This window comes from Hevea brasiliensis, chromosome 15 (assembly GCF_030052815.1).
Source record: "Hevea brasiliensis isolate MT/VB/25A 57/8 chromosome 15, ASM3005281v1, whole genome shotgun sequence".
In the NCBI taxonomy this organism is placed as follows: domain Eukaryota; kingdom Viridiplantae; phylum Streptophyta; class Magnoliopsida; order Malpighiales; family Euphorbiaceae; genus Hevea; species Hevea brasiliensis.
In genome coordinates this window covers 68123553-68264627 of record NC_079507.1, presented here as the reverse complement: position 1 = coordinate 68264627, position 141075 = coordinate 68123553, and the positions used below count along the sequence as shown (strand labels likewise).

Below are 141075 nucleotides of genomic sequence, written 5' to 3'. Positions count from 1 at the left end.
AAAATTTTCTGTTGCTATCTATATTTTATTTTGTCCTCCCTGAAATGTGAAACCTGATCATGACAACCACAAAACGCTATCGTTGAATACTCTTAAGTTATAGAGACAAATTTCTGCGACCTATAACAGCAAACCACTTCCAATTGTGGTGCTTACCAGCAGGGTGTAGTCCTTGTTTCAAAAAAGGTAGTAATGCAATGAATTTGAAATAAGACCAAGGAAAAATTCTAGACCAAAGAGGCCTAACATGGTATATAAGCACAACAAATCCTGCATGTTGTAAAAATAAAAAGAATGTCCCAACATGCATATAAAGGAAGCAAAACTTACCTGTGGAAGGCTAGTCAAGACTTTCAAGATGTCCAAATTACGCATGCCAATACTCCTCAGAAAATTGATCCTTGGAACGAATCCATCATCTATGCTGTAGTGGAGAAGCTGAGGATGTTTTGTTACCATCTTTACGACACTATCTCTAGATGCTCCCAACTCCTTTGAAAGAAAAATATAGCGAGTATTCCATGATATGTCAATCCGCTGAACCAGGATCTGAGGGCTTAGCTGCACTACTTTACTTATACTTTTTTCATTAATGCCAACTTCCTCCACCAAATATCTTACTGTGGGTTTTAATGAATTTTCAACACTATATGAAAAAAGTGAAGGAGCAACAGCAATTATCAGCCCTATTTTAGAGTTTGGAATACCTAAACCCCTCAAGAAAGCAACATGAGATTTCAAATTGTTCTCCACTGTATATTCTAGAATTTGTGGCTGCCTCAAAAGTATTCTTCTGATATCTCTGTTTTTGACACCAACACTCAGCAGGTACTCCAACCTCTCCCCTGCAGAAGATACATTTATTTGAAGGAATGGCATGTGCCTCTCATACATCTGGATGAAGTCTGATTCCTTGAGCCCAAAGGTAGTTAGGTAATCAAAAAGTGGGAGCCATTTCTCATCTAAGTCTATTTCTTCAGACACCTTTTGATATTTTTTCTCATTAGGTGCTTTGGACATCAGCTGCAACCAAATAAAGCAGGTAATCTCTTTTACACTAGCAGTGCAGCTTATAGGGGAAAAGAAAAATCTGATCATACCCTTCCTTTGTTGTCCATATGCAAGGAGTCTACCTCCTTTGTTTTGTTTTTAGCAAGATAAAAATTTCCAACAATACTCTTCCTGCTTATATCCAACTGTCTATGACCACCTGCAAGCACAAATTATCATTCAGCCATTATTCCCATTGAAAACTTGAAAGTTTCTTTGAATTTAGAGAACACCTTGTCTTTTATTGATTTTCTTTTGCGACTTCAATCTTTTTCCTTCAACTTCAAATTCTGCAGGTTCCGCAAATTCATCCTGAAGACATTGCACATGAAGTTGAAAGAAGTTACAATAAAGAAAAAGAAAATTCATAAAAGTCTTATATACAAATAGCTAACCATTACTAGCCTGCCACCCCCAAAAAAAAAAGAGAGAAAGAAAAGTGAACCGGAAAAAAAAAGGCAAAGAGATCCTGCATACATCAATTTTACAAACAACTACTAAAATAACGTGAGGTATAAGTTACTTGATGAGAATATCCACATATGTGCAATTAATACATTCACATCACATCCATCTTTCCAATTGAGGCAGCATGGAGCCATGAATGAAAATTAACATCAAGAATCAATTTAGCTCATTTTCTTATATCTAAGTGAAGATCCCATACAGAAGACTATCATATAGTTCTAATACATACTACAACTCCTTAAACCTTAATTTAGATAGACAGACGAACCTAGTTGCTTAACTAGCAATTTTGATCAAGATGATGCTTATTTCAAAATACACAAACCTCGGAATGATAAATGAGACAAAGACCACACTTTTGACAACCCTTGACATTAGTTTTCTAGTGCATGCAAATATAATAAAGGTATAATCAGAGTTCAAAGCTTTTATCTTTATAGTAGATTTATTGATAGAGGCATTTTTTGAGCAAAGATAAATATATTTATTGAATGTTTAATATTTTTCTAGAAATTTAGCCAATTAAAATGTAATTTAAATTTTAAAATTTAAGCAGTTGAGTGCAATTTAAATACGAAAACTTTAAATAGAAAGAAACCTATTCTAATGAAATAAACTTTGTGGAGAAAGATGTATAGTTTTAAGGTAACTAAATACCATAAATCACTACCTAACTTCCCATTTAAATAGAGTCAGTATATCAAAGAGACAAAATTTGGATCAGCTATTTTTGCATTTTGGTATGAGAATGTACCACGTTTTGGACCGTGTGTTATGAAAAGCCATTGGGAGGGGGGCAACATTTTTGGTAACACTGGTCATATACATTCAGACCTCTTGGCAAAATGGTAAACGTTCATACTTTGAATTTGAATGTTAAGAAAATCATGCATTAGAACCCAGGAGCACAAAATCACTGACTTTCTTGTTATGCGTAGTAAAGAGTAAATAATGCAAAAAAAAAAGAACCAAACGCAACTGTTTAATGGTATAAACTTTAAACTTCACAAATATTGGAATATTCACGTTTGTAAATTAGGAGCGAAAAGCCAAATTCCAGCCGGTTAAGACTAAAGAACATTAGGGAAAATAAGGATGACCATGTGACTTTGGAAGGATTGATGGGTCACAAATGGGGATGGAGTAACTTTAATATTCTTAATACTTACAATTTGGTTTAATTCTACAATGAACTTAGGAATTTCAATTAATTTCACCACAAACTTTAGAATTCATCTCAAATGAATTTCACTGTTTGGTATCATACAACTTAAAATGTGCAGAATTCAATTGAATTCTGCATCATCCATGTTTGGTATAATTTCATAATTGAAATTCATTCAAAAAAATCTTATACCTAATAAATTTGTAACAATTAACAAACATATAAAAAATATAATAATAACTATAAAATTTAAAACATGTGTATCAGCAATTTAAGTAGAATTTAAGGCATGTGTATCTCAAACAGCAATTTATATTGGGACAGGCAAAGGGCACTTCATTGATATTAAAATTTTCGCTTTTCCCATTTAAGTAGACTTAATATATAGCTAAATAAAAAATAATAATAATTGAAAGGAAATTTTTTGATACGGGCAATGTTAGTCCAAAACATATTATTATTTGCATTTCAAATTTCATCAAATTTGATAGGAATTGGTTAACCAATTTCTAGAATTTTTTTTTTTCAAACCATTACACAAAACATGGAATTCAATTGAATTCCATAAAATTTTGTGTTTTGAAATTGAACCAAACAAGCTCTTAAGAATAGTAACAAAAGAAAAAGGACTAGCAAATGCTTTTCTTGTTATTGGAAAAAAAAAAAGGAAAAAAGAAAAAAGAGGGGAGAATGTTTATGCAACTTTTGCCTTGAAAATCAATTGCAGTACTTTCCCAAAAAAGTTAATACCAAATGCTGGTAGGCTCAAGGGATCAACAATACTCACATCCAACAACAACCAATCGTCCTCTGCCACGTCATCGTCTTCATCTTCGTCTTCATCTTCATCTTCATCGTCCTCCTCTTCACTGCTATCGTAGGGACTCAACGTCTGCCCATACCGTGACTTCAAATTGGACTTGAGAACCTTAGCATTGGAGTGCATCGACAAAGCCAGAAACCTACTCAGCCTACTTTTCCTTCGCCCATCATCGGCCACCGTTTCCCCAAATTTGCTTCGACTCAAAACAGAGTATGCAAACAGATGAGGCTGAGCAGCAACTCTAGAGAGGATACTAGGATTGAATGGATAAAGAGAAGAAACTGCCATGTTTTTCTATTAACAGAGAGAGTGGAAGAGAATATACCCAAAAACCCTAAGCAGAATATTTCCTTAGCTTTATCATCATCGTCCTCTCTGGCTAATGGCTTGGGGTTTTGCTTAATTACCACTAAAATGATGGCCGTTTTGTCAGTCGTAACCTGTAAGATCACCGTTCTACCACACGACGTCGTTTTATATCTAATCCACTAGGGTCGCGTTTGTGGTTGTGCGAGACCAGCCCAAATCGGTTGACGTGGCCCAATTTAACTTAACAAGATTTGAAACGATAGAAATAATAATTAATTATAAAATGAAACAAAAAGGACGAGCTTTGTGTTGTGTCGTTTGCCATGGCAGCTGCCATCTTCGCTGCTTCTTCTTCTTCTTCTTCCTCTTATTCCCTTTTACTCGCATCTCCAACGAACTCCAAGAGTCTTTCTAGGAGCAGATTCATAGTTAAAAAATCAACGGGCAGTGTCCGCTTGATCAGAAACAGAAGATCATCAACTAGGAGAATTGCAGCCATCAACGACATTGCGGCTGCGGCGGATTCAGGCCAAGTTGGAGTGACCTGGCAAATCGTTGTTGGAGTTATAGGTGATTAACTTTTAATTGAAAATCTCCATAATCAAAATGGATATTGATTCTGATGCTTGAAATGTTGATGTGCAGCTGGAGTAACACCTTTCGTGGTAGCCGGGATTGAGTTCAGCAAAAGAATAGTAAGCATACCTACTGTTGAAGGAATTTTATTTTATTTTATTTTATTTTATTTTATTTTTCCCTAATATAGCATATAAAGGATATTTAGTGATGAATTCAAATGTTTTTTTAAAACTTCAATTTTTTTTAATTTTAAAGAAATAAATTAAATATAATTGTTTGAAAATTTAATTAAATTTTTTTAATAAATAATTTACTTCAACAGAAAGTCGATGTATTAAAAAATTAAAGGATTTTTCATATTATAAAATGGCAGATAGCTCAGAGAAGATGCGAGGTATGTGGTGGGTCAGGGCTTGTTCTTAGAGAAAATGACTATTTTCGATGCCCTGGTTGCGGTATGACTTCTAGCTACTACTTTTTATTTCTCTGTTTGCATGCCATGTTATGTGTATATGTGAAGGACTTAAGTTAAGCGTACTGTCTAGCAGGAGGATTTCTACCATGGCAGTCGTGGAAAAGATTCTTCTCTGGTTAATTTGAAAGAGCTCATGGAAAATTGTCGAGAATTTCTAAGTTGATGTCCTGTCCCTTGGTGAAAGAATTTTGAAATGAAGAAAGCAATGCAATTACTTGTATAAGTATTCCCTCCCCTTCCCCACGACCCCCCTTCTTTTTTTTATTCTTATTTCGTTTACTTTTCTTGTTTTGTTCCTTGAATTGGCTATAAAAATTCAATGGATTATCTACATATTGAAAATCTAAATAATTTCTTTCACTCATACGTTGGGAAGATTTGAGATCAATTCCAGCATACAATTTTAAAAGAAAATGAATGATTAAATTTATAAGATAAAATTTATTTTCATATAAATTTAATATTTACGTGTGTGTATATCTCCAAAATAAAACCCAATGCAAAATAAATGAGATGCATAATTATATATGAAAAATTTTTGTTTACATCGAAATTATTGTGGACTCATAATATAAGCATGTAAAACTTATATATTTAATAAATGAGTTTTATCATATATTTTATATCTTTAGTTCATAATAAATTAAATCTAAATAAGAAAAATTCTATTATGCATATCCATAAATGTCGTTCTCGGTTCAAATTGTCGAACTAACATAAGGTATTAAAAAGTAAGAACCAATAAGAATTTTCCAATAAAAATTAAATTTAGAAATTAAAATAATGAAAAAATTACATTGTTATACTATACACCATAAGAAAAATATGGATTAGCAATGGATTCTGTAATCATTTTTCATTTCAATGCAATTTTTGAATAAAATTATATGGAGCAATACTTTAATAACAAAAAAAAAATCATTGCTAATCTCTTGCTATTAGCAACATATTTACATTTGTTGTTAAAATTTCTTACAAATTGACATTGTAAAAATATTTGAATATAAATTTAGTAACGGATTTGAAATCCATTACTAATAGTGATCGAGTTTCTAATTAGTTGCTATTTTTGTAAAATTAAAAATATAATTATATAAATTTTGTCAATGATCATTAAAATTGTTTTGTTAACTATACCAATGTGTTCTAGAATCTATTGCAAATTTTACAAGGTCAAAATTTTGACATTAAAATTTTGAAAGTGTATATAATTATAATTAGTAACAGATTTAGAATTCTATTGCTATTTTACGAGAAAAAAATCTCACCGTTAAAAATTTAGAAGTGTATATAATTAATTTAATAAATTCTTAAATTCGTTGCTAATTCATTGCTATTTTTTAGAAGAAAAATAAATTTTAGTATTTAAATTTAGCAATAAATTTTAAATTCGTTGTTAATTTGTATATATATTTCTTCGTACACTTTACTTTTCTTTTTCATATCATTCATTTACTTATTTTCTTATCTACATTATAATCTTTCTTCTCTTATTTTTAATTTTTTTTCTCAATTTTATAATTTTTTCCTTCCTTTTCTATCATTCTCTTTACTTTATGTTGATTTTCTATCATCACTTTCTTCTTTTTTATTTCATTTTCTTCCCAAATCTCTAATTTTTCTACATTTTTTTTCATTTTCTTCTCAAATCTCTAATTATCTTTCTTTCTTTTCTTACATTTTCTTCCTTTTTATTTCATGATCATTAATTTCTTCCTTTTCTTTCATTTTCTTCCTTTTTATTTCATTTTTTATCATTAATTTCTTCCCTTTTTTCATTTTCTTCTCTTTTTTTCCTAATTCTCTCATCATTTTCTCACTTTTCCTATCATTTTCTTCCATTTTCTCTTATCATTTTCTTTTATCATTCTCCCATTTTCTTACTTTTCCTATCATTTTCTTCACTTTTATTATTTACCTTTTATTTTTTATTTTCATTAATATAATTTTCCCTCAATTCATTTTCTCACCATAATTTTTTTTTTTGAAACTTGTTACTTTCATTATAATGTATCTATAATAACTATTAAAGACAATTTATGTATCAACTAAATTTATAAATCGGTTATAATATTAAAATTTTAAATTTTAATATTAAAATTAAAAATTTATAATATTAAATAATAATCAAATTAGCAACAAATTATAAATCGGTTACAATTAACAATAGGAGTCCATTACTAAATCGATCGCAAGTAGCAACAAATTATTTTTTTGTGAATTTTTCTTTTTTTTTTTAAGTTAATTAAATTAGTAACAAAATTATCCATTGCTAATTACAGCGGAAGTTAAAATCCATTGCTAAGTGAATTAGTAACGAGTCTCACCACAATGGATAAAAATTAGTTGCAATTCTATTGTTAAATCATTTAGCAGCGGATTTTTATAGATTAGCAAAGGAAAAATTTTGTTGTTAATCTACATTTTACTTGTAGTGATAGACACACGCTAAGTCATGATAACTCAAGTTTGATTGTTAAGAACTCATATATATATATATATAAGTTATTTTTAAAAGTCATTTCATGTATCGATCGTTACATCTCTTACGACCGGTGAGGTTACAGTTAGTTTTAGTGTAACACCCCTGATTTTTTTATATATTATTATTGGGCTTCGTGTAGGTATCCTCAATTCGCGGAAATTCGACAGTTGTGGGATGCGTGAATTTCTCGCCGAATGCACTACAGGAAAAAGTCTCCGAATTGGATCTAGATTTTGGCTACCCCACCATTGTTAGGCATCCCGAGCACGTTCCCGAAGTCGGAATCGGCAAAGGTAAATCCGAACCTTGCTTTTTCATAATTTTCTAGTGCTTAAATAGGATTAAAAATCTATAAAATATTCGTGGTAGCTTAGAAAATTACGATTCTTTTTGCAATAGCTTAGTAATATTTCTAAGGACCGCGGGGCAGAGTTTTATAATTTTTAGAGCTTATTTGAGCAGTTTTTGCAAAAATGATCAATTATAAGGACTAAATTGAAATTTTACATATTGTGATGGATGATTGATTTGATGGGCCCAGGAGGGGTGTGTGATGTGATTGAGTTGTGGATATATGGATTGTGGATATAGAAGTGTGTTTTGAGCCATTTTACAGGTTGGGTAGGTCCTAGGTATAAGGGAGACTCTACCGGATTTTCGGCATGACTTAGGACGTATTGGGTCTTTTCTTGATTTGTATTGAGTCATTTGTATTAAATGATTGTAATAAAATTGTCAGGTGAGCCGGGACAACCTTCTTCCTCCGCCCAGCCGCCTCAGTGACCACCGTCAAGTCTGTGAGTAAAATATTAATTTTAATTGTAATTTCGATATTATTATATGTTCAGCATGCCCATGCATCACTTATATGCCTATATTATATAGTTAAACTCTAGGCACGACTTATGTTGCATTCATAACTGTTAACGTGCCATGAATGTTGTTGTGGTAATTTGGAGCAGTGTGCGTGCGTTGGTGTGCGTGTGATGTGGTGTGGACTATGGACAGGACGGGTAGTCACGGCTTGAGTTCTTCGCTGGGACCCGATCCTTCACGGCTTGAGTTCTTCGCTGGGACCCTCGATTTGGTTTATTAAGCGAAAGTCCGGCTTGAGTTCTTCGCTGGCACTAGGTTGGATTTAAGAGAGCTGTATAGGGGATCAGCTCCCATATGTTATGATTGATGCTACAGGGTGCGTGAGTGCTCCAAATTACCTTTTTGATGTTATGATGTGAAAATGATGTTGATGTTGCATTTCACTCTACAGGGTGCATTAGTTTTAGATAGTTATAGAGATTATGGTTAAAATTGATATTTTACTCTCTGAGTCGAACGCTCACTCCTGTTCAATATTTTTTTCAGGCTACAGGAGGATTTTATTTTTGGTTAACCTGCTTTTCTCCTTCGCAGGTTGTTTATCAATATTTGTGTAATTTTATTTACTCCTAGAATTTCCGCATGTGTTAGAAGTATTTATTTGATTATGGTCTGTAATATTATTATCATGTTAGACCTGTAAACGTATAATGATATGTATGTTTGATGGATTGGATGAGGGAGCTGAGCTCCCATTTATTTTTATGAGGATATGAGTATGTGGAGGGTGAGCTGAGCTCCCCAATTGAGTATTTATTATGTTTACAGGTCGGGTGAGTCGAAAACTCCCCGTTGGAAAGTCCATTTTATGGCCGGACTCTGTCCGTTTGGTTTCTTGAAATTGGGCCCAAATGGGCCTTAGAGTTGGGTTAATGAACAGTTAGGCTTACTACGGGCCTCGGGGGCTTTAGGCTGGCCCAGGTCCTAGTGCCGGTCCGGCCCATAGGTTGGGTCGTGACATTTAGCATGTTGGGGATATTATTATTACCGAACTTAATGTTTATATTGTGTTTATAGGTAAAAGAGTAATTGAACAAATATTGAATAAGATAGTGCCTGAAGGTTCGCAATTGGCCTAATTTTCATTCTATAAGAATTTATTTGATATAGTTGTACCACATGATCTATATTAAAGGATATTCTAAATGAATTACTTCAAATCAATGATTTCTTTCCTTTGAATCATAAATTAAGTAGACTCGTAAGTTAAAAAGTTAAAAGTTAAACTTAAATTAATTTAATATACATATATCTGTGTGTATGTTGGGAGTCCCATATTGAAATAATATAAAGTAAAAAGGGCAATATACAAGTGGTTAGTTGCAATATTAAATTGATTAATCATTTTAATGTGTGAAATAATTCAGTCATTTATATTAGTCCAAATTAAAATAAGTTGGCACTAATTTGCCCAAAACTCTTTCTGAGTTTAATAAAATAGTTATTAATTTTTGTTTATAAACTGAAACTGAGTAGTTATCAACTAAGTATTCTTTTTAATTAATTTTAGATTCAACTTTCAAAATTCCGAGAAAAGAATATAATTGATTTATCTTGACCTTTGAGAAAAAGCATGAAAAAAAGTTTAAATAAAGGACATTTCTATAATAACTTGATTTTTTATAATTAAATCTTAGTTATTAATAATTATTATTTGGTGGATCGTTAAAATCTAATTTAATGGTAAAACAAACAAATATTAAAAAAAAGTAAATTGAAATCGAAGTAATCATAGAACACACGTTAAGCAAATGATTGAACAGCAAGCTTCGACATTCAACTCAAAAACCTTGCTAATGATTAACTTCTAGGCCATAAAATGAAAAAGAAAATTGCTATGCAAATGGGATACAAGAACCAATTATCAGAATGTCAATGATTGTAATGTTATAAGTGCTCAATACACAGGGAATCAGGGATCAATTTGCTACCAAATCCAAGCAATTGAACTCACATCTTCCTACAGATATATATAAACCCACTCAAATTTATCAAAAGAATCCTCCTTTAAAAATTAAAAAAAAAAAAAAAACAATTTAAAAAATGACTATTCCATCCAATGACCGCAACACCATATCATTGCTCGGTGATTATGCTTCCTCCATTAACGTACCAGTTATTAAATAATCAACAAGTATATTGTGTCAGGAATGATCGACAATGAAAATAGCAGTTATAATACTACTAATTTTTTGTATTTTAACAAAAAGAACTAAGCAAGAAAGGAAATCTCTTGTTTTCCCAAATTTGCACACCGATTGGATTAGTGGGCTGCTGCTGCAACTTTTGTCGGAAAGCACAGCTCAACATACATATGGCAACACCTGCGTTAGGAATCTGGAAAAGGTGGCGCCCCAGGGCCATCCAGGCCACTATTTTCGCCTAGCTGATTTCGCATTGTTAAATCCGTCTCTGTGTTTGATAAGGTAGGTTTAGGGTTAGGGTTGGGTTTGGGACAGGGAAAGAGGGATATCATATCAGAAATGGCTTCTGCAAGAAATGGAGAGATGAGTTTGATTTCGTGGTCTAATCTTCCTGAAGATCTGCTGGCTTCCATTGGTAAACGCATGGAAGACCACTTCGATATTGTTCGCTTCCGTGCTGTATGCCACTCATGGCGATGTTCAATTGCTGCTCCTAGCAAATTTCCACCTTTGCCTTTGGAGCTTCACTTTCTCACTCACGATCATGTCCACCCTATTGCTACCTTTTCTGTCTCCCGAAGAACAGTCTTTCGCCTTGAGCTACCTGCAGAATATGAAAGTTCTCAGGCTCCTTTCAACAACGCCTGGTTGATCAAGGTGCAAGAAGAGGAGGATGGAGGCAAGGTGCGCCTGATAAATCCATTCTCAAGGTTTCCAATGAAAACCTTACTCGATTCTTTTCCAAAGGAATTGAACTTGCTCAACTTCCGGCTCAAACAGATAAGTACTACTTTCAGTATTGAAAGATCTGATCCATTTGATAGTTCTGACGAGGGCAGCGAAGATGATGAAGACGAGGTTGATAGAGAAGGGCCTATGTCCTGCAAGGTGGCCTTCTCACGTGGACCTCGTCCAAACGATGTGAACAGCCATGGGGTTTTCTCTATCATAGGAGGAGAGCTGTACTCGATGAGGATCGGTGACGAGCTATGGACTTCGATGGACTGTGCTGATACCTATCGGGACATTACGAATTACAAAGGAAACGTCTTCGCTGTGATCAGAAATGGGATATGCTCAAAGAATAATGGTGCTTCACTGAGTATGACTCATCTTGTCCTGCCTCCAAGATCCTTCAGCGGCGAGAGGTACCTTGTGGAGTCTTGTGGGGATCTTTTCTTGGTCTCCAGAGACTTCACCACCTGCTTAAATCTTATCTACTATGACAATGATTACAAATGTTTTGTCAAACGGGAAGGTGCTACTGAAATACCATTTAAATTCGAGGTCTTTAAGATGAATAACATTAGCCCAAGTCCAATGGTGTTTCAATGGGAAGCCGTGAGTAATTTGGGTGATAGAATATTTTGTGTGAGTAGAGATTGCTCATACTCAGTTGCTGCTCAAGATTTCCCTGGATGCAAAGGGAATTGCATTTACTTTGTAGATGAACTGGTAGATGTGCACGATTACGTGATCGACGATAACAAAATATTTGTTTACAATTTAGAAGATGGTAGTGCAGCTCCTCTTTTAGCTTTTCCAGGCCTCCCTAATATATTCTGGCCACCACGGGCGTGCTTATCTTCATCCGGAAAATGAAGGTAAAATTTTTAGGTGATACATGAAGTTTCTAGTTAAACTTTATAATTGTCTACTTAATGGGATTATTGCTGCAAAACTCCAATACCATTTTATTAATTTTGGTGCAAAACTATATTACTTCCTTGTCAAAGTATTTTGAGTCAAGCATTTGTGTATGTATAGATATATTTTACCATTTGACGAAGAAAGAAATTTACCACAATTACAAAAGGATACATGTACATTGACAAGTCAAATTAGTGTTGTTAAAAAGTCGAAGGATCTCATGGGACCTTTGAGAATCAATAATATCCGACATGGACAAGGTCGGACGTATCGTTGATATTATCATTCCTCATAGGACGAGTGTACACCACCAACCTGATGAGATTGAATGGATGTCACCTAACTTAGGGAAGGTTCCATCATTGTTGTACTCTTCGTTAAGTTACTAAAACCTGATAAACACTGTAGCAATATTAATTGTGAGGTAACCGTCCACTATAACATAAAAGTATCGATAACGGTACTGATTTGAGTCGTTATTGTATCAAAACAAATTGTCTTATCAAAATCACGTTTCACCTTATTTATATATATATATATATATATATAGAGGTGAAACTCGGTAAAAAATTACTTTAATTCTTAATTCACTTTTTTGATATATTTTTTACTCCCATCATATTAAAACCCTAATTTTGGCATCAAAATGTCCACTCCAGATTCCACCTAGATTACTTCTTGTTCATTCCTTCCTTGTAAGCCTAAGTGGATTCATCTCCATTGATGCCTAGAATTAAAAGAAGTAATCAATCAGAACATATCACAGTAATTATATGTTTTTCTTATTAACACGATGATTTCTAACAAAAACTACAAATAGTCAGGGTCCATGTAAGTGGTGTAGTATATGGTTTAATTCGATTTAAAGTGGAAAAACCTTATCAAGGCTTGACATATCACGAATCCTCTTGAAAGAGAGGGTTCCTTGTTCTAAATTAAGTTCAACTGCACAAAGATAAATCAATTTCTAATGGAAATAAGTGAAAGTAATTTAAATGACCTAAAAATCTTTGAATATGAAGATTCATAAGAAATCAGGAGTGAGATAAAATTCTAAGAAAGAAAAAACATTAGCTAATAACATGGATTTTCTTTTCTAGACTGCTGATCTTGACTAGGTTAGTTCACTGCTAAGATATAGGTGCCATTTCTATTAAATAACTGACTTGTATATAATGGTTTTCAATTAAATGCACTAGAACTTTACCCTGAATATAGTATATATATATATATATGATACATTTATGTTAATTTTTTATGCACATTGTCTCTCTTGCAGAAATTTTTTCTATATGAGCCCACAATTTGTTATATATATATATATATATATTCTTTTTTTTTTAATTTAATTTCTATTAATATTCAAATTCGACACCTTACAACTTTAAAAACGATTTGATTACTGTGTAGTCTAAACTTATTGATGCAGTTTATTATCATTACTTTCAATGATGTTTATATCATTTTGTTTCTCTGCATTTGCTTTCTATTTGTGTACCTCTCCTAAAAGTAATTTTGTTGTCTTTCAAACTAGTGTGATGTGATGAAAACATGGGGTTTTGATGAAAGCAATTATGCAAGTGTGTCTTACTTGTCACTAACTACTATTGCTTACAGGAACAGTAGATTTTAAAGGAAGAATTTCCCAGGACAATAATTCTTGTTCATTTTTTCATTGGTTTACGTAGGAAAGTTATGAGGGAACCTTAACCAAAATTGAGACATGGATTTACCATCAGGCGAAGCTTGTTAACTATTGCAATTAATTTACTAGATCATTGCCATTTTCTGTTTATATTTTGAAACTAATTAATTATACGTGTTCCCATGTCAGCTTTTATATGGAGTGATGTCCTTCCAGCTTCAAATGCTCTATATATGTATCATGTTACTGCTGGCTTGATCCTGGAAGAAGAATTGTGCGGAGGTTTTCTGATCTGACGTTCTTCAACCTGAGTGTTGCATAAGGTGGGAGCTGTTATGCCTCCTATGTGGGTGCATTGAGCTTCTTGTTGTTGTTGTTGTATATTTGCTTAGTGTGAGAACAAAAGGTTTGCTTTTCAAGTTGTGTGTTTGCTTAATCAAGCTTTTATGCTGAACTCCATGGATAGTTTGGACTATGAGCTTTTATCCACAGTTGCAACTGCTTTCAATCTATAAAGTTCGGTTCTTCTCATCATCTTTCTTTGCATTGCAAGATGGGTATCCTTTCATAATTTGGGCTTCTGTGTGCACAGTTGCAAAATTGCATGTTCTCCATATAATTAAGTATGGATGTTGTTTCGATAATCCACATTGTTTATGAAGAGTATGTGTGTATATAAGATATATAATTTAATATGTCTCAATTAAATTACCATAAATTTGTTAAGAAATATATTATCCCTTTTTTTTTTTTTTGTGTATCCTTTTCAAAAAAAGCTAAACCTGTACTTGTTGTGTGTGATGTGTTATATGCTATTTTTCCAATGTCTCAGTGTGTGAGGTTAGTCTTTTGAGATCACACATGAGAATGTATGAGATACATACCTTAACATGTCTTGACAAAATTATTATGATCACTTATAATTTTTCGAGCACGAAAAGTTTGGATTGTATTTTGGAGCTCTTAATTTTATTTGCAAGCCTATTACATTTCTTAACTATTTGATAAATACTATATAAGTTTTTCTATTCTTTTCTTGGAAATTGAATTTCAATTCTAACTACGGGTTATTGTTATCTTAGTTCCAAAATTTCCTGCACTCTCCTGTTTATAAATTAGGTTTCACATGCTTAATAATTAATATTTGAATTAATTCGTTTTCTTTTCAATTATTTGCTTTTTAAAATCCATTATGAACTTTCAATCATTTTTTTTTTTGTAATTTCCTTATCTATTTTAGTAGATTCTTGTTACTTCTTTAATTTCTTTGACGTATTACAAAACAAATCTTAATTAAGGTCAAGAGCTTTGATTAAGACCCATTGAAAACAATGGTATTTTGGACCCACACTATACTTTTTAATTGAAAAATCTTATATCAAAGTTTTTTAATTAATTTTGATTAAATATAATATTGTGGATAATATTTTCGTAGACATCATATTTAATTAATTAATTAGTTATTTTATTTTGATTAAAAAAAAAAATAAAACGTTTTATACTAAGATTTCATCACAAGATTTCTCTTGAGTACTTAAAAATCAGAAAATCGATCGTTAGCCACATAGAATTTTCTTGTTGAAAACCTAATTAGGCTCACCAGCTCCCATCTTGACAATTGGGATTTCTTTCTATGATTTTATACCGTTGAATGCTTCTAGAGTCTTGCTATTTATTAATTATTACTATGAATGTATGGGCTCAGTCCATTTTCAAACAATGAAATTATTATTAAAGAAAAATCACTCGGAGAATATAATTAATACGTGTGCCTCAATCATTGGTAAAAGAAATAAAATAATTTTAATTATTTTTATTAAAATAAAAAAATTAAATAATAAATTAATTAATATTGACTAACGAAAAAATTTAATAAATGAACTAAATAATTTAATGAAAATTTTTACAACACTAAATAATATATTTTTTAAAATAAAAAAATTAAATAATTAATTTTGTTAAAAATACAGAAACTTGAATAATAATATTTTCACATATTTTATATATAAAAAGTCTTTATATACACATAGTAAATGTAATGTGTTTTTCATCGTAATAAATAAACACAAAATTAAATATATTAATGATTATTTAAGAATCACATATAAATGATTGATTAAATATATTAATGTAATGTCGCTCAACTATATTATTAGCGATAAATTTATAAATTCATCGTGTGTGTATATATATAAGCAATAAAATGCGTAATAATTTTCCAATATTATGTCACCCTTACGCAAAACACCATGATCAGAGCATTTGACAAAATGTGGCTTCAAATTGCCTAATAATTCTTCTTGGCCTTTTCATGTACGAGCCACTGTAGATTTGCTTGACTTTGTTTTTAATTATTGTATGGTGGAGCCAACCATTTTTGTACCTGTTCTATAAATTATATTCTTCGGCCAACACTCAATAGCTTAAAGGAAAAGTCCTTCCAATTAAATCTCATCATCTTTGAAAAATTTATTGCTCTAAGGAATTTAAGTCATAAATAGATCTTGTATTTTTTACAAACTTTGCGGAAAGTTTTGATTTATGATAAATGGCATATTGATTTTCTCTTCATCTATATGAAAGTGAATTGGATTTAATTTGCCTTTTTTTTTTTTCAATTTGTGTAGCTCATTTCCTTTTAGCCAATCAACCAAATAGAGGGTGGGTCACATGATTCATGTTTTAGAAGATTAGGGGATAGAATCCGAATTTAAGTTTACCATTTAAATTATATACTTTTAGATACTAAAATTTTATTTTAAGTTTCTTTAATGATTAATTTAAATTAATTTTCATTAAATGAATCAATTATCTTTTTATTATTTACGTGTAAGTTATATAAAAATAAGGACTTCGTTAAAATTATCGTAATTTTAATAATAATTTATTTTTATTATTAATTTATGTGTATGTATTTTATCTATAAAAAAAAAATAATAATAATAGAAAGGTAACTATGATTAGGTTAATATAGCAAAAGTAACTCTAGGGTTGAAAATGGAATGGGGAAAAAAAGTAGAAAAATGTGAATTTTAATTGAAATTTTAACGAATTAATCACTGCATAATTAAGGCAAAGGTCGGCAAAGCCAACGCATGGCAGCATATGAAATGTCAATTTTGCCACTACGAGTCTCTATAGAATCACCGCACAATAAATTCAACTCACCTTCCTTTTTGATTTGGCAAAACCATGGAAACTATCTCAATTCTATGGATGGGACATCGAAATCTTTAAAAAGAAAATAATTATCAGAATTTAAATATTTAATTACTTTCTAATTTCTATCACTAATTATTATTAGATAACGATAAAGATAGATTATCTTTTATAAAAATATTCAATATATTATCTCAAAGATTCTTTTGTCTTTATTAATAATTTATATGTAGAAAAAAGGAATACTGAAGATTTTCTTTATTTTCCAAAATCACTTTTTCTACGTAAATATTTCGAAGTCGCTTCATATAAAATTAATAATAAATAATTATATTTAATTAATAATATTTAAATTATTTTTAAAATTTAAATTTTAATGGATTTTTTGAAGTACTCGGTGCCCCTTTGGAGACTGTATAGATAAGGACGAGAAGGATAAAAAGGGAAAGTGAAGTGGACGTCAAATGTATGAATGAGCTGGTGAGCGGTGAAAACTCGAAAAGTTGACGGAAAAAAGAGTAAAAGCGCGTGGGTCCGTTTTCCGTCATTGCACGCGTTGAGTCTGTCCTTTTTATTTCCGACACGTTCAGTTTATTACATTTTTTTTGACCGTTATACCCTCTAACAAGGCAGCTTCAATTTGATTTTGTTTTTCAAAGCAGTTGACTCAATTTAAGTAATTTTCACTATTTAATAATATTAATTCTCTTGCAAGATTTTTGAATTTTGCAAGATTTTTCTCTTGAAACAATTTCATTTTTAATTAGAGTTGAGGCATATTTGACCATGGTTTGTTGTCTCTTAACAACCATTGACCTAATTTGATGGGTCAGATAAGAAGACCGACTTAGGCTTTAAATATTTGCATAAATGCCAATCACATGTAATTTTTTTTAAAAAAAATTATGTGCAAGTAGTTGTTGATATCATCTCAATTTATTATGTATTGTCTCTATCGTAATTGACATTACATAATGTTAATCAAGGGTATTTTTGGTCTTAAAAAAAAAAGACTGGGGTTCAATTTGAGTGGCAGAAATGTAATTCTAGTTCACAGAAAGGTTAATGGTGTAATCAACTGCTATAAATTGATAACTGATTATTGAAAAAGGGATATGTACCTGCAGGGAATCCAGATTGTTGGCTTGTGAGGCAGCGGTTCTGAATTCTGAGGCTACGGCAGCACTGGAAATCAAACCTGAGAAAAGTTCAATTCTAACAGGGTATGTCAAGGTAAAAACCTATTAAATTTGATGTTGAAGTTGATATATGGATCTATGTTAAATTACCTTCTGTTGTGATTCTGAATCTTGACTTGTCTTGCTCAAGAGAACAAATATTTTCTTACATGTTTTTTCATTTTATTTTCTGAATGATAAATAACTGCGTGTGCTTGGTATAGGAAGATGGTGACTACTCAAGTAGCTTTGAGCTAAAATTCCGGTTAAAAGTTTTTATTTTTGATGTGAAGCTTTGTTTTTGTGGAAGTGGGTTGGTGATGAATATGTAAAACAATCTTCTTGTTTGTAACTTTTTATTTTCTGTTCGAGGTTCTTCTTCTTTTCCTCTTTTTGGATAAAGTTATGGCTTTAAATTCATGGATCTCTCTTTCTCAGTCTGTTCGAGGCTTTGCTTGTTTATGCAGTTTCCCAATATTTACATTAGAAATTTTCCTTTTGTAAATTTTTGGTGGGAGAGAGAATTTGTTATTGATGTCAGATTGAAGTGTTTAAATATTTGAATTTGAATTCTCAATGCTCAAATGCCAATTCAACTTACCTCCTTTCAAGTGGATTGCAGCAACTTCTATACTTGCAGTTCTGTGTTCCAATTTTATATGAATCAACAAGTTAGAGATGATTCTGGTTATTTTGGACTAAAAATCTGATTCAATAGTTTGGTGATTTTATTCTTGCGAATACTTCTATTTATGTACAACCTACCATATATTCACAAGTCTTAATCAAACTCTCCATTTGTTGAAGGCAGAAAGCTGAAATTGAAGTTTAAGTAGCATTATCTTTCTTGGAAATATGGACAATCTATGATGTTGATTAGCTTTTGGTATGAACAGGATATAAATTTGCGAGTGGTTTTTGTGTTGCATGTGGCATTCTGGTAGGGATTGGTTGTCCGACCTGCAGAATCTTCCCAGTTGTGTTCTGATATGATTGATGTTTGTCATCATCTATTAGATACTTTCGTGGAGAACCAAATTTTATTTTCTTTGTTATTGTTCTCTTCCCCTCCCCCCAAAAAAAAATGTCCAATATCATAGATTGAACTACTCAAATTAGGTGGTTTATCATCTTTCTCAATGGATTGAGGAAAATATTGATAATTTTTAGTAGCAAGAACTGAAGGGATACTTAATCACAAGTGGTGGGAAGATGAGAACTCAGCTCGCAGTTCTCAGTTTTTTACCATGAAATACAATTATGGTAGTGATGTGCATTTAAAAACTTAGGATGCACAATCTAAAATGTGGTTTCATTCAGCTAGAACATTATTTTTCTCTAGATTATTTCTTCTGTGGCATTGCATATTAAGAAAGTGGTAATTGCTTATGTAATTCAGTTTACACTCTGCAGTCATAGGATATTTCCCTCTACCTTTACATTTCCTAGAAGTTTTCTACATTTACAGTAGCAGTAACATGCCCAAGGTTCTTATTTTAGCACCAATTAACTTCCTTTATGAGAAAAAGCTAATCACCTCTGTCAAAGGCCATTAATTTGTGGTGTGAGTCAAACAAATCAAAAACAGTGATTTTAGGAAGTTATTGATCTTGTTGCATGTTTAGTTTGAGGAAAACGGCCTGACAAGGAGATTTTCCTTCAAGCTTCAAGCTAATAATGTTTTGGTTCCCAAATAAATGATCCAACTTCCGGATGTGCCAACTCAAATGTCTGTACCAGCTGCTTTGTGCAGCCCATGGACACAAAGTTGTATAAGTTTACCTGTTTGCAATCTGCTGCAATGATCTTTACAACATGAATTGCCTTTTTTTCATCACACTCATCCTAATGATCATGTTACTCTTCTCTACATATTACATTAATTCTGCAGTACATCATCTGTGCCAAGCTGGATATGTTGATAATATAGCAAAAGCTGATGGATTCACATGCTTCACTTGAAACAAGGTTTATAGTTCATGATAACCAAGCTGTCATTTAGGTTTGAGAAAATCTCTTCCAGAAAGCTTTCTTGGTGTGCTGAGTCACCTTAAGTTGTGCCAAATCAAACAATTAGCTATTGTTCGACAAGCATCTCTGAAAAGTACAGTTATGGATGGGTCTCATAGTTTTTATGACCAAACTATGCAAGGTCGGGAGTCCTATTGCTGGCATCCCAATCAGAATCTAGACCAATACCCATTCTCTGATGATGGCAGCCAAGAGATGCACCTTTCAGCTGATACATTTGAACAGCACTGCACCCTAGAGTCTTCATCTGGAGCTGGCAGTTACCCTGTTAACAATTCTCCATCTACCGCTAGTTTCTCCCCGAATGAAAGTGCAATTTCACAGCTAAATTCTCAGTCATGCCTATTGGATCTGCATGATTCCTCTGAGAATACCAGTGGTTCACCAGATAGGGGCTCTTATGTTTCCCACAAGCTGAAAGAACTGGAAAATGTCATGCTGGGCCCTGTTGATGATCTTGACATGTATAATATAATGACTCAGGCTGGATGCAACCACATCACATCTGAGGAAGAGAAGTTTAAGTTTTTGGTGGGGGTGATGTCCAGAGGAGACTTAAAAGAAGCACTTTGTGCTTGTGCTCAAGCAGTTGCAAATAATGATATGCTTACAGTTGAATGGCTAATGACAGAGTTACGGCAGATGGTATCAGTTTCTGGTGAGCCAATTCAACGTTTGGCAGCCTACATGCTGGAAGGTCTTGTTGCAAGGTTGGCATCTTCAGGAAGTTCCATCTACAAAGCACTGAGATGCAAGGAGCCTGCGAGTGCTGAGCTGTTATCTTACATGCATATTCTCTATGAAGTCTGCCCATACTTCAAGTTTGGGTATATGTCAGCAAATGGAGCAATTGCTGAAGCAATGAAAGATGAAAGTAAAGTTCATATAATTGATTTTCAAATTACGCAAGGCAGCCAGTGGGTCACCTTAATCCAGGCTCTTGCTGCTCGACCTGGAGGTCCTCCACATATTCGACTTACAGGAATTGATGATTCAACATCAGCTTATGCTCGTGGAGGAGGACTTGATGTAGTGGGGAAGAGACTATCAAGGCTTGCTGAGTCGTGTAATGTACCCTTTGAGTTCCATGCTGCTGCAGTTTCTGCTTCTGAAATTCAACTGGAGAATCTTGGAATTCAGCCTGGTGAAGCTATTGCAGTTAATTTTGCATTAACACTTCACCACTTGCCTGATGAAAGTGTGGGTACTCAAAATCATCGGGACAGGCTGTTGAGGTTGGCCAAGAGCTTATCTCCCAAGGTAGTAACTCTTGTTGAGCAAGAATCCAATACTAATACTGCCCCGTTCCTTCCCCGTTTCACTGAGACATTAAACTATTATTTGGCTGTCTTTGAATCAATTGATGTTACCCTACCGAGGGAGCACAAGGAGCGGATCAACGTTGAGCAGCACTGTCTTGCTCGGGAGGTTGTCAACATTATAGCATGTGAGGGTGCTGAGAGAGTGGAACGTCATGAGCCTCTTGGTAAGTGGAGATCACGGTTTGCCATGGCTGCATTTACACCCTATCCATTAAGCACGTACGTTAATGCTACTATCAAGACTTTGCTGGAGAGCTACTCCAACAAGTATACTCTCGAAGAACGAGATGGAGCTCTGTATCTTGGCTGGATGAACCGACCTCTGATTGCTTCTTGTGCATGGAGGTGATAACCAGATGATATTTGAGGAAACATTTGTATGCTTCAGACTGCAATTTGAGGCAAGATCATTTCATTATGCTGTTTGTAGGTAAAATAGCATAACAATGTTGAGACATTAATGGATTATCTACCAATGATAGACTGGCTAATTTGCAATATAAGTTTGTGTTAACTACTGGTTCTTTTATGTGTGTGTGTGTGTTATAGTTTGATCTGTGTAGTGTATTCACATTACAATTGTCGCCAAGTCAATTTCAAACTACTTGTTAGGCTGATTTTCTGAAGAAGTTAATTGCAGAACTCATTCCATATAATGAAACAACGCAAACAGAACAATAATTTAGAGGTTTCTTTACTTGTTTTAAGTATCTATACCGATGTTGATAAGTTTTTCATGAATACTTGTAAACATCATCTTGAAGTGAGAGATGAATAGGCTTATGTGAAGGCCTGCTGAACCATGTCCATACCTTCGAGAAAGGACAAAAATTTACTTTTGTATTGTTTTTATATGTTCTAAAATTTCAATAAATCTTTTAAATTTTTAATGATTGTGTGAAAATAATTATTATAAATTAGTTTCTCCCATTTTCTTTTCCTAGTTCCCCTCTTTTTTCTTATTTTCTCATTTATTCTCACTAATCAAACCCAAGATAAATTATATCTCATCACTTTTACAAAATAAAATAATAGTTTCTATCCAGTTGAACGAACTAAAGCTATGGATGCAATGGAAGAGCTCCAACTTGCGGTGGACGTAAGTAGTGTGAATGATGCTTGTATCAACTAATATTTAGCAGATGCATTTGCAGCTTAGCTAGTGTAGGGATTTCACAGCGTTTAACGTTTACACATGCAAAATGGTGTTCCAGCCCCAGTTTTGATTTAACTGCAAAAACTGTTTAAGAAAAAAGAGATTTTAACGGCAAAAAGAACACATTTACGATCTCAGAAAATCTGAGGTGAAAATTATGACAAAGCAGGAATCAAAGATTCTGATTTGGAATAATGGGCATCACTCCCAGTGGAATCACACTCTACTTTTAATCCATTAAGCTTATTAACGAATGTGCCAGCAATTGTCCTGCATCGTGCATGCTAGTACAGGCTTTACAGCCCTTCTCATTTTCAACTTTGACAAGGTAATCATTTTATTTTTCACTCAGTTCCTCGATATTCGTCCTTAATCGAATTTCATTCTTCTGGGTGTACTGTGTCAAAATTAGATTGAATCATTCTGCAGAGTCTGCAAGTGGGATCCTTACGCAGCTCAGTAACTTGCATTGAGTTTTCACTGCAACAGGACATTTTAGTGCCATTGGATCGCAAAAGCTCGTTTCCATCTACAGTGCTTGGATGTCTCTTTTGTTGCTTGTAGGCACTCTCTTTTACCTTCTCTCTATAATTCTCAAACCTTTTAGGAATTTCAATCTAGTTCTTCACCCTCAGGACCCCTTTGGATCTTCCTTGACGGCTTTGATGGATTTGTTGATGCTTTTTGGAAGATCACGTCAGTGATATTGCTTGCTGGGTCTCCAATTTTGAGCTCTGCTCAAAATGCAAGGAATGCATAGTCAATTTTCATGTATGAGACTTAACTGTATTATAGGCTCTAGCTTTACGCTTGCCCTTGCATTCATATTACTGTTCTTAATATTTTTTTTCTATATTTGCATTTCATATATTTTTTTCCTTCTTTTTCAGTATTGCAATGTAATTCGCAAACCATCACACGTCAAAGCGACCATTATGCTTAACCTTAAGCAGCAGCTACCATACAAATCTCTCCTATGTCCCTTCAATTTGAGGCGACTCCTAGCTGACCTTTCAATAGGATTCGAATATTTGGTAATTGGGTTGAATGTGTTACTCGATAGGACATTAGTCTAACCATTTCCTCTCTCACATATTCCTCATGCTTAAACACCCAATTTGGTGGACCTTTGTGTTTAAATTTCCAATTTTCCTCGAACTCTGTTGATTATGTGACTACAACACAATTAACGAGGAAAAGCAAAGAAAAAGCAACATAACCACTAGAAGGATATTGTTGTTAGAAATTCAAAAGCCAAAAATCGATTTGATTCAAATGATGGGGTCATAGATTTGTTTAGACTCAGTCTAGCTTCGAATCGCGGCCGGGTCTAGAGTAGCTGTTGCATGGGTTCCACTACCTACAAGGATAATAATAGTTGTTGGTGCCTCTCCAAACAGATTTTAAGATCATTGGATCTCTTGAATTAACACAAGCACAGTGCCATCACGTGTGCAACAATGAACTAAGACCGTTTGTGTTGTCCCAGTGCACTGTTATTCAATTGACGCTATGTCACCGTATTGCGTACACATCTGATGGAACACAAACAAAAATAAAAATTAAAAATTCAAAGTTCATTTCCACGACACCAAGGGAAAGCCACAATGAATCCCATTTCAAGCACTAATTTTACAGTAGTGTTTACGTATTGCCTGTGTTACTTTCATATTTGTACAATGTTTTGTGATCCGCATAGTTGATTAATACAACAATTGGCAACACCAGAATTTGCAACAAGCTAATACCAAGATCAGCCCCAAGACGATAATAGGAACTACTCAAATTCCCAATTTCAGATTCTAGCCTTTCTGTCATTTACCAGCTGAAATAGAAGGAAAATTGAACTCTGTTCACTTCATTTGAAAGAAATTTATGGACCCATTAATAGTCTTCCCACGTTCTGAGGATATGGGTAAGAAGAATGGCTTAAAGGTGAAATTTCAACGCTGCGGCCTTCATTTGGAGTTTGTCTAGACCCATATTGATTCATGCCAACATTTAAAACACCATAGTAAGGTGTAGCTGGGGCTCTTGGAACTATTCTGAAACTGGAACCGCTTATTTGGGTTTGGTTCTGGGTGAGCTCAGAATGCATTGCTTGTTGCTGGTCGTTTGATCTATTTTCAGCAGCTGAACGGATGCCAACCCCGAGATCAAGGCTAATCGTCTCACTTTCATCTGATCTAATCCTTGATGGTCCATTCACGGGTGCTGGTCCTGCTGTGTCATGACTACTGCTCCTTGCTGTGGGTACATCATGATTGTGTTTCCCCTCATAAGTAGTTATGACTGCTTTCGGGTCATGAGATGCTCTCTCCACATGTTTCCTAACTGGGCACCCAGCATTTGTGCATTTGTAGTAACTCCTGCAGAATGAAAAAATAATGGTGAGAAACTGTACATCTCAATAGGGAAAGGAAAAATATAAGGATAACTGCATGAACATAATTAACAGCCATGTGCAGATTTTAACAGTTGCTATATTTTTGACAACGTAAAATAGTTTCCGACCTTCTGGACTATAATCATTGTAATTCCTAGGTCTACAAGAAAGATGCCTATCAATTAACAGGGAATATTAGTGAATACAATGTCTAAATTTGAATTGTGTCTGATCTAGTGCTTAATCCAACAAGTAGTTCTATTTATCTTCAAGTAGGTCTAAAATTTAAATCATAAATAGCACAGAATGTAATTGAAGCATTGTTATCAATTAATCGACCAATTTCTGGTGCATACTCATGCTGCCACAAGAGCACAAACAAAAAGAAGAGAGGTGTGTACAGTACTAGATGTCTTGTAGCACAGATGCATAAAAAAACAGCAACAACAAAATATGTATATATTTAAGTAGTAACTTAATATTGCACAAGTTACCACTAATAAAAGGAAATTGTGCATTCAATGAAGAACTGGAGATCAATGAAGTGACTGGCAAATGAAAGTGGAGAACAATCAAATGATTGGCAAGTGAATGCAGCATAGGGCCCCAAGACTGGACAAAAGCATATGAATTTCTTAATAGATTTTGTTCACCCGTTTCAAAATTTTCACTAGTGTACTTTTGGACTTATCTTAAGGAATCAATTCTCAGTTCCATTGAAATGCTTTTGAAGCCATGTAATTCTAAGAGAAATTTACAAGAAAACTCTTCTATCCTAATGTTAATTATTTTTCAGTAGCTATTTTAGCTATTTAAAAAAAAAATACACCTAGAGCACAATGCTTCATATATGGTAATGATTTGTATCCTTTAGGCACTACAGTACCCTTTTTCAAACTAGAAAATATTATAAAAAAAAATAACATGTAAATTTAAGAAGTACTAAATTAATATTTGAGTTCCACAAACCAAACTTTAACATTTTACTACTTGTAACAATTTAAAAATTTTAGGTTGTTAACTTCTTTTTTTTTTTAACAATATATGATGTTTAAATATTTTTCTAAAGTGAACATACTCAACAAGGCAATAATATAAAAACAGAAGTTTGAGAAATTAAGAGAATACCTACTACAGGGTCAAGATAGTCATTTCCGTAGTACAAGTAAATTGTTATGTTGAAAGTGTTATTTCAAGAAAGCAAATTTTGATTTTCCAAGAAATGGTCACCAATATATAACCACAATCAAAATAGATGATTTTCTCATTTAATATTTTCCTTTTTAAGAAAAAAATTTAAAAAAAAAATTAAGACACCACTTTTCTCTTCCTTTTATCTATTTCATTTTCAAGGTTAAACCACTGTTTGTTTACCATTCAAAAATTCTAAAGCCCAACACTATTTTGATCTTCAAAGGTAGTATTCTGAAAATTCATATGCCTTTTGGAGCGAGGAAGATTCTTGGGTGAAAATTATGAAAAAAAATGATATTCTGATCAGGGAATGAAGATTCTTGCAGGGAATATGGAAATGCAAAATCATGGTCAGATGGCTATGCTAGCAAGTTTACATTAACGGAAGAGGCTACATTTCTCGCTTATAATAATTGACCATTAAATACACGGTTAATAAGAAGCCTTATTCCAGCCTTTCCAGATTCAAACAGCATTGAAGCATTTAACTGACAGGTTATTGCCTTCTACTAGTGCTCCTTTCCTACCCATCCTACATAATTCCTTCCACTCCTTAAGAAAGATAAACTCCACAAAAGTCCCCATGCCTCTAATGTGTGTTCAAACAAAGGGTTTCAACTTGCACATGAAGAGATTCACACACCAAACATAAATTCAACTTAAGTTAAAAGATTAAAATGCTTAAGAGAGTTTTCACTTTCAGAATTAACAGACACATATAGGTTGCACAACAAAGTGAGCAAGAAATACATCGCCATCAAAGATGCACAAGCAAATAAGTTATATATTTAAATCAATAAAGTACTTTATAAATCATGGTAATTTCACAGCACCAGAATCCTAAGCAGAAATCTACTGATCCTACACATGAGAAATTGTATCAGGTCATTCCATTGCTGGATCCATTGTCCGTATCATGACAAGAGAAGGTCAACTTCCCTAAGTTTACAAAATTATTGAACAAACAAGCATAAAAGAAGAGAGCAGATCAGCAAGAGAATCTATTATTATTTAAGTCTTATCATCAACACTGGATAGTGGACACAACAAAACATACCTTGGATTAGGATTGCCTCTCACTACTTTCTGCCCATATTTGCGCCAACGGTACCCATCATCCAGTATATCAACCTCGCTCATAGTTTGGACAACAACACGTGGTTCCCGTATAGGCTTAATCACTGGAGTAACATCAAAAACCCCAGTATCCATTTTCCTGTTTGATGTAATTACATTGTTCGTTGGTTAGTACAAATACTTACCACTCAGTAAGAAGTTAAGACTGTTAAAACAATACCTCCTTTTTGAGAAGGGATCATCATCATCTTCAGCACCTTCAGTACAATCATCATTTGGTGTAAGAGGAGACTGTTCAGGGGTACCATTTGGCTCAATGGTATTAGACACATGGCCATTGGCACTAGATGACTTGTCTATAATGTGAACAACCCAAAAGGAAGGAAGAACATTAGTTAATCCATCTAAATATTAACAAAATAAAAACAAAGAAAACAAATAAAAATCCCGTAAGTTTTGGCGTACCATCTCGGCCATGTAAAGATAAAATTTTGTCAGATCTATCTTCTTGCATCGACAAAACAGCACCAGCAGTATATCGGCGGCTGGGTTGAGGCTTAGGATGATCATGTGTACCCTTATAGATAATTTCTGTTATCTGTCCATCATGAGAGCGCTCAAATAACTTTTTCACTTCACAATTAGGGTGTGTACATTTGTAATAGCTGCGTGGGAATTCACTTCCTTTAACATGTTTCTGTCCATATTTTCTCCAGTTATATCCATCATCAGATGGCATTGAAAGACCACTTCCGCCTTTATGATCAGGTTGTGATGTCTGAAGCCCACTGTTGGAAATCCCCATCTGGTTTAAATCATCTGAATCAACTTGAGTAGGAGCACTAGACCCTAAAGTAACCATAGGAAGTGGTGCTGATAGACTCAACTCATTCAAGGGGACTGCCATCTCGCTTTTGACTGTAGGTGATGATGCATGTGACTGAGACTGACACTGGCCTTGAACTTGAACAGATTGTTCACTTCTTTGGTGGTTCATATCTGCAGGAACCTTGAAATTAATGAAACATGTTAGGAAAACAATACTTTCCAACCAGCAAGACACACTTGAACTCAAATGAGAATGTCCCTATAGAAATTCAGAAAGGGCAAAAAGACAATTCACGTCAAAAAGATGTTTCATCATCTATCTACTCCTTATTGCATCCTTGTGCAAGTACAAGCAGAATAAAAAAATGCAGACAAAATTAATAGCATAACCAGTAGCAAATCTTTTAGTTATTATAAAGTCTGGCACGGCGTTAGATAGCTTGAGCTTTTGAGGTATACAATCTTAAAAATAATCAAACTCTGGCACTTCCACTGGATAAAGGTTATGCCAACCAACTGGTGTAAGGAATGACAGTAGAAGTTTTTAATTATATAATTGGGTGAGGCTTTAATGCGTATAGATCAAATAGGGTAACCCAATTTTAGTTACCTATTATGCTGTTCAAGTCAGGGAAAAATCAAGTTGAATCTCTCAGTCATGAGGTACATAAAAATAATTGGTAATAAAACCATTTCATATTTCATTAGGAATTTACCAAGTTTGATTTAGCATGGGGTCTAAACTCAAAGCAGCTGGATTTTCTTTCTCCATGGGCATTTGAGGGAACTGTCATTGAAAATGAATTGGAGATAAGAAAGCCATGTCCTGTTTGAGGGTTAGTAAACGAACCAGTAGTTGGAGAAGGTTCCGCCTGCAAAACCAAGAAAATATTAAAAAATTATTCATTTGAAGCTCTGTCTACAGAAAAAGAAATTTCAAAATTCTGATTAACAGCAGAATTAGCAAACTAAAGTAAAAAGGGAATAGAAAATGATACAGGTAGTTTGCTTAATCCCTGGAAATCCTAAGGCCATAATTGATGAATCAACAAATAGCTCTGATATTGTTTCACACCATTATCACCATATTTTTTCCATATTGGCAAAGCTTTTAGATATCCCTTCTTATCAGCATCAATAAGTAGACAAAGACTAGTGCATATAATCATATGATGTCAGCAATCTGATCTCATTATTCAATATCAAAAGAAATAACAATAACACAACAAACTCATTAGAGGTAAGTAAAGACAAAATTTATAAAACTCAGATGGGTAGACTCAATATATAGACTCACACAAGGTAGCCCAATATCTTCCAATCTAGAAAAAATTATGAACAATCAGACAGGTGAAGCCTCAACCGCAATTCTTATGCTTGACCACATATCTTTTCTTTATCATATTCAGCTCTACACAGGCACTTACTTATAGGCAGCGAAGTTCATTCTCACCATAGATAATTGAAACTATTCTACCATAGAAAATTGAAACTATTCTTACTCCCTTGACCCACATGTGCTTTATAGCTTCTTATTCCTCTTTGTATACGCGGCACGTATAATAAAAAACATCAACCTCCTCATCAATTCATTTATTCCATATTCTAAGCATACAATAGTAAAGTAGATTTTCTGCAGCCAACAACACCGCTAAAACATTGAAAACAAAAAGCACCTACAAGAGGGCAAAGATTCATTTTGTGAAAAAACAACACAGCACTAAAAAAGAGCTCTCATACTTCTACTGAAAAGACATATTCTCCAAACAAATTCCCATAGAACAATCTAAGTGGAACAGCGCCAACACAAAGTTTTACATCATCAAGCATCAGAATCTAACTTCAGGTTCCAATATGAGCACTCCAAATATATTATTATTACTATTATTATTTATTAACAATAAGCACGGAGAAGAAGACAAAAAAAATAATTATAGTAATTGGAAATTCGAATTTTATGATAGTATGGTGAAACAAAGAGCATCTTACTATCTCAAACTTTAAGTCAAAATCACATCATGAATTAATTCATTCAAGTCCCTTCAAATTGTCCACTTAAAAGCTACAATTACTTCCACAACTCAAAAGACACGAAACCACAAGCACTACCGTTCTTTCGATAGCTGTAAAATGGCTAAAAGAGATTAAAAAGAATCAAAATTTTGAATCTTTTACATTGATGAATGCTTCACCTACGAGTAACTAGAAACTTAAAACAAAAAAAAAAAGAGTAGACAAACGAAGTTTCAGTCTCTGTTTGGTTGCGAAAAGAACTATATTCTCAAAAATTTCTAAAATTAGCAGTCCCTTGACTTTGCTCTACTTCTATCAGCTGCCAAACAGATCCTCAAGTTTCTAAGAAGTCGCTTTTAGGTCCAATTTCAGTTGACTCAACAAACTAGGCCAAACAACAATTTACTGTTTCCTTCATTTTCCAAGCAACCAAACAAAAACCACAAACTCGATTCAACCACTAACCTTAACATTAGAGAGCAGAACAGGGGACTCAAGAAACGACGTCGGACTGAGACCCGGAGGGATCGTGATGCAGGGCGACCTCGAGATCGGAAGCTTCGCCGGGGACATCAGCTTGTACCTGGCACCACCAGACTCATGCCGCGTCCGATCTCCGGAATCGGACACGTCATCGGAGGCTCCTCGAAGTCGAAGCTCAGACTCATGACCAGTGCTGTCCATTGCAAAAAAACAAAACGAGAGAGAAAAAGAGAAAAAGAGACGGTGTATTGGCGTGGAGAGTCAAAGGGCGGAGAAGAGGATTGCTAAAAAGGGATACGGAGGGGGGTAGTTTGGTAATTCCAAGAGGGAAGTGCTCTCGCGAGCGTATGTGTGTTTGCGAAGAAAAGGCTTTGTCTGTGAGCGAGACAGCGAGAGAGAGAGAGAGTTGACTTGTTACGTTGGATCTGGAGGTGTGTCATTGGCCTGTCATTTTAGTTTGGTGTTTCTTGTGGTGGTTAAAACGTGTTTCATGCTTTTTTTTTTTTTTTTTTTTTACCTCGTAACCGAAATCAATTGTACTTAATGATAACGTGTAGTTAACGTTGTTAAGTTTTGATTCGAATGTTAAAATTAATAGAGATACAAAAGCATATTATTAGATGTATCATTGATTAAAAAAATAATAATCCAGACGATTAATTTGATAATTAAATTAATTGTGAAATTAGATGATGGATTAAGCACTAAGTTGATGGGTAAATATAACAGCCAGAGGGAGTTGGGGGGAGATAAGTTTTACTAGTTGAATGTGACTCTAGAAAAGGATGATGTGCTAACTACAACTAATTAGGTTTGTCAAGTGATAGAGTAGTGTAATATACCACTTGAAAAACTTGCTTATCAGTTGATGGTTAGGGTTTATCAACATCACCTTGTTACATTGAATTTAGATCTATTTGTGATGATTCACTAATTATCAAACCCCCTAATCTGTGAGTCATGTTGCCCCCAAAGGTCTTTTTTTTTTTATCTTTTTATATTTTCTCTTAGTTAATGAGAATATGTATACATGTATAGAGAGAGAGTAAAATTAATAAAAAAATAATAATAATAATTTCAATTTTTCAATTTTTTATATCATAAAATAATTATTTAGCTGGTGAATTAATAGTCTAATAACATTATTATTTATCATTTTCATAATTAGCAATAATAATATAGTATGATTGATTACCATGAAAATGAGTTTGGAACTAGAAGATCACACAGTTAGATTTTACTATAAGGTTCAAATAATCTTTGGAAAGAAACCTCAGCTCTTAAAAAAAGGGACATATTTCCAAAATGGGTATTGTGAAGCACATGATTATATGAATTCTCAATGCTTGATATTGAACAATTATTATTAATTACTATTTTAATGAGCACCTTCAATAACACATATGGAGTTTGTCAAACATCTATCAGAGTCATGAGCAATTAGTGAATAGATATATGAATTAGAGTTTCTACCCTTAACATTGCAACTTGGGTGAAAAGCACTGTAGGATCCCCACATAACCAGGAAGTAGGATTGGGATATGTAGGTGAACAAATTAAATCACAATTTGTACTCTCTTTAATTGGGTCCTTTGAGTTGAAATTACAACCTCAAGATGGCGAATCCTCGAGGCTTAAGGTTCAAAGTTGAATGTTAAATATCTAATAATACTTTTTGCTAAAATAGTGAATACCATAAAAAGGAACTTGAGAAAAAGGTCCACAATGTAAACATTAGGAAAGGATTATTGGGGGAAGGTTGCGGCTGCCACGCATGCAAACAGGAAGAAAAAGACTTGTCTTGCTGTACCACATACTCAGCAAGTACTAGGGAGTTTCATGCATTCTCTTGTCGACATTTAAGTGAACAGAAGTAGCTCCACCTATACTATACAGGACTCTATTAATACAAGACTGCATTCATTACTTTCATTTATAATATCCCTACTGACCGTGTGAAAACTAGTACTAGTACTTTCTAGTCTCAAAGAAGAAGAGTAGAAGACTCTAACATGGGTGGGTCTCAACATTTAATACGCTATGAAGGACACCATCATATTCATACAATCCACTTGTCCCATCATATTAATGCAATTCTTTAGCAAATGATACTATAAACAAACTTATGCACATAATATAGCAATTATTATTTAATTATGATTAATGGTAGAATTTATCTTTTTTTTTTTTATATGGCATGCGGGAGGATAAGGACAATAAGAAACAAAATGATGGAAATTGCTAAAATAATTCCAAGGCGGCGCCAGTGGAGTAGGCAGGGAATGACCCGTGTGCTATCGAGTGAAACAAAGAATATTAATTGAAAAAGCAGGAATATATGATGACACGACACATCAATTTTCTGTGTAGTGTTCGCTGCAAGCAAAACAAACGACATCCAGTTTTCGCCATCTACAAAATTCTGGTGTTGCCCAGTATCTCTCTTGGAAGCAGTTTGCACTCAACTCCCCTCGTGGTAACATCACCATTTTGAAACTTGAGAGCTTCGTGACAGTATCCGATACAAGTGAATTCAAGCAATAAGAGGAGGGAAAAGGTTTAAAAATGATTGTGTAATATCCATTACGTAATAGAATCAAAGTATTTTTATATTTAATTATAAAATAAAAATATAAATAATGTTACATAATAATTTTTATTTTAATATTTTATTTATTTATAAAGTTAATAATAAGTAGCAACATTTACACTAATTAATGATTAGTGATAGCAATTGCGTTAATTAAGTAATAGTAATGACAGCAGCTGCAATAACAGTGATTAGGAAATAGTTGCAAAATAAAGTAGTGATAGTAATAGTGGCTAAGTGATGGAGGTGATAATGATTAAATGGTAATAACGATGATCAAGTAGTAATAATAATGATAATAATATAGTTATAAAATATTAGTAGTGGCAATAATAATAATGCGATGACAAGGTTTCAGTAATAACGATAAAAAGTTGAGTAGTTGTTATTACAATAGTGGCCGAATAATAATAGTGCAATATTATTAACGATAAATGAAAAAACTCAAAATAATTATTATTACATTTATTTTTATAATAATTTCATTATGTAATTACAATGAAGGACATCAAATTTTTTGCGTGTTCTAACATCTTACATTCAATAGGGCTATGTACGGTTTTTTAGATGTTCAAATTGAACTGAACTGAATTGAAACCGAAAAAAACCCGTTATTATACGAACGAAATCGAAATTGTTGTACTGCTTTGGTTTGGTTCTAATTCTTCATCAAGAACCGAACCAAAGAATATATTTTATACATATGTATTTTTTATATATTTTAGACATATTATCTAATTTCAATAAAATTATATATATATATATTATATGCAATTAATATTATTATATATATAATTTAATTTGTTATTAATTATAAGCACATACATGTAATATAATATTTACTTTTATTATTTTTAATTATAAATTTATGAAATCACTTTATAATTATTAATTATCTTATTAAATCACCTTTTAATCATGCAGAATACTTTCTTGTTAAAAATTATATAATTAAAAAATATAAATAAGACAGTAAAATATATTTATTATGATATGTGTTATAAAATGATTTAATTTATATATGTATTGTTTCATATAATTAAATTATGACCCACTCAAAATATCAATGGTGTGATTCAAATAAAATATTTTATGAAGTTTGTAATAATAGTAGAGAATATAAGCCAAAATAATATTTATGAGTCATTATTAATAATTAAATTCACTAAATTTAAAATTATATTAGCTATCTTATTTTTAATTTAACAAAGTTTTAATTATAATCTACAAATTTTTTATAACATTTACTATATTAAAATTAAATTTATTTTTAATACTTAATATTGTGAATTAAAATTTAAATTAATAAAAATTATACATTTTAACTTTAAGTTGAATGAATATATAATTAAAAATTTCTCTAAAGCAAAAAATTGCATAATTTTGTATTATTGATTTAGGTTACATTAATCTTAACTCATATTACACTCATTGATTTGCTATTATTGTATGATTTACATGGAAATATTACATAATTTATTATGTCTAGGATGGAACGCTTATCGCCCCCCATTCATTGCTAACAATCTAACCCCAAAAATTGTTAGAGATTAGAACCTATGACCTCGGTTCTGATACTAGTTGTAAGATTGAGTGCTTACCATCGTGTCAAAAGTTTAAGTTTTTAACAGAAACATAATTCTAACCTCTTATAGCATGATAATCCAAACATCATAAGCTAAATAGATATGAGCAAAATACTAACCTAATCTTCATTCGGTGTCAACCTTATGGATATTTAGTATTATCTTATATTTTTATGAAAGAATTGTTAATTTGATTTTTAGTATTTCTCTTTAATATTAGTTCTATTATTTTTAATGATATTTTAATATTAAAAATATATAATTATTTTTATTTTATTGATATTTTAATGTTAAAAATATATAATTATTTTTATTCTTTTTAAAGAAATACAATAATACTATAATTTTAAATAAATATAAAAACTGAGAATTAAATCAAATTGAAACTAAAATTGAAATCGAAACTAAAACCGAACCAAAACCCAAACCAAAATTTAATTCCCTTTTGATTCCAAAAAATGGAAAAACCAAAATTCAATTCTGATTCTAGTTTTTACAAAGAACCAAACCAAAACCGAAACTGTACAGTCCTAACATCTAGTGTTATGAGCCATCAAAACCATTAAAAACTAGCATTTTCAATCTAAAAATTTTCAAAAGCGTCTCAAAATTTTTTAAAACCACTTGCCTTTTGAGGTTAATTTAACACCGACACATACAATCCATAATGCCACTCGCTAATTTTACCAGATTGCAATCTCAATTTCAATTCCAGCGATTAGATTTTTTACCAAACAATAAGGACTGAATGCAGGTATGTGTATTTCAAATACATAGGAACAAGATAATAATTACAATTACAAACAAAGATGCACTGCTGTATTATGCATTTCCTGTTCCAACTTATGATGATACTGCACACCCATAATTCAATCATTTGAAAAATTAAAAGAAAATTTCACATTATAACAATGGCCAGCACCAACAATATGGAGAAATTGGAAATAACTAACCATCATCAGTGCAAGAAAATCTCCAATGCGATGAAAACATCATCCGTGAAAAGGAATAATCGGGTAAAAAAAAAAGCAACAGGATTGGCTTGCATAATAAAAACTGAAAGTTATGTAGACTATAACAGTTATGCAAACAAAAGAATAAAAGGTAAGTGCAAAAGAAAAAGAAAAAAGAAAAAGATTTTTGCCCTGCACTTAATCACCCTTCTAGAGAAATTTGCAAAAGAGTAAACTAATAGGCCTCTGGACTGAAAATTGCCTCCAACACTAATTTTGGAGCTAAAACATTCCCTTTACCAGGGCAGGCTGTTGGCATCCAGTGTGGTGTTTGAATGCACAGTATACTCTTTGGAAATTTTTCAAGAAATGCCTTCTGCACTTTATGAAATACCTTAAAAGAACACAAATAAACCCCCCTGAAAAATGATGAAGCTATAAACATCTTTTGGAAATCCAGAAAGTAATAATAATTTTAGGATTTAACAGAAAACAAACGAATATCATTTTATAAATCACAGGAAACTATGTGCTTAAAAGTGACACAAATAAAATGAAGGAATTTTCCATGTAGTATGATCTTCCAAAGTCTTCCAAACCAAAGAAAAAACATAAACATACAACATATTGTTCAAACACTTCAAAGTGTGCCAACACCCGCAAACCAACTAACCAAATTAAGTTCCCAAACTACATCCATGCTGATCAAAAAGCATAGCTTGCTTTCTGATAACCACTAATGCAAAGTTGGCAACACTACTATACCATCCAAAGTTATACTATCACTGAAAGTACCCAAAAACTACTGGGGGTAGTAAGTTGGATATTGAGGCTGCAAACCATATCCACCGTAAGCAGATGGCCTGTCATAAAAACCAGGTGGCATATATGGATCTGAAGAGTATGGATGGGCCCCAGCTGGACTTGGGTTACCAGAGAAGCCAATAGCAGCTCCTGCCAAGCCATAGGGGCCAGCTGATGAACCTGCATAAGAAGCAATGGAAGGAGTGGAACCCACCAACCCATAAGGTCCAGCTGCTGGCAACAAACCTGCTGGTGGTAAATGAGATTGTTGAAATGGAGGAACAGTTGAACTGGAACCAGCAATACTGATTGAGACTGCTGCAGGACCACTCAGTGCAGTCATTCGAGGACGCTTGTTTCCATTCAGCTGCTGCTTCTTTGTTTGCTGCTTTGTCTGTTGCTTCTTTGACTGCTGCTGTTGCAGCTGTTTCTTTGGCTGCTGCTGAGGCCTATTATCAGGAGATTGTGCATCCACTTTCTTGTCTGCCTTCTGCTTCTCTAGCATCTCAATCCGCTTCTCAAGGTCCAGCCTTGGGTACTCAGATTTGAGTTTGTGTTCATCAATTACTTTGAGAACTGATTTTAAAGCATTAACTTCTCTGGCTCTGGCCTCATTCTGCATAAAAGCATGGTATGTGCAGGCACAACTGAACAATGTCAAGACTATGAGCTAATAATGGCCACGGTCCTGTTCCTAACTAGAACTGGACCAGTACAACCCAGACCTGTAACCGGTCAAACCCAGATAGACCAAAATCGGCCTTGAACTGGACTGGATTGGTCAGTACAGTTCCAGGCCGAACCGGTTTTTTCATTTAAAAAGAAATAACCATTGTTTTTACCAAAACCGGACTGAACTGGAACTGGCGGTTCCAGCCTGGACCATACTGCCAGCCATGTCTACTATGAGCTATCCTGAAAATCAAGGGGTTTGCTAATTACCTGTGCCTTAATGGAGTTCTTTCCATCCTTGCAAATTTTGTTAGTAAATTCCTTGCACTCCTGCAGGTGATCTTCCAGGAGAGGAAATGGTTTGAACTTGTCAGTCAGCCCAAATTCGAAAATAAATTTGACAGCTAAAAGTTGCTTGCCATTGTCAATGAGTTTTTGAACAAGATCTGCAGTGTAGATAAGATAGCCACTTCCATCACATATACTTCTATTGACCAGAAAAAAAAAAAAAAAAAAAAAAAAAAAAAAACAGAAGAAGTGCTATTGACTGATCCTATTCAGAGGAAAAAGCTTTTTCCCTTGTCTTTCCTTTTTCCCCCTCTTTTAGTGTTTATGTGTGTGTGTGTGAAGAAGCATGTATTTCTCTTATCAATAAGGTCCCCAATTTTAAGTTAAAAAAAAAAAATTAAAGAAAAAAAAAAGTTGCCTGCAAAAAAGTTGCCCGTTGACTTGAAGCAACTCTTTGCATGAGAAATGGTTACTTGGCGATCAGCCAAAGGGTGAAGTAATTTGCTGTTACCTTAGTAGTTTACCCATTCAATCATCTAAAAATGAGTTTCCCATCTCTTTTCATACCTTGTTAATGGGTACAAATTATTTATGTAATGTACAATGCCCATAACTTTAATCAGTTCCCTCCAATTATTTATGTAATGTACAATGCCCATAACTTTAATCAGTTCCCTCCAATGTAATCTCTGGAAGTCACTGTAACCATTTGTGGACTACTGGATTTTCATGTTATCCACCTCTATTTAGAAATCCCAGTTCGCCATTCAGTTCTGATTGTGTTCTTCTACAAAATTTGTTATAGTTGGGAACTTGGCTAATTATATCACTAGTCAATAGAGAGAAGAACTACTAAAACGACCCAGTTACTAATTAGATTGTGCCACGTAATGATAACTTGGTATCAAGTATCAACTAATTACTGTAAGATTATAACAAGATCATGTAGATAAGAGAAGTGTTATCAAGGCAAAAGGCGACAGGGTACCCTCTAACCTTGGCCTTTTTGAAGCAAAGCGCCACAGCCTAAATTACCTAAATTATATATATACTTCTAACATATAAACTCATACTTTTAACTAGTTTAATAAGTAACAAAATAATTCAAGTGGATCAAGAAAAGCATGATTTTTAATTATGGCTAAATTTCACAACATACATATGTTCACCAAATTAACAATACCCATATAAATTAAACAACAAATTAACAACCAATTAACAAGAATAAAAATTAAAAGTAACAACGAATTAACAATACCCATATAAATTAAACAACAACTTAACAAGAATAAAAAGTACAAGTAACAAGAAATTAACAATACCCAAATAAATTAACAATACCCGTTCAACAAAATTCAAGAAGAGAGGAGGATAGAAAAAGAAGAAAAAAAGTAATAACAAAAAAAAGAGCAAAACAACACTGCTGCGTTAGGAGAAGAACAAATTAGAGGAGAAGAGGAAAAAAAAGAGAGGAAAGAGGAAGAAGAGAAGGAGGAGGGGAGAGAGAGAGAGAGAGAGAGAGAGAGAGAGAGAGAGAGGAGCTGCTTTGAGTGTTTCTCTTTTGCATGAGGTATATGATTGTCTCTAGTGAGGTAGGCTGGTAGGTTTTAATTTTATTTGGGTTAAAAAACAATTAAAAAAGAGAAAAAAAATTGGTTGTTTCCTCATAGAGACATCACCTCAATGCCTCAGAGCCTCTTGCTTGTGTTGTTGGGGCGCTCACCTTCCCCAAGCCAAGCCATGCAGTGGCAGGTGACGCATTAGAGTGTCACCTCGCTTCGTCGCCTCTCTCACCTTTAACAACACTGGATAAGAGGCCTTTTGCTACAGATCTTTACCCTAATTCTATGTAATCAATCCATTAGATTAGAAAAAGGAAAAAAAAAAAAAAAACCTATTAGAAGCATAGTTGTCAAATTGAGATTCGAATAAAAAATTGAAATCTTCATTTTGTAAATTGAGAATTGAATCGAATCATAAGATTCGATAAAAGTTCTCAAAATTAATTAAAAATGATATGTGTTTTGAAAAATAAGTAAAAAACAAATCACAATGATATATTTTGATAAATATAGATTTATCATTTAGCTAATGAAAATGATACTTTATAATAGAACAATATATTCTTATTATGTTATGTGGTTTTATGTTATAAATTATGAGCTTTTGAATTGTAAACAATGATTATAACTATGCATGTGTTGAAACTCCCATTTAAATTTGATCAAATAATTAAATAATAAAAAAGAACAATGGATTAAATTAAAAGGTTAGAATATATTAATAGTCATAATTTGAACAAAAACAAGGAAAAAAAAAATAAAAAGAAAGAAGAGAGAGAGGGAAAAGAATGCTAGTGAAAGACAAATAGCTAAGGGAAGGTTTTATATGCACTTTTCATAGTACAAATGAAGTGAAATATCAAGTTTTGAAAATAGGATCTAATAACCTTCTAGAAAAAAAAATTCGACCCAATGGTAGATTCATATCGATTCACCTGATTCACTATAAAATTGTAAGATTTAGTCACGATTCGGGTGCATTTGAGATTCACCCCATAGATTCAAATTGTTAGGATGGAAATCAAATCAAATAGTAAGATTCAAATTGATAAGAAGCATTAAATGGACAAGCTTTAACTCATTTGCTGCTCTGTGAATTCCAACCACTACAGAGACTTTCTCTCTTCTAATTTAAATTCAATATTGATATTCTCTAATATTCAGCATCCACCAAGAGAGCTACTTTTCCTTAGGCATCATTTTCATTTCATCCTCAATGTCCCTTTTTTTTGCAGTTAGTTTGTATTCTTTCAGAATAAGGGCGGAATTATCTAAAGAACATCATTCAACCAAAATAACTTATATACAAATCAATGTCAATGTTTGAACAGCATTCAGTTGTTGTGGATTTTGTGGCAATATACCCTATATATGATAACCCACAACCACTTATGATAAGCATAAACATTAATGTCATGTTTGAATTGAGCGCAACATTTATTAATGTGTCGTATAGTTATGGTATGGTTTTTATTGTTAACATGTTGGAAAGATAGTATGGTACGGATTTCTTATTCATTAGATGATATGGTACGATAAAATAAATATAAAAATTACTAAAATACCCTTTACCAAAGATGAGGGGATAAGGAAGGTTTTATGAAGATAAATGAATAGAATATAATTGGAATTTTATAAATTGTGTAAAGATAAATCTTTAAACCATCCCAAACCACCAAATTGGTGGAAAAGATGTGGTAAAATGATGGTGAAAGAAACCATCTTTTTACAACCCAAAATCACCCATTTTCAAGAACAATCTTGCCTACCAAGGAGACAAACCATACCATATAAAACCATGCCAAACTATGATCAAACAGGGAGTAAACATAAAACAAAAAGCTTTCTAGATTCAAAAGTTAGCTCTACACCACAAACACAAATGACAAATCGAACACATTAAACCCATCACCCATGTTAATATAGAAACCCAAAGAACAATGAAGAAACCAGATTCAAATAGGCATATCATTAACAGTATTGAATTAAAAATCAAAAGAACCTTACCTGTAGTTTTGTCTCCCAGGCCTATAGAACGACACAAAACTGTAGCATGCTTAAACCTGGCAACGACTACAAAGTAATTCAAAAGCTCACCCACATCAAATTCATTCTCTAATCCATACGCCACAATCAAATTCAGGAAACCGAGTGCCTCTAGAGGGCTATCCCCATTCAAATTCACTTTCTCTTTCCACCCAAAAGCCAACTTTTTAGCTCTCTCCTTCACTTCATCACTTAAATTTGGTTTAATCTCTGTCAACACCTCCAATAAGTCCAAACAGCTCTTCCGTAAACGATATAAATCCATGTCCTTGTCACCTTTAGACGTCGAATTCGATGAATAAAACCCCTCCATTGCATCCAAAACCATTGCTCCGGGGTCTGAAGCATCCCCCATTAAGCCTACAAGCTCTGTCCGGATAGCTTCCCGCTCTTTGGCATGGTCGCTTATATAATCCCTCAATCCTGGCCCATCCATCTTCTCGCACAGAGGACCCAATTCCGGCCAAGTAGCCTGGTTTAGACTCGATGGGTATTGCACAGGGACTCCCTGAGTCTGAGTTTGGGACTGACTCGTCGGATTAGATGAAGAAGGGTCTTGCACGGGGACGGGCAATTCCACCTTGGACCGAGTCACTGCACCATGATCATGTGGGTTGGAAGAAGATAATGGGCCACCGACAACAGTCAGCGATTGATCGGAAGCAGCAGGGTCATGGGGAGCACCGATTGGGTCATGAGTGCGAGGAGGGTTAGAAGAAGAATTGAGGGATTGAAGATCGTGAAAACGACGGGTGAGGGTGGTTTGGAGGGAGGTAAAGTGAGAATCGAGGTCAGGCCAGGACAGAGAGAAGGAGGAGAGAAGAGATGAGTGGGCTTGGAGATCATCAAAGGCTCTTTTAAGGCTTTCCTTTTTGGTGTCTACAAGCTTCAAGGCTGCTTCTATCGTTTTCAGGTTCGCAACTTCAGTGACTTTCGAGGACGCCATTGTTAGAGATTGAACTCTTAACCCTAAAAAAAGAGAGAGAAGGCTAAAATTTCAGGCTTTGAGGTTGTGTTGTGCTCGCCGCATCATTTATGTTATGCCGGCGACCTTGTCGCAACAGATGATAATGAAATCGGTTTCAATAAAAACGATGTCGTTGCAAAATTTCCTTTTTGAATTTTTCCTTTTTGAGAGGGATCACCATTAGCCAATGGCCAGACAGTTGAGACTTTTGTCTTTTCCTCTTTTCGTTACCGAACGGCATCTCGTCGTAGTGTAAATTTTAAAGTTTGGGTTCAGGTCCTTCAGGCTCCAGCTCAGTAGGCCGTAGGCCTGAACAAACAGTGGACCGGATCAGGTTCTGGCTAGGCTTAATATGTGCTGAGTCAGGTTTGGTTCGAGATTGTGAGCCCGAAATTTTGTCCAGAGGCCCACTTTGATTAGATAAAACTTCGGTCTCGCCTGAAGTCTACATATATAATTTCTTTTTACTCCAATATCATTCTCATTTTCCTTTTTTTTTTTCTAAAAACTATTTTTTTAATAGATAAAACACACACACGCACACACGAGTTAGTGATAAAAATAAATTACTGTTAAAATTATGATAATTTTAATAAAATTTTTATTCTTACATAATCTCTACACACTTTATATTTGATGTGAGACTTAAATGATCAACCTTCTCTGAAGATTTATTGGTTATTCAATAAATGAGAAAGTAAATAATACATTAAGATATTGTGGCTGTGTTAGTCTCTTTGGAAACAAAGCATATGTGTTTACAAAATTAGAAAATAAAAAATATAAAATTACGAAGGCATTAATAATATAGTTATAGAGTAAGGGTCCCAACTGTTTCCCACGATATACATGCTTCGTATAGGGTAGGTGCCCTTCCTGCTGTCAGCAGCTAAGCCTGATATTAGTGATACCCTTTATCAAGGCAATATCGAGTGAGACGTGGGATATCTTTATATCCACAATATTGCATCACTTTGTGGGCATTAACTACTCTTTCCTATTTTCTTAATTAATTGTGAACCCAATTTCTTGATCATAGACAATGCCCATCTCTCCAATTCAAAGAGCCAAGTTCCTATGTGAGTGTCCATCTCTATATTGATTTAAGCAATTAAAATAGTATTCACATGATAGTTATGCAATTTAAATGAGATACATGTTACATCACTTGTATACGTATAATATTAACATAAAATGAATCATATATCTTTGTAAATTAAGCAGGTTTAAATTGAATTAGGTAATAAGTTAAAAATTTATCATCTCTGCAATCACAATAAATGGCTTTCTATCTAAGGCTAATTATAGGATCTAAATCTTTGTGTAATATCTTCAATTTCTTGATATTTTGATTTGCAAGATTGTTTTCCTCTTTAATCATAATAGTTTCCATGTATTATTACCTAATATTATACTTTCAAAGAAAATATTCACTAATATTCTAAAATCAATTCTATGTTTCCAACTTTAAAAAATAATTAATTAATTACTTTTTTTAAGGTCATATATAAACCTAACCCTTTTTTTCTTCTTCATTAAAAAAAGTTATTTTGAGACTATTATCTAAATGATAAAGTTTTTTATTTTTTTTAATAAAATAACATATTTTCATCTATTTTTTTACATATTTATTTAATATAATTATATATTTATTAGTAGTAACTTAAAATCTTACAGTCTTTAAAACAATTATAATATCATTAAATTAAAATTCATTAATTTTATTTAATTTATTAATTATTTCGTATGATTTTTTTTAATTATTCTCCTTATGCATTTTTTTTCTTTATTGTTAATACTTTTATTTTTTGGAAGTTAAATAAAATATGATATTTATTTAAATTCTATTAATTGTATAAATCCTGCCTCATGCTAACAACCTAATGTAATATACCTCACATTTGTTATTGAAGCAACTCATTGAACTTTCATTACAATCAAAAAATAATTTTTATAGCAAAAAGTGTCATGATCTCAAAGAATAATTTTATTATGATATATTATATTTAAGAAAAAATTAACTATAGATAACGTATACTTATTAATTAATGATTTTTATATTTTTATTTTAAAAGTAAAAATACACGTTTCATTAATAATATTTAAATCGTGGTTGATATTTTTAATAATTTTATTAAAAAAATAAATATAAATATTCAAATCCTTTATCTCATATGTATACTAAAAAAAATATTTAACTATAAAATTATTACATGTTGGGATTTAGATAAATGTTTATTTTCACAATCACATTCACATTATTCCAAAAAAAAAAAAAACCTTTGATATGTTTAATCTTCATATATTTATATAATCAAAATTATAATATAATCGTGATTATATTATATATTTAATTATATTATTTAATAGTATTAAAAATTTAATATAAAGAATAACAATTACTAATATAAATAATTATACTTAAAATAATATAATAATTATTAAATAAAAAAATAAAAGCTTACTTGTTTTTATTTTTTTATTTATTATCATTACCCTAAAAAATAAATAAATTATTATAATCACTATCATATATTATTAATACTATAAATAAATTAAATATCAAAATTAAAATTATTATTACATTATATTAATTATATTTTTATTTTATAACTGAATATAAAAATGTAACGATATAATTAATTACATTTCATTATATTGCGCTATATTAAATGCAACTGTAGGTTAGTTGTTTATATTTATAATCCAAATATTATTTGTTATGGAATACTTACATAAAAAAATTATATTTATAATATTATATTAAATTTGTAATATTTTCATATTTTGCAAAAAAGGAATGACTTTAAATTTAATATTTTTATTTGAATTGAAAATATATTTATTATTAAATTAAACATGAGTGTAATTTTTAGATATTTTTTGAATATTAGAATTTATTAGCATATGATTGGTCTGAAAGTCAATAATTTGACATAATAAAAAAAGAAAATTAAAAATTGATTTTTAATAATGATATAATTTAGCAACTATGAGTTATTTATTTATTTAACTTTAATTAAAATTAAAATTTAAAATTTTAAAGTTTTAGAGGTAATTTCAGGAGCAACATGAAAATTAATTTTGAGATTCAGTAAGAGCACCTAAACGCGCTCCAGCTGTTGTTGCTCATTGACTTGCTCAAGCGTTCCATATTTGCTGGAAAGTGACATCTGGACCGTTTATGCCATTTAGGACCCAACGTCATCACGGGCATATGCTGACGTGTACGACCCAGATTATAAAACCACCACATGTGGCAAAAAGTTTGACTTTTTTCCCTAGTATGCAGGGAAACAACTCCGGAAATTACGATAAAGTCCCCAAAAACACGCTACAGCTTGGCTGGAAGCTGGCAGCAAACCAAAACGACACGATTTCCAGGACCTCGGCGACTCGGATTTTACTGTCGGTAAGGCGAAACATGGTCCATGGTCACTTGGAAATCCAATTCTAAAACGGTTCGTATTTAGGTTTACCGAGAAAGTAACTGTCGTTAAAGCCACCAGCTCAAACCTCCTATAAATACTTCTCTCCAAACTTCATCAGCTTTTCCATGCTTCGCGCTCTGGTCACACTACTTTTTCAAACCAAAGCTTCTTCTTGACTCGGAGCTTTCTTGAATTGTTCTTTTAATGGTAGATACTATGATTAATCTCTTTTTTTATTCTTGTTCTTTTTTTTCTCTAATGATTCTGTCCATGTCATTTTTTTTGGTTAGTTTGAGCAAAATCAATATGGCGTTTCTTCAATTGCTTCTTATCAAAATTTAGTGGGTTTTTGTTTTGGTTTTCTGGGTTTGATCTGGTTTTACGGATAACATCGGTGGATTTCTTTTTTATTTTCGTTCTGTTGGTGTTTAGAATTTAATTAGATTAATTTAAACCTTGTTTTTAGATTTCTTCTCTGGATTGATCAACCTGCGTGGTGTTACAGTATGATAATTAATTATGCATGATTGAGTTCTATATTAATTTCTTGATGAAAGTTGTAAATTTAAGCTCAAGAATTGCATTGAATTTTATTTCTTAAAAAAAAAAAAGTTCATGTTGTTTGGACTAATATTTTTGTGTTCTTAATTTTCCTTGAAGATGCCTAGCGTCAGCTCTGATCCGTCCGATAAGGATTCGGAGCCCTTCGTTGAGATCGATCCCACCGGACGGTATGGCCGTTATAATGAACTACTGGGCTGCGGCGCAGTGAAAAGAGTTTACCGGGCATTTGATCAAGAAGAAGGAATAGAGGTTGCATGGAACCAAGTCAAATTAAGAAACTTCTCTAATGATCCAACCGTGATCGAAAGGCTTTACTCAGAGGTTCGATTGTTAAGAAGCTTAAAGAACAAGAACATTATTTCTCTGTACCATGTGTGGCGTGACGAAGATCATAATAATTTGAATTTCATAACTGAAGTTTGTACTTCTGGTAATTTGAGGGAATATAGGAAGAAACACAGGCATGTTTCAAAGAAGGCACTCAAGAAATGGTCCAAACAAATCTTGAAGGCCTTGAATTATTTGCATACGCATGAGCCTTGCATCATTCATAGAGATCTCAATTGCAGCAACTTGCTTGTCAATGGGAATATCGGCCAGGTAATACTAACTAAGACATGTTTGGGTGCTGTGAAAGGAAAAAAGAAAACAGAATTTGATTCCTATATTCTCCACTTTTAAGAAAGTTTATTGATATTCTTTTTCTGTGTAGGTTAAGATTGGTGATCTAGGTTTGGCTGCTATAGTGGGGAAAAGCCATTCAGCACATTCAATACTTGGGACACCAGAATTCATGGCACCAGAGCTGTATGAGGAGAATTACACAGAAATGGTGGACATATATTCCTTTGGTATGTGTGTGTTAGAGATGGTGACATTGGAAATTCCATATAGTGAGTGTGACAACGTTGCAAGAATATACAAGAAAGTTTCCTCTGGAGTTAGGCCTAAGGCTTTAAGCAAGGTTAGGGACCCTGAAGTTAGGGGATTCATTGAGAAATGCATTGCTCAGCCTAGAGCAAGGCCTTCTGCTGCAGATCTCCTCAAAGATCCATTCTTTGATGGAATTGATGATGACGACGAAAATGATGATACTTCTTGTTCATGATACATACTAAGTAATAATATTGATGGTTGTGTTTTGTTAATGATAACAATATTTAGGAGTGTATGGCTCAATTAGCCTATAGATGTTATTCTTGTCCCTTTTTCTTTTTCCCCAATTCTTTCCTTTTCTTGTTTTTTATTTCTGATGGTTGGAAGCACATGGAGAGGATAAATTGTGCTTTCAAATTTCTTTCCTTTTTCTTTTGTGTCCTTTGAAAAGAGAAATTGGGTAAAGATTAAATCTGAACAGAGAAGGATATGAGGTAGCCATCATTTAGGGATGGATGGTATTGTTTTGTACAAAGTTTGAATCATGTAAACTAGAAGAATCATGAGATAAGCTTGTGGGTATTTTATTGATGAACACAAGGAAATTTCAAATATGTTGTTTGCTAGATGTTTCTCTGGTCCACCCATATTATTCTTGTGCTGTTTCTTTAACTTTTGTAAATTATTTTTTTCTGTTGAAGGCTAAAGTTTATATCTTGCAACTTTCAAGATTTCTTTGCCAAAAAAAAAAAAAGATTTGAGTTGGTTTGTGTCCAAGCAAAGGAAGGGTTAAATTAAGTGTAAGTCAAATGGTTGAACAAGCTTTAAAAATTTTAATGTTAGATGCAGCCAACCTATGGGATTGTGACCCAGCACCAAGCAAGTGACCTTTCAAACTTAGCAGAGCAGCAATATTGGCATGGTGCCTATCTCAAATATAACTAATAATAATGAAAACAGCAAAGGAATGTGGGATTGACAAAGAAGCCTTGTCTCTATCTGTCACGCAAAGCTGGCGGGAAATAATAGTTTTTTTCCGATTAGGCTTCCATTCCATAAGGAAAGGGCTGCAGATTTTTTTTTTTTTGTACGTGTAAGAGTATTTTTAGCCAATTTTTATATTTTAAAATCAACTTCTTTATTCTGTAATCTTAAAAGCACATTCCTCCATATTAAACTGATGCATTCAAAATAAATAATTGCAAAGTGCTCTTCACAGAGTCGACTCCTAATTGATAAGTAAGTTTAGTTTTTATCGATAAAGTTACAGAATTTTTAGTGATGAGTTTAAAATATATTGGAATTCTATATTTTCTTTAAGTATGCTAAACTTTTTTAGAGGGGAAAACGGCTTTCACTGCTTATTGCACTTGATCACCTAGCAATATCTTGAATTCGTATTGATGAAGATTGTTATCAAATAGAAGGGTTTGAAGGAACTTGGAAAACGGATGGTTAATATTAGTAAAGAGGGTTTTGTTAACAACCCAAGGTTGATTCAACAATTTTGCAAGCTTTGTTCAAGAAGTTGGATGTATATGAGCATGTGTTTAACACATTTTAAACAGATGATTTATGATAATGAATGAATACCCACAACTAGACATTCTTTTGATTTTGAAATTTTCAATTCTATGTATTGTGGATTCTCAATAGATTACTCCAGTAGAATGATGGCGACTTTAGAATAATATAAATTAAATAAGATATTGTTATACCTTGTGGTAGTTGTAATTGGTATACACGTCTTACCCTATATTTACATGTGATCAACAGAGAAGAAAAAGAGAATTGAGAACTTAGTTGAAGAGTTCGAATTGGCTTCTGAATTTGTCATAGTTTCAATTCTCCAATTAAGTAAAGATTTAAATCCCAACAACCCTCTCTTTAAGATTCTGATGTACCAGAAAAGAAAAAATAAAATTTCCAATTTACAAATTGATTATCAACTAGACAAAAGCAGAAGACTAATGAAGTATCGATTACTTGACTACTTGTTCTGGTTTGATTTGGCACATGCAGTCACAACTTTGACTGCTTATAATTCAGGGCTTTTAATATAGCAGGCGAGTCAAATTTCTAAATTTCCTGCCAAATTTTGAAAAATTCAAGATTTTTCAACAAACTGTTTCAGAATTTTCTCTTGTCCTTTTCAGTTTCCATCACTTGTTTAAATTTCAAATTGTACTAATTCTGATAATTAAGCAACTATGGCATATTAATCACATTGAATATGTTAGTTTCTATAATTTTGGAGAATTGAGAGTGTATGCTCAAACCGGGGTCTGCCTAACCCCAGAAAGCCAGAGTCTGGCATCCCTTGCATGAGCTGGTGTGAATTAAATTTGGGCATATGCTTGGTACTTGGGGGATTATTTAACCATAATCCGTAGCTCATAGCAAAAAGTAGTGAATTCCATTCAGTGAAGGAAAATAAAAACACAGGTTTGAGGTTGCTTACTCATTATTTAGAACTTTTCACGTATGTCCATTTCCACTTTGTTTTTGTCAAGATAAGCTTTTCTTGCCGAAATAAAAACGAAAGATTAGATGGAAACATTGAAAGTGCCAATTTTTTTGAGCTGAGAAGTTCCAAAGGAAACATATCGGTTTCTCCAAGCACCTGTAATTTAAGAATTTTTCATCATACAAGTCAAATTGCTTTATTCCGACTCTTAACCTCAAACTGTTATTACTAGCCAAAATTGCAGCCTGCAGGTTCACAAGCTTATACGATAATGGATTAGATCTGTCAATCCCAACACTGCTTTTTAACTGAAACTGGAATGATCCTCAATATGCTTTCGAGTTTTTTGAGTGTATTGAAGATAACGAAGTATTGAACATTTAAAGCCTTGGTTATGTCTATAATGAATAAGTACAAACCTTCGGGAACTATGAAAGAAATGTCTGCTTCTGATCAACCAGAACAAAAGGAGTGATACTGTAGTATGATTATGTGCCTCTGACTTGACATACATACCTTTAAAGAACTTGGCAGAAACATCCTCAATCAAACTATTCTTTTTATCACATCAAGGCAAATTTCTGATGATAAAATAAAGAAATCCAGGCTACCAACATGCTGAGCACGAATTTCAATGTGTTCTTGAAGGCACTGGGACACATTACGGCTTTTCTCATAATCACACCATGTTTTGGGAGTGAGTTTTCTGAAACGGACTCTTTCTTCAAGTTCATTGGAGCTGTTGATCCCCAAAATGTGCTACAAGTAAGCTGGAACGGAACAGTGCCTCATCCCTGCTCAAATAAGTGGAAGGGTGTCAAATGCAATTTGCAGGCTAATACCATAGAAGAAATCAGGCTTGAAAATTTGAATCTTAGTGGGATAATTGATGCAGATTCCGTTTGCAAGCTCCAAAATCTTCAGGTCCTTAGCATAGCAAAGAATCTCATCCGTGGAAATATTCCTCATTCAATCTCAAACTGCAGAAGGCTCACCTACTTAGATCTAAGTAGCAATCTTTTGAGTGGGATAACGTATGTGGATCTAACCAAGTTGAAACATCTCCAGAGGTTGGACATCTCTAACAACCATTTTGCAGGTGCTATCCCTCTTTTCGAACTGGAATTCAAGGTTCCAGATAACTATTCCTTGAAACAAACTGCAATTCAGACATACAAGCTTCGAAAAATGTTAAGAGCTGTGGATTATGAGGCCATGGACGATAGCAACACCAGTTCTGGTGAATTTCCGTTGGAGCCTCCAATGGGTAGTGAACCTGCAGTTTCTGACCAGAAAGCTTGGCAAAAGCAACTCTTCGATAAGATGCCATTTATTCTTGGCATTGCATTTATCATCTTGTTCTTCGTGGTCGTCTACTTTGTGAGTATGAACCTTTCAAAACTGGCCAAAGAGAGGGAGATTTCGAAATCTCTGGAGCATTCTCCGCGTAAAACTCCTCCACCTGTGCCTAAAGAAGAAACAATAAAGCCCGAAGAAGGACGTTCAGAGCTTGTGTTCTTTGTTGAAGAGCAAGAAACTTTCAAAATGGATGACCTCTTTGAAGCCACAGCTGATTTACAGAGCCAGACCCTTTACAGCAGCATTTACAAGGTGATACTTGAGAACAATGCCGTTTATGCTGTCAAAAGAATGAAAAAACTGCATGTATCGTTCGAGGACTTTGGCAAAATTACGAGGCAGATAGGAAACTTGAAACATCCAAACATTCTACCACTGGTTGGCTGCAATTCCACCGGTGAAGAAACACTTCTAATATATAAGTATCAAAGTAATGGAAGCCTGCTAAATCTGCTAGAGGGTAAGTTGCCTAGCATTAATTAATTCCTGTTTTCGAAATGTTTTCTTAGCTATATCTGAGAGAGCAGATTGTTTGTTGATGATAATCTGCAGACCATATTGCGGGCAAGAAGGTGTTTCCATGGAAACTTCGGCTGTCTATAGCAAGTGGCATTGCAAGGGGCTTGGATTTCATATATCAGAATTTTCATAACCATGAGATCATCTCTCATGGAAACCTGAAGTCTTCAAACATCCTCTTGGGCCAAAATGACGAACCTCTAATCGGCGAATACGGGTACACGAGACTTCTAGACCCCAAGGAAGCGTCCTTGTTTTCATCCAACTGCTATACAGCACCTGAGAAAACCTTATCAGAGCAAGGAGTCCTGTACAGCTTTGGAATCATTCTTCTTGAGCTACTAACCGGAAAAACAGTAGAGAAGAGTGGGATTGATCTTCCTAAATGGGTCAGGTCCATGGTGAGGGAGGAATGGACAGGAGAAGTTTTTGACAAGGAGCTTAACAATGATGCTAGAGAATATGCATTTCCTTTGCTGAATATTGCCCTGAAATGTGTATCAAATTCACCAGAAGATCGGCCAACTATGGCAGAAGTCATGGAGAAGATAGAAGAAATGGTGAATGTACACGATGATGAGTCTATTTCATCCATGGCTTCACTAGAATCCAGCCCACATCCACAGGATTGCTGTTTACTCCACACTATCATACCAGAAACCTGGGATACTCCTGGCTCAAATTATTAATGGATTGGTGTAATATATATATATTCTTCTCATTTGGAACAACATTAGCTCTATCTCTGTTAAGCAAGAAGACCTTGAGCGCTAGAATCTAATAAACTTACCTGTGTGAGCCTTTCAATCTAAAAAACTTGCCTGTGTGAGCCTTTCAGCAAAGCCAGAAGCCAATCTGCATGAGCCCTTTTTTTTATTATTATTATCAAAGTTAGAGTAAAATACTTGCCAAGAAACACCGCCAGAGAATTTCTTCTTTTGACAATTTATAGATTATTTTGCAATATAATAATTAACAAAAAGACTAATTTTGTGATGAATAAATTATATAGGGTAATTTAGTATAAATCTTTTATAAAAAGGAAAAAAAAAAGTAAATAAAGATTAAATATTTAGAATTACCGATAATTGTATCTCTTAATAGTCAAAATTGTTGAATCAATATTATTTAGTTCATTTGAATTGCGATTTCAGAATCCTGAAGATGACTCTAATACTGTTGAAGTGTTAAATCGTTATCTTTAAATAGAAAACCTTATGTAAACTGTTGTGGCTTAAGATCAAACTGCTAAGGACTTGTCCAATAACTATCACAAAAGCATCTTAAAGGGGCAGGTCTTTGTCTATCACAGTAAACATTTTAACTAGGATAACTAATAAAATGCTTTACTGTCACTGATAAAAGAGCCTCAAAAGTTAAGCCATCAAGACTTTTTTCTGCCTCTTTGATCTCATGCTTATAAATATGCCACAGTCTTATAGATCAGAATTTTCTTTTTTTTTTTTGATATTATTAAAAGAAGTAGGCTATAACCTTCTAGATTATGAGTTAAAGACTCTGAATTACAAAATTTATTATCTGAAATAACAACTTACCTCACATTATTGCAGGACAATATCTTAGACATTTGTGGACTCCTTAATGATACTTCAACAAGCCAAACATAGCCTTAATAGTCGCTTACAAATTAGACTACTGCCCTAAGTAGTCCACATTTCTTCAGCTACCAACCAAGATGCCCTTCCATAGTTACTACATAAACAATAAAGCATAGCTATGCTAGAAGAAGCTACATACTCCTACCCAACTACACTTAAACAGAAGCCTCATATGGCATTTGAGTTCCCTTCATCTATTTGATCTTGACTAATAAACTTTAATGTTTTCAAAGAAAATAGACAAATATCTAAATTCCATTTTGATATCTCTGTAAATAAATAAATTAGTCAACTGAATCATATGAGTCACGACATACTTAGCCGATCTCTTTTTTCTCTATTCTTTGCCTAAGGTTCAAGCTTTCTGTTCTGTCATTTCTGTTGGCCTTCCTCTGCCCCTATGGGCAAAGGAAGGCCTCTCTTCCCTCACTAGGCTGTGGGTTCCCTCCTCAACTCCGGAGTAGGCTGTAGATTTGATTTTTGTTTCTGGAAGCTTTTAGACATTGGTACGAATCTGCTGTTTCTGGGTCCCAGCAATGGCTCCTGCGAATGAAGCTGTTGACTTAGAGGTGTAGGGTCGTTCCTCCTTTCACTGGTTGGCATGGGGGCATGGCGCAAGCGAGACGCCGATGGTCCTTGTCATCGTCGCCCTCTATCTTGCCAGTACGGGTGCTACTCTCTTAGGCCTCTTCACTCATCTATTATCTCACCTAATCTCTGACTCTTTGTTTTGTTATGAAGATGACTTCGCTACCTCGTGTGCAACAGATCATCAATCCCAATGGTGTTGGAATGTTGAACAGCGGCGAGGATGAACTATTGATGTTTGTCTTTCTGGGTTAGGATTAGGTGTTTGTCAGGTATGGGTTTGATTTTATGGGCTTGGGTTACAGATTAATTTTAGAGTTTTGTTGTTTTGGGCCATGGACCTTTTATAATCAAGCTTTTTTATCTGGGCTATAGCCCCTTTTAATCTAATGAAGTATCTGTCTTTGAAAAAATAAATAAATTTAAAACAAAAATAATCTCATGCTTAATTATTAATCATGCATATACAAGTCCAAAACCCCATGTCTGAAAAAGGTTGCATCACTGTGTTATTTAATGGAGGAAAAGAAAAAACTCCTCAATCTTTGCAAAATGATAGCTTCACAATATATAGAACACATATCATTATAATCTGAAATTCTGCTTCCTGTCTCCTTCGTCCTCCCCTCTTCCCCTCTCTGAAATTTTCCTTCCTGACATTGGCGTGCCACCTTTGAAATATCTTGTTTCCCATTATTAATATTATGGCTATAATATTGCTGTATATAATAATATTATAATAGTAGTCTCTCTCTCCCCTTTCTTTATAAATAAGCCTTTCTACCTAACATTCTTTCCTTTTTTTTTTTTTTCTTTATAAATGCTTCCATCTGAATTGCATTGACATTTGAACTTGATACTTTCTACTTGATAGAAATTCAAATCATACCTACTAAAATATAAGTATAAAATTCCAAAAATACATTTATTGGGTGCATGTCTAAGCTTAAATTTGTCCTTTTTTTTTTCTTATCTTACAATCTACACCATCATATTTATTTTTGTTAGTCAGTTTTAAGAGGTTGCTTATTAGTTTATGCCTAATAAGTTTGAGAACATATATCCTAATAATACTCTTCTGTTTCATTATGGTTTTAAGTAGCACCTAATTCCTAAGTACAAAAAACACTCATTTCTCCTCATGAAATAGATGAATTGATGCTTTAACAACAACATAAACAGCCCATTTGTCCTTCTCAATCCCAACCAATGAAATGGGCAAATCCATAAATAAAATAATAATAATAACTTGTAAAAAGGTAAAACTTATCAAAGCTAAAAAATAATTTGTAATTTAATTTTAATAGTATGCAAGTTTTACTAGGAAAACTTGAAATAGCTATTGCCATCCTAAATTGGTTTTTGATGTTCTTCATTGTACACACACACACATATACAACTAAATTGCATATGAAATCCTTTATTTCATCCATAGATTGGCATCATTTATGTATAAATATTATTGCCTCCAAATTTGTTATAATTTACTGCTCCAATTATTGGGTTTGGTTGTTTTAATGAGTTACTAAACCCCACAATTGTACCATTGATTTTGATATTTTGAGAATAATAAAATTGTAACAGATAAGATTTCAACTTTAATCCATGCTTAAATAATTTCACTTGTATCATTAAATTAATATTTTAGTTTTGATACTTATTTATTAATTTTGGATAAATTTTCAAAAAAATTATATATTATTTCTTGAATTTAAAAAAAAAAGTTAAATCAATATCACAATATTTGAGTTGAAAATTCTTTTCGCTAATCCACTAAGTATTTAATATCCAAATATGCGAGATTCATATATATATCGTATTATATATTTTATATCTTAAATACATAATAAATTAAGTTTAGAAAAAAAAAATCCTTGAATTAATTCTTTTAAAAAAAAATTTAATTCTTATTTTAGTTACTAGTTATATGCTTCTTTCTATATTCCTGCTAAAATTGAGCCTTGAAACCTATACAAATATCCCATACGCCAATTTTATTGCAAGAAGCAAATCACTCAAGTTTGTAGGTTTCCTATGTATTACCTGTCAAAGGATTAATTTTCCTTTTATTTTTTATAATTTCTTCTAATTCAAAAGTGAAAATATTTTAGCTTTGAAATATCACAATATTTATACCATTGTGGTGACACATTTTTAAAAAAATACATAAACAAGAAGATAAAATAAATAATTAGATAAATTAAAATGATGAAATGACCACTTTTGAAATTAAAAATAATTTCAAAATAAATTGTAGAAAATAATTAATATTATGTTAATATAAAAAATTGATTTTATACCTAAAAAATTAACCAACAATGGGCTTCGTTTTTAAACTTTTTTGTATTATGAAAATACTAAATTAACCATATAATAGAGGTGGTTTTATATTATTTTCAGTCCTCATTTTAATGGGATTTACATAAAATTTATAATTAGCTAGGAGTTATTGTTTAGATTAATAATTTAATAACCAACTACTTGTCTCACAATAAATTAAGTGTTCAAATAATAAATTAAACCTAATGAAAAATGTGAAAGTTGTATGTGATTCTAGAATGCAAACCAAGCAAGGGATAGTATGCAAAATTTTCCCACCATCCCTTTTGATTTATTCTAAGAAAATGGCACAGAAAAGAAATGAATAATGTAAGTATTCAAATTAAAAAGTTATATTGTAATATAACATATAATATAAATTTGAAATATACAAATTTTTTAAAGGAGGAGATCATCGTCTCTTTCTGTCATCACTCTTTAGGCTCCTCCATATATTCTTACACCAGAGGATTGCCATCTCTCTCCTTCTTTCTATTTATATATTCTCTCTCACCTTCTCTGCTACAAATTCCAAATTTTTTTAATTAATTAAGAGGAGTGGAATAACCAAAGAAAAATAAAAAAGAACATAGAGATAAAAGCCTCTCTTATAGACAGAGAGAGAGAAAGCATGAGCACCTCCTCCTCTGTTTCCATTTCCACAATCCTTATTGTTAGATCTTAGTTTCTCATCTGGTCCTCTCTAAAATGGTAAAATTCTTTGTCTTTTATTTTCCGATCTCTGCCAAACATTTTATTGATCTTGATCTGGATCAATTCTATTATTAATTCTCATTGTTTGGACAATCAGGATTCTGGGTTGAGTTCTGATTGGTTATAGGATATCAAATGATCCAAGATTGGATTTAACAAATACCCACTTCAACTTTTTGATTGGGCACCAATCAGATTCTATCTTTATTATCATATAAGGTATGGTTTTTTACATGCTTGATTGTTATTTCCAATTTGATCTGTTTCTTTGTTTTGTTGGTGTCCAGAAATTCGTGGATTTTCGGTTTTTTGTGGCTTTCTAGTCCCATCAGCAATACAAATTGCGTTTCATGTGTTTGTTTTAATACTAACAAGCTAAATATTTTGCTTACAAGTAGATTATTGATTGACTTACCAATTTTGTTGAATTGGGTTTCGTGTTCTGAATTTGTTTTGTGTTTTCCTATTCGTATTGGTGATTGATGTGTCAATTTGTTGGAATGGGTGATTGCAGGAAAAGATGGAATCAGATCTTGGTAAGCTCTTCATTGGTGGGATTTCATGGGACACTGATGAGGAACGTCTGAAGGAATATTTTAGCAAGTATGGGGAAGTGGTGGAGGCGGTGATCATGAGAGATAGAACTACGGGCCGTGCCCGTGGCTTTGGTTTCGTGGTCTTTGCAGATCCTGCTGTTGCGGAGAGGGTCATTATGGATAAGCACATGATTGATGGACGCACAGTGAGTAGCTTGATCATAAACATCCTACGTGCATTGTGAATTTTGTTGACTTGATGTTGGCTTTCTTGTTTCAATTCTGTTTTTGAAGGAGTAAAATGCTAAATCTTTAAGTAAGAGACAATCTGTGCCCTTAGTTCAACTCTAAATTCAAATTTCACTTAGTGAGATAAAAAACAGAATCTTAATCTGTTTCTTATTTGAATTTACTTGCAAATTTCTGAACTTTTAACTTGGGAGACATTCTTATTCCTCGATTATACTCAGGTTCTGACTTCTTAGAGTATTTAAAGATTAAAATCATTGGTCTCTCTCAATCTCAAGTGCAAAGTACTGAATTTAAAATGACTCATACAATCAACTTTAGCTTGGTTTTGGGTAGAATTTGGCCCTCATTATTTGCTCGGAACTGAGAATGAATGTTTCTAAATTTTCAGGTTGAAGCAAAGAAGGCTGTTCCAAGGGATGATCAGCACATTTTGAATAGAAACACTAGTAGTATTAATTCTTCTCTAGGTCCTGGACGCACCAAAAAGATTTTTGTTGGAGGTCTTGCTTCTACAGTTACAGACAGTGACTTTAAGAAGTACTTTGAGCAGTTTGGTAATATCACTGATGTTGTTGTGATGTATGATCACAACACACAGAGGCCAAGAGGCTTTGGCTTCATCACTTATGATTCAGAGGATGCTGTGGACAGAGTTCTGCATAAAACATTTCATGAACTTAATGGTAAAATGGTTGAGGTCAAGAGGGCAGTCCCAAAGGAGCTATCCCCAGGGCCTAGTCGGAGCCCTCTGATAGGATATAACTACAGTTTGAGTAGGACCAACAACTTCCTTAATGCATATGCTCAGGGATATAATATGAGCTCAGTTAGAGGTTTTGGAATGAGGATGGATAGTAGGTTTAGTCCTCTTGCCAGTGGTCGAAGTGGATTTCCTCCATTTGGTACTACTGGTTATGGAATGGGTATGAATTTAGAGCCTGGTTTAAGTCCAAGCTATGGTGGGGGCTCTAACTTTGGCAATAGTCCAGGGTACGGGCGGATTTTAAGTCCCTATTACAGTGGGAATTCAAACAGGTATAGTACTCCTATAGGTTATGGTGTGGGGAATGCAAGGAATGATTCTGTTTTAAGCCCAACTACTCGGAATCTCTGGGCAAATGGGGGTCTTAATACTGCTGCTAGTCCTCCCAGCCCTGGTGCTTTCTTGGGTTCTGGAAGTGGAAGTTTTGGAGCTTCATTTGGGAATAGTGGAGCCAACTGGGGTCCTTCTCATGTTTCGGCTCAAGGTGGAGGAAGTGCTTCTGGTTATACCAGTGGGAGCATGGGTTATGGGAGTGGTGGTGATAGCAGCTATGGGTTGGGAGGGGGTGGTTATGGAAGGAGCAGTGGCACTGCTGCAGCACCAAATTCATCATTTGCTGGGTCAACTGGTGTTTATGAAGGGTCCTATGGGGACTTGTACCGCAGTGGTTCAGCTTATGGTGATTCAACTTGGGGGCCTGGCACTCCTGAGCTAGATGGTGTGGGGTCATTTGGTTATGGGCTTGGCAATATCGCTTCAGATGTTACCAATAAAAGTTCTGAGGGTTATATTGGAAGTTATGGTGTTACAAGTAGACAATCTAATAGAGGTAATTCTTTGCTATGGCTTCTTTGAATAATCTTCATGAATTTTCTTTGATTTAATTTGTATTATAAACAATAGTGAAGAGAGAAAATATAAACATTACAAATTTATGTTGAATAACTTGTAGGATTGCTGAAATTTACAGGAAGTTATTCTTGACTACTTGTATGTAATTGCATTTTTTTTCTTTATATTGTTTAGCTCATAGGAAAAATTCATTACTCGTTTTAGGTGTGTCCTGATATGATGTAGTGGCTGACATCTAATAGATGTTATAAATTGCACCTTATTTGAGCTTCTCTCTCTCTTTTTTTTTTTTTTTTTTCCTGATGAGTGAATGGTAATCGGTGGCATGTTATACTAATTTATTTTCCTCTTTAATCATTATATGCTTCAGGAATTGCTACCTAGGAGATCTGTTACTGGATGTCACAAGATAATTGTAGGAGAAGGGTTGTGAATTTCGTACATCTTTCTCCTGAATATTTTCAGCTTATAAGGAAATTGATCTATAGTGCTAACGAGGGTTCTTGATTTGAATTATACACAATCAGAGTGAAAGCAGTTACAAGGATTTTGTGTAAGGTTTGAGATTTGAATTTCCCTTTTTTTTTTTTTTCGTTGCTTCTTTTAATTAGTGAAAAACTTAGGTTCCTTTCTTGGCATTTGAGTGAGGTGTAAAATAAGATTGCGGGATATATACTCAGGAAGATTGGTTCCCATAGATGTGTTGTGCATCTTCAGCGAGGCACGCCAATGGTATTACACTTAAAAATTGGGGTATTAGATTTTTATATATATTTTTTTTTCTTTTTGAGTAATGCCTGGAGAAGGTGCTGGTTGGTGTCCGTATATTTTCTTCTTTATTTGGGATTTGTCTGTCTACCAAGATTGTATGCAAGGTTCTGTTTGATCTATCAGTGTGAAACATTATAAGGGATTCTCTTCATGTTCCCCTGCAAATAAGTTACAGATATTCTGATTCATTTTTTATTCTGACAGTGTATTACAATTAACTAGATGAATGTTAAGACTTCATTCGCGATTGTTGTTGGCGATATTTGGATTAGCTTGTTTCTTGCTGCTGCTGTTAATGCCTGGATTTTGTGACAATATGCTTATGAGCAATATCTGCATCCTAATGTACTTTACCTGTGATGAAGTTAAGCTGTACGGTCACGAACCCCAACTGGCTTCAGTATTGGATCTTTTTTCTTTGCCAGTGATTGCATGAATATAATGATGCATTTAAAGCCTTTCTGGTAGTATCTATCATGGGTTTCCATCTGCTAAATAGATATTCAATTTCTGATCTTTGAGGCTATTCTGTGTGGTCATTCCATCTCTTATCCAAACCTCTACATTATAGGATATCTTTTGCTTAAACTTCAAATCACTTTCACTTGATTTTTGATTTTTTAAGTACCTCAAAACAAACACATTGTATTTAGTCCTCCGCTTCATTAAAATTCATTTATGAATTAAATTAAATTAAATTAATGAATGAAATTTGAACACAATCTCACATTAAAGTTTGTTTCCTATTGGATTTAGATCTAGTTAAATCAAAATTTAGCATCATGATAGTAGCATTTAACTTAGCAAGATTAACTCTAATTGGGGATTAGATGGTAATGGTAATTCTCACAACCAGCACAACCCAAACTCATTAGCATGGGCCCAATGAATCATTATGCCCAAATGGACCTTTGGGGTTCCACATGGACTTGGGTCCATGAATCTTTGGATGTAGGGAGCATAGATGAGGTCATTGATAATTGATTTGATTTTGGCTTTTAAAAGGCTGTGTTATATATATTGTTTAGAACAATTCATGCCCAAATCTCTCCTTCTCAAAGCCTTTTTTCACTCCTTTTAGGCACATCTAAAACTAGATGGGCAGACTCATGTTGCCTTTGTATTTTCTAAATTGATAATTTTATTTTGGGCACCAAGAGCCACATTTTGGACGGTCCTATCATCACTGGAGTGGGACATGTGGGCCCATCACGCCTTGACCATTGCAATGGGGAATCCCTTTTGTGAGCTGCTGCCAGCAAATCCTGAAGCACGACTTGCAGGTGCCAAGGCTTAATGTGTGTTTGGTTTGAAGCATATCATAAATTTGGTGCGCATTTTTACACTGAACTGTCCAAATAAAGCCACTTGTTTTACCCTCATCATTTTAAGGGAAATGAAATTATTCCATTTTTTTTTTAATATAAATCATTAAGGTCTTTTCGTGATGTCATAAATAAATATCATTAAAAGATTTTTAAAAAATAAAACAGAAAAGAATATAACTATTATAAACTCAATTTTTAGACCAACGATTAATTCAATCAATTTTCCAATTTGACTGGATTTTTAAGGCACTTATTAAATAATAATCAAACTTAACTAAATATGCAAAATAAGTAAATAAATTTAACCAAATCAACATATTTTGATATAATTATTTAATTATTATATTATACTTTACTAATGAAAATATAATTTTATATAGTAAATAATAAAACATTGTTTTTTTCGAAAAATAATAAAATATTATCTTGATTAGTAAGGGAAGGATCCCTTAAACAGAGGTTCATTTGTCTAATACTCAATTGCTTTTTCATTTTGCTTTATAGGATTCCATTTTCTTTGCAATGGGAAATCAAGAATATGTGATTTTCTTAACCCCAAAAGGTCAAAAAGCTAGGCCTTTTTGATTATCACCTTCCAACTCTGATATTGATTTTTATTAAAAAAAAAAAATGAAAGAAAATCTTTCACAGCAGTGAATATTTCTTATTTGCAAGTCGAACCCATTGGGTAACCCAATGCCTGAATCCAAATATGTTACTCTATGAATGCTGAATCTAAAGAAAATGATGACTGAAGTTATCCATTACCGTTGAAAGTTGAAACAAGCTTTCTTAAAGGAATCCTTCACCAAGAAGTTGAGAACATGAGTTCATCTCTCTCTCTCTCTCTCTCTCTCTCTCATGGCCAACATTGTCAAATATCTGACACAGTACGCGCACCCTCTCTCCACCGAAAAACAAAAGGTCCCTTTTCCTTTCTGTATATTACGGCAAGAAATAGTTCTTTTCTCTTAGAACATGAGCTGCTTCCAAATTTGTCTTTGAAAAAAATGTTCAGGTAAAGCGCACAGAGCTAGAGCTAGCTTCCCATCTTGGCCATGGCATCAAACCGGAACCTTAGAGATCTAAAATGGCTTCTGCAAGCCATTAAATCACAAACCCTCAATCTACAGAGCATTTCCTTCTACCTTTCTCAACCAGTTTCAGGCTGTTACCAAGAAACAGAACAATCTCTGAATGTCAACATTTCCAAGGACAGCATTTCCAACTTTTCACACATCCTCTCAGACTTGGGCACTGACAAAAACATTCAGTCTTCTTTAACGAATCTTGAGTTTCACCGAGTCGATTGGGGACTAGAGCAAGTAGTATATCTTGGAGTATTGCTCCAGAGTAGTCCAAACATCAGGCAGCTTGTGTTTCGACGAAACAGATTTGATACAGAATGCTTATGTGAGCTTTGTGAGATTCTAAAAAGGAATACAGTGATTAAAGAAGTCACGTTTTCTGAATCAGGGGTAGGGTCCGCTGGAGCTGGACTTATAGCTGCTGCTCTTAAGTTAAATGAGAGCTTGGAAGAGTTGCAGATATGGGAAGACTCAATCGGGTCGAAAGGTGCAGAGGAGCTTTCAAAGATGATTGAAATAAACTCAACATTGAAGCTTTTGACAATTTTTGATTCACACTATATCACAGCAACTCCACTTATATCAGCTGTTTTAGCAAGGAATAGGACCATGGAGGTCCATGTTTGGACTGGAGAAAATGGAGGGAAAAGTTCCAAGGTGGTAGAGTTTGTACCTGAGAGCAGCACGCTTCGAATTTACAGGCTAAACATTTCTGGTTCTTGCAGGGTTGCTTGCTCTCTAGGATGGAACTCAACAGTGAAGTCACTTGACATGACTGGAGTCCGGCTGAAATCACGCTGGGCTAAAGAGTTTCGATGGGTCTTGGAGCAAAATCTGAGCCTCAAGGAGGTAAGATTGACAAAAACTTGCCTCAAGGACAAGGGAGTTGTTTATGTTGCAGCTGGACTCTTTAAGAACCAGAGTTTGGAAAGATTATATGTTGATGGAAACTGGTTTAGTGGGATAGGTGTAGAGCATTTGCTATGCCCTTTGAGCAGGTTCTCTGCCCTGCAAAGCCAAGCCAATATAACACTGAAGACTGTGACCTTTGGAGGAGGGAGAACAAAAATTGGAAGGGATGGGCTCACGGCAATTATACAAATGCTGACAACTAATGAGACTCTGACCAGGTTGGGGATATGCGATGACGAGAGTTTGAGACCAGACGATTTTGTCAAAATTTTCAGGAGCTTAGAAAGGAATGCCAGTTTGAGACACTTGTCTTTGCAAGGTTGTAGAGGGGTTCAAGGAGAGTTTGTACTAAAGACAATAATGGAGACATTGCAGGTCAATCCTTGGATTGAGGACATCGATCTTTCAAGAACACCGCTGCAGAATTCAGGGAGGACTGATGAAATTTATCAAAGACTGGGCCAGAATGGAAAGACTGAACCAGAAGTAGACACAGCTGATTTGCTCAAGGACATGCCACTTACTGAGCCAAAGAGCTGTAGGGTCTTCCTCTGCGGGCAAGAATATGCGGGTAATGATCTACGTGTTATAATTAAGGAATATATATTGGTTTGTAGTGCTGTATTATCTTTTCCTTGAACTCAAAAGCCAAGACTGAATTGTTAACTCCTTTAAATTCCTATTTGCAGGCAAGACTACACTTTGTAACTCCATATCACAGAACTTCTCGTCTTCAAAGCTTCCCTACATGGACCAAGTGAGAACTCTAGTGAATCCAGTTGAACAAGCTGTTAGAACAAACGGAATGAAGATAAAGACTTTCAAAGATGAAGACACCAAGATATCTATATGGAATCTTGCAGACCAGCACGAGTTTTACTCCCTCCATGATCTCATGTTTCCAGGGCACGGAAGTGCATCATTCTTCCTAATCATATCCAGTTTGTTCAGAAAACCCAGCAACCGAGAGCCAAAGACAGCAGAAGAGATAGAAGAGGACCTGCAATATTGGCTTAGGTTCATAGTCTCCAATTCAAGAAGAGCTATCCAACAATGCATGCTACCAAATGTAACTATAGTCCTCACACATTGTGACAAAATCAATCAAACATCACAAAACTTGCAGCTCGCGGTGACTTATATTCAGAGAGTGAGAGACAAGTTCCAAGGATTTGTTGAATTCTATCCAACTGTATTCACAATTGATGCAAGATCTTCTGCATCAGTTAGTAAACTCGCTCATCATCTTCGGAAGACAAGCAAGACAATTCTTGAAAGAGTACCACGAGTTTATCAGCTTTGCAATGATCTAATTCAAATTTTATCAGACTGGAGAGCAGAGAACTACAACAAACCAGCAATGAAGTGGAAAGAATTTGGTGAGCTTTGCCAAGTGAAGGTTCCACCATTGAGAATTCGTTCCAGACATGACAATAAAGAAAAGATGGAAATGAGGAGGAGAGCTGTAGCTAGTTGCCTTCATCATATTGGCGAATTGATTTATTTTGATGAATTAGGTTTCTTAATCTTAGATTGTGAGTGGTTCTGCAGTGAAGTGCTTAGCCAACTAATAAAATTGGATGTTAGAAAGCAAAGCTCCATGGAGAATAATGGCTTCATTAGCAGAAAAGAATTGGAGAAGATGCTAAGAGGAAGTTTACAAAGTCAAATTCCTGGAATGGGTTCAAAGGTCTTTGAGAACTTAGAGGCCAGTGACCTTGTGAGAATGATGCTCAAACTAGAACTGTGCTATGAACAAGATCCATCAGATTCAAATTCTCCACTACTGATCCCCTCAATTCTTGAGGAAGGCAGAGGGAGGCCACAGAGGTGGCAGTTAACTACGCCTGACTGCCTTTATGCAGGGAGGCATCTTGAATGTGACGATTCAAGCCACATGTTTCTCACACCAGGCTTCTTTCCTCGTCTGCAGGTAATATTTGAGTCTACTTTTATCTGATTGTTCCTCCTGTTTTGTACCGAATTGTAACCTCAAATAAGTTTAAAACGCTTAGGGAATACCATAGATTATTTTCTTATGGCACTTCACTGGGAATATGTGCCAAGAAAGTCCTGAAATTATCTTCTATTTCTCACTCACTGTATTTCAATTGCTTTTGAACCCAGGTTAATCTTCATAATAGAATCATGGCATTGAAGAACCAACATGGAGCAACCTACAGTCTTGAAAAATACCTCATCTCAATAAACATCAATGGTATCTACATCAGAATAGAACTTGGAGGACAGCTGGGATACTACGTTGATGTTCTAGCTTGCTCCACCAAGAACTTGACAGAAACGCTCAGACTCATTCATCAGCTCATAATTCCCGCAATCCAGAGTCTCTGCCATGGCGTCACATTGAGGGAAAGCGTCATGAGGCCTGAATGCGTGCAAAACTTGACGCCGCCCAGATACAGAAAAACCCAACATGTGCCTTTGCAGCAATTGAAACAGGCACTGCTCTCACTTCCTGCTGACAGCCTATACGACTATCAGCACACTTGGGGTCCAGTTCTCGACTCTGGCAGACCAGTTCTAAGAGCTGGATTTGATCTTGCTCGAGACCTCCTATCAGATGATGACTTCCGGGAAGTATTGCACAGAAGATATAATGACTTGTATGACCTTGCTGCAGAATTGGAAGTCCCACCACAAAGAAATCCAGATGGTACAGATCAGCCAGGTAATGAACTGGACACAGTTGATCCAAGTTTTTCTGGAATTGCAAAAGGGGTGGAACAAGTTTTGCAGAGACTCAAGATTATCGAACAAGAGATTAGAGACTTGAAGCAAGAGATACAAGGGTTGAGGTATTATGAACACAGACTCCTCATAGAGCTTCATCGCAAAGTGAACTACCTTGTGAATTACAATGTCCAACTGGAAGAGAGGAAAGTACCTAACTTGTTCTTTTTCGTCAGAACAGAAAACTACTCAAGAAGATTGGTCACTAACATGATCTCTGGTATGACTGCACTCCGGCTTCACATGTTATGTGAATTCAGACGAGAAATGCACGTTGTTGAAGATCAGATTGGTTGTGAAATTATGCAGGTTGATAACAGGGCAGTGAAAAGTTTGGCTCCATATATGAAAAAATTCATGAAATTGGTAACATTTGCGCTCAAGATAGGAGCCCATCTGGCAGCTGGAATGGGAGAAATGATACCAGATTTGAGCAGAGAAGTTGCTCATCTAACTGGCTCTTCCATCATGTATGGAGCAGCAGGAGCAGTTGCTGCTGGAGCTGTGGGGGCTGCAGCTATGGGACGAATGGAGGGAATCAGGAACAGAAACAGAAGTGCAGAAAGCTCAAGAAATATTCAACAAGAAGTAAGAGCAGCACAACAATGGGTGGTTGATTTTCTAAGGGACCGCAGGTGTTCGACTGGAAAGGACATTGCAGAGAAGTTTGGATTGTGGAGAGTGAGATACAGGGATAATGGACAGATTGCATGGATTTGCAGGAGGCACCTAACCATAAGAGCAAACGAAATAATTGAAGTACCCATTTGAAACCGTGTATGTGCCCACTGCCCAGGAGTATGGAAAATGAAGTTTATTCTTATTATTTTTCTTTGCCATGTATGCTGTTCTATTTTATGGGACAGGGCCAGTTGCAGAATTTCTTGTAATGTTACCAAGGCTTGCTGTAATTAGTTCCACTTTGATGACGCAAAAGCTTGTTTATCAGAATCTCACAATTAAAACTAGTAAGAATTCTGTTTACCAGGCAAGTAGTGCTGAGGATATTTCTTTCATGTAGAATGACAGATATGTACATTTAAACTAGCACCATCAAACGCATTTGCGAACGAAAACAAGGGATAGCATGTGCACCAATCTTATCATATACCAACTCCATGAGAAAAATTGACCACCATAGACAAATGTGGGGGATCAAGGATGCTTTAGCCTTATCTACCATGTGCCTTAAATCACCATGTGAATGTGGGACCATTTACTCATTCATATTATTAGTCTATAATAATCACGAAATTTGATCTCATAATCATTGAGTTGAAATAAGCAGGAATAAAGAAGAGAATAAAAATTGAAAGGGAAATTTCCATGTACAATAACAGCAATTGTTATGAAACAAAGCTGATGATAACACAAAGTCATGATTTCCCGTCCGAGTCATCTAAACAAGTAAACATACAAAAGGAAAACACCACACTACATGATTCATTATTACATTCCACTATTAGTATTAGTCCCCTTGCTAAAATCTAAAGTCACCTTTGTTTTTTCCTCTGAACCAGTAGAACTAAGGCTCAGAAGAAAGCCCTACTCCCATAAAACACGCGGGAGCCACTGTTCTTTGATGACTGCATTTTCTGATCAGAAGTTGAACTACCTGAACTGGTTGGTCCACTATCAATGTCCAAAGGAAGCTTCATCTTTGCCAATGACTCGGTGAATTGCTGCATGCTTTTCATGTACATGTCTACTATATCCTGCTGGACCACATTCTGCTCAGGTTCAATATTCACAGTAATAACAGGCTTTACAGTTTTCTCACTTTGCGCTCCACCAGAGGAATCAGTCTCACCATCTCCAACATCTCCACCCTTTTTCTCCTTTCGAGCTGAGTCATGCTCCTGGTTTGGTGGTTTTGAAGCTGGAGCATCCGAGGTATCAGAGCTTGCAGCAACAGAAGGAGAAGAAACCCCATTTGTTGACACACTGCTAGGAGGAGAATCAGGCTTAAGAACCTTATTGGAATCGACAGTAGCAGCCAAGAAGCTTTCCATGACATGAACACCCATTTCTGAACTAACATGATTTTCAACATCAGATGTGACCAAACTATCAGAGCTTTCAGAGTCCACGCTGGTACATGGAATCCTAAAGTACTCTGAAACCATCATCTGGTTTTCATTCACAAGTTTTGGATCTGGGAATTCAATCTTATCAAATTCACTGGGAACTGATTCCTGTATCTCTACATCCTGTGCAGTTCCATCTGTAGCCACAGCAGTAGGCATGGCAGGAATCGCCATGACTTCTGGTGAAGCTCCAGTATATGATAGGGATAACTGAACAAACCCGGCTGGAGAATGGAATAAATCAGTCGAAGAAAGAGAGTATTCTTTCTCCAACTTCCCATTCTTGATTAGAACATCAGAGAGAGGTACCAAGGCAAATCCAAGCAACTGATCCTCCAGATAATTCCTCACCCTGCTCATCATGAATATCTCACATTTAAGAGAGGAATCAATAGTTTTGACATTGAACCGGAGATCATCATTGAAGACTGGGTTCCTCCCACCACCATTGATGATTTTGGTGGACACCGTATTTTCAGGATCACTGGTCAGGCAAAACTTAGCATAAACATCTTGCTTGTGGTAAATGCATATGTTATGGATATCCCTAGCCTGATGTATGTAGACATCAAGAATACCGATGAAATCCTCCAAGTTGTCAACCATGGCTTCGTTCCTCTGGGCCTCAATTCCCTTGGACAAGCTATCAGAGGTCTGCACTGCATAATGAGATTTCTGCTTCTCTGGCTCAGCAACAACAGAACTCTTGAATGGTGATACGACAGATTGAGGGGAATCCATTATCACGCCAATAAAATGGACCTGCCAAAGAACAAAACAAGATGTGTTTAAAAATTTGTCACCTAAATGAAAATACTTCAGACGAAACTGCTACTTTCCCGTCCGATCTCAAAGACCCCAAGCCCAGATATTTGAGCCAAGTTGATAAAAATTGTGACCTCCTTAACCCTAGACACTACATCAAGGATAAATTCCCTGAAAAAAATCCCAAATTTACACCATAGAAACTCTTACTTCTCTAGCAAAAACTTTAAGTTTTGAAATCCTAAAATGAAGCTCAGTTCTTGAAAAGGTTATGAAACTAGCTGCTTTAAAACCCAGCACAAAGAACCCAAGTTGCAGATTTCTGAGCTGAAACAAATACAATTCTTAAAAATCAGAGGCCAAATTGCAAAAAGAAACCTTTTTCTGTTTAAGCTAACATCCAAACTGAGAAGCAACCTGAAACCTAGCTTGAGCTAAGTGCAGCACACAAAACCATGAAATGAGACATTTAGCTCCAAGACAAATCTAAAACCTATCCTTAAAATTAAAAGAACCTAACCTGAGAGACAAGAGGCAGATCCAAAGTCAAACCTGACCTCACCTCCACACAGAGAACCTTTAAAAACCCAAAGAAATGAGACTTGCACATGAACTACAAAAACCAGACTCCCAACTCAAAGAACAGCAAGACCCTGAACTGGTGAGTCATAACCAAACCAACAAACCAACATCAAGAAAGAGCACAAGTAATTACAAACTTCTATGGAACCCGAAGTCCAAACCCTACCAAAACTGAGACTTCCAGTGAACCACTCCCAGGCTCCCCAAACTTAAAGGCGGGCAAAGACCCGTCAATAGTTATACCACAAGACCAGATTCCAATAAAGCTATCAACTTTCCAGCACAGAAACCGGAATCCAAGGAGAGTAAAACAAGGAACGCAAAAAAGCACAGTAACCCAGATCACGATACAAAATTCAGAAACAACACCCCAAACCAAAACTCATCTAAGCCCTACAACACCCCATCTTATGAACAATTAAACATCCAGGACAAAGACGAAAGTAGCTAAAAGCCAAAGACGGCACAACAACCCAGGTTATCCACTCAAGATTAAAAATGAAACCACCAAAATCCTCCTCAAAAGCATAAAAAATGAACTCACCAATTATTTCAAAGAAAAAATAAATTGACGAAAAAACAAAAGATGGGTATTGTTTAAACCTGCCTTTACCTCCAAAGTCAAAATGATTTGCGTAGAATCTGTGGTTCTAATCCAAGATCTGGCCAATACCCAATTCGTGAACCGAGGTTTGTTTTTCGCTTTTTAGCTTTTGCTATTGAACTTAAAAGCAAGCAAGCTTGAATAACCGAAAAGCAAGGAATAAAATCCAACTTATCTGGTGATAACAATCTAAACAGATAAGAGTAGTACACTAATACTTGAGAGGGAGATAGAGAAAGAGTTGAAGACGAGCGTATTGATACCAGTCAGGTAGACTCCGAATTAGAGTATATATAATTATATAAATCAATGAAAAATGCAAATGTATACAGTACACAGAGATTGATTATTATGTTTTGGGGATTTTATATACAGGAAAATTACAAAGAAAAAAGGATGGGTACCCTTTACAGAAGACTGGAGAGACCGCCCCACAAGAATTTAGTGAGGACGGAACCAATGAGAAGAGAGATGGGTGCGTTTTTTGTTGGTGGGGACTTTGAAACGTGGAGCCTGCAAATCTTTACATACTGTTCCCACCCTGCAATTTGTCATTTTCTGAGGCTGCGCCCCAATATTTTTATATTTTTATATTTGATGTTTTGCTTTATTTTCCATTTTTTTTTAAATAACAATTGATCGGATTACAATCAGATATAAATGGGTGTTCTATAATCCTTCCTTATACTTCTTTCTCTCCTTTGAAAATACCGAGGCAAAAAAAGAAAAAATCAATAAGAGTAGTTCATGTCTGATGCAAGAGCTTCAAAGAATATAATTTCCATGTCTCGTATCAATATAATTATAATTTGAGTTTAAGTTAAAATTTTATGTAAATTGATAACAGACTATTCTCTTGAAGTTAAAGAAATATATTATGTATATAATTAATATTAATTAGATAAATTATTTATCTTTACGTATGACTTAAGGTTTAAATACATTTAAATATTTTGATGAATTTTGTAAGACAACAGTATGAATTTTTACCATATCACCCTTCTGGTAAATTTGATATTCTTTATAAGAAAAATGGTAAGTAGAGATAGCAATAAACAGGATATCTCATAATCCCTTGTCATCTGTGTTGGTAGTCATGGAGAACAGCTTTGCTTAATCCATCCCTTTTCTCATTCTTTTTTCTTTTAGCAGAATTTTCTGATCGTTCCTTGTCGACTTTTTCAGAGCCTCACCAAACAAATAATGTTGAACCTGAAAACCTGCCTGCCCACATGTCTGAAAAACACAAGAATTGCATACACTTTACCAGAATGCAGTCTGCACTCTGCATCATGCAGTTTACTTTTTAATTTCTTCCAAAATATTTATATATAAAATAATTATTGCTTAGTTGAACAAAATTATAGGGTCAGTCATCATATCATATGTGTGTTGCTCAGATAGTGCAGCCTTCACAGATCATCAAACACAGGAGTCTGTATTATATATATATATATATGTATTTTTTTTTCTCTCTCTCTCTAAAATGGTCAGATTAGGAGAGAACCTTGCAGGTTGCAGCTGCAGGACCCATATCCCTTCATTTCCAATCTCTTATCATATTTTTCTGTCTTATTATTTTAATATTAAATAATATATAACATTTTTTCTATTTAGTATTTATAAAATTCTATTATATATATATAAATTAAAACTTATATTTTATTATTATGAATAAGTTTATTATTTTAAAAAAATAATTTAAGTATTTCTTTATTATGAGGTATTATTATTTATATTTAAAATTTTAATTAAAATTTTTAATTTAGTTTTAATAAAAGTATTTAAAAATACAAATTTAACATAATTTGTTTTAATTATTTATAAAATACATTAAAGTACTACTTATAGTAATACATTGTTATTTTTTTCTGAAATTATTAAATTTATAACATATTTAATATTTATAAAATAATATATTAATCAATTCTCGATTCGATTTTAATTGGATTTTAAACAGATGAATTAAATTTTAAAACATTAAAATAAATTAATAAAAATAAAATATTATTATTCAAATCAATTCAATTTGAAACTTTAATTCATACTTTAACAAAATAAAAAAAAATATTAGAGAGAAGATAAATATTTCAAAATAATGATTACTATCCTCTTAGAATACTCTTCAAAAGTAAATTAATTAAAGAGATGTAGAAATTAAAATTTTTAACCTCATATTGTTTTGTAAATATTACTTCTTTTTTTTTCTTCCACTGCAAGATAAGGCTAATTGGACAAAATTACCATAGAAATCCATGCGGAAGAAGATGTGTGTTCTTGATCCAATGTGAAACTTCCAAGAACAGTACAACACAATCAAATGAAAATGAAATTGCTTTCTTTTACGAGACAATATGTAATGTAATGAAATTAACGTTCTTTCAATTCATAAATAATGCCATGGACCTTTTCCACAATTGCCTTTGTGCAGTTGATCCATATTCAATTCTTGATTGGACCCTCAAAAAGAAAGAAATAAAGGCTCACAATAAGTTCTTGTTCTTGGATTCCCTGCTGTTCATGACCATAAATGTTCTCCCCACCTTGCAAGTTTGGGTTTGAATTATTAACTATGAATCCCCAACAGAGTCAATTATTGGTTATTCAACTTTTCTTTCGGCCAAAATAAATAAATGGAGGTGAGAATTGACATTCTATTCAACTAACACTAGGCTCCATTTGAAGGGGCACTGATGGCAATTATAGCTAAACAACAAACCCATCAATGTTCATCTTATTGTTGTCTTATCTATTATTGCTATTACATGTATTCTAATTTATTTTTTTTATAAAATATGTATTATAATTTCAAACAAACGGTTAGATAGCCATTAGTTTTCTTTTTTTTTTCAGATATATATATTTTTTAATTATAAATCATCCACTACAAAAAAAAAAATAATAATGAATTTTAATGTAATAATATAAAGTTATATTAAGTGTTGATATAGTATGTCGTAAAATTTAAGCCAATTTTCAAAAGGATCTGATTCTTTGAGATCGATTCAAATTATAAGAAGTTTAGACTCATAACTTGAATAGACCGAACATAAGGAGTTTAAATAAAATTGAATATAGAGAGTTTAGACAAAATTATGTACGAGAATGTTAGAAAATACATTTTGAGAGATTAATTTGGATTAAGTTTGAATAAATAAGTTAATCTCAAAGATCGGATATAAGCCATTTGAACATGCTATATTGAAATTGAAAATATCACTGAAAAAGTATGTTGTATTTTCGTAATATATTGAATGGTAGCTAGAGATGAATTAGCAAAATCCGAGTATTGCATAAATTCATTATCCTTTGCCTTATAAATAAATCATTAACATATGTCAAGGTATGCAATTTATTCTTTTCAATATTTATTAGTCATTATTTTTTGTTTTTTAAAATTTAATGGCTCGAGCATCAGAGTGGCTACATTCAAGCTATTAACCTTACATTTTTCTTTGTTTGAGGTCGCTCGGAGTCTATTCACTTATTTGAGAATCACAGACATCATCAGATGCTAAAATATTTAATTGGGAATCCAATTTTCACAATTCAATTTATTATAATCACAATTTAAATATTAAAAAATATAATACCTTTAAATAAGAACTTTTATAAATAAAAAAATATATCAATCTCGTTTAAATTAACTCTCATATTTGCCATCTATATTCTCTCATATGCTTATCATTAAATCAAATGAAAATATTATTTTTCTATTTTTTATTTGTTTATTTAAAAATATAAATAAAAATAACACAAACTATTAATATAGAGAGTTATTTTAAATTAAATTATAAAAATATTAAATATTTTTATAAATTATTTATAATAAATTAAATTATATAAATAAATTTTACTTTCTTTCTTTCACTTTTTTTTTTCTTTAAACATCACATCATTATTATGATCTTTTTTTTTTCCTTTTAATAATAAAAGCAAAAGAAAATTAAAAGAAAAAAAAATAGAGATTCTCAATCAATCAAGATTGTTTCTTCTTACTTTAACAACTAAAATCCCTCCACTAAAGAAAGGGCAGCACACTTGACAGCCTTTCTTTTTTATTATTATTTTTATAATATGGGACCCTTTGTACTGCCAAAACGATGCTTCTCATCTCACGTCTCTTTGTGCTTTCTTTATTTTTGCCAACAGAAATCCTATGCAAATAGGGCCCAAAAATGTCAGATAAATCAGTCTCTTTATTTTAATTTTCTTTTAATAGTATTTTAAATAATATTTAAAAAAATAATTTTGAGATATTTGCTTTTATTTAAAATAAAATATTAAAAAAAAAAGGTGAAAGACTTGAATAGTTGATTGAAATCACATAATCCATCCAAAGTAGACTTTTGAGCAGTTGCTGCAAGACCTCTAGCCATAGGTGTGTCTCTTGCTTTCCATCTCACTCTTTAGGGTTATGGTTGGACATAAAAGGGATCTCTCCATGATAGAGATGGAGATTTTCAATTTCCCTTTTCCTTTTCTCCCCCTTTTTCTATTAAGGGTAATGGTGATGTGATGTATGATATCATTTGCAGCGTCCTTTCATGAATTTTGGTTACTTTTTCTTATTTAAATTAATTACCTTTCTCAATTTGCATTTCCTTTTATTTTCCCATTAAATTTTATCCCATTTTTTTTATTGAATTTTAATTTTATCCCATATTATTAATCATTAATATATACATTATAAAGCATGATAATTGTGAAAATACCCAATAATTAAAAAAAAAAAAACTTTCTAGAAGAAGCAGCCCTTGAAACAAATTCCTTATATTTTTTTGCTGAGAGGTCAATTATGAGATTGGAATAGATATGCATATTATATAAATTTCTATTGTGAGTGCATATAGAAATGTCAGCAAATCTTGACTCTTCTTGAAATTTGATATGTATTTGAAAAATGTGGCATACTCATGCCCTTGACATTTTAGCCTTGAGCCTTGTCATTTAGTTACCCAAGACCATTTTCCAAATTAAACAAACATATATAGATTAGAGCATATTAAACTAATATTAGAACATTCCTGGTTTTCTGTTGCACTTGCTATTGCCAATATTAAATTATGGTTTGCCAAGCTAATTTATATTAACATATAAATACATTTCATCCAAATTTTTAGCTCATGAACAATTATTCACTCAAAGACTAAAAAAATTAACAATAAAAAATGTTTTTTCTATCACTTTAATCAATAAGGGATTTACAAAAATATAAATATTTTTCTTATAATTTAGTTTCATAATTAAACTCTCAATAAAATGGAAAAAAAAAATCTCTAAATAGTAATTATTGGGGTTGTGAGATGGTGCATTCAATAAATGAATGCACCTAATTAGACTGACTATGACTTAGTGAAGATAGTAAGTAGTTGGGTAATTAATTATTTTCACAAGCTTGTAATTAATGTAAATTGAAAAATAATGCATTAATGAAAGCAATCACTAGCTTTAGGCCCTGTTGAATAATAATTTAGTGTTTTGACTCTAGTTAAGATACTGTTTATTTTATTGATACTATTCGATGATATATCATTTACATTATTGTTTAGAGATTGAGAATGTAGTTCATTAAAAGTCACTCTTCATAGTGTTGGATTAGAGGTATTAATTCATATTTTAATGATAATAAATAATTAGTGTACCACTAATCTATCTTGAAAGTGTTTGTTTTAAGACTGTAGGTCGTAAGTTTAAAATTGAGAAATTACTTCAAATTAAAATTAAAAAAAAATGTAAGAAATTGAAGAAAAATCAATGAGATACTACAATGTAAATTTTTAATTTTGTGAATCTCAATTAGTTAATTATGTTGACTTAAGTCTAAAATTTTTTAAAATTTCTTAGTATCTTTATTTTTATATATTTCTTGACCAAATGGAAGTAAAATAAAATTTTTATTTTTGAGAAATGCAAAATTTAGGTTTTGAAAATATTTTTATTGAAAAGTTCATTAAATTAGCTTTTCAACACTTCAAACGAAATGAAAATCCGAGTTCAGGAAAAAAAATTATAAATTTTTTAAGTGTTTTTGCTTTTATATTCAAAGAGAATTTCAACGGTTGAAATCAAGATTTTAAATATAAAGTTTTAGCACCCAACTTTTGACAGCCGAAGTAAAAGACTTTGGTAGTCGAACCTAAATTTCTGTCACTCGATAAAATAAGGTTTTTAGTAGTTGAATGGGTATATTGCATTTAATGTATCTCCGATGATCATTTTCTTACCAAAACTATAAATAGATAAATTTATGATTAGAAGTAAAGAATAACAATTAATTTTTTGAGAATTTGTTGAGTTTCAAAGTCTTTTCATACCTTCTTTATCTAAAACTTGAGCCATTTTAATTAATTTTCTTAAGAGCTTGTTTTGAGCTGTAATTATTGTGTTATAAGAGTGAGATTAAAGTTATTAAGAGTATTTTATTATATCTTGAGTGTGTTAGAGTATTATGAGAAAAAAAAGATTTGTAAAAGAGTAAGGATTTATTTTTGTGGCTTTATAAGGGCTTTTTCTTCACTTAAATAAGAAAAATAGTAAAGTTAATTCTCAATGAAAGCATTTAAGAAAATATATAGGCTTGGGATAGCCGAACCTCTATAAATTTTTATGTTCATCATCTTTTCTTTCTCTCTTTCTTGTACTTGTTTTCCTCTATAAATTTTTAACTTCTAAAAATCCCCCCCCCCCCTCCTCTCTCGGATTGCTACAAGAAATAACACATAACTTTTAGAGAATAAAGAAGTATTTTAAATTTTGATTATAGTTAAAATATGATATCATTATCTTTACATTTAATAACTTGTATAATAATTATTTTTATCAAATTTTAAATCATTATATAAACAGTTAGTTACGAATAAAATTCAAATTTCAATATTTTAATATTATGATGTTAATATTATTTTATATGAAATTCTTAATGGGTGGATAATATTATGCAATGTAAAAAATAAAAAGGCACAATCTATTTATACGAGAACTAAATTAGCGTTATATCATAATTATAACTCAATTCATAATTCTAATAGAATTTACCTCGCTCTTTAATTTAAAATAAATTATAATTAAGGATTTCAAATAAAAAAAAAATAAAAACACAACTCAATTATATTACTTTTTTTTTTCTAGTTTTTAACTTTTTATATTGTTTTAATGGCATAATCATCCTTCTTTAAATGGAATTCATTCTTTTTCACCCTCTCCCCCTTTAAAGCCCACCGCCCTAATGCATTTTTGTACGCATTGTGACATTATTCCATTAAATTAAGGATGCGACATTACAACATAAATGATTGTATGAGGATACATACTTTTAACGAATAAAAATTTAATAAATTATATTTTTAGATAGATTTTACTATTCATCATAATTTTAAATAATATAACATTTATATATTGATTAATTATATACATTCGAATGTATGTAGGACTTATTATTTATTAAAAAAAAATTATGAATTAAGAGGGGGGAATTATTAACATGGAATAAAATTGGAAAATTTAACTCTCCAATTAAAAAATTTGAGGCCCATAAGTGAACTTAGTATAATTAGCTAATTATGATGGCTAAAAGAGGTAGGAGAACAGATTTGGTTATAGCCAAGCTATTTTCCATTTTGAGAAGTCTCATTCTTAGATGACAATAACTAATTGTAGTGGTTGAAGAAAGAAAAGGGTAGAATGTAATTTATTGTTGCAGCTTTTGGACTATATGAAAAAGCACTCATCTTTGAATTTCTCCATGTTCCACTATAGTTTCTTGGTCGCTAATTGCTGCATCATTAAGGGTTTGAAAGCTAAGCTGCTTAAAATTCAAAAGTCATCAAGAAATTTAGCCATTTTGATAGGCTAACAAAGATAGTAATAAAAGGGCATCCCTTTGATTTTGTTGATATTATATTAAAAATTTCACTAATAAATTTTCCCTGGTCAAGAAGGAATCCTAAGTCATAACACAAAAAAAGCTATAAAAAGAGGATAGAACAATAAAGAGCTAATTTTACAAAGGAATTGGTACCAAAATTATGCCCTTGACAAGAGGAGCAAAGAAAGGCTTTGTACAATCCATGGTCAAAGTTGTCCACAGATGAGGAACAATAACCAATAAAAATTAACTTTGAATTGCCTCTCATAAATGAGGAAAATTTAATAAAAATCGTCTAAATATAAAAGGTCTGGTTAATAGTGACGGGATACATATGACCATATCACACGGACCCTTTTATAGCTTTTTCACTTTTTAGGGCCTTGCGGGTGTGTTTTATTATTATTATTGTACGGATAAAAAGTTGTATTGGGCCTTGTTTTGGATGGGCCCAAAACAGTCTTGTTTTTGTTTGGAATGCAGTAAACGGTACCGTATAGCAGAAACGCATCGAGAGAGAAACAGGATACCATCTCCGAAACGAACTTGGCTGCACTTTCTCTTTGAAGGTGTGGTAGGACGACAGCGAGACGAGAGAAAGATAGAGATGGCAGCGGCGGATTCTCCAAACGCCAACACTGATACCAAATTTGTAGGGACCAATCAGAATCCTAACCCTAATTCTTCAAATGCGTTAGTTCCCGAGTCTGGCTCTCCTGCAGTTTGCCTTTTGCGTTTCGCCGGCGACTCAGCTGGTGGCGCCTTCATGGGCTCCATCTTCGGCTACGGTCTTCCCTTCCATCCTTGTTATATAATATTTTTGTTTATCTTCATAAACGTATTGGCCTTTAATTTTGCTTAATTGGGATTTTTATTTCATTGAAAATTTGGACTGTTATATTTGTTCTGTTAGATGATTAGCCCTTCGAAGCGGGTTTAGTGTTCGTATGTTTACGGTTCTTCAGCTATGGTTGTTGGTAAGAGCTGAATTTTGCCTTTTTAGGGTAGGAGTGATGTTTAATCACCCGTAATCTGAGTTTGAAATGATTTCCGTAGTTTGGACGTCTGGGATTTGGGACGTGCGTCCAGTGCAGGATTTTGGAATGCCTGTATGCCCTTTGGTTTAAAATGAGTATTATTTTGACTCCTTGAAGCCCTATAACAAACGTGCTTTTGGCCTTTCATGTTTATATAAGTGATGTTGTTTTATAACACATAGCGCACTCTAAGTTGGAGTTTAGTGTAATTAAGCTGCGGTGGTGATTTGAATAAAGTATTAAGCAGTTGGTACTTGTTATGGGGTTGTCATAATAGTTTTAAGATTCAACTTTTGTTATAAGAAAAATTAAATTGAAAGGAAGAACGTGGTGCATCCAGCATCTAAGGAACTATTCTGGAAATAAAAAATAACTGGTTCTATGGTACTTTTGCTGGCCAAGTGCAAATGCCAAGGGCCTTTGTTACGTTTGGCAATGCACTACTTACCTCTATACTGTGGACTAAAAATCTTTGGATATAAAAATTCTAGTGCCTTTTGATGGTGGAGAAGACCTTTGAAACACATTCATCATTTTATTTGATTAAATACGATGAGAGAAGAACATGCTCATCATTGCATCAATGATGGTGCAAATATTATCTAAGATTCTCAGTAAACAATAGATGTGCTGCATGATGTTAGTACTTATGTAGAAGTTTAAAGACGTATTGCATTTTGCATGCCATGTTTAAGGTAGTAGGATGCACATGGAACATATAAGTGATCTGTATGTGCATAATTTTTCGAATTTCAGTTCATTACTTGTTGATGCTGAGCACTTAGGATATGATGACCCAGGGAAGGCAGAGAGAAGGCATGAAAATATAGAGGTTATTGGCACATGTCCAATTTTTATTGATTTCAGTTGTTTAATTCTTGCCTATTAGTTCCTAAGGCAGATCCAGAAGTAGGATTCTACTCATATTGAATTTTGCTGTAATAATCCTTAAGTTGATTTTGGTAGGATATGGCTATTATGGAATTGCACATTCTTATAGGTTTATGATCATCTGTTATGATCAAAGGATAGGCAGCTGGAAGCTGTATGTAGAAATTTGTATATTAAGACCATGCTAACATGAACAGGCTCTCGGTTATTTTTTCACTTCACATTCCAATTCTGTATGGATAATTAGGGGATGTCCATGTCCTGATATGACTGCTTGATATGAATGTGTTCCAGGTTCAGGATTGATCAAGAAGAAAGGCTTTAAAGGATCCTTTGTGGAGGCTGGATCGTATGCCAAGGTTTGAAATATGGAAACTTCCTCAAGTCTTGTTCATAGAAAACAAATTATTTACTTTATTTATTGTTTTAAAACATGGGAGACTCTAACATATTTATACATACTGATTTTCCACCAAGTGATGATGGAAGGTACAACTAGATTTGACATTATTTTACGTTTTCATTGAGTATTGTTATGAACCTATTTCCTAGCTACTATTATTTCTCCTTTCATTTCTTTGTGTTTGTAAAAGAAAAAAAACCTTTAATATGTAATTGCCTGCAACAGACATTTGCAGTCCTGTCTGGAGTGCACAGTTTGGTTGTCTGCTTTTTGAAGAGGTTGCGAGGGAAAGATGATGGTATGGCATGTTAGCTGTGGATCTGGATCTTTGGCATCCCTCATATGCTTATATTTTAACTATTCTTTCTTTCTTGCTATGTAGTCATCAATGCTGGAGTAGCGGGATGTTGCACTGGTCTTGCTTTAAGTTTTCCAGGTATTTAATTTAACTTTCTGCACTCCTATCAGACAAAAAATCTCACCAGTTTAAAAAGTGGAAATAATGTGCTTAATAAGCCCACGCCTCAAGTTTGAATTTGCCAAGAGGATTTTGTTCTATATTTCCTTGGTGTTATGAAGGTCATCAGGGGGCCATTGGGCCTGGGTTGTTATATTTAGTTTCTTAGGTAATGCATTTATTAACTATAGGAGTGTGGTTTTCTGTTTATGGGGAAAAAATTGTGGGTCATGTTTTTGTTTTGGCCATATTTTTATGGTATTTATTGTGTATGTCATCAGTTTTCCAGTGGACATTTTCTCCTTTAATAAACTTTATAGTTACCAAGTTGAGTTGAAAATAAATCTTTTCAGGCAAATTTGTGGTGCCGTCAGAACATGGCATTACCATTTTGAAAAATTTTTCTGAACTCATGATTGAGTCCTCAAACATTTTTGTTTTTTAAGTGAAGCATTGCTTCAATCCTACTTAAGAAATTTTCTGTAAATTCCAAACTTCTTGATGTTACTGTAACTACCAAACTTTCTATACCTGTCATCCTTATTACCTTTTCCAAATATAGAGGTGCTGTTGTTTCCATATATATACATGAGTTTCTAGTTCTTTTAAGTAACTTATTGTTTCGTTTCAAAGTTTTAAACAATGTCTTGATGTATGCAAATATAGAGAATGCAAAGTCTGTGTGCAATATTAAAGTGCGACTTTTGTTCATTTATATAACTGTTTGAGCAATACGGTAATGCAGGAGCACCTCAGGCTCTCCTACAGAGCTGCCTGACTTTTGGGGCATTCTCATTTATTATTGAAGGGCTTAATAAGCAGCAACCTGCACTGGCTCATTCATTTTCTATGAGATACAGATGCAGCTACCGTGATGCATCTCATACAATGGCTGTCCCTGGTGATTACCATTATGCAACTCACCCCTTTTCTCTTCCTCTTTCTGTTCCTCTTCCAAATGAACTAAAAGCAGCCTTCTCCTTTTTCTGCAAGTCCTTAAAGAAACCCAGTAGCAATTTTCCAGCTGCTCCCTGATAAATGACTGGGAGCATGGTCATGCTTGCTTTAACATTTTGTAGATTGTTAGCATGGTTACAGTGTACTGTACTTTGTAGTTAGATTCTGAAGCTTCCTGGAAGCTTGAATGATAAAATGGTTCCTTGTAAGTGTGGATTTTCTATTTTGTTATGCCAGTCGTAGTCATTGATGAATGTTTATATGCATTTATTGTATACTTACAAAGTGCTATTTGCAAGCGGAAATTATCTCCACGCATATTGGAAGTCCTGTGGATTTGCTTTATCCTGTGTTTGCTCGGTAGGCCGCAGCTGGAGCAACTCAGAAACGAAGGCCATTGTTGAAAGATGGTTTTGATTGCTGTGAGCATGTGTGCCATTAAGTATGAGTGAGGTCACCGATGGGTGATACATCTTAATATTTTATGTGGTCGTGTCTATGGGCTTCAACTCAAGACAAAAAAAGATAGATGGTTAAAAAAGTTGGGATAAATGAAAGCGGTAGAGTTTAAATCTAACGAGAATTCCTCCAAGGATAGAAATGGAAAAAGAAATCAAAAGCTTAAAAACTTCCTTAAGTAAACACAATCTAAATCCTAAACTCATTAATTTCTCCAAGAAAAACTCGCAACCTAATCTTTATACATATTCAACTCCTCTTTTAACTTCGTTTGGTTTATATTTCTTTTTCTTACAGGAATTTTACTTTACTCAACAAGCTCGAGAGCTTTATAGAGAAATGGATTCCCACATGATTAAACGCTTACCGTAATAGCCAACCACTTTGAAATGCTATTATTATATATATATATATATATGTTCGTCATGAACTTCAACAAAATCAGACGGCTCCACCTCTTGTCTCTAACTCTAATCCTGAACAAAATAAATTTAGTTGTTGTTTAATGTGAATCCCCTCACTGTAAGACTGTAGCTTTAACATTATCGGATTGGAGTGAGGAGTTGAGTTCTGAATAAAGTTTGATGAGTTTTCTTTTCTTTTTTTACTTTATTGGCTTTGCTTTTCTGTTTTAAATCCAAATGGGCATATATTGATCAAGATTTATGCAAATTTGATGTTCATAGTTACTTTCCGTTGCTTGGCTAAAAGATGTTGCAATTTCCCTATTGTTAAGCTCGTATATATTACAATATGCTAAAAATATATATATATATGTATATTTCAAAAAAATATCAATATTAAAAGTTAATGTTGCTAAAAGAATCATTTTCATAAATTCAATCGTAACTAATTAATTAGCTCATGGCGATTCAAAAATAAAACCTAAAACTTAAAATTGAAAAAAATAATTATTAGATTGTTAATAATTATAGTTGCATTGTGGATGGGAATTATACCTAAAAATGATGGGATTCAAACCTTTTAATCTAGAGTGCCATTAATTTCCATTTTTTGACAGATTAATCTTTCGAAATGAATATCATGGCCATCAGATGCTCTCTCTCTCTATCTTTTATATATATATAGATATCAGAGATGATGGCGAAGAAATAGAAATAAATCTCGAAAATTACTTTTGCACATCACTTGAGGAGTAATTAACGGTAGGCATTTAATTTAAAGCCTCAATCATCATCATATATTCCCAGTTCCCAGCCTCCTTCTCAAGAAAAAAGAAGGCATTTTGTGGATTCTTCTTCAAAACATGGTTCCTCTGCAATATTTATTTTCTACTGGGTTTTCTTATTTGTCTATCAACATTTTACTTATAGAAACACCTTTTTCTGCAGAATTCTGATAAAACTGCAGATTCCCAGTCCATGGGATGGCAAAAGACTGTCAGAAAATTTTTGAGACTGAGAAGTGCGTTGTTTTCTTTTTTCTATTTCCTTTTAGTCCTTAATTATGTTATATAAATTAAATAATCCTTTTTGCAAGAAAACTAGCTCGTTCGTTTCTACTTTCTTTTATCATAAACTTTTTTTTTTAATTTTAAATTGACCTAATTATACTAAAAGTCCAAACCTTTTTTGACATTTTGTGTTTTAATCTAATGTTTTCAATTTTGATTTAATTGACTAAACCTTCAAAAATTAAAGAAATTGTATCCAAATTTTAAATTGGATTTGGGGAGCATGTGCCCCATCCCATGTGGCAAGCCAACCGCATTATTTAAAATTTAAAAAAAAAAAAAACTCTCTCTCAATTAAATGGTGTTCATGCTCTAATACTTTCGTGGGTTTTCTTTTTTCTTTTTCCTTTTTCGGTTTCTCTCCTCTCTTTGTTACCTACAGATTTAATCTGATTGTTATTTTTTTGGATGCATAAATCAAGAGTTTCAACGATCGGTCAAGGAGCTGAAGGAGAAAGCAGAAGAATTGAAAGGGGTGAAAGATGAGCTGAAAGGTAATTTTACGACATTATTATGTTCATGCCAATTTTATGGCATTATTATGTTCATGCCTTGTGTAATTTTAGCTTTTATTAGTTAATAGGCTGAGACATACCTTTGTATGTAAAGGGAGGGCCTGAGATGGTGAAATGGCGAATGAAGAATGAAGCAGACAACTAAGAAGCTGTATAAGCATATGGATGGTGTTTGGATAAAGGCTGAAGCTACAACAAAAAAGGTGTTTTTTCAAATTGATATTCAAATATTATATATATCCGCATTGAGTTTTGAGTAATTCGTATTCAGGTTATAGATATATTTCCATTGAACACAAGATCTACATGGTACACACAGAGATGTCTTTCTTCCTGTTATCTTCAATATGCTCTTATGTGATATCTTAAGTTATGGAACATATACTAAAAAGCTTAGAAAACACATGCATTTTACTTGTATTTTGCTTTGGATGCTACGTGATATAAAAAAATAGCACTTTGATAACTGCTTCTGCTTCTGCTTCTGCCAGACAGTTGTAATCCTATAATCTAGCCTTCTTGCCAATGTATGAGAGAGAGAGAGAGACAGAAGAGGGATTATTTTTTCTTAATTTTAAATAATGTGATATATGTCGTACTATTTAGGCTAATTATTAAGTGCACCAGGAGCACTAAAAAAATAGTAAAATTAGTGCTTCCTCTCTTACAGAAAGTGGGTCTTTCCTATTATATAGGAAGTGGGTCCCACACATGATTGTGAAAGAAGGTATATGTGCACCGGGTGCACCTAATAATTCCTCATTTATTTAATAATGAAAAAGCTAGCTTGCTTACTGCATGGTATGGGGCACATACTCCCCAAATTTAATTTGAAATTTGGATACGATTTCTTGATATATGTGAATATATGGTCAATTAAATTAAAATTGAAACCATTAGAATAAAACTACAATTAAAACACAAAAATGTTGAAATGGTTTGAATTTTTAATATGATTAGGCCTTTTAAATTCCATATACTAATTAATAATTTTTTTTGTTTCATGTTTATTTTTCTTTTGTTAATTAGCAGAATCTTCCAGCAAACCAAAACAGAGAGAGCATGTAAAAGAAATAGCGAATGCATCAGATCATCGAGTAGTTGATAAGGACGAACTTCTGAAGCCGCCTGGAACCAGAAAGCATGCAAGTTGTGAAGAATACCACCATTTCCACAGAAACAGACCAGCTGTGCATGATAATGGCTACACTTTCATGTTGGACAATGCATACCCACATGACTCGTACTTCCACTGTATGAGCCACCAGCCATGCACTTTCCTCAACCACCTCCGCCGCCACCAAATGCCAATCCCCGTGAACCTGATGTATGCACCGTTATGTGAAATAAACTGTTATTATAAGCTTGTTTTTATACGAGCATGAGCCATTAATCTGCCATTAAATTTCAATTTATTTGACACAGCGCTTCATAAAAAAAAAAAAAAAAGAAACTGCAAGAATATAGAAGATACAGGAGTATGTAATAATTTTCCAAGAAGCTGAAGTTACAAAACTAAATGAAAAATACTGCAAGAGAAAGAGAACGGAAAGTTGGCTCTCGCACTCGCAAGTTGGGGTAGGATTCTGTGGAAGCTTTGTAGACATAAAGGTAGTGTATTACCAATTTGCTTGGTGCTATTGTCGAACAAAGTGATGCCTCATTGATCGCATCATCACAAGTAAGAAAATTTCGATAATTAAAAAATAATATATATATATATATATATATATATATATATATATATATATATATATATATATATATATATATATTGAATCAATTAAAATGACATGAGATTTCTCCAGTCAATCATCTAAAGAAAGGGTAAATCACCGGTGTAGATTTTGCATCTCTGATAGATAAATCACTACCGTTGAAAGTAGAGACGGATCGTTGAATTAAACGTTGTCGTTTCGGCGGCCTTTTCCGCTAGTGTTTGTTGACCTTTTTACCCGCGTTTTATGAAGAAAGAGGAGGATAGTTTAGTAATTTGAAGAACTAGGGTTTTTCTTATAACCACAAAGCCCCCTCCTTCAATCTCTTTCTCTCAAACCCTAGCATCTGTGTGGAGGTTTGGACTCCTGAGGCGGAGAAGAGCTTAGAATCCTTTCTCTGCAAAAATGGGTACATCAGATGTTTCTGATATTTCTCTCAATTTGATATCCTTTAAACATGTAGTGGGTATAATTACATTTTAGTGATGCTAATGTCTAAATTCTGTATGGATTTATAGGGATTTCTCGTGATTCGATGCATAAGAGGCGTGCCACTGGTGGCAAGAAGAAAGCTTGGAGGAAGAAGAGAAAGTAAGGTTTTCAATTTTGATTTGTTAATGCCTTTTTTTTCTTTTAATTTTGATTGGTGATGTCTTTTTTTTTTTTAATTTTTTTTCCTTATCTATTTGGTTGCCTATAAGCTCCAAAATAGACAACTGTTTTGAATCTTCCCTTGCAACTGTTTTTTTGGGAGGAATAAGATATTTTTAGAACTTAATAAACATTCGTGCATCGATCAATTGGGTTTGCTGTATAGCTATTGTTAATTGGCTCCTTTTGAATCAGAAATTTCTTTTGAGCTTATTTTGATTTCATTTATTGCGTTTATCTATGTACCTACTGTTTTATTTTAAATCTATCTGATATGCCTGCGTTGTTATTGAAGAAAAGTCATTTTGGAACCCACATTCTATCGTCTATCTTATATCTAGTTAATTTGTATGCCTAGTTTTGAATAAGAGGCATTAAAGTGGTTTGGGAGAGAAAACCATGATTCTTATTAGATCAATAACTTTGTTCTCAGCTTATATACAAGAAACAAAGGGAAAGTAGGTGGAACAATTACAACTACAAGTGTCAGCTGTCATCTAACTAACAAAGCTGAAACCTGAAACTAGTTAACTAATTCTGAAATTAGCTAACTAGAATAAATTACAGCAACCAATTTAAACTTGATTCAACTGACAGCTCTGCTGCAACTCTTTAACTCATCTTCAGCTTGCTTAGCTTGATAATCTCATCAATTCAGTTTTTATTCCATTGCCCCAATTAAATAATGCTTCCCCCTTTTTTACAATATTATTTGAAGGTATGAGCTTGGAAGGCAGCCTGCAAACACAAAACTGTCTAGCAACAAGACAGTCAGGAGAGTTAGGGTTAGAGGTGGAAATGTGAAGTGGCGTGCTCTGAGGCTTGACACTGGAAACTACTCATGGGGTAGTGAGGCTGTTACTCGGAAGACCAGGATTCTTGATGTGGTGTACAATGCATCTAACAATGAGCTGGTCCGTACTCAAACCTTGGTGAAGAGTGCCATCGTTCAAGTTGATGCTGCACCTTTCAAGCAGTGGTATCTTCAGCACTATGGGGTTGACATTGGGCGCAAGAAGAAAATTGCAGCTGCCAAGAAAGAAGGAGAGGTATGAACTTTTCTTGAGTTTTCAGGGGGAAAAAAAGGGACTATTGGTGTTGTGCATTCAGAGTTTCATGGCCATTTTATTCTACTATCTTGGGATATTTTTTTTGGTGGCATTGCTTTATTCTTTAAATGACCTTTTAATGATTCAGATTTGTTTGATTTTTCAAAGCATTGATGTGGGCATTATGGCTGTGGCTAATCCTGCATATTCATTATTTGTTTACTTAAACTTTTGTAAAGTTTCACCTTAATTTGCTTTCGCTATTGGTGGTTTGTTATGTGCGAGTATATCTGGTTGTGCTAGCATGTTTAACTTTTCTAATTGCTTGTTTTCTGTGGTGAAAATATCATTTGCCAGGTAAAAATGTAAAATCAATGATTGGGGTTTTGACATGTTCATTTTAGGTTGTGTTGTTTTCAGTGATTATGATTTCTTGATGAAAAGTACATGGGAATGAACAACTGTTGCACGACTTATTTATTTATTTTAAAACTGTTTATATGATTGTGAATTTTCAAGCAGTTCTTTCTAGTATTTTCCTGTTTCTAAATGAGTTGAAATGATTCATTCACGGAATATCTTTGTATTATTTCACTTTGTTGGTTTACAGGAAGGTGAAGCCACTACTGAGGAGGTGAAGAAGAGCAATCACGTCTTGAGAAAGCTGGAGAAGAGACAGCAGGCTCGCAAGCTTGACCCTCATATTGAAGATCAATTTGGTGGTGGTCGTCTATTAGCTTGTATCTCATCGCGCCCTGGTCAATGTGGTCGTGCTGATGGGTATGTATTTTCTCCTGTTCTATTTCATTTAGTTGCTTTTTGCTGTCAAGGCATGGTTTCATTTGTCTAGATATGGTAAAGTATGTTAAGTGCATTGCAAACTCCTCCAATATGTTAGGTTATTGTTACAGAGAGTTGGATCAGGGATCTCTTGTCCTTGCATTGCTATTCTCTTTGTTCCTTGCGTATTTACATGGTGAATTGGTAATTTATAGAGAGACCTGTATGATGTTCCAATACAGCAGTGATGTTGCTTGTCCAAGATAATCAAGTAATAATAGTCCCTTGGATTTTTTTTTTTATTTAATTTAATGAGAGTTGATTTTGGGTAGAGTTTAGTTTTTATTCGATTTGTATAATTAAAGATTTGGATTTGCTTGTTTCAACTAAATCAATGGAAGGTATTTGAAATTATAGCTTTGTAGTATGTATTTGAAGTTTAAGTTGTACGAGTTTTCCTCCAGATTCATGAATGTACTTAATCAGAGAAAAAGTGGTGCGTAATAAATCTCATTTAATTTACTTAAGCTCCATATTTTTTGATGTAAAACCCCCACCTATCCAACTGCAAAACACATTAGAAAATGAACATTGCTAATCACATTTCACATTTTTTATTATTTTCTGACAGGTACATCTTGGAGGGTAAAGAGCTGGAATTTTACATGAAGAAAATCCAGAGGAAGAAGGGCAAAGGAGCTGCCTAAAATTGTGTTATCTGAGCCTCATATTCGGATCAGAGACTTCTTTCTCCACCTTTTTAAGTTATTGAACGGCATTCTTCACCTTATTATTTTCCTTCTATTTGGACATTGATTTTTTTCATGAGATGAGCAACTAAGCTTGTAGCACCAACTAGTTTTACTGTTTAATTCGTAGTTAGAAACCAATTGTTGCTTTTGGTTTACGGGATTTTATTTGGAATTTGATGGTAATGGAAATTATCAAGTTATGTGAGAGTGGTGTTAATATATCCTACCAGATCAATTTGTTAACTTTTTAATGGTTGTCCTAGGGTGGGAGTTTCCTTCGCCTAGAGGCAGGGCAATGTAGTCCCACTTCACCAAACCCGTCGTAATGTTATGCATGGATTACAGAAACCTATTTTATGGAAGTTTATACGATCGATTGTATACGATCTTTCCTGTATTTTGTTAATTTCTCACCCAAATAAAAGGGCTTAATAAACAGTCAAAACTTGCCATTTGTTAATCGATTCATGTTACGATCGTGTGAACTGTCAACAACAAAATGCAGCCGAACCATGGTCCGACGTCGTTACTGAACGATGGCACTGCCCAAAACATTACCAATTTATCATGCATTTTTAACACAAAACTCTTCTAAAAGAGAAGCGAAGAATAGATAATAGATATTAAACATGACCACCGACACAGACTAGAGCATCCTTCATTGTTCTATACAATGCCACGTTTCTTTCTCAATCGTTCTTTGACAGAATCATTTCCAGCTTTGATGCGAGCTTGTTGAGGAGCAACGTGGACGAAGCCAAGGATATATATATATATACAACTTAAATACTGCAAAAGGTAGAAGTGGACTCGTCGGTTCTGTATGTGCATAGAGAGTAAAAATCTATTAGCTCGATAAATGCACAAAGCATACTGTAATTTGTTTGCGATAGGAAATCCAATTAAAATTCAAGAATTTGTCAAGGAAGAAACACAGTTATATCAGGGGCAATTCACCATACACACAACAGGTATTCATCACCGCACCGTCAATTATAACATCAGCAGATCAACTTAACGTAGAAACATTACATGAATTAAACAGTAAAAATGTGTAGCTAAAGAGGCCTTTGCATCAAGTAAATCAAATTTAATACAATTATCGTCCAGGGGATGTAGCTCAGATGGTAGAGCGCTCGCTTAGCATGCGAGAGGTACGGGGATCGATACCCCGCATCTCCAAGTCATCTTTTTTGTCTCCGCTCCGAAAGAAAGCGATGTCGTTTCTTATTTAAATTTAACCTCTTTGGCAGGTTTCGCCCCTTCTGATAAAGCGATGTCGTTCTGTTCATTTAAATTTAACCATTTTATTTAAAGAAAAAAAATTTAACCACTCTCTCACTCCACTAGTTTGTTCACTTTTGGGTTTTGACCATGCAGCCTGAGCTTTTTCTTTGCAATGAGCAGGATATTTTTAAGTATTTAATTTAAAGGATTTTATTAAAATAGATTCCTATAATAATCAGATTTTAAAATAAATTAAAATTTAAAAAATAATTTTTACATTAAATTTAATTAAATTTGATTTATGTATTAGCATTCCTTATTTGAATTCATTTAAATAAATAAATAAATAATTATACATAATAATATTTTTAAATTTTTTTTATATTATATTTTTAGCAAATAAAATTAAAATATTAATAAAATATTAAAATATAAATTCTTAATTAAAAAATTATAAAACTAAATAAATTTAAATATTATTAAAATAATAATAATTAAATTTAACATAAATTTATGTAATTTAAAATAATAATTAAATTTAAATTAAAATATAATTATTTTCGCAATTATCCTAACTAACAGTCGTTTTCCTTTAAAAAAAGAAAAACAAAAAAAAAACTGTTGTCTTCCTTAGTCATACCGCTTCAATGGATTCGTTCAAGCAATCCAAAACTTCCAAAATCCATTCTTTTTAACATTATATCCTTCTTCTTCTTCTTATTCCGCTGTCTGCTTCAAAATATCAAGTGTAAAAGCATCTTTTAAGAGATTAGAATGTGTGAACAGTTCAGAGAAATTGGGTAATGCTGGTTTTGACTAGGAAGATTACAAGATCCATGAGGTTAAAAGGGAAAAACTTGTAGTTTTCGTCTCCGGCGGAGGTTCAAACTTTAAGTCAATTCATCAAGCTTGCCTTCAGGGATCAGCCCATGGGTCACGTTGTCCCTGTGCTTGCAAATGACACTGCAGAGGAGTTGGCCACAGGGGTTCTTAGATAGGTAATTGATATTATGTCACTTCTTGTTTCAATTTTTATGAACAGCCATGGGCTTAACTCTTTTTTTTTTTTTTTTTTTTTCAATTCTTTTTTATTTTTTATCCAAAAAAAGTGATCCAGAAAGTAAACTGACAATTGCCTATGACATTCACCATTACCAAATTGTTTTAATTTGTTGCAGTGGTAAACCAACTTTTTGAAAATTGATTGACAAGATTGACCATTGATTTTACAAAATGAACCTTATTGGATAATCAAGACATCTATAATATGTATTCCATTGCATGGCAAGATTTCATTTTGGCTTATATTTTATTTGATGAGATATTATTTTGGCTTAAAATTGTCTTCTTCTGTTTCTGGATTATAGTAGCATCAGTTGTACGTCGAGAACATTATGCGAAGGGCAAACAATTTGGAGGGAAGATGGTGTCCCTCTCATCCGGAGTTACTTCCAAGTGGAGTCATTGCACAACAAATTCTTAAATAATATAATCACACAGCTAAGTCAGCTAACTTTCCATCAAAGTGCGTGAACACTTAATTGGACTGTTGTGAAGTAAATATCAGGGAGAAATTGCGCACTTCTAGGATTTCTCCTTGATATTTACTTCACAGCAGTGCGCAATTGCAGTTAAATTGCAATTTCACTAGTTGAGAACTTTGCATGTGTAATAGATCTAAATCCAAAACCAATATTTGCCTATTCATTTTATTTGAAGAAAGGAAACCCAGCAGCAACTACTATGTAGTTCATACCCAAGAAATTCCTAGAATACTGCAATTGCAAAGTTGCCATTGTGTCACGGGTCCAGGTTTTAGCCCTCACTTGGAACCGTGCGGCACTTGGCTTGAGCTCTTTCAAGACAAGTCAGCCAAGAGAATTTGTTCAATATGATGAATATATTAGTATGGCTTGGCAAGCCAATTGGGAAAAATATCACAAGCATCACATTTCAACAAGCATCTCAAGCATAATAAAGAACAAGGCACCAGTATATCAAGAACAGGCTACTTCTTTCATTCATTAGTCATAATCAATACAATTAAGTTGGTTGTCCATATATCACTTGTAGGCGCGGGGGAACCTACAAGGAGTAGCGGGACAAGTACTCACCATGATAGTGGCTAGCTATACCGATTGCTTCATGGTAGTCAACTAGTCACTCCCCCCTAAAGAGCATTAGGAACACAATGAGGTGTGACAGGAGGAGACATCACTATGCTTGAGCCATCAAGCCCCAAAATTAGATAAATAGAAAATAATTACAAAATATCCCCTTTAGTCCCTGAAATTTACATATTACTACTTAAACATTCTAACCCCCTTACATTCTCTAATTAGATAAATAGAAAATAATTACAAAATATCCCCTTTAGTCCCTGAAATTTACATATTACTACTTAAACATTCTAACCCCTTACACATTGGACCCACCAATTGGAACATGATTAGCTTTCGTTTCTGCCTTGTATCTCAGATCCAATTTAATTTATTTCTAACTCACAGAACATCCAACTCGTGCAATAACCATAAATGTTCTATCATAACAGACTTTATCAAATTATAAAAATTCTAACAAGAAATTCACCACGCACAATTAGTTTCTTTCTTGCTTTCTTTTGTTTTTGGAGAGAGTTTTGTACAAGGAGGAATTTCATTTGAACCTGTTATGTCTGCAGCTAGCCTCAGCTGGCAAATACTTGATTGGAACTAACTAATATAGGCTGTACATTTCTCCATGGCCGTTCACTGGCTGCTTGATTGTTTTAATTCAGCAATTTCTTTGACCACCTGAGTTTTGTCTTCCTCAAATTGCTCATCTTCTGCAACAAATGAAACTCACATTCAACCCAATGCCAAGAGAAAAAAAAGAGCAAAGATGAGCAGAATGGCTCTGTAAAATCAATATTTTACCTCTATCCATCTTAAAGTCTGCCAAGAATCGCAGAAGCTTGCTTCCATTTACAATGAGTATAGTAACAATCTCAGGAGGTTTGTTTTGATTAGCAGCAAATAGCTATAAACAATGAGAAAAGAGCACAAGTTTAAAAAAAAAAAGTTGGGAATAAATAATTATGTCAAACATTTGAGTAAAACCTTGAACACATGAAATGCATCCATCTGGATGTTCTTGCTTGATTCCTGAAATAGAAATAAAAAAACAAAATAAAACATGAATCCATTAGCATACATAGTTGCTCCATTTGATTGCTATAGAAATTTATACAATGAGAAAGTCTGGATTGGGACATGATATCTTAACGAAGTAGTGGATGCTGCTACTTCCACACTTTCTTTCCTCTTCAAGGACTTCAGTTAAGTAGGCATAAGATTAAAAAAACTAGGTCTCCTTGACAATCAAAGAGAAAGAGCAACACACCCTTAGAAGATTCATTAGAATCCGCAAGTTATCTTTGGAGCTCACATATCGTACCATGACTGCAGAATTTGAATGATCAAGTAAAATTTCACCCAACAGCTGAAACAAACAACCAGAAATGTCAGCACACGCTCAGCGTTGCAAGAAATAAGAGCATTGACACCACGAGACAAATTACACATGGGCTTTTACTTACACTCTTGAAATCAATATAATGGATAAAAAAAGGACATCTCATTGCAATTGTAGCAACAACAGTGATGCCAATTTAAGATAGATATATATATATATATATATATATATATATATATATATATATATATATATATATATATATGTATATGATTTCAAATCCAAAGGCTCATTGGACTCTGAATTCATGTTATTTCATTCTGTTCCTGCAGTAAATATTCCTCATGCTGAATAAGATACGAAGAGGAAATCCTATCTTTCCCGTTCCAGACAAAAAGGGAAAAATGGAGTATGAAGAAAGTATTCTGAATGAGATTCAGTTCTATGTCAATGATGCCAAGTTCTTGGAAAGAAGTGAAAACCTTCCAAACAGGATATCTAAACATCTCGTCAATGAAAACGAGTAATTATGCAAAGATTAAGATCTGGAATTTGCTAGAATAGAAGTTGAAAACAACAAGCATATTCACACCTTCACAGCTTGTGGTTTGGTGATATAACTCTCAGATTCCAGCAGCTTGGAATTAAAATCCTGAAAGAACTAGAGGCAATAAAATGGTTGGAAAAAGTTAAATTGCCAGTAATCGAAGTATTTAAAACAAGCTATTATCATTTACCACAATAAATTGGATGGACTTTTCTGATCCTATCACCCCCATCCCCCACCAACAGAGAGAGGTGGATGGAACAATTCATACACATAAATAAAATATGCATCTCCTGCTCAGATCAGAATGTACTTGAGCGTAAAGAGAAAACTTATAAACCTAACAAATAGCGAACCTTAGAAAATTAGACAGATTTGCTTCCTGAACTCCAGCCACATTTTGTGGTTCTATGCTTTCAACAATAGAACTATGGGTTTAATTTCCATGGAAAATCATAATCATGCTTCGAACAAGTGAAACATTCAGGTGAAATATTGATCCTATTTTACTCGTTCTTTTTCCTCTCTTTATATCAAAGTCTACTCTACTCATCCAATTTAAGAATGAAAAAAGTAGACTGAACTTTCCAGCTTCTACACAAATAGTTCTTATTAAGAACATGTAGGATTCAAGTGTCAAAATGGAAACTTACTTTTACACATAAAAAATTACCATTTCAGAAGAAACTTACCCAATCATAATTTTTTGAAAGGAATCCAGCAACAGTAGACTTGTGCCTCGTCAAAAGCTCCTGGAACATATTTTATAATAAAATCACCTTGCTTGCAAAAAATGCAATTATAATACACAAACAGGCAAATTAAGAAAAGAACAATGCCAAGAAGAAAATGGAAGATAACTCAACCTTGAAAGTTGCCATAGCATCTGCTGCAATATCAAAAGTTAAGCTGTATGTAGTTAAAAAAATTCTTTATGTGCTCTGATTCCAAGACATACCTACCAAAGTACTTAAGACTTAAAAGATGATTAAAAATATGAATTTAGAAAAAAATTATATATTTATATCCAGAAACTGACGAACAATTTTAAAATAGAGGAACATAATGATCATTTCCACTTGCAGAGCGGAAATGTATTAAAGCTGCCCCAAAAAAATTAAATAAAAGAAAATCATACATGCATATGATGCAGCCAATGAATTTTTAGATAAATTACCTTGTGATGCTCTGGTGACGTATGCACTCCCTCAGCATACCGCCATAATGCAGAGCAAGGTCCTGGTCTTCATAGCTAATCAAGAATTCAATATAAGCAAAATATTATACGGAAACCACGTAGTAGACCAAGAAGAGAATTAACAACTCCAAAGACACTTATAAAGATGGCCACAGAGATTAGAAAGCTCTGAGTTACAACTCTAATGCTAGACCAATACTATTATGTCATTAATGCGACAAAAGAATTCAATATAAGCAAAATATTATACGGAAACCATGTAGTAGACCAAGAAGAGAATTAACAACTCCAAAGACACTTATAAAGATGGCCACAGAGATTAGAAAGCTCTGAGTTACAACTCTAATGCTAGACCAATACTATTATGTCATTAATGCGACAAAGTTGTAGATCACAAACTAATTCTCATCTGGTGCACGTCTCAGAATCAGATTCACCATTTATCTCTGCATTAGTTATTAAGAGTTCTGTTATTTTCATTTCTAAATGCAGTTTTAAGCTTTTATAAAATTCTGTGATTTAAAGCTCAAACATAAACAATTTGAAGGACCTCAACCCAAACCCACTAAATCTGGTGCATTCCCAACTAAAACTTTTCAAAAAGTAGAGCAGCTGAGACCACAGTTTAGTAGATGTCAATAGGAAAGACCAGGAACATGATCCCTCTCTCACAGCACCTGTGGTGGACCACAGAAGAGTGCGGGATGGACACCTATGCCAATTCATGATTTTTGCAATTCTAAATGAAATACTGTAATAGCAACGAATCCAAAATCATAATTCTTAATGAAATGGTATCAAACTAATGTTTCCATGTGCACATACAGATATGAATTTCAAAAAATAAAGACTGGACAGAGTAAAAAATGTTAAAATTTGCAATATACCAAAACCAACATTGGATTTAATTATGTTATAGAGATTACACATCAATAAATCCAATCAATCAAAATATCAAGACTTTCACAGACACTATCTTATCCTGATATCAAAATATCAATGAGATCTAAATTAGCTTCCAAGTAAGCAGAAGCAATCATCCGAGATTGAACCTGTTGCCTCTGCAAATTGGCAACCACTTGGGTGGCATCTCTACGTGCCTATGAAAGAATGATCTTCTTTATGATAAGCAAAAAAGAAGAATGAACCAGACATCAAAGTGTAATTAAACCGATATCAGTGAACAAATTGAATTACACAAGATAAATCCACGTGCACCAACATATATCAAGCTTTTCAATCCTCAGTTCCTCACCTGCAAACCTAGTTTTGGAAGAGAAACAATGAGAAGATGCATAGTGTTCTCTTTGAAAAATTCCTGAGTCAATTGTGCACAAGCCTCAGCAACAGGCTCAGAATCACTACTACCATAAAGAATCAGCTTTAGTTCTCGAATGTGTTTATTTAATTCATCCATCTACAAAAAAAAAAACTAACAAAATTCATTCACAGTCAGCTAACAGTAAACACAAGTGATAAAAAAACCAATTCCCAGAGTTGGACTATGACTAACCAACTAAACAAAGGTTCAAACTTTAAACACACATATATAAAGCTATCTAGGTTATCGAAGAAGAACTAACCTTCTCTTGCCGCTTGGAGCCGCAAAACTCACCGCTGCCATTGAGGAGAAGGAGAAGGGTCCGAGTTTGCCTGACTATTTCGGCGGAAGATTTGGGTTTGGACTTGAAGAGGCTTTTCATTTGAGTGAGTCGTAGGGTTTTGGGTTGTGAAAGTGTGAGAGGGCAGCGTAGAGAGAGAGAAGAAGGGGTGTTTGTTTCCGGGAAAGAAGGGTGCATCAACGTCATTGCAATCCATGTAATTTTCTGAAAATAAGGAAGTTGATAGCCTGGCGTCCTTATCTATCTGTTCTCAATACAAGTCACTGTTCCGTCATGTGACACTTATTAAGCATTTAAGCTTGTTGCCTTTCCCTACGTTTTCTTTTTTTTTTTTTTATAATTTTTATGTGGTCAGAAATTGTTTTAAAATAAATTGTCTGATATTATTATTATTATTATTATTATTAAAATTCATAATTTTCCTTTGTGATTTTCTTAATATTGCTAAATTGATTGTCCTATAATTCTAAATATTTTATCCTCTATTTTTTAAGTAAATTACATCTTTTGTATTTAACTTTTTTTTTAAATAATAATTCAATACATGAACAGAAAAAGGTCTAAGACCTATTACAAGATAGCATATACAAACTAAAATAGGGGTTGCTCAAATTCAACCTAACTTAGCCCAATGCTTTGTTCTTTTAACTTGACTCAAAGCTAAGCAAGCCAAGACCTTTAAAAAAAAAAAAAAAAAAAAACCTAACAAGCTATCCAATCTATAACTAAACTAAAGATAGATCTAAACCTTAATAAATCTAACCTAAACTCTGATTTGATTAGAAAAAGGACCTAGATATAAGGCAGGATTTGGATGTGGAAGACAAAGCTGTCGCCCAACACCCTTTTACTTGTTGCTAAGCCATCTGAAACTGGTGAAAACAATAGCCACAAACAGTGATTCCAAACACAACTTCACCCTCGGGTTAAAAACAATCCATAGGACTCTTTAGCAAAGAAAAATGAACACACACCATGGTAAAAAGCATATCTAAGCCAAGGCGAATACTTAAGCACTGGGCAAAACTCTTTAAACATCTCCTGCCTTTGAGAGACTTAGATGCTCAAGAAAATAGCATTAGGAATGTCTCCAGGAGATACCAATGCAGGCTAAAAGAGTAACCTGGTGATCCCCAATATCATGACATTTAAGTCAAAAAACAAAGTCATTGACTAACCCCTTACCCATGCACAGATACGCAACCACAAAGTAGAAGCCCTATTATCGTTGAACTTAAAGGTAGAGTCCTCATAGGTTCTATGAAGTTTCTCATAGCCAGTCCCCAACTTGCAAATGAGTAATCACAAAACTCAAAAATATTTACAGCTACAACCAAAAAAGGAGGGAAGACCTACATCGGATGGGGTAAGAATGGCCATCCCTCGCTTGGAGGGGCAAGACACGATCGACTTAACTTGACAAAAGAGGAGACCTAGTCACAAAAGACAAGTCAAAATAAGAGAAAAAATTGTAACACATACTTGAGCTTAATGATACGCAACAATATAATTACTAAACTTTAATTTATAAGATAAAACCCCCTTTCAACTTTAATTTAAGTAAAATAAAAGTCTATATAACTTATAATCATCTGTTTCTCAATTGCAAAATTTGATCAGACACATAAAAAAAAAAAATCATCTCTCTTTTCCAAAACCCCAACCATCTCTCTCTTCTCACCCATACGAAACCAACACAACCTTTCTTTTCAAAATCTCCAACCATTTCTTATTCTTCTTCTTGCTCATTCCAACCTAAATCTTTATTCTCTAAATCCCTAATCATTTCTTCTTCTTCTTTTTTCCACCCATCCCAACCCTCTTTCTTCCCAAATTCTCAACAATTTCTTCTTCTTAATCTTCTTCTTCATCATGATTTCCTCCATTGAATTTCTGACTTTTTGGTTTACTCTTATTCCTTTTTTTTTTTAATGTCTGCTTATAGTAATAGATAAACCCAAATCTAACATTAAATTCACAAATTTTATCTATTTTTTTTTTATGATGATTGATGATACAGTGTTGTTTGGCCAATTTGGTTTTGTTTTTTGTTGCTCTAATCTCTTATTGAAATTGAAATACTGAAATTATTGACAAATGTCACGACCCAACCTATGGGCCGGACCGGCACTAGGACCTGGGCCAGCCTAAAGCCCCCGAGGCCCGTAGTAAGCCTAACTATTCCTCAACCTAATCCTAAGGCCCATTTGGGCCCAATTTTAAGAATTCAACCAGATAGAATCCGACCATAAAATGGACCAAACAACGGGGAGTTTTTCCTGACCTGTAAACACAATATACAATAATTTGGAGAGCTTAGCTCACCCTCCACATAATAAAAATGTCATAACTCAAATGGGAGCTCAGCTCCCTCATTCAATTCCATCATGCATACAGTTAATAATTTTACAGGTCCAACATAGCTTTTATATTACAGGCCCAAAATAAAAATAAGTACTTCTAACACATGCGGAGTCTAAAATTTAACTCAATTGGACAAAATACATTAAATACTATTAATGGACCTGCGAAGAAGAAAAGGAGATTAACCATAACAAATAATCCTCCTCTAGCCTGAAAAATAGATGAACAGGAGTGAGCGTTAGACTCAAAGAGTAAAATACCAATTTCAATCATAATCTCTATAACTATCTAAAGCTAATGCACCCTGTAGAGTGATATGCAACATCCTCATAAATTTTTCATACAATTCATATCACAACAACAAAAAGGCAATTTGGAGCACTCACACACCTAACACTATCAAACAATACATATATGGGAGCTGATCCCCTATACAGCCCTCTTAATACAACCCCTGCTAGTGAGTGTCTCTCAAGCCAGACTTCGCTTAATAAACCAAATGCAGAGTCCCAGCGAGTGTCTCTCAAGTCGTGTCTACCCCGAAGGACTGGGTCCCAATGAGTGTCTCTCAAGTCATGTCTACCCGTCCTGTCCATATCCCACACCACACGCACACCAACGCACGCACACTGCTCTAAATTACCGCAAACAACATCTATAATACTTCATCAGTTTAAAAATACAATATACATCGTGTGTAACACCTATATTTCACTATATTAGAACCACATTTAAGACAACTAGAGAAGCCATAAACACAAATAATTAGTAATGTTTAATTAGTTAACTATAAATAAGAAAAGCAGAACATAAGAGGTTAGAAGTCATTTTAAACTCAAATTGGTCCTTAGGACCCTTATGATGGAAAAGAGAAAATCATGAAAAGAATTAAGTCGGTCAAATAATTAGAAGAAATATAGGATTATTTCAATTTGGTCAAGTGACCAAATAAAATCGGAGAAAAAAATTTGAATCGAGAATTAAATTAAAGAACTAATAGAAAATAAAAAAAAAGAGAAAAGGAAAGAGTTTGGAAAAGTCAAAAGTTATGACATCATGCATGATGTCATAACTAAATTAATAAATTGAATTAATTAATTTGAATTTAGGGGTCTTCCATAAGCAAAAAACGTGTAAAGGAAAACAAAAGGAAAAAAATTAGGATTTTCTTCTTCTTCTTCCATCAAGTGCCACCCCACCTTCCTCCATAAATTCTCCATGAAAGTTTTTCCCTTAAGCTTACACTAAGCTTAATTTCTCCTCACCCAACCTTAATAAACCTCATAAAAACTTCATTAGAGCTTGATATTGTAACTTGGGAAGAAGACTACAAGAAGAAAGAAGGGCTAAGAGAGAGGTTTGAAGCTTTAAGTTGAGGTTAGTATGTTAAACTCCTTATTCTTCCATTTAAATGCATGTGTGATAATTGAAATGAGCTTAGAAATTATGAAATGAAATAAAATCATGGGAGAAGGACTAAAATGAAATTTTGGCCTGGTTGATGGGAGTATGATTGGTATGGTTTGATGTGTTTAAAGGGAATTAAAGATGTTAATAAACTTACATTAGTATGGTGTTAAGATGGAAATGCACCAATTGTGATTGAATGAGTGAGTTAGGGTTTCAATGCTAGGGTTTATGAACCAAAATTTGGAGAAATGCATAAATGGCATGTTTGACCTATTGTGAAGTGAAATAATGGTCAATTATGACCAAATGGATTGTGTGGGAATGGTAGGAAATTAAACCACATTTGAAGGACCAAAACTCAAATTTTACAAGCCTAATGGATATGCCACCAATTGGAGATGAAAATAGACATAAAAGAGCACAATTTTCATTAAGGAACCATGGCAAAAAACTGACCAAAACTTGGTGAAACAATTGACCAAAGTGAGTTGATTCATTTGGTCATAACTTGAGTTAGACAGGTCAAATTGACCTGAAATTTGACCATGGGTTAGAGGGAATATAGATCTAAAACTTTCATGAAGAACATCACCCCAAATTATGCCATTAACCCATTCAGATTATTGAGCAAAATTAGGTTACCAAACCTGCAACTCTGCAGAATTTTCATTGAGCAGCAATATTTGGATGGCTATAACTCCCTCTAGAAAACTCGGATTTAGGCGATTCTTGAACCGATGGAAACCTAAGACATAGTACAACATTTCATATGAAGAAAGTGAGACCAAATTATGAACTTAACTTGATCAAATTATTGATCAAAGTTGGATCAAAAGAACCCAAAAGTAAACTTATTTTGGCTATAACTTGAGCTAAAAAACTCCGATTGAGGTTATCCAAAAATGAGAATACACTTAAGACAATAAGCAACATTTTCTATGAAGGAAGTTTTGTTAAATTCCAACAGTAGATTGACCAATGGAATAGTGCAAAAAATTGGCAATTTTGCCAAAATGACCTAAGCTTTAAACAAATGACCAAAACCAACAAGTTTGGTGACCAAAATGTGGTATGTGGGTGAAGTTGGAGTTCCCATACCTATTAAGCCTTAGAAAGTCAATAATTTGACTTGAATAGTGCGATGAATAGTAACAAACACAAAATTAATTTAACACGTTAGAGCTAGGTAAATGTGAAGTTAAGTTTATTTTGGATTTGTTTTAAGTTTTAGTACTGAAACATTGGAAAATTTCATGTTTTAGTGGAAAAAGTTTGAGGTTTGTGCACAACATATACTGTTATAATCATCTTTTGCATATCGTTTTGAATAATGTGAAATATTGGATTATGGCATTCTTATGATGTTTGATCTAAATTATTGAAAGTTATTATGTATATTTGAAAAGATAATGTTTAGCAAATTGTTAAGATAAGTTTTGAAACCGTCATGACCACATATTTGAACACCTCAATTTTGATTCCTTCTGGAGAAGTGTTGAGGTGTGAGAAGAGGATGTGAATGGATATCCATATATTTGAGCTAGCTAGCCTTGTGATATGATTTCTCTTTAGCCTCCGGCTATTGAGATTCATGTGATTTCTCTTAGCCTGAGATTCTATTTGTTTGAATGGCATGATCTGGGTTTTATGAAATGTGTTTTGATACTTTGAAATGAACTTGGTTTACATGTAAAATCTCACAATGCATGATTGTATTTAATTTTCATGTTTAGCAAAAATTTTGAATGAATGTGCTTTAAGTTTTGCATAAAGATTATTTTAGTATATTGTTAAAGTTTTATAATTTATACAAATATTTCTTTTGATGTATATATTGCACATAAATGTATGGACATGTAAATGGGTCTGTACAAAGTTTGTATAAAAGTTGTAATAAATTTTAGTTTGGACTTAATATAAATTTTAGTATGATGAATATATAAATTGTTTATCTTGAATGGAATATGAATAAATGATATTGATGATTTTGAAGGAATTATTGAACTTGTGAATTTGAGAAATTGATTGAGATTGAGTTTGAAATTTTGTTGAGAAAAATTTTTAGAAGTGCTTGTTTTCTCAAAATACGAGGAAACTCACAAAATTTTTATAAAATTTGCGGAAAAATAAAATGGGCCAAAATTTCCAACTAGCTTTCAACTTAATTACATGTTTTAAATATTTATTAGAAATGCTCACCACTTATCAAAAAGAAGAAAATTGTTTTAAAATCCCTTGTAGGGTACTTAATGAGTTATTGGTAGGTGAAGTTCGGTAGTTCATTAGGTATTCTACGGGATCATGTTATGCCTTACAGAGGGGTAAGGTGTGACATCGTGCCTAGTATTTAGCTATATAGATATATATTTATAAGTGATGTATGGGCATGCTTAAACATATAATAATATCGAAATTATAATTAAAATTAATATTTTACTCATACACTTAACTAAAGTCATTGCGGCGGCTGGGCAGAGGAGGAAGGCTGTCCCGGCTCACCTGATAATTTTAGTATAATTGTTTAATACATTTAACTCAATACAATTAAGAAAAGACAAAAAATATCCTAAGTCATGCCAAAAATCTGTCAGAGTGTCCCCTATACCTAGGACCTACCCATCCTGCAAAAGGGTTCAAAATACACTTCTATATTCACAAATCATACATCCACAACTCAATCACATCACATGGCCCCTCCTGGGCCCATCCAAACAATCAACAATCACAATGTGAAAAATTATAGTTTAGTTCTTATAATTAACCTCTTTTGTAAAAACTACTCATATGAGCTCTAAAAATTCTAAAACTTTGTCCCAACGTCCTTAGTAATATTACTAAGCTAATGCAAAAGGAATTATAACTTTCTAAGCTATCACAAATATTTTATAGATTTTAATCGAATTCAAGCAGTAGATAATTAAGAAAAAGTAAAGTTCGGGTTTACCTATGCCGATTTCGACCTTGAAGACGTGTTCAGGACGTCCAAAATGGTGGGGTAGCTTATAACCTTGACCCAATTCGAAGACTTTTTCGGTACCCTGTCTGTCCGGCCCAAAATTATATACCCAAACAACTATTGAATTTCCCCCAATTGAAGGTACCTACGCGAAGCGCACAACACGGGGGTTAGTATATAATTTTTATGAAATTTTCTAAGCTTATTTAGTGCTCGAAAAAATACTACAAAGTTTCACAGGATCCACCGAAAAACGGTATTGAAATTGGTATTGTCGCAAAGCTCTTGACGAATGGAGCACTTCGGTACTCTCGATTTTCTTATGGGGTTCACGGTTTGCGAGAAATTTAGCCCAAAAGTCAAAATGGGCTAAAACTTTCTGGATAAAAATTGGGCAAACCGCTTAATGGATTTTAGTGTCTATGGAAAGATCTAGAGGTGTAGATGGGTTTTGGCACAAGACCCGATCCAATTGGTGGCCGGATTGGCCGGAATCGGCCTGGGAAGGTGAAATGGCTCGCTACGAAAAATGAGGTTTCGTGCGACTTTTCCGGTGGCCTAGAGCGTCAGCCGGCGGCAAAGAGGACCGGGGGAGGTGCGCCGGAGTGTGGGGGAGGGCTGGGTGGCAGCTGGCCTGCGAGGGGCAGAGGGAAGAGAGAGAAAATAAGGAGGGAAAGAGGGGCTGTCGGGAACGCGCAGAAGAGAAGAAGAAAAGGGAAGTGGGCCGGTCCGATTCGATCGGTCCGATCCTGTCCGATTCGATTTAACCAGTCAGATTTAGGATACAAAAATTTGAATTTTTACTCTGTCTCGGGATAAAAACGAGGCCCAAAAATTTCAAAAAAAATTCTAAAAAACTCAGAAAAATTCGTAGAGTTTAAATATATTTTTAGTTTTGCCACGTGGTCTTTAAATTAATTTTTTTAAAATCATCAAAGTTTTATATTTTCGAAAAATTTCAAATAATTTCTCAAAATTTAAATAAAACAATATATAAATATTTACTTATAAAGTAATAAATTTAAAAATTAGGGGTATTACATTCTCCCCCCCTTAAAGAAAATTCGTCCTCGAATTTTACACAAGGCAGAATAAAAGATCAGAATTACACATTAAATAAATAAGGGTACTTGCTACGCATATCCTGCTCTGACTCCCAGGTGCACTCTTCCACTGACTGGCTCCTCTACAAAACCTTAACCATAGGGATCTGTTTTGATCTTAGCTGCCTCACTTGGTAGTCCGCTATGGCTACAGGTTGCTCCTCAAACTTTAAGTCTTCCTTCAGCTCTACTGTATTTGGCTGTAGGACATGAGAAGATCAGGTATGTATTTTCTGAGCATGGAGATGTGAAATACAGGATGAACATGAGAAAGGTTAGGTGGTAACTCTAACCGATAGGCAACTGCTCAAACTCTATCAGTAACCTCAAAAGGGTCAATATATCGAGGTGCCAACTTGCCCTTATTCCCAAATCTCATGACTCCTTTCATCGGAGAAACCTTCAAGAATATGTAATCGCCTACTGCAAACTCCACATCCCTCCGTCTGGGATCTGCATAACTCTTCTGCCTACTGAAAGCTGTTTTCAATCATTCCCTGATTAAAGGAACCATCTCTGAATTGTACTGCACTAGGTCTACATCATGCACCTTCGCTTCTCCCAATTCCGTCCAACACAAAGGAGACCTACACTTTCTGCCATATAGCTCCTCATAGGGTGCCATCCCTATGCTGGAATGATAACTGTTGTTGTAGGCAAACTCCACCAAGGGTAGCTGATCATCCCATTGACCTCCAAAATCCAAAACACACATGCAAAATATGTTTTCCAGTGTTTGGATTGTCCTTTCGGACTGCCCATCTGTTTGAGAGTGGAAGGCAGTACTGAAGTTTAACTGTGTGCCAAGTGCCTCCTGCATCTTCCTCCAAAACTGAGAAGTGAACTGGAGCCCTCTGTCAAATATTATAGAAGCAGGAACTCCATGCAATTTGACTATTTCTCGAACATAGAGCCGGGCGTACTGTGCAACAGAATATGTGGTTTTCACAAAGAAATGAGCTGATTTGGTTAGACGATCTATAATTTCCCATATCAAATCATATCACCATGTGGTACGAGGCAACCCAGTTACAAAATCCATAGTGATCATTTCCCCACTTCCATTCTGGGATAAGGAGCTATTGCAGCATCCCTGACGGCCTCTAGTGTTCAAACTTCACCTTCTGACAAGTCAAGCACTTGGACACAAAGTCTGCTATGTCTCTCTTCATGCCATTCCACCATTAGCTATCTTTCACATCATGGTACATCTTGGTGGAGCCTAGGTGGACATTTTACAGTGTATAGTGTGCCTCTAGCATGATTTCATTTCTGAGATTGTCCACGTCGGGCACACATATCCTGGAACCTTGCATAAGAGCGCCATCATTAGTAAATCCAAACTCACCACCTTCACCCTGCTGTACTCTTTCTATGATCTTCATCAATTGCTGGTCTCTGTGCTGGAAAACTCTAACTCTGTCTCGCAGGTCTAGTCTCATTGAAAAATGGGCTAATAATACCCCCTCATCTGAAAGATTTAAGATCAAACCTTAATCCATCAACTCATGTACTTTCTGAATCAACGGTCTCTTCTCCGTTGATATGTGTGCCAAGCTACCGGAATATTTTTTGCTCAAAACATCTGCTACTACATTGGCATTCCCAGGGTGGTACTGGATGGTACAATCATAGTCCTTCAGAAGCTCCATCCATCTCCTCTGTCTCAAATTTAAATCCCTCCATTAGAAAATGTACTTCAAACTCTTGTGGTCGATGTATATCTCACACACTTCACCATACAAGTAGTGTCTCCAGATCTTTAGTGCAAAGACTACAACCGCCATTTTCAAATCATGGGTGGGGTAGTTCTACTCATGCCTCTTTAGCTGCCTTGAAGCATAAGCCAATACTTTTCCATTCTGCATCTAAACACACCCTAAGCCAACTCTGGAGGCATCACAGTATATGGTATATCCTTCACCACTCATCGGTAATGTCAACACAGAGGCGGTGGTTAGACACTCCTTAAGCTTCTGGAAGCTATCCTCACAATTATTTGTCCAAATGAATGGAACATTCTTCTGAGTTAACTTAGTTAGGGGAGCTGCTATCTTAGAGAAATTGTCACATTTTACCCCTCTGTAAGGCATAACATGATCCCGTAAAATATCCAATGAACTACCAAACTTTACCTACCGATAACTCATTAAGTACCCTACCAGGGATTTTAAAATAATTTTCATACTTTTATAAGTGGTGAGCATTTTCTAATAGATATTAAAATCATTTATTCGAAGATTTAAAACTAGTAAAAATTTTTGTTACATTTTATTTTTCCGTAAATTTTATAAAAATTTCAGCAAAGTGTCATCTGTATTTTGAGAAAACAGTTCTTCAAATACCTGAAAAAAAGCACTTCCAATGATTTGTCTCAACAACTTCATCAATTTCACAACCATCCCAATCAATTTCAACATCATTTATCAATTTTCAAAATTCAACAATCATCAAAAAACTATTAATCAATTCTATTCAGATTAAAAGAAAATACTTTCATTCATATTTTATTAAAGATAAAACAATTTATATACATCATTACAAAAATTTACATCAAGAAAAATCCAAATCAAAATTTATTACAAGCTTTATTTAACTGCCCATAACCAATTTTACATGTCCATACATTTACATACATTACATACATCAAAACAAATTTTTTATAATCAGGGTATAAAATATACCTGATAGAACTTTAGAGTAGTTCGCCCCTCAATCCTCAGCAGCTCACTCTGCTGCTCCTCTAGTCTCTATATCTGCGATAGTAATAACAGCCATCGCTGAGTACTAGGACTCAGTAGTGCACAACATACTAAAATAAACTTTATGCAGAATTTAAATCATACTTATTCAAAAATTAAACTAAATATGATAAATAAATACAAAACATGATTTATATGCATTTAATCCAAACAATTTTATTTTGAAAGTCTCAAAACACATTTCATAAAAACACACAGTTATATAATGCCATTCGAAACATATTAATCTCAATAGCCAGAGGCTAAGGAGAAGTCACAACACAGGGCTAGCTAGCTCAAATATATGGGAACCCATTCTTTTTCTTCTTCTACTAGCACACACCTCAACACTTCAGCTAGAGAAGGAATCAAAATTCGAAACTGATTTCTCCCACTAGTCATGCTAGTGAGGTGTTCAAATATATGGTCATGACATTGTGGTTTCAAAACTTATCTTAACAATTTACTAAACATTTATTGTCATTTCAAACATCACAAATAAACTTTCAACAATTCAAAGCAAAAGCATAATACACATTTTATGCACTTTATAAATGAATTTTTAAGCATATTGATGTTGTGCACAAACCTTATACGAGTCACCTCTTGGCCTTGACTCGATCCCTCGGGTTCTTTCCCGGTATTTTTTTCCACTGAAATACACAGTTTTTCAGTGTTTTAGTATCATAACTTTTCATAAATCCAAAAATAAATTCAAATTCACTTTTACCTAGCTTTAATATGCTAAACTTGACGTTCTTTAAAATTTGTGTTTCGGAGTTACTATTCACTACACTATTCAAGTCAATTTGTTGACTTTCTAGGGCTTAATAGGTATGGGAATTCCAACTTCACCCACATACCACATTTTGGTCACCAATTTTATTGGTTTTGGTTGTTTTCTCAAAACTTAAGTCTTTTAGGCAAAATTTCAAATTTTCAATTTTGGTGTCTTATGTTGCACTGTTTCATTAGTCATGTTGCTGTTAGAATTTGACTAAGTTTTCTGCATTGAAATTGTTCCTTAATGTCTTAACTTTATTCTCCTTTTTGAATCACTCCATTTGGAGTTTTGCAGCTCAAGTTATAACCATTTGAATCATGGCTGTCGGATTGGACTTACCCAGATTTTCTGGGCACCAAATTGGTTCTGGCAGTTTTAGGTCACCAACTTTGGGTGGCTAAATGACTTGGTTAAGGGTATAATTTGGGTTTGTATTCTTCATGAAAGTTTTAGGTCTATATCTCAGCTTTCCACTGGTAAAATTTCAGGTCATTTAGACTGCCTAGCCCAAGTTATGGCCAAATGAACAAACACTGTTCATTTAGTCATTTTTGTACAGGGCAGAATACCTAAGTCTGGATTTGGTCAATTAGTTCACTAGGTTTTAGTCACTTTTTGGACATGATTCCTGAATGAAAAATGTGTCATTTTGTGTCTAGTTTCATTCGCAATTAGCCTCACACCAATTGGACTTGTAAATTTTCAGTTTTGATCCCTGAAAGGGACCTTGGTCATGCTGCCTGCAGAATGCCCATAACCAATCCGAATTTCCATTTGGTTCCAACACATGCAACACACCACAATTGGTCATACATGACCATTTCTCATCTCAAACAAGGTCAAACACACCATTTGACCATTTCTCCAATTTTTGGCTTTCAAAACCCTAGGTCCAAAACCCTAACTTACTAATTTTGTTACATTTTACTAAATCAAAACATGTAAACACAATCACTTAACTCATTAAAGCTCATGTTCTCCTTTAATTCAATCAAACTCAAGCAAACCCTAGTTCACCACTTGATTGCCAAAAATTATACTTTTCAAATTCACCCATAATTTTCTTCAATTTCTTACTTATTTGATCATCTTTAAATTAGTTTACAAGGAATACATGAAAATAATAGATCAATGGGCACTAACCTCTCTTAGGGAAAATTTTCAAGCTTGTAACTTCCAATTCCTTTCTTCTTTATGCTTCCAAGTAATTCCTCAAGAGGTTAGGAGAATTTTTTATGAAGACTACTAGGTGTTTTAAGGTGAGGACTTACGAGAAATCTAGTGAGAAGATGAAGAAAATGTGTAGAGAGAGAGATGAGAGGTGAGCCGGCTATGGTGAGGAAGAAGAGTGTTTTTTTTTTCTTTTCTTTTATGACTTTTTATCCTTTAGGAAGACCCCAAAAATTATTCAAGAATTAATTTTTTTAATTATAATGTTTATTGCATCATGCATGATGTCATGAATGATGTCATCACTTTTCACTTTTCCTTTTTCTTTTTTTTTCTATTTATTTTTCTATTAGTTCTTTAATTTAATTCCCGATTCCGAAATTTTCTTTTCTCCAATTTTATTGGACAGTTAGGTTAGGAGTCAGCTCTAGGGGTGAATTGATCAAATTGCCCCTCACTGGTTCGACCCGGTTTGTAAATAATTTAATATTTCTTCCGGATCCCTGACCTAATTATGTGACCGGCTTAACAATTCTTTTTCGTGGTTTTCTCTTTTCCACTATGTTCCCAATAGTCTTAAGGACTGCGGTGTCACATTTTACGGTTTGAAATTTGAGTTTAAATTGACCTCGCAATCCTTCCCGAGAAGGTCACCCATCGCTGTGAGTCTCGGCTCATTTAACCTCTTATGTTCTATTTTTCTTATTTATACTTAATTAATTGACAATTACTAATTATTTGTGTTTAAAGCTTATCTAATTGTCTTAAGTTTAGTCGTAATCTTCTTACTTGTCTGGACCGACACCTGTCATCGAAATAGTGAAATATACCAGGCTATGCAAATAGGGGTGTTACAGAAATCCTGTACAAAGCGTCCATAGTATCTAGCTAGGTCTAGAAAACTTCGCACCTCAGTAACTGTTGTAGGCCTAAGCCAATCAGTTACAACTTCAATTTTCTTGGGATCCACTTGAATGCCTTCACTAGAAATCACGTGTCCCAAGAATGAGATGCTTTCTAGCCAAAATTAACATTTTGAAAATTTGGCATATAGCTGGTGCTCTCTCAAAGTCTGCAACACCATCCTCAAATGTCAAACGTGTTCTTTCTCAGTCCGAGAGTATACCAAAATGTCATCTATGAATACGATGATAAAACGGTCTAGGAATGGCCTGAACACCCTATTCATCAAGTCCATGAAGGCCGCTGGTGCATTAGTGAGTCCAAAAGACATTACTAAGAACTCATAATGACCATATCTTGTCCTGAATGCTGTCTTGGACACATCCTCATTCCTGATTCTCAACTGATGGTAGCCTGATCGTAGGTCTATTTTGGAAAAGAATCTAGCCCCTTGGAGCAGATCAAATAGATCATCAATCCGAGGAAGTGGATACTTGTTCTTCACAGTCACCTTGTGCTGTCTATAATCAATACACAATCTCAAGGACTTATCTTTCTTTCTCACAAATAGAACAGTAGCGCCCCAGGGTGAAGTGCTCGGATGTATAAAACCCTTGTCCAAAACCTCCTGTAATTGCTCCTTTAGCTCTTTCAATTCTGCTGGTGCCATCCTGTAAGGCGGCATTGATATGGGGTTTGTACCCAGCACAACATCAATGCAGAACTCTATTTGCCTTCCTGGTGGCAACCCTGGAAGCTCCTCAGGGAAGACATCCATAATTTTTCTGACAACAGGAACATTTTCAATGTTAACACCTTCTACAGATGTATCTCTCACCAATGCCAAATACTCTTGACATCCACGCCTCAACATTTTTCTAGCACTAATTGCTGACACCAAATTATATGGAGCCATCCTCCTATCACCATCAAAGCTAAACTCTTCCACACCAGGTATGTGGTAATACACCTTTTTGTTCCTGTAGTCTAAAGTAGCATAATGAGTTGCTAACCAATCCATTCCCAAAATTACATCGAAATCCATTACTGGTAGAGAAACCAAGTCTGTTGGGAGGATCCTTCCATCCACTACTACTGGGCTACCCGAAAAAATCACATCCACATCTATGTTGTCACTAAGTGGGGTAACTACAGACAAAGGGCATTCTAAAGTTGTAGGGTTCCTACCCAATCTCATGGCAAAAATAGGGGAGACAAATGAGTGCGTAACATCCAAATCTATCAAAACACGAGCCTCATAGGAATATACTAGAAGAATACCTGCCACAATTGTATTGGAAGCCTGAGCATCATGGTGGGTCAAGGTGAAAACCCGAACTTGACCCCTTCCCTGTGTTGTAGAACCCTGATATTGACTCTACCTCCTCACCTGCCTCCAAATCCACGTCCTCCTTGTCCTCAGCCCTATTGGCCACTGAACTGACTACCTGCCATGCTATAAGCACTAGGATACAACTGACTAGGAATATTTGCAATAGAACCCTGTGACCCCATCTGTGGCTCGCTGAACACTAAACATACTCTAGCAAAGTGACCATGCTGGCCACACCGAAAACATACTCCTGAACCCATCATACAAGGTTCTGAATGTCCTCTTCCACACTGCATGCAAGGTGCCAAGGAGGATCCCGAACAAGACCCAGAACTACTATAATCTGAACAGTGACCACTGTTGGATCCGTACTCTGGTCTGAATCCTCGAGATTTGTATTTAAAACCACCATTCTTGTTGCTTCTACCTCTTTTTATGTAATGACTTTGGCCGCCACTATCCGGGGTACCCGTGTAGGGAACACCTGAATAACCCTTTGCTTTATTCTTCCTTGCCCTTCCACTGTCATCTCCTATATAGCAAATCTCAATCTGTCGAGCTCGATCAACTACCATATCAAAAAACTGATCAGAAATCATGGTCAGGTTTGCATACCTCCTGTCCAGCCCTTTTATGAACCTCTTTACCTTCATACTTTCTGTAATCACTGCTGTGGGGGCATACTTGCTCAATTTCAGAAATTCTGTAGCATATTTATCTATGGATCTGCCACTCTGTCTTAAGGCCTCAAAGGCCCACTATTTTTGATCTCTGAAGCTTTTTGGCACAAATCTATTGATAAATAGTTCCACAAACTGAGTCCAAGACAAACCTTCAATCCGAGTTAATATGTACTCATTCACCAAATTGCCTAGGCACAGGCCCCATGACATGCTGCACACACCCTATAAGCCTCCTATCAGTCAACTGCAACTCTATCCCTGTCTGTTTGTAGGAATCCAAAAATCGATAGGCATCATCTGACACATCATAAGTACCAAGCATCAACTTCTTGAAATTAATTATTTGTTTATAAGGTTCTCGTCTTGGTGCGGTGGACTGCTGCTATTGGGGAGGGTGAACCATATACTGTGCCATCATATCGATGGTTATCTGCAATCCGGCTAAGGTAGCTACCATTGGGTCCATGGGACCCTAAGCCATAAAAGACTGATCATGAACTGGTGGCAGCTGCTCTTCTACTTGAGCAGCTCTAGGCCTCCTACCCAGCCTCCTCGGGGCAGGCGCATCATCCTGTGTCGACACATCTTCAGGCACATCCGGTTCTAGTGCAGTGGTAGCTCTTCTGCTTTTACGCATTTTCCTGAAATTCAATAACATTAGCCCATAAAAATTCAAAACGGCATATTACACAGCTCTATAGACTCATATTTACACACAATTATACAAAGCAGAAACTAGAAGTAAAGATGACAATGCAAGGATGAATGTGGACCCTATTCTCTGCATGTGACTCCTATTAGACTCTTACTAATACTTTAGATATTTTTTCCCAATGAATCTGGAGCCTAAGCTCTGATACCACATTTGTTACGACCCAACCTATGGGCCAGGCTGACACTAGGATCTAGGCCAACCTAAAACCCTCGAGGCCCGTAGTAAACCTAATTATTCCTCAACCCAATCCTAAGGCCCATTTGGGCCCAATTTCAAGAATTCAACCAAATAGAGTTCGGTCATAAAATGGACCAAATAACGGGGAGTTTTTGACTCGCCCGACTTGTAAATACAATATACAATAATTTGGGGAGCTCAACTCACCCTCCATATAATAAAAATGTCATAACTCAAATGGGAGCTCAGCTCTCTCATTCAATCCCATCACGTATACAGCTAATAATTTTATAGGTCTAACATAACTTTTATATTACAGGCCCAAAATAAAAATAAGTACTTCTAACATATGCAGAGTCTAAAATTTAACTCAATTGGACAAAATACATTAAATACTATTAATAGACCTACGAAGAAGAAGAGCAAGTTGGCCACAACAAATAATTTTCCTATAGCTTGGAAAAATAGATGAATAGGAGTGAGCGTTCGACTCAGAAAGTAAAATACCAATTTCAATCATAATCTCTATAGCTATCTAAAACTAATGTACCCCGTAGAGTGATATGCAACATCCTCATAAATTTTTCATACAATTCATATCACAACAGCAAAAAGGCAATTTGGAGCACTCACACACCCAACACTGTCAAACAATACATATATGGGAGCTGATCCCCTATACAGCCCTCTTAATCCAACCTCTCCCAGCGAGTGTCTCTCAAGCTGGACTTTCGCTTAATAAATCAAATGCGAGGTCCTAGTGAGTGTTTCTCAAGCCGTGTCTACCCGTCCTATCCATATCCCACACCACACACACGCCAACGCACACACACTGCTCCAAATTATCGCAAACAATATCCATAACACTTCATCAGTTTAAAAATGCAATATACATCATGCCTAGTATTTAGCTATATAGATATATATTTACAAGTGATGCATGGGCATGCTTAAACATATAATAATATTGAAATTACAATTAAAATTAATATTTTACTCACAGATTTAACTGAAGTCACTGCGGTGGCTGGGCGAAGGAGGAAGGCTGTCCGGCTCACCTGACAATTTTATTACAATTATTTAATACACTTGACTCAATACAACTAAGAAAAGACCAAAGATGTCCTAAGTCATGCCGAAAATCCGGCAGAGTCTCCCCTATACCTAGGACCTACCCATCCTACAAAAGGGTTCAGAATACACTTCTATATCCATAAATCACACATCCACAACTCAATCACATCACATGGCCCCTCCTGGGCCCATCCAAACAATCAACAATCACAATGTGAAAAATTATAGTTTAGTCCTTATAATTAATCCCTTTTGCAAAAACTACCCATATTAGCTCTAAAAATTCTAAAATTTTGCCTCGCGGTTCTTAGCAATATTACTAAGCTAATGCAAAAGTAATTATAATTTTCTAAGCTACCACGAATATTTTATAGATTTTTAATCAAATTCAAGCACTAGATAATTAAGAAAAAGTAAAGTTCGGGTTTACCTATGCCGATCTGACCCTGGAGATGCGTCCGGGACGTCTGAAAATGGTGGGGTAGCTTATAACCTTGACCCAATTTGGAGACTTTTTCGGTAACCTATCTGCCTAGCCCGAAATTGCAGACCCAAGCAACTGTTGAATTTCCACGAATTGAAGGTACTTACGTGAAGCCCACAACACGGAGGTTAGTATATAATTTTTACGAAATTTTTTAAACTCATTTAGTGCTCAGAAAAACACTACTAAGTTTCACGAGACCCATCGAAAAACGGTGTAAGAAAATTTTGAAATTGGTATTTCCGCAAAGCTCTCGACAAATGGAGCACTCCAGTACTCTCGATTTTCTCATGGGGTTCACGGTTTGCAAGAAATTTAGCCCAAAAGTCGAAATGGGCTAAAACTTCCCAAACAAAATTTGGGTAAACCGCTCGATGGATTTTAGTCGGAAAAGGTAGAAGTGGTGCAAATTGAAGATAAGTTGAGAGAAGGGAGATTGAGATGGTTTGGTCATGTGAAGCGTAGACATACGGAGGCTCTAGTTAGACAAGTAGAGCATATTAGGTTAGAGGATAGAAAGAAAAAAAAGGGGTAGACCTAAATTGACTTGGAGGAGAGTAGTACAATATGACTTAGAAGCATTACACATTTCTAAGGATTTAACCCAAAATCGTTTAGAGTGAAAAAAGCGAATCCATATCACCGACCCCAAATCTTTGGGATAAAGGCTTAGTTGAGCTGAGTTGAGTTGGTGTCTATGGAAAGCTCTCGAGGTGTAGATGGGTTTTGGCACAAGATCCGGTCCCATTGGTGGCCGGATTGGCCAGAATTGGCCCGGGAAGGTGAAACTGCGCATTGCGCGAAGGGGAGGTTTCGCGTGACTTTTTCAGCGGCCTAGAGCATCAGCCAACGGCGAGGAGGGGCGGGGGAGTGCGCCGGAGTGGGGGGGGAGGGCTAGGTGGCGGCTGGCCGGCTAGGGGAGGAGGGAAGAGAGAGAAAACGAGGAGAGAAAGAGGGGCTATCAGAAACGAGCGGAAGAAAAGAGGAAAAGGGAAGTGGGCCGGTCCGATTCGACCGGTCAAATACGGTCTGGTTCGATTCGGCCGGTCCGATTCAAGATATAAAAATTTAAATTTTTACTCTGTCTTGGGATCGAAAACGAAGCCCAAAAATTTTGAAAAAAATTATAAAAAACTCAAAAAAATTCGTCGAGTCCAAATATATTTTTAGTTTCGCCACGTGGTCTTTAAATTAATTTTTAAAAATTATCAACGTTTCATATTTTTGGAAAATCGAACTCGATTTCTAAAATCTGAAAAATTTCAAATAATTTCACAAAATTTAAATAAAACAAAATATAAATAATTACCCATAAAATAATAAATTTAAAAATTAGGGGTGTTACAAAAAAAATTATTATTTTGTGATTTGAGAAATTTCTTTGTAGATTAAAATTTTTGTCATTATGATTTATCCATTGGATGAAAGAATTTTTCATTGTTGATGGAAAGAAGGAGAAATGGATTAAAAAGAGGGGGAAGAGACAAAGATGATAGAAGAATAAGGTTTGGGTGGGAAAGAAAACTTTTTTTTTTCTTGAGAAAATAGAAGATGACAGGGGTAGAGGTTGATGGTAAGGGTATTAAGGTACATCAGATCCCGGGTGTAGTGAGAAGTATGCAAGGGTGTAGAGCGTTCACCGAAAGCGACGCGCCATGCTGGCTCCCGGGTGTGGTGTTAAGTGAGCAAGGGTTCCCACATCATGGACGGGTGTGGGCAAAGAAGTTAGTCCATAAGAAAGATAGTAGAACAGATAGTAGAACAAAACACAAGACAGACATAGAAAACAATAGAAGATATCATAGAAGGAGACCAATTAGGAAGGAACAGGATAGGAGGAGGATCAGGCTTGGTACTTAAAATGTTGGATCACTTACAGGAAAATTAATGGAGCTTGTGGATACCTTGGAAAGGAGAAGAGTGAATATTGCTTGCATTTAGGAGACTAAATGGGTAGGAGAGAAAAGCAAGGAAGTGGGTAATTCAGAGTACAAATTGTAGTTTACCGAAAATGAGAGAAATAAGAACGAAGTGGGCATAATCATAAACAGGACATTAAAAGACGCTGTAATAGCTGTGAAAAGACTAAGAGATAGAATTATACTCATAAAACTAGTACTAGAAGGAGAAATAATAAATGTAGCCAGTGCTTATGCCCCACAAATAGGACTAGATAGTGAGAGTAAACAAAGGTTTTGGAAAGATATGGATGATTTAATGCAAAGCATACCGAATGAAGAGAATGTTTTCATTGGTGGACATTTGAATGGACATGTAGGAAGTGACAGGCAAGGTATGAGAATGTTCATGGAGGTTTTGGTTTTAGCAGTCAAAATGAGGAGAGAAAAAGCATCCTGGATTTTACTATGGCATAAGACCTAATACTAGCAAATACCTACTTCATAAAAAGAGAGTCACATTTAGTGACTTTCAATAGTGGGCAACATAGAAGCCAAATCGACTTCCTATTAACCTGGAAGACAAATAGAGCTCTATGCAAGGTCATTCCAGGAGAGGCTTTAACAAATCAACATTCGTTAGTGGTCTTGGATGTCAAGTTTAGGAACAATTCAAGTAAGGTCAAAAGAAATAGTGTAGCTCGAACAAAGTGGAGGAGTAAAGCAAGTGAAGTTCAAAAATTAGCTTCTCGAGTCCGAAGCATGGAAGCTGGATATGGAGGCCAATGATATGTGGATACAAATGGCATCAAAGATTAGAGAAGTAGCTAGAAAAGTACTTGGAGAGTCTAAAGGACATAGACCACCCTCAAAAGAGAGATGGTGGTGGAATGAGGAAGTACAAAAGACAGTGAAGAGAAAAAGGGAATGATATAAGAAATTACCTAAATGCGATAATAAGGAGGGACATGAACAGTACAAGATAGCAAAGAAAGAGGCAAAAAAGACAGTTAGTCAAGTAAGAGCACAGGCCTTTGAAAAGTTATATGAGAAACTTAGAACTAAAGAAGGGAAAAAAGATATTTATAGATTAGCAAGGAGGAGAGAAAGGAAATGTCAAGATCTCAATAAAGTTAGGTGCATTAAGGATAAAGAAGAAAAAGTGTTAGTGAAAGATGAGGGCATTAAAGAAAGATGGAGAAATTATTTTAATGATCTCTTTAATAATAGTCAAAATGGTAATAGCGTGAATATAGACTATAAAATAATAGAAAAGAATGTGAATTATACTAGAAGGATTAGATCTTTAGAAGTAAAGGAAGCACTTAAGAGAATGAAAGTGGGTAAAGCCTGTGGACTCGATGGAATACCAATTGAAGTGTGGAAGTGTTTGGGAGATATGGGAATGGCATGGTTAACTAAATTATTTAATAAGATTCTAAACTCAAACAAAATGCCTGATGAATGGGAGAGGAGTATTTTAGTTCCTATTTTTAAAAATAAGGGAGACATACAGAGTTGCTCAAACTATAGGGGAATTAAACTCATGAGCCATACTATGAAGTTGTGGGAGAGAGTTGTGGAGCATTGACTACGTCATGATACTTCTATTTCTCTCAATCAATTTGGCTTCATGCTCGGTCGTTCAACTATAGAAGCGATCTTTCTCATTAGAAACTTGATGGAGAAATATAGAGATGTGAAGAAAGATCTACACATGGTTTTTATTGATTTGGAGAAGGCTTATGATAGTGTTTCAAGAGATGTCTTATGGAGTGTGTTAAAACAAAAGAGGGTATCTATTAGGTACACATAAGTGTTGAAAGATATGTATGAAGGAGAAACTACTATTGTACGCACAGTGGGAGGGGACACAAGAGATTTTCCGATCTCAATTGGATTGCACCAAGGATCAGCTATAAGCCCCTACCTTTTTACATTAGTTTTAGATGAACTGACGAAACATATACAAGAAAGTATTCCTTGGTGTATGATGTTTATGGATGATATTGTTCTGATAAATGAGACGCGAGAATGAGTCAATAGAAAGCTAGAGCTTTGAAAAAGTACTCTAGAATCAAAGGGCTTTAAGTTAAATAGAACGAAGACAGAATACATGCATTGCAAGTTCAGTGAAGGCCAAACTAGTGACAGAGAAGGAGTTAGTTTGAATGGAGTGGTACTGTCCTAAAGTAATCACTTTAAATATCTCGGCTCAGTCCTTTAAGTAAATGGGAGATGTGAGGAGGATGTTAGTCATAGGATTAAAGCCGGATGATTGAAATGGAGACGTGCTACGGGAGTTTTATGTGATCACAAGATTCCCAATAAGTTGAAAGGAAAATTTTACCGTACAGCCATACGACCACCTATGTTATATGGTAGTGAGTGTTGAGTACTGAAGGAGTCGTATGCGTCTAAGATAAGAGTTGTAGAGATGAAAATGTTAAGGTAGATGAGTGGTCATACTAGACTAGATAAAGTCCATAATGAGAGTATTAGAGAAAAGGTAGGAGTGGTTCCAATTGAGGATAAGTTGAGAGAAGAGAGATTGAGGTGGTTTGGTCATGTGAAGTGTAGATATACAGAGACTCTAGTTAGATAAGTAAAACACATTAGGTTAGAGGAAAAAAAAAAAAAAAAAAGGTAGACCTAAATTGACTTGGAGGAGAGTAGTACAATATGACCTTTCTGAAGATTTAACCCAAAATCGTTTAGAGTAGAGAAAGCGAATTCATATAGCTAACCCCAAATTTTTGAGATAAAGGCTTAGTTGAGTTGAGTTAAGTTGTATTATCATAAGTCTATAAATTCATGTATGATGGGTGTAATTTGCCTTTTTTTTATAACAATTTATTTTTATGTTTGATTGAGTAATGACTCTCTATAAATTATAACAAATTAAAAAAAATGAGAACATTAACTATAAGACATATAATTATAAATCACAATTTGGTCTTTCTAAAAACTTTTCTATTTGCTAATTTAAAACTGCGAGCAGCCCAAGAAATTGCTTCATCATCCAGCTAGCTTGGGAGCTGAATCCATCTCTTTTTAACTACAAAAGTGCAGCTTACAGGCCTAGAGCAGCAGGCCATTGAACATATATTCTGGTCCATGATCCATTTGGATTAGGAATCCTCCAACTTTTTCGTTCAGCATTTGATTATCCCTTGCTTCAGCAATGGATATTCATTTTAATGTTTTTAATGAACAAACTCTTAAGTTAATCTTTTTTAAATATCACTCAGCACCATAGAACTCTTGGCTAAAATGCCAAGATTATGTGTCATGGACTTAAATAGAATGGAACTTGCGAAACTCATTCTCATTTTAGCAGGTAACATAACAGGAAAACTGATTTGGGTAAGAACTATCAGCTATGGATCCCCTTGAAATTACAAAAGAAATAAACGAAGGGAACAATTATAATTCCATGTCAACCAGTCGACCAAAAATGAGATGCAACTTTGTCAATGAAGATGATAGAGGCCCGTTTTTCTCTATTCATGTTTCTGTACAATGCATATGCACATAATAATAATAATAATAATAATAATAATAATAATAATAATAATAATAATAATAATAATAATATTTCTCAAAAAACAAAAAAAAAAATCCCAGAAGTATATTCCATTTAAAATTGAACCTACCAGTGATGTATTTATTGTACAAGCGAGAAAATCCCAAGCAAAGCAATCATCAGTTACCCCAATAAAAAATCCAGGATCAACCCATCATTTCCTTCCCTATATACCATAAATAATTCCCAACACAAGCACGACACTGATCAGTCTGAGGATAACATACCGGACCTAAAGAAAGGCATCCTCCTCTTTCAGACAGATTCAGAATGGTTAAAGAAAGTTTACTTCATTAAATGTCAGAGCTGTGCATCACATTATCTTGATATGCCAACCATGAATGGCATTAAATTCACGTTAAGTAGAATCTGACATCCACCAAGAAAACGTTGCACAGAAAGTAGTAGCATGTGAGAAAAATTAGTCTGAGGAGAGAAAATGATGGAACCAAAACGAGCAGAGCAGACTCCCGAAGATTAATAATGCAAGCAGAAAGGATTTCATGTCACTTTTCCACTTCCCAGCAATGAGACCATGGATAATTTCCAACAATAGTAAAAGAGTTCAACATCCAAGGCTTTTCATTATTCTGTCAAGCCTTTCAATAACAACTGCAGGAGAGGCATATGATCCATTAAGGTTGATGGCATGGTACTCCAACCCTTTCCACTGGGCAATCAATTGAAAATGTGGGCGCCTAAACTGGCGGCTAATGATCTCTAATATTATTGTTTTTGGTGTTGCAGAAACTATATGAGTGAGACCTGCACCATGAGCACCAATAATAACTGAAGCCTCTTGAATGGCCCGTATTTGCTCCTTCATAGGCATGTGCGCAAACAATCCATTGACAAGATTCACTTTGCACTCCAGATGATTAGATGCCCAACTCTGCAATGAATCAAACACTTCTTGTTCATTGCTCAGTCTTGATTCAACTTTACCACCATGACGTGGATGGGCTAAATAATTTTGGCGTCTGACAAAGAGGACATTATGACCTGAAACAGGCTTTTCACCACCATGTCTATTGACAGAGAAGCCAAAAGCTGTTCTAATCATTTCACCAAACTCAGATAATCGGGCTGTTTTTTTGTCATTAGGGTTTTGCCAAAGATCACGTGCTGATGCTCCCTCACAATTTATATCTTCACTTAGTCCCTTAAAGAGTGCAGTCTCATATCCCAAAGGAGCAAGAACAACATGGCGAAAACAAACCGGACCACTGAAATTTTTAGCATATCTAAGACTTGAAAACAGTGCAGTCCATGTTTCTTCCAAAGGTGCCTGAAAAATTTCAGGTATGTCAGCAGGACCAGCAAAGCTTCTAACAGAGCTAAACAAACTTGGAAGAAAAAAAGAAGGGCATGGGGGTTGGTTTTACAAAAATGCAAAATCCTAAATACTTGAGTCTCAATTCAAAGAGTTCAGTTATGAGAAAACCCCTGCTGGAGTAGCTTCATCCAGGCCATATTCCCCAGTTATGGGGGAAAAAAACAACCAACAAGAAAATCCCAATTGAGTGAATAGACAGTAGTCATTCAATGATTCGAAAGATGGAGAAACTGCTGCATAAAGACATTTTATGTCTAATACTCCATCTGTCCCACAAAGATAGACTCACTTTTCCTTTTTTATCTATCCTAAATTATAGGCCGCTTCCCTTTTTGAAAAAGTAATTTTTTTTATTAACTTACAAATATGCACTTGTTTAATGTGCATTAAAAAGTAAAATATATCAGTTCCAAGAATAATTTAGTAACATGAATTATTTAATTTTTAATAGAGCAATATGAGTAGAGGGCATATTAGGAAAGGAGTAAATCAAATTTACTACTTTAATCATATTAACTACATTTCCTTAATCCATAAAGCAAGAACATAATATGATGAATAGCTCATGAAGAGGAAAAAATATCTACTGGCATATAAGCTAAGGCATTTTTGAATTTTGTCTAAAAAGACAATGGAGAAGAGGAGAACAAAGAAACAACTATGCTCTATGAAACAAAATAAAAGGCAACCTCAACAAGTCATTCAAAATAGGGCCCTTCTAAGACCGAACAATAAACTTATGTAATAGAAGAATAAACATGTTCAGATCACTAGAGAGGTGGTAAAGTGTCTTAAATTAGACTAGTTATTGCCTTACTGGTGTAAGCAGTATTAGATGCCAATGCCTCATTGGTCAAAAGAAAGTTCAAAGGCAGAGAAAAAGGGTATAGCAGCTCCACATGGAATTCATAGGTTTAAATCAAACATGTCTAGGAATTGGATTATCCAAGCATTCAACTCCCATGTCAGTCTATATCCTGAAGGTTTTGAGTTCTCTTTTTCATGCATTCATGTTATCTGCTATCAAACATCATTTTTTTCTCCACGTAACAAAAAAAAAAAAAAAATTAAGCTCATTAAGCAAAATAGAGAGTACATACTCTGCAATGGCCATCCACAAAAACCAAATGAGGACGATAAGGCAATTCAGTGACTCTAGAAGAGACGTATGCACTGAACCAATCTGTAACCGTGTGAAAAAGATTTGCATATTCAAATCGTGTGACCAGAAGTGTTGGCTCCTCAATCCACTGTAAGCAAAAGTATTACTGTCAGAAAAGCACAATCAGAAACTGGAAAGGGAAAATAATCAAATTTATTTACATTTACATCTTCCCTAAAAATACTTAAAAGCCAGCTAATTATCTTGATTCACAATTACGATTGCATTAAATTGCTTCCAGATAATCGGAAACTGGACAGCTAATCACCAAATCAATAATCATCACCATTCCTTAAATCACCTCCAAGGATCTAGTAACACAAAAATTACTCAGCTAATTAAAATTCCTGACATAGACAATCTCCAGTTCCTCAAATTCACAAACCACAGCAATTCCTAAATAATATATATATAAAGCTAATTAGAATCAAATATTAAAAACTTAATTCAAAATCAAAAAACCCTAACCTGATCACAGTGAAATTCCTTATCATCCACGACACGAATTGAACCGATCAATTCACGCATCGTGTGCCTTTTAATCTCGCCTTCTGGGACATAATTATCCAAGAAATCTCCTTGAATAAGATTTTTACCTTTCCTTCCAACCCCTAGAACCTCAAAGGCACCGTTTTGGAACTCAGGCAACTCCTTGTCCTCCGTTCTCCCAATGACCTCCTCTATCATCTCCCCCCCTTTGGACATCTGTATCCTCTCGGGCACCATTCGCACTCTTCCTCCCTCGCATATGGAGCTCTGAAGCGTCTCGCTAAAGAAGCAACGGAACCATCCGGAAGATCCTCCGGTATTCGCAGGGAGGATGTCGATGCGGCGAGAGAAGCCGTTGCCGAAGTAGGCCTCGCAGGAGCGGAATGGGACATTAGAATTCTGAGTCCAGGGGAGGTAAGAAGGCAGTATCGGCCACGGCTTAAGGTAATTATTATTGTTATTGTTATTATTATTATTATTATTCTGGAGGCGGCGGTGGAGGTGGTCCGTCCGGGAAGGCGGCTGGTGGTCGGACTGCTGGTGGTGGTAGTAGGAGGAGAAGTAGATAAAGAAAGAGATAGAGTTGAGAGCGAATAGGGAGAGAACGATCTTGAAAAGCTTTGACTGAATCCTGTTCATGGTTTTTTTTTTTTTACAGGAAAAAGAGATATTTTTTCTTTTTGGATTTCGTTTCTCTCTCCAAAACCAGGGTCAATCTCGCGCGCGCTCTCTCTCTCTCTCTCTCTCTCTAAAAACTCCAAAACCCAACTAGATCATTTCAGCTGGGTTTTAATTCATCTTCTTCCGGGGTTCTATTTCTGCAATGGTTGGTAGATGTGAGGTAATCCCAGTGGTGTACTTTGGGTTTTCTGGCTAGCCTCACCAATAGGAATGTGACGCGTGGAGTTCTACACCTCGGATTCGTTTCTCGTTGGTACTTCCTACCTTCTGGATTTTCGTGGGAAAGCGACAGAAAATTTCATGAAATATATGGAATTACAGAGTGTTAAAAATATATTGAAAAATAAATTCATTTATATAATCAGAATAATAAATTACTTGGTAATAATAAATTCAAAATTAAATAACACAATTATGAGAATAAATGATAAACAAGAATTATCTCAAAGTAAATATAAAAAAAAAACGTTTAGTTTGAATTTAAAACAATGGAATAAATTCATACTGATAATGTATTATAAATTAAATTATAAATTCTATTATTTATAAGTATATTTGAAAACAAATAATCCTTAATGATAAGTAAATTATTTATTTCTAAAAAAGTTAATTATTAATTATTCATTAATAAAGATTTATATTGTTTTATTAATAACAAAAATATAATTTATTTTCTAAGTTATTCAATTTGGTTCATTTAATCAAATTGGTAATTTCCTTGCTCTTTCTCAATGTGCATAAATAATGGATACCACCATCAAGTAGCAGTATTTCCATGTTAATATTCATGAAGTTTCATTTAAAAAAATTATAAAAATATTTAATGTACAACTTTTGAGATTGACAATATTTATTTTCTTTCCATCTCAACTTCCATAATAAAATTCTTAATCAAATAACTATAATTAAAATCTAAAAACCATGGCTAACAGCAGCTTCAGATCTCCAATGCCTTGCTTTCTCAAACCCATTAACAAAATTCTCAAAATCACCAATTGTTTGATCAATCTCTTCTTGAGTGTTCATCACAAATGGCCCCCATTGCGCTAAAGGCTCACCTATTGGTTCTCCTCCAACCAAAATGAACCTTAGGGTTTTGGATGACCTGTTCCAAGCCTCCAACCCATCTCCATTCCCTAGAAGGAGGAGGTGGTGAGCTGATACTGGCAAAGATTTTGAATTTCCAAAGATGCCTTCACCTTCCAAGACATAGACAAAAGCATTCCAAGCTAAGGGTATGGGTTGTTGAAGGTGAGCTCCTGGTTTCAGACTGAAATCCAAGTACATGGTAGGGGTCCTTGTGTAGACTGGGGATTTTGTCCCCAAGGCTTCTCCTGCTATCACCCTAACCTTGATCCCATCTTTTGATGCTTCTGCTATGTCCTTGCTGGATATTTCTTGATATCTAGGCTCAATCCTGTGATTAAATTAACAAAATTTAAGAATGGTTAATGAAACCCGAACATGATTAATTTGTATGCTGGGAAAAGTTTCAATATAAAATGATCAAGATTCTTGAAAAAGATGTAGAGAAAGTGGCACAAGCATCATTAAAGGTTCTCTCTCCAATTTTGGTCTCAGACCAAAAAGCAAGATGTATTAAAGGCAGCAAGTTCTATATATCAGGCTGGAAACAAAAACAAAACCCTTAGTGCTCCATTCTAAAGCATAACTTTTTGAAAAAGAAAGCATGATGACAAATCATAACAGTCATAAGCTGAAGCCAGCATGTTCTTGCTTGAAATTCTTGAAATACTGTTTCTGATGGATTCAAAATTATTGATAAGGACAACTTAACTGAAATTTAACCTATATCATATATTTCACAATCGAATTGAAAATGATCAACACCAATTATATTTAAACATATATTTCATCTTGGCAATGTATATCATGATGTCAATAGGGTCTACTTACATCTTATGTTTTGAGGAGAGGTTGATCCACAGCTGCAGACCCTTCTGGGTTCCTTGAGCTGCAGGCATCTCAGAGTGAACAATCCCTCTTCCTGCAGTCATCCATTGCAAGTCACCAGGACCTATGGTCCCCTTGTGACCTTCAAAATCTTCATGCGTGACAGCTCCCTGATTATTTAACAATCAGTTTCCGTTCAAAATAAGATAAGTGTTCCTCACATAAATGAGATAACTTCATCACCAATCAATGCACCCACCCTAGAGAATAATCATTCCCTAACCCACGAGGTCAAGTTTTGTTTTATACGTTGTTTTTTTCTTCACTTTTGGTGCAAGTGAATGGAATTTTGGACCCCTGCATGTTTTGTTTTCTTGCAATACTTGTCAACCTGGACAATAGTGCATGTTTGTATGAACTTGACCTATTTTTTTGGCATCTATTATTAAAATTTGAACTCCTAACTATATTACAAAATAGACATTTGAGTATGAGACTACTAGTGTATTAGCACCTGCCTCCACTTGACTAATTAAGCAGTAGCTTGCCACCATAATATCTTAATGTTATAAGATCAGGTGAGATTGACTGAATGAATAGAAACCACTTTGCATAATCAAGTAATTAATTAGTTTGACAACTTAACAAGTTTGCCGGATCTTACTTCACCCGTTAAATATTATTATAAACTTTTAGCTTTTTATTAATGGGGGAAAAATAGAGATAGGTCAATTTTTAATGCCAGAAAACGAAGGATTCTAAGTGAAAGTGGTGATTATAAATTTCTGTACCTGCAACATGTAGGTAACTGTCTCGAATCCTGTTAAGAGTAAAGAGAATAATTAGAATCAACTCATTTTCAATGTCTAAAGGCAGAGCTATATAATTTTCTCAGGAAAGGAGAACAAAGAGAAAATATGATCAAGAATTCAAACCTCTATGTGGATGATCAGGGAAACCAGCTGGGGCAGTAACTGCAATATCCAAAAAAAAAAAAAAGACAAAGTTAAGCCAAGCGATGCAGAAAGAACCAATTACTTTTCAAGTAAAGAAACAGAAGAAAACAAAGCACCCACCAGAGAACTCATCCAAAACAAGGAAAGGATCAAAGTACTTCAATTCAAACCTATAAAACAACAAACCCATTAACCCAAACACATCAAAATCCTAAAATATAATTATGTTTGATCGTTTTGTACTCTTGCCTTCCTATGCTCCTTCTAACAATGGCTCCAACTCCTTCATGTTGAGGCCTAGCCAAGAACTTCCTAACCACCTGGCGTGGTTCTTCAAGAACACCAGAATTCTCTCTTTGAGGCATTTCTTTTCTTCTCTATAAAAATAAATAAAGCTATAACAGTAACTACAGATTTCAAATGTGAGAAGCAAAGAGAAAAGTTTGAAACGTATATATAGATTATTTGCAGAGTGGTATAACTTGGCTGCGTTGTTTGGAAGGTCAAAGGAAAGTTTTAGGTGGCCCACATGGGGAGTTTTCCTTGAGCTCAAGCGAGGGGAAGGGACCTTCTGTTTCTTTCTTTATTAGTTATAGTTTCATAAGATCATATAACGTCAGCATAGCGTTGCGATGATGTGTTTTTGGAAACCCTTTGATCAAAGCCGTTGTTGAGTGACACGTTTTCAGTCAAGCTCATATCTGGTCATGGGAAGATCCTAGGTGGACGTGTACGTCAGCATGATATTTGATTGGGACCCACAAGTTTTGGAACCCAGAGCACGACTTTATTGGTCCACGTCCACCTATGTGAAATGTGATTTTGTGTATTCTTTTTTCCACTCTTAATTTCAATTGTTTGCTTCTCAACTAGAATCTATCTAAATCGGTCCAATTAATCAGATTATTATCATTAAGAAATTACTATTTACGCATTAATTATTAATTTATTGTTAATAGTATTATTATAGAAAAGTTTTTTCAAATTTTGTAAATTAATCAACGCACGTGGAAAAAAAAAGTTTTAATTTCTTTTTTCCATTTTCATGGGAAACAGTGGGAAAGGAATTTGATTATCATATATTAGAGATTTTCCTCAAATAAGAGAAAAAGAAAAGCAGAAAATCATGTTTGTGTAGATGAATGATTCTACAAAGATATCATGAATTTCGCAGTTAAAACGTAAAGAAAATGAAAAATGTCAAATCACATCAATAGCTGAATGGTTCACTTATGTTTTGTTTAATGAGAAAAAGTTGGAAGAAAATTCCCATGTAATATAATTCCACAACGAAATTTAACTAAATGCCACTTTTCGTAAGGAGAAAATCATACCAACTTTCTATTTTTCTCTTTCAACCCATGAAAATAATTAACACATTTTACAACCATAAAGTTTTTTTTTTTTTTTTTCCAATTCTCATGTTCACATTTGGATTTGATCATTTGACCAAATAATAATATCATAAAACTTGCCTTTGCTACATTACTAAATAATTAAATAATATAGACATATCTAATATAAATTTAACTTTATATATTTATTATTTTAATTTATAAAATAGAGCTTATAGTAATCACGCACACACTCTATTCAATCACAGAACACATTCCTTAATAAAATTATAATAATTTTATCAAAACATGTTAACTTATATAAGTCATACACATGTTATTTATAACTAATGTAAAATCTTGAAGGACTAGCTCTCCACACGATGAATTATGTGCAAACGACTTATGTGTGTGGAGAGCATCTCACACGTATACTAACTCATTTTCTCATGATTTTTCATTTTTATTTTTAAATAAAAAAACATATATATGATTAGTCACGTGACACATTCTTAATAAATAATATTAAATGGATTGTCAATTTTCAAAAAAAAAATCCACATGAATTAGGGTTGAGAGTGGTGGGCCATCAAGTGTGGTGGGAAGTGGTTGGCCATGACATAAGAGAAAGCAGAGCATGATGCAAAGAGCGCCGTTGGATTAATGGCATTTCAACATGAGTTTAGTCAAAATCGTGTAGAATAAACAAATCACCTCGTAAAAGAGGAGAAATTGTTAATTGTGCTTGATGTATAATGCATTATTTCTTATAATTATGTGTGATTTATTTTTAATATTATAAAAAAATTATTTTTTTATAAAAAAATAAAATATTATTTTTTAATACTCTCAATATATATAATAATTAGCGATAAATTAAATGTTATATACTAAATCAATTATTTTATATAAGATAGCAAACTAATGATTAACAATATATATATGAAGTAAGTAAGAATAACAACCCATGAAAATTACTTTACTTGGATCTGAATCTGATTAATATTTTTAAAATTTGTCATTTGATTAAAATTTATTATAAAATATCTAACTCTATCTCGAACCCGACCATTAAAACTCAATTCAATTCAACTAAACCTTTATCCCAAATATTTGGGGTCGGCTATATGGATTCCCTTTTTCCACTCTAAACGATTTTGGGTTAAATCCTAAGAAATGTGTAATGTTTATAAGTCATGTTGTACTACTCTCCTCCAAATTAATTTAGGTCTACCTCTTTTTTTCTTTCTATCCTCTAACCTAATGTACTCTACTTGTCTAACTGGAGCATCCGTATGTCTACGCTTCACATGACCAAATCATCTCAATTTCCATTCTCTTAACTTATCCTCAATTGGCATCACTCCTACCTTTTCTCTAATATTCTCATTACGGACTTTATCTAGTTTAATATGGTCACTCATCCACCTTAACATTTTTATCTCTATAACTCTTATCTTAGACGCGTACAACTCCTTCAGTGCCCAACACTCACTATCATATAACATAGCCGGTCATATGGCTGTACGGTAAAATTTTCCTTTCAACTTATTGGAAATGTTGCGATCACATAAAACTTTCGTGGTACATCTCCACTTCAACCATCTCGCTTTAATCCTGTTACTAACATCCTTCTCACATCCCCTATTGAACCCGACTATTATTGTTCAAAAATACTAGAACCCATTTAATTTTATATATTTTAATTAATAATCTACATAAAAAAATTTACTAATAATTTACATTAAAAATTTTAATAATTTCATTAAACATTTAAATTCTATTTTATTTTAAATAAAAATACAAATTTATAAATATTATTATAAAAAATATATTTTTTCTTTTTAATTTAATACTTATATAAATGAGTTTAGATAATAAATACCAAACATATAACACCCGAATCAATTATGAGTATTATTTTAAAATCCAAATCCATGCTGAATTTAATTATATATTATCCAAATTCATTTTATTATAATTCAGTTGAATCGAGTATCCATAAAAATTCGATCCACTGTGAGTCTTAAAAAATTATAACTACCAAATAATTATTTTTTAAAAAATAATTTTAATAGCTATATTTATACATTTATTGATCTTTTATTACTCTATCATCCTATATAGAATGATGATATAATACCACTACTTTACCATATAACTTCTTGTAAAGGAGTGTGTGAATATAGTTGCGATAAATAATGTCAAAGTGTTGTAAAGACTTTAGGAAACTTCTCAATTTTCATACAGCCGGCTGGAACACACCGTTTTAGCCTTAATTAATTGCTGATTTTGCTATTACAAAATCATGATGTTATCATTTTCCTTTTTCCCCGCTTAGTCAAACGCATGATTCTACATTTTATTTGATTTTTTTATTATATATTTATAATAAAATACAATCATATAAATTAATGTGTAAATGCAGTATTAATTTAATTACAAAATAAATAATTTAATATATATGTATATAATTTTTCATTTCATTTTCTAAATTAATCGTTGAAGAGGTATAATGATAAAGGTGGACTGGTGGCATCATAATGTTGTCAAATTGCCTTTTAAAGATGTAGAAAATTATTATCTTATTTATTTAGTTGATATTTAATAATAAATCAATATTATTATTATTTCATATAAAAAAAAATACCTTGAAATTTGATAATTACATATGTGTTATGAGATTTCCTCTGAAAAAATCTAATATTACCCGGTAAGATATTTAATGGAAACACTTGCAGCGCTTGTAATGATAATAATTATTTTATTATTATTATTATTTTGATAAAAATGGTGGAGCAAAGCAAGACTGTAACTGATGAAGACCCAGAGCACAAAGTTCTTCACATGGCTTGCAAGCCAATCAGCTGAAGAATTCGCCTCCCGAAACAGCTCTTGTTATTGTTAAGCTGTGATTTGAGGTTTTTCACTTTCTTGTATAATTATAAAGGGTACTTTTTCATTAAAAAAATGAAATCTCCCATTGTAATAAGACGTACATGGCAACTTTTTAATTAAAAAAATGAAATACTTAATGAATTCCTTATCGTTCCATTACTTGAAATCTCCCATGATAAAAGTCTCAAATCAATAGCCTTCTTTTTCCTCCTACCATCAATTCAATAACATGAAAAGGTTCCACAGAATCGACTTTCACATGGCGCAAACCTGTAATCTCAGACCAAAGCTGGTATTCAACGATTCATGACAAATTGAGAAAAATCCTTTAAAATTATAAATAGTATTATTCATTTATTTGTCCGAGAAGCAAAATTAATTCTGACCCACGTGAGGTTTAGAATTCAAATTTCGATCGGAGCTAATTGTTAAAAAAAAAAAAGAATCATGATCAATCCATGGGTATATTCAGTCCATGCCTCTTAACTTCTCTCAATGATACACACCAAAGAATATAAATATATCTTACACGGGTAATGAATTCTGCCTTGACTTTGTTTCTCTCCAAAATACAAGGGGAAGAATGAACATTCCTACAACAATAAACCAAAAATAAAGCACCGCAAATAGACTGTCAATAGAAAGGCGCAGGAAGATCTTAGGCAGAGCTGACTTTTTCGATTTTTAAAGTAGCGAAAATACAGTGAAGAGAATGGCCAGATTTGTAAGGAAGAAGCATGCGGCAATCTTATGCTGTCTATTTGGTCTTGGAGCTGCTGCTTGTGCAGTTCCATCACCTGGGCTGGAAGATGGAACCCTCGCAATAACGGAGGGCAAAGGTGACTCTGCCACATCGTTCTCCGTTAGCACTGGGTTAGGAGCCTCAGCTGGCGGCAATAATTCACGCGGAATTATTTCCATGAGACCACCTGGCGGAACCGGGGTCATGTAAGGAGGTGTGTTCTTGCCCAAATTTAAACAATGGTTCCCTGCAATTGGTAGGATTAAATCAAACCAGTAGAAAGCAACCATATTATCTCCTTAAAAGTTAAAAACAATTCCCATAAAGATTAAGTAGATACTTTAAATCCATCCTTCAATAAATATGTCATCTCATCCATGAATTTTATCAAAACTAATAAAAATAAAACTAAATAAGTTGAACCTTTTCCAAGTCATTTAAATAAAATAATGAATCCAAATCCATGAAGCCAAATGCAACCTCAAGGAATTTGGTAAAATAGTTTTAAAATTTGTCCAGAAACCCATAAGTTGATGAAGAATTCACCCTTTTGGCAGACTAACAAAATGCAATGGGATAAAGAATGCAACGGATTAAATAAATAGAACCTCTTTCTAATTATGGCATGTGAAACATATCCTAAATATATTTTTATGTCAAATAAATAGAAAGAAGCCACATAGAACTCTCTTACTTACTTTTGTATCTACTTGCTGTTAGAGGGAAGTCTGTGATAACACCATTAACGTTGGCTTCCATGACATAAGTGTTAACCTCAACATTTGCATCCGAGAAGAAGTCCCATGCTTGAGATACAAATTCATTGCTGAAGGTCTCTACATATACAGGGAGCCCAGCTGATTTTAGCCGTGGCACAACATCTGTAACACCAGTAAGGAATAGCGCATTATCTGGAAAGACAGAACTCTTGCTGATGACCACAGAATCAGCAAATGTCTTGATGTCTTTAATGGTTGCATCAAGAGCATCTCGAATATTCTCATCAACCTTATAAACAAGAGTGTAATTATTTTTTTCCTTAAACTTCATCAGAACAGAGCTATTACTTGACTGAATCATTAATTCCATTGCATTCTGCTTGTCATAACCAGCTTTGCTCAAAGCATCAAGTACTGCATCAGTTACCGGTAATTGCTGCTTCTCTATCAGATAAGATGCATTCTGAAAGGAACAGAAGAGAACAAAATTTCAAACACACTAGAATTTGTTTTTTCCGCTTTTCTATTGAATTTGGTGCTGCATGAAAAGTAGATAAAGTCTTGACAATCATGCAAAACAGATTTCAGCAATGAAACCATATTATCTTAATTGTGCAAAAGCAAATCATGATGTATATTGCCATCTGATTGGACATTCACATGATGCAATGGGATGATTCATAAAGTTTTATCAAACGAATAGCATTTTTTGAATCACATGTGAGATATAAAAAACAGTTGCACCCATTCATATAATAGGTTATGGCTATAACCAACCAGAAAAGCATTTCCCAGTCATATATTCATTTCAACTGAAGGGACCTGGAGTCAGTAAGATGTTAGAAAGTAGATCCTAGTACAGAAAATCAGGCAAAACAGCTCACCCTTGTGAATGGGCTTCTACAAACACTGAATTCAGTGCTTGAAAGCTAACAAATTTATAGCATGGGCAGAGGAAAAAAGCACAGCAAGCATGCATATGGACCAAGACAGAGCAAGAAGCAAATTTATTGATTGGTTACTGCACCAAGAGTCGCTGTCCAAGGAGATCACTTTTTCTGTTTTGTTTTCCCAAATTTTTTGGCCAACCAAAACCAAATGCATGATTGTTGCCATTTAGAGGGAAGAAGAAAGCAAAGGAGGCATGCTTCATCACCATAATTAACCAACTAGCCGAAAATAACTCAAATACAGGAATAAGGATCATGAACAACTAATATCAGCATAAGAAAAACCTACCTCGATGCTTATCAAGACACCAGAGAGAGAACTAGAGTTTTTTGCCAGGGCCAGGAAATCAGACAAGCTTAAGAACTTTCCATCATTTCTGAACTTTGGATTCCGGAACAATTCATATTTTGCATATGGGTTTGCCATTGCCGCTGCAATAAAATGAGTATATTAATGCAAGGGTAGTAAATATTTTAAATACTAGCAAATCCAGTATGTACCTAATTACCTACCCCAAGAAACAGAACAAAAATTCAACAGTCAAACAACTGCCGAATTTCTTGAGTAGACATTAGAGGTAGCTAAGAAAGCCAAAGAAATTGTTATGGAATAAAAGGACTAAAAGGGAAAACAAAGCAGAGCCTTATTCATGGCCTTGCCCTCATGTACTACATCACTAATTTCTACTATACGAGAACCATAGAAACCAAATCTTACATTTTCAAATACAATAAGGAGAAAAACCATCCTCTAATGCTAGGCAGAGAAAACATTTCCTCCTACAATTTTACTCTGAACTCTTCTAATTTCTGTGTCTATTTTTTTGTAGATAATTCTCAAATAGCATCATTTGCTGGCCATGAAGTCTTGAATTGCTGCCCATAAATCCGTGTCTTGAGTTTCAGATACACAGAACCAATTTATATTCATTGGGGAGGGGCAAGTCAGAAGGTAAAGATCACTACGCTGATAAAGAAGTAAAAAAGAACTGAGTTTAACTTACGCGTCAAGCTCTGAATCTGACTCCATGTCAAGCTAAAGGTAAATATTCCACTGCCTGTTTTGAGCTCTGGAATTATTGCTGAAAGGTTGCTATATTTGGACTGAGCAACTGTCGTACTGTCAATAAGATTTATGGAGCCTAGGCAAAATGGTATTCCATCCTTTGACATTTGTACAGGACAATCGATAACATCTGCACCATCTGAAATAGCTTTCTGGTATGCCTTGTCGGTACAACCAGGGTAATCTCCGCTTGCTCCATTTTTTGAGATGACCAAAACTTTTGCTGCACCAGGAACAAGGTGAACGAAATATTGGTAAAAATATCATTTCCAAAGATGTGTCACTAAAAGTGAAATCTTGTAATAACAAGAAATATGCAATAACACCTTACCTTTTTCTGAAGCATTTTTACCTAAATGAGAAAAGCAGTCTGCAATACAAAAGAAGAAATTAGCGTCTCAAAATTATTTCCTCTAAATTAGGACAACGCACCAGGCTTAAGGTATGCTTTCCTCAGCAGTGGCAGATGAATTCCCATGTAATCACAGTAAAGTTCAGTATTCAACCAATTAAGCTTGACCAAATTATGAATTCACATGTAATCAGGGAACAAACTAAGGGCAAGCCAGGAGTGCCACCAATTAAAAGCTAAATGAGAGTTCCAGGTGAACTGCTATCCAAGCATTACTGCCAAATAACCAATTAATTATTCAAGCCAATGATGCTACCTAGTAAACACAATGTTGAGAAAGAGATAAGTCCACTTTCCTTGTTCCAAAAACAAATTACTTGTATTCATTCAAGTTGAGGTTGCAATGAATGTAACTTGGACGATGACGACAGATGCAAACAAAAGGTAACAAGAAGTACTACTTCACAATGTGTAAAGAACTACAGATGCATGACAATTAGAGGGTAGAAGATGATGAAGAAGATGACTCACCTATTGCCCCTGATAGAGTTATTGGGAAGTCAGATAGCACACCATCAACAGAGAAGTCACCATTATCGATGAAAGATAGATATTCAGATACTGGATCATAACTGTAATTGAAACTAAATGGAACATCATTGTAAAACTCTGATGCAAAAACTTCCAGCCCTGCCTTGTGTGCATCCAGGACAACAGAAGTATGAGGTTGTAAGTAAAGACTTGCATCAACAGGCCATATGTAACCCTTAGGGATAAGAATTCCAGAGGCAAATGTCTTGATAAATGTTAAATTCTTCAACAGAGAACTGTAAGTCTGGTTTGTTGAAGGCTCAAAATCATTAGGTCCTAGAAAGCGGAAGACCAGTTTTGTCACATTAGGGTTGACTCGTGCAGCAATACTTCTCAGGAAAACCACCTCTGGTGATGAGATATAATTGACAACCACTTTTCTAGATAGAGCAAGTATGTAACTTCTCATGCTCAAATTGTGTTGTGTGAAAAATGCATCATGCTGCAAAACAATCCAATGAAAAAGGTTGGTCAAAGTAATAGCTATGAAAGCATATTCCATTGAATTGAAGGAAATGAAATAATAAGAATGAGAGGAAAAACAAAATAAAAATAATGCCTGTATAATTTAAAGAGGGCACCTATCTAACATAAAAAGGAAATCTTATTCTATCATCTACCTGAACATTCAACCACATGCCTGATGGTTTTAGTGCAGCCACATTCTCAACTTGCTGGATTGGAGACAAGCCATCAAATTTGTTAGGTCGAGAATAGACACCCTGGGTATCTGTCACATTATAAAAGTAATGCTATAATCAGATTGTCACAGCCTAAATTACATATTCAAGCAAAAAGTTAATCTTCAGAGTGTCAAAGCGCAAATAATACACAAACCAGAATTAAGGAACTATAAGTGTTAATTGATCAGATATCTAAGCACAATTTTCTTTCCTTGTTAAGAGAGGCACAATAAGCAGTTCCATACAAGTATCCGATAACTATAATAATTTCATGGTAGACCAGTAAGCAGCTCTACTCAGGTTAATTTGACAACTGATGCAGTATATACAAATCCCAAAGGCAAAACACAAATCTCTTGATCTAACATTAAATGAACTAGGTTTTTTTAAACACCAGTTATCATCCAGTGAACCACTATTATTAACTGTTTCCTTTTCTTTTGGTAGGAATGATCTCAGTCACTGTAATTCAATACCACTCATCCATCATGCAAAGCTTTACACAGAGATGGTCCATATAATAACAGTGAATTGCAGGTCAGAAATAAGGCAAAGCCATGAACACAGAAAATGAATATCAGAGAAACCTTGACCATGCAACTAATTCACTGGAATGATCAAAAGTAACAACAGCAACAAGTAAATTAGACATACACTAAGAGGATTCTAAAGTGACAAGGAAAATGTGGATATTGCAAGCAAAGAACTTTGCTCTTATTATAATTATTTATAGCATATAAGTCCCTGTAACCAGTGATTTGGAAATTTAGGAAAGGAAATTTGATAGTTGTACTCGGTCAAAGTCATTGCTGACAGTAACAAGCTGTACATTTCAGTTCTATCCATCCTTCCCAACAAAATCCACAATACAATATCAAGATGAATATAATAATCCACTAAATATATAAAAGTAAACAGGACATCAAAATGACAAGTAATGACACACAGAAATTTGTTTAAGATAAAATCAACTCACAGACTACAGATGATAAATCACTGAAAGTGAAATCCACTGAAAAACATCCTCGAGTGGGGACACCATTAACTAGGTAAGTCTTGTACTTATTTAAAATTGAAATGTTGGTAGAATTTTCCAGCCTGAGATCAGGAGCACAAATCCCTACTCCATCTTTGGTTAACTGCACATCACACCATAGAATTACATCGGGTACACTGGTTTCCAATGCGAACTGATAAGCATAATAGCTTGAATCTGGAAATAGCCCTGAAAACCCTCCACGTGCAACAACTAAAGGTGGATTTCCTGCAATAGAAATTGAATGAGTGAGCTTATCCAATATATAGCCAAAAAAAGTCCTTGAAATTATGGCTGAAACTTGATTCCAATACCAAATGATTTTACATTCTCTTTTTCTCAACCCAAAATGTTCTATTTCTGTTGCATTTAGCACAGGAGGCATTAGGGGGACATGTGTTGAACCACATATACAGTATGATTCTCCATGCTGATAATTTGTTCAGCTCGGATTCCATAAACTGCAAAGAAAATTTAACATGCAAATAATAAACATTCTTTTTAAAATAAGAAGTTTTTTTTTTTGTTTCTACCAATTTCCTCGGCCTAAAGATTTGGTTACACCAGGTTTATTGCAGCAATCAATGAATGAATGAGTGCTACACTTGACGAATGAGTAATTGACATGGACTTTACGCTATGTTTGGATATGGTTTTGTGATGGTTGTATGGTTATGTTCCTATAAGAATAATGATTTTGGGTTCTAAAATGATAACTTAACTTTTCAAACCGGTTTGGGATGTTCAGAATTTTTGTATTTCATTTTATCCTTGTATAATTTATTTTCTCATAGAAATATTAGATGTTTTTAAGGTATATTTAGTAATTAATTAAAAAAATAAAAAATATATAATAATAATAATTATTATTATAACATTATTTATAAATTAATATTTAAATTATTTATATATTTAAAATAATAATAAAATAAAAAAAATATTTTAATAATCTATATATTTATTTTATCATGTTATCTAATCAAACAATTATTAAACCATCTCTATCGTACCATCTTTTAAAAAATGTTAACACTAAAAATCATACCATACTTCAATGAAACACGCTGCACCTAATCCAATCGGCAGGTTAGTTTCTAAAACTCATCCACGTGTGGAGCTCATTCATTGGATTGGTGTGATACACCTTCATTCATCGGATTATGTAGCCAAAGCAGTCGAGTGTGTGAGGAAGAAAGCAAGAGACCGTTCAATGAAGAGAAAGACTTGACAAAAAAAGATGCATATATTTAGGAAAACAACCTTATTAAAAAAGGAGTTTTGTCTTTGTGCAGACAATTCACGAAAAGCGAGACTAATTAAAACCTTCAATTTGGAAACCAACTGAGACCCAATAAACAAAATCCTTGATCGAGAAAACCTACAATTAATTGATACAGAGAAACTTAGTGAAGATAGTTTTCAACACACACTCCAATTTCAGAATACAACTGTCTGAACGGACCAAAATCAACAAACTAATTACTTAAAAAACTCAATCGTCACTTTGTCAGAACAACGAACGAAAATATGTTAAAGCAATCGGTTTTTTCATTGCTAGAACATCTAAATGACAAAAACAAAAAAAGGAAAAATTTTGAATTCGTAATTCTCATTATTTAAGACCAAAACTCTGACAAAGAAAGGAAAAAATATATATATATATATCGTATTGAAGGTACCAAATACCAATCACAAGGTAAAATAACTTCTTCATTATTTAAAAGAACAAGAACGCGGAGATCATAGAAGATTAGCATTCTTTCGTCACTAATTTTCCTGAGCTTTCTCAGGAACCAAACAAAAATTTTCTACAAAAAATAGAAAAAGAAAAGAAAACACGAAGATTCGACGGCTACTAAAATTTAATTAGAAATTTTGTAAAAAAAAAAAAGTCACTAGCTGCGATCGATGAAGGATCAAACTTGCACGCATTTTCTAAGAAGAAATAGCAAGCATGGAAACCGAATTCTAGATGGAGAAAGAAGAGACAAAAGGAACAAGAAGGGAGGAAAAAAAAAAAAGACTCACCGCTAAGTGTCTGCCAGCGGCTAGTAGATCCCTGAGCAGAAACCAGAGTTACTAATGAGTGAAGTAGCAGAAATGCAGCCAGTAGAGAAGTAAAAGCGCGTGAACTAGACATTGCAGCCGGAGAATCTCGCCGGCAACTGATCGACGGAGCGAAGCAGCTTCGGTCAGGTTATTTCGGGAAATGTGCGAGGTTTGATAAAATTGAGAGATAGAGGAAGAGAGGGACACAAGAGGGAGATGTGAAGTGATGCACAGGCCTTTTCAGGCTGGCATTTCTGGATTTATATGTATTTAGAACTTTTTTATTAGAATCATATTGTGGATCAAAAAAATTATTAACTGTTGTTTTGTCGTGAGTGCAATTAGGTAAGGGTATTTAGGTACATTCAACTTTGATTCTTTTAAGAATTGAACTCGAAGTAGAGTTAAATTTTTAGTTTAATTTATTTTAAATTTTTATTATTTCTATTCAATTTTTAAAAAATTTTTATATATTTTAATAGCCATTTAAATTTTAAAATTATTAAGGCTTTTATATTTGTCTTTCATAATATATATTATTAAATTAATATAAAAAAAATATTAAAATTATTTCTTCTATTAATTTAAAATCAATATATTTAAATTACAAAAATTTAGAATATTAAAATTATTTTTTAAATTACTTTTTCGACGGTGTCTTGAATTAAAAGACATTTCTAACGCCAGCTAGAAAGAAAAGTGGGAATCGACGAAGTTTTGGCATGGACAATCTGGCAGTGGCTGACATGGCATTAGTTTATTGGCAGTTCACACTGCCGTAAGCTAAAATGCGCAGAGTGGGCGCCCACAAAGGAACCGACAATTTTCATCCTCGGCAGTCCACCAATTCCAGGGTTTGCAATGCTGAGTTTAGCAAAATTCCAATTCGGTTCGAGCTAATCCATTTTGTTAGGTTCGATAAAAATGCCAAATTATGTAGAAAACGATTTTGTTCTTGTTAGTAGACTGACCATATTGATACTTATTCATAATGATCTAATTGATTGGTTAATTGCAATTTGCACACATTCACAATTCTCTTGTTTACGTCTCTTTCCTGGACTTGTTAATATTGATAAGATTTAATTTCATTTTTATTACCTGTGAATTGAAATTTTTATATTAAAAAAAATAAAATAACAAAAAAAATATCTGACTTTTAATTTAGTAACATTTGAGTCCTTTGAGGAGCTGAAACAAACTTTCTGTCAAAGAAATCTTTTTTTATCTATTTTACGGGATGATGAATGATTTGGTTAAGCGTAGAAGTGAGGGGGGAGAAATAATGAGTAGGAAGCAAAATCAATTGCGAGAGGAAATTGATGAGGGTGGCGCGTGGATAATAATATCAAAGAAGGCAAAGGCATGGAGGCAATGCAAGGTATACGTGTGAGTGAGATCATGTAAGCTTTCAACGCATGATAGTCGCCACTGAAAATGGTGCTGCCTTTTTTTACTTGTGGAGCGCACTGAAAAAGAAAGCCATGTGAGTTTTTTGTTCTCACTTTTTCATGTAAATTAAACAGAAAGCTCTTTCTTTTATTTTATATATTATAGAAATTAAGGTAAAAAAAATATATGCTATAAAATAATTATAAAAAAAAATATCTTTTGCTCTTAAATGACAAAATGGTTGAGGATACTTTGCTGGAAATTATAATTATTTTTTATTATAAATCTAAATGCTGCGATTAAGATTTAAATTAATTGCCCCTAATTTTATATACCTCTAGTTTTAGCTAATAATATTTTATGATTTTGATTAATTAATTTAATTCACTTTTTTTTTTTTAAAAAAAAATTTCATAATATTAATATTATTATTTATAAAAAAAAGGATCATATTAGATTTTTCTTACACATATTTCAGTGGCAAAACATGTAGCAGCACATGGGACATTGGCTGTAAAATACAAAAATCCAATGGATATTCCATCGTTTGTATCATCTCAATCATTATGCTTTCAT

General features: G+C 34.0%; 16 protein-coding genes, 3 long non-coding RNA genes, 1 other non-coding gene and 1 pseudogene across 31 annotated transcripts in view; 13 read left to right on the top strand and 8 right to left on the bottom strand.

The window, feature by feature from the left end:
* Positions 1–3960, bottom strand: part of LOC110633646 (transcription termination factor MTERF9, chloroplastic) — a 5447-nt gene extending 1487 nt beyond the window's left edge. For both annotated transcript variants that reach the window (XM_021782339.2, XM_021782340.2), the window contains exons 1-4: positions 3471–3960; positions 1284–1362; positions 1101–1210; positions 331–1023 (exon numbers count right to left, since the gene is read on the bottom strand). In XM_021782339.2, coding sequence (XP_021638031.2) covers positions 331–1023; positions 1101–1210; positions 1284–1362; positions 3471–3794 — 1206 coding nt within the window. In that variant the 5' untranslated portion in view covers positions 3795–3960. The remainder of the gene's footprint in view (positions 1–330; positions 1024–1100; positions 1211–1283; positions 1363–3470) is intronic.
* Positions 3961–4111: 151 nt separating this feature from the next.
* On the top strand, positions 4112–5220 carry LOC110633647 (uncharacterized). Of its 2 annotated transcripts, none has more exons than XM_021782342.2 (4): positions 4112–4385; positions 4461–4510; positions 4768–4849; positions 4943–5220. In XM_021782342.2, the coding sequence occupies exons 1-4, from the start codon at positions 4139–4141 to the stop codon at positions 4987–4989; spliced, it is 426 nt and encodes a 141-aa protein (XP_021638034.2). In that variant the 5' UTR covers positions 4112–4138; the 3' UTR covers positions 4990–5220. The 2 variants fall into 2 exon arrangements, with proteins under 2 accessions (XP_021638034.2, XP_021638033.2); XM_021782341.2 differs by having other exon boundaries at positions 4121–4385; positions 4940–5220.
* Positions 5221–7918: 2698 nt separating this feature from the next.
* Positions 7919–9034, top strand: LOC131173939 (uncharacterized). Its single transcript, XR_009144274.1, has 2 exons — positions 7919–8151; positions 8717–9034. It is a non-coding gene; the product is annotated as an uncharacterized LOC131173939 (long non-coding RNA).
* Positions 9035–10489: 1455 nt separating this feature from the next.
* On the top strand, positions 10490–14190 carry LOC110633663 (F-box protein At2g26160-like). Its single transcript, XM_021782375.2, has 2 exons — positions 10490–11978; positions 13859–14190. The coding sequence occupies exon 1, from the start codon at positions 10714–10716 to the stop codon at positions 11974–11976; it is 1263 nt and encodes a 420-aa protein (XP_021638067.2). The 5' UTR covers positions 10490–10713; the 3' UTR covers positions 11977–11978; positions 13859–14190.
* A 3704-nt stretch (positions 14191–17894) lies between these two features.
* Positions 17895–21876, top strand: LOC110633636 (scarecrow-like protein 21). Of its 2 annotated transcripts, none has more exons than XM_021782319.2 (2): positions 17895–18051; positions 19898–21876. In XM_021782319.2, the coding sequence occupies exon 2, from the start codon at positions 20119–20121 to the stop codon at positions 21706–21708; it is 1590 nt and encodes a 529-aa protein (XP_021638011.2). In that variant the 5' UTR covers positions 17895–18051; positions 19898–20118; the 3' UTR covers positions 21709–21876. The 2 variants fall into 2 exon arrangements, with proteins under 2 accessions (XP_021638011.2, XP_021638010.2); XM_021782318.2 differs by having other exon boundaries at positions 17907–18061.
* Positions 21877–24113: 2237 nt separating this feature from the next.
* On the bottom strand, positions 24114–30798 carry LOC110633635 (probable WRKY transcription factor 20). Of its 3 annotated transcripts, none has more exons than XM_021782311.2 (6): positions 30479–30798; positions 28717–28872; positions 27638–28181; positions 27393–27528; positions 27153–27311; positions 24114–24884 (listed from the first exon to the last, which is right to left on the bottom strand). In XM_021782311.2, exons 1-6 carry the CDS (start codon positions 30695–30697, stop codon positions 24389–24391), a joined length of 1710 nt encoding a protein of 569 aa, XP_021638003.2. In that variant the 5' UTR covers positions 30698–30798; the 3' UTR covers positions 24114–24388. The 3 variants fall into 3 exon arrangements, with proteins under 3 accessions (XP_021638003.2, XP_057992010.1, XP_021638007.2); XM_058136027.1 differs by lacking the exon at positions 30479–30798 and adding an exon at positions 29741–29868; XM_021782315.2 differs by lacking the exon at positions 30479–30798 and adding an exon at positions 29298–29666.
* A 5376-nt stretch (positions 30799–36174) lies between these two features.
* Positions 36175–42052, bottom strand: LOC110633634 (FRIGIDA-like protein 1). The gene is made up of 3 exons (XM_021782310.2): positions 40959–42052; positions 37372–37547; positions 36175–37045 (listed from the first exon to the last, which is right to left on the bottom strand). Exons 1-3 carry the CDS (start codon positions 41941–41943, stop codon positions 36428–36430), a joined length of 1779 nt encoding a protein of 592 aa, XP_021638002.2. The 5' UTR covers positions 41944–42052; the 3' UTR covers positions 36175–36427.
* A 3389-nt stretch (positions 42053–45441) lies between these two features.
* On the top strand, positions 45442–47461 carry LOC110633660 (probable serine/threonine-protein kinase WNK11). Its single transcript, XM_021782372.2, has 3 exons — positions 45442–45602; positions 46056–46559; positions 46672–47461. Exons 1-3 carry the CDS (start codon positions 45600–45602, stop codon positions 47065–47067), a joined length of 903 nt encoding a protein of 300 aa, XP_021638064.2. The 5' UTR covers positions 45442–45599; the 3' UTR covers positions 47068–47461.
* A 2456-nt stretch (positions 47462–49917) lies between these two features.
* On the top strand, positions 49918–51869 carry LOC110633664 (probable inactive receptor kinase At5g53320). Its single transcript, XM_021782376.2, has 2 exons — positions 49918–51121; positions 51214–51869. Exons 1-2 carry the CDS (start codon positions 49918–49920, stop codon positions 51867–51869), a joined length of 1860 nt encoding a protein of 619 aa, XP_021638068.2.
* A 1004-nt stretch (positions 51870–52873) lies between these two features.
* Positions 52874–53777, top strand: LOC131174167 (uncharacterized). The gene is made up of 2 exons (XR_009144417.1): positions 52874–53462; positions 53541–53777. It is a non-coding gene; the product is annotated as an uncharacterized LOC131174167 (long non-coding RNA).
* Positions 53778–56088: 2311 nt separating this feature from the next.
* LOC110633640 (heterogeneous nuclear ribonucleoprotein 1) lies at positions 56089–59854 on the top strand. 2 transcript variants are annotated; one of them, XM_021782324.2, is made up of 5 exons: positions 56094–56417; positions 56518–56639; positions 56935–57162; positions 57597–58800; positions 59194–59854. In XM_021782324.2, the coding sequence occupies exons 3-5, from the start codon at positions 56941–56943 to the stop codon at positions 59205–59207; spliced, it is 1440 nt and encodes a 479-aa protein (XP_021638016.2). In that variant the 5' UTR covers positions 56094–56417; positions 56518–56639; positions 56935–56940; the 3' UTR covers positions 59208–59854. The 2 variants fall into 2 exon arrangements, with proteins under 2 accessions (XP_057993302.1, XP_021638016.2); XM_058137319.1 differs by lacking the exon at positions 59194–59854 and having other exon boundaries at positions 56089–56417; positions 57597–59095.
* Positions 59855–61515: 1661 nt separating this feature from the next.
* Positions 61516–66657, top strand: LOC110633649 (protein TORNADO 1). Its single transcript, XM_021782345.2, has 3 exons — positions 61516–63493; positions 63612–64855; positions 65050–66657. Exons 1-3 carry the CDS (start codon positions 61981–61983, stop codon positions 66442–66444), a joined length of 4152 nt encoding a protein of 1383 aa, XP_021638037.2. The 5' UTR covers positions 61516–61980; the 3' UTR covers positions 66445–66657.
* A 297-nt stretch (positions 66658–66954) lies between these two features.
* LOC110633650 (uncharacterized) lies at positions 66955–70091 on the bottom strand. 6 transcript variants are annotated; one of them, XM_058136637.1, is made up of 2 exons: positions 69711–70091; positions 66955–68522 (listed from the first exon to the last, which is right to left on the bottom strand). In XM_058136637.1, exon 2 carries the CDS (start codon positions 68499–68501, stop codon positions 67206–67208), a length of 1296 nt encoding a protein of 431 aa, XP_057992620.1. In that variant the 5' UTR covers positions 68502–68522; positions 69711–70091; the 3' UTR covers positions 66955–67205. The 6 variants fall into 6 exon arrangements, with proteins under 6 accessions (XP_057992620.1, XP_057992619.1, XP_057992618.1 ...); XM_058136636.1 differs by having other exon boundaries at positions 69715–70091; XM_058136635.1 differs by having other exon boundaries at positions 69721–70090.
* Positions 70092–78081: 7990 nt separating this feature from the next.
* LOC110633665 (chloroplastic import inner membrane translocase subunit TIM22-2) lies at positions 78082–81577 on the top strand. Its single transcript, XM_021782377.2, has 5 exons — positions 78082–78366; positions 79801–79865; positions 80135–80207; positions 80292–80345; positions 81112–81577. Exons 1-5 carry the CDS (start codon positions 78186–78188, stop codon positions 81399–81401), a joined length of 663 nt encoding a protein of 220 aa, XP_021638069.2. The 5' UTR covers positions 78082–78185; the 3' UTR covers positions 81402–81577.
* A 4123-nt stretch (positions 81578–85700) lies between these two features.
* LOC110633653 (40S ribosomal protein S8) lies at positions 85701–88926 on the top strand. Its single transcript, XM_021782366.2, has 5 exons — positions 85701–85898; positions 86008–86080; positions 86859–87189; positions 87800–87969; positions 88601–88926. Exons 1-5 carry the CDS (start codon positions 85895–85897, stop codon positions 88674–88676), a joined length of 654 nt encoding a protein of 217 aa, XP_021638058.1. The 5' UTR covers positions 85701–85894; the 3' UTR covers positions 88677–88926.
* Positions 88927–89830: 904 nt separating this feature from the next.
* Positions 89831–89903, top strand: TRNAA-AGC (transfer RNA alanine (anticodon AGC)). The gene has a single exon. It is a non-coding gene; the product is annotated as a tRNA-Ala (tRNA).
* A 705-nt stretch (positions 89904–90608) lies between these two features.
* On the top strand, positions 90609–91651 carry LOC110633658 (uncharacterized). The gene is made up of 2 exons (XR_002490866.2): positions 90609–90946; positions 91319–91651. It is a non-coding gene; the product is annotated as an uncharacterized LOC110633658 (long non-coding RNA).
* Positions 91652–92162: 511 nt separating this feature from the next.
* On the bottom strand, positions 92163–97034 carry LOC110633657 (putative MO25-like protein At5g47540; annotated as a pseudogene).
* Positions 97035–120175: 23141 nt separating this feature from the next.
* On the bottom strand, positions 120176–124005 carry LOC110633648 (beta-1,2-xylosyltransferase). Its single transcript, XM_058136257.1, has 3 exons — positions 123116–124005; positions 122586–122735; positions 120176–121437 (listed from the first exon to the last, which is right to left on the bottom strand). Exons 1-3 carry the CDS (start codon positions 123773–123775, stop codon positions 120715–120717), a joined length of 1533 nt encoding a protein of 510 aa, XP_057992240.1. The 5' UTR covers positions 123776–124005; the 3' UTR covers positions 120176–120714.
* A 582-nt stretch (positions 124006–124587) lies between these two features.
* Positions 124588–127136, bottom strand: LOC110633628 (pirin-like protein). Its single transcript, XM_021782306.2, has 6 exons — positions 126937–127136; positions 126808–126857; positions 126667–126705; positions 126523–126551; positions 125735–125901; positions 124588–125234 (listed from the first exon to the last, which is right to left on the bottom strand). The coding sequence occupies exons 1-6, from the start codon at positions 127050–127052 to the stop codon at positions 124730–124732; spliced, it is 906 nt and encodes a 301-aa protein (XP_021637998.2). The 5' UTR covers positions 127053–127136; the 3' UTR covers positions 124588–124729.
* A 4231-nt stretch (positions 127137–131367) lies between these two features.
* On the bottom strand, positions 131368–139370 carry LOC110633642 (glycerophosphodiester phosphodiesterase GDPDL3). The gene is made up of 9 exons (XM_058136183.1): positions 139087–139370; positions 136999–137286; positions 135960–136069; positions 135280–135781; positions 134728–134766; positions 134335–134619; positions 133620–133762; positions 132360–132843; positions 131368–131908 (listed from the first exon to the last, which is right to left on the bottom strand). The coding sequence occupies exons 1-9, from the start codon at positions 139196–139198 to the stop codon at positions 131604–131606; spliced, it is 2268 nt and encodes a 755-aa protein (XP_057992166.1). The 5' UTR covers positions 139199–139370; the 3' UTR covers positions 131368–131603.
* Between the last annotated feature and the right edge of the window lie 1705 nt (positions 139371–141075).

Excerpts from the sequence above, each read along its gene's own strand:
- LOC110633647 (XM_021782341.2), top strand. The coding sequence starts at position 4,139 with ATGGCAGCTGCCATCTTCGCTGCTTCTTCTTCTTCTTCTTCCTCTTAT. Across the intron at positions 4,386-4,460 it reads AATCGTTGTTGGAGTTATAG|CTGGAGTAACACCTTTCGTG; the intron begins GTGATTAACTTT and ends GTTGATGTGCAG. Across the intron at positions 4,850-4,939 it reads TTTTCGATGCCCTGGTTGCG|CAGGAGGATTTCTACCATGG; the intron begins GTATGACTTCTA and ends CGTACTGTCTAG.
- LOC110633663 (XM_021782375.2), top strand. The coding sequence starts at position 10,714 with ATGGCTTCTGCAAGAAATGGAGAGATGAGTTTGATTTCGTGGTCTAAT.
- LOC110633636 (XM_021782319.2), top strand. The coding sequence starts at position 20,119 with ATGGATGGGTCTCATAGTTTTTATGACCAAACTATGCAAGGTCGGGAG.
- LOC110633635 (XM_021782311.2), bottom strand. The coding sequence starts at position 30,697 with ATGGACAGCACTGGTCATGAGTCTGAGCTTCGACTTCGAGGAGCCTCC. Across the intron at positions 28,873-30,478 it reads TTCTGCTCTCTAATGTTAAG|GCGGAACCTTCTCCAACTAC; the intron begins GTTAGTGGTTGA and ends TTGGTTTTGCAG. Across the intron at positions 24,885-27,152 it reads AGAGGCAATCCTAATCCAAG|GAGTTACTACAAATGCACAA; the intron begins GTATGTTTTGTT and ends TTCATTCTGCAG.
- LOC110633634 (XM_021782310.2), bottom strand. The coding sequence starts at position 41,943 with ATGGCGTCCTCGAAAGTCACTGAAGTTGCGAACCTGAAAACGATAGAA. Across the intron at positions 37,548-40,958 it reads CCTGGGAGACAAAACTACAG|ATCTTGTTCAAAAACTCATT; the intron begins GTAAGGTTCTTT and ends TCTACACTGCAG. Across the intron at positions 37,046-37,371 it reads AGAACTCCATTAAGGCACAG|AATGAGGCCAGAGCCAGAGA; the intron begins GTAATTAGCAAA and ends GCTTTTATGCAG.
- LOC110633660 (XM_021782372.2), top strand. Across the intron at positions 46,560-46,671 it reads TCAATGGGAATATCGGCCAG|GTTAAGATTGGTGATCTAGG; the intron begins GTAATACTAACT and ends TTTTCTGTGTAG.
- LOC110633664 (XM_021782376.2), top strand. The coding sequence starts at position 49,918 with ATGCTGAGCACGAATTTCAATGTGTTCTTGAAGGCACTGGGACACATT. Across the intron at positions 51,122-51,213 it reads CCTGCTAAATCTGCTAGAGG|ACCATATTGCGGGCAAGAAG; the intron begins GTAAGTTGCCTA and ends GATAATCTGCAG.
- LOC110633640 (XM_058137319.1), top strand. The coding sequence starts at position 56,941 with ATGGAATCAGATCTTGGTAAGCTCTTCATTGGTGGGATTTCATGGGAC. Across the intron at positions 57,163-57,596 it reads ACATGATTGATGGACGCACA|GTTGAAGCAAAGAAGGCTGT; the intron begins GTGAGTAGCTTG and ends CTAAATTTTCAG.
- LOC110633649 (XM_021782345.2), top strand. The coding sequence starts at position 61,981 with ATGGCATCAAACCGGAACCTTAGAGATCTAAAATGGCTTCTGCAAGCC. Across the intron at positions 63,494-63,611 it reads CTGCGGGCAAGAATATGCGG|GCAAGACTACACTTTGTAAC; the intron begins GTAATGATCTAC and ends TCCTATTTGCAG. Across the intron at positions 64,856-65,049 it reads GCTTCTTTCCTCGTCTGCAG|GTTAATCTTCATAATAGAAT; the intron begins GTAATATTTGAG and ends TTTTGAACCCAG.
- LOC110633650 (XM_058136634.1), bottom strand. The coding sequence starts at position 69,135 with ATGTGCAAGTCTCATTTCTTTGGGTTTTTAAAGGTTCTCTGTGTGGAG. Across the intron at positions 68,523-69,045 it reads ATCTGCCTCTTGTCTCTCAG|GTCCATTTTATTGGCGTGAT; the intron begins GTTAGGTTCTTT and ends GTTCTTTGGCAG.
- LOC110633665 (XM_021782377.2), top strand. The coding sequence starts at position 78,186 with ATGGCAGCGGCGGATTCTCCAAACGCCAACACTGATACCAAATTTGTA. Across the intron at positions 79,866-80,134 it reads AGGCTGGATCGTATGCCAAG|ACATTTGCAGTCCTGTCTGG; the intron begins GTTTGAAATATG and ends TGCCTGCAACAG. Across the intron at positions 80,346-81,111 it reads TCTTGCTTTAAGTTTTCCAG|GAGCACCTCAGGCTCTCCTA; the intron begins GTATTTAATTTA and ends ACGGTAATGCAG.
- LOC110633653 (XM_021782366.2), top strand. Across the intron at positions 86,081-86,858 it reads GCTTGGAGGAAGAAGAGAAA|GTATGAGCTTGGAAGGCAGC; the intron begins GTAAGGTTTTCA and ends TATTATTTGAAG. Across the intron at positions 87,190-87,799 it reads CTGCCAAGAAAGAAGGAGAG|GAAGGTGAAGCCACTACTGA; the intron begins GTATGAACTTTT and ends GTTGGTTTACAG.
- LOC110633648 (XM_058136257.1), bottom strand. The coding sequence starts at position 123,775 with ATGAACAGGATTCAGTCAAAGCTTTTCAAGATCGTTCTCTCCCTATTC. Across the intron at positions 122,736-123,115 it reads AGGAATTTCACTGTGATCAG|TGGATTGAGGAGCCAACACT; the intron begins GTTAGGGTTTTT and ends TTTTGCTTACAG. Across the intron at positions 121,438-122,585 it reads TTGTGGATGGCCATTGCAGA|GCACCTTTGGAAGAAACATG; the intron begins GTATGTACTCTC and ends GAAATTTTTCAG.
- LOC110633628 (XM_021782306.2), bottom strand. The coding sequence starts at position 127,052 with ATGCCTCAAAGAGAGAATTCTGGTGTTCTTGAAGAACCACGCCAGGTG. Across the intron at positions 126,706-126,807 it reads TGTTTTGGATGAGTTCTCTG|TTACTGCCCCAGCTGGTTTC; the intron begins GTGGGTGCTTTG and ends TGGATATTGCAG. Across the intron at positions 125,235-125,734 it reads CTCTCCTCAAAACATAAGAT|GATTGAGCCTAGATATCAAG; the intron begins GTAAGTAGACCC and ends ATTTAATCACAG.
- LOC110633642 (XM_058136183.1), bottom strand. The coding sequence starts at position 139,198 with ATGTCTAGTTCACGCGCTTTTACTTCTCTACTGGCTGCATTTCTGCTA. Across the intron at positions 135,782-135,959 it reads GCATGTGGTTGAATGTTCAG|CATGATGCATTTTTCACACA; the intron begins GTAGATGATAGA and ends ATTGTTTTGCAG. Across the intron at positions 134,767-135,279 it reads AACTCTATCAGGGGCAATAG|ACTGCTTTTCTCATTTAGGT; the intron begins GTGAGTCATCTT and ends TTTGTATTGCAG.